Source organism: Seriola dumerili, unplaced genomic scaffold (assembly GCF_002260705.1).
Source record: "Seriola dumerili isolate Sdu_G_001 unplaced genomic scaffold, Sdu_1.0 BDQW01000230.1, whole genome shotgun sequence".
In the NCBI taxonomy this organism is placed as follows: domain Eukaryota; kingdom Metazoa; phylum Chordata; class Actinopteri; order Carangiformes; family Carangidae; genus Seriola; species Seriola dumerili.
In genome coordinates, this window is record NW_019174485.1 from 4,713,581 (window position 1) to 4,857,759 (window position 144,179).

At 39.8% G+C, this 144,179-nt stretch overlaps 6 protein-coding genes across 7 annotated transcripts in view; 4 read left to right on the forward strand and 2 right to left on the reverse strand.

The window, feature by feature from the left end:
* LOC111229385 (ecto-ADP-ribosyltransferase 4-like) overlaps positions 1-1,117 on the reverse strand; it is a 1,555-nt gene extending 438 nt beyond the window's left edge. The window contains exons 1-3 of the mRNA XM_022755701.1: positions 988-1,117; positions 595-734; positions 1-497 (exon numbers count right to left, since the gene is read on the reverse strand). The exon at positions 1-497 is cut by the window's left edge and continues 438 nt beyond it. Coding sequence (XP_022611422.1) covers positions 1-497; positions 595-732 — 635 coding nt within the window. The 5' untranslated portion in view covers positions 733-734; positions 988-1,117. The remainder of the gene's footprint in view (positions 498-594; positions 735-987) is intronic.
* Positions 1,118-4,442: 3,325 nt separating this feature from the next.
* Positions 4,443-13,699, forward strand: LOC111229429 (von Willebrand factor A domain-containing protein 7-like). The gene is made up of 18 exons (XM_022755760.1): positions 4,443-4,493; positions 4,803-5,312; positions 5,653-5,860; positions 6,702-6,787; positions 6,899-6,992; positions 7,463-7,591; positions 7,686-7,872; positions 8,309-8,478; positions 8,624-8,736; positions 9,010-9,126; positions 9,264-9,467; positions 9,560-9,695; positions 9,788-9,940; positions 10,057-10,149; positions 10,337-10,446; positions 11,294-11,458; positions 11,755-12,078; positions 12,473-13,699. The coding sequence occupies exons 2-18, from the start codon at positions 5,109-5,111 to the stop codon at positions 12,902-12,904; spliced, it is 2,925 nt and encodes a 974-aa protein (XP_022611481.1). The 5' UTR covers positions 4,443-4,493; positions 4,803-5,108; the 3' UTR covers positions 12,905-13,699.
* An 880-nt stretch (positions 13,700-14,579) lies between these two features.
* Positions 14,580-16,954, forward strand: LOC111229397 (CD209 antigen-like protein C). The gene is made up of 6 exons (XM_022755714.1): positions 14,580-14,683; positions 14,783-14,884; positions 14,972-15,136; positions 15,623-15,765; positions 15,970-16,070; positions 16,638-16,954. Exons 1-6 carry the CDS (start codon positions 14,599-14,601, stop codon positions 16,795-16,797), a joined length of 756 nt encoding a protein of 251 aa, XP_022611435.1. The 5' UTR covers positions 14,580-14,598; the 3' UTR covers positions 16,798-16,954.
* Positions 16,955-19,755: 2,801 nt separating this feature from the next.
* pitpnc1 (phosphatidylinositol transfer protein, cytoplasmic 1) lies at positions 19,756-94,820 on the reverse strand. 2 transcript variants are annotated; one of them, XM_022755463.1, is made up of 10 exons: positions 94,539-94,820; positions 38,120-38,268; positions 34,212-34,300; positions 32,688-32,695; positions 31,647-31,718; positions 27,157-27,252; positions 26,408-26,563; positions 25,780-25,843; positions 24,302-24,441; positions 23,617-23,706 (listed from the first exon to the last, which is right to left on the reverse strand). In XM_022755463.1, exons 1-10 carry the CDS (start codon positions 94,584-94,586, stop codon positions 23,701-23,703), a joined length of 828 nt encoding a protein of 275 aa, XP_022611184.1. In that variant the 5' UTR covers positions 94,587-94,820; the 3' UTR covers positions 23,617-23,700. The 2 variants fall into 2 exon arrangements, with proteins under 2 accessions (XP_022611183.1, XP_022611184.1); XM_022755462.1 differs by lacking the exon at positions 24,302-24,441 and having other exon boundaries at positions 19,756-23,706.
* Positions 94,821-99,594: 4,774 nt separating this feature from the next.
* psmd12 (proteasome 26S subunit, non-ATPase 12) lies at positions 99,595-104,993 on the forward strand. Its single transcript, XM_022755740.1, has 11 exons — positions 99,595-99,801; positions 100,188-100,247; positions 100,720-100,848; positions 101,225-101,332; positions 101,613-101,717; positions 101,955-102,104; positions 102,284-102,418; positions 102,646-102,758; positions 103,112-103,286; positions 103,798-103,875; positions 104,426-104,993. Exons 1-11 carry the CDS (start codon positions 99,694-99,696, stop codon positions 104,633-104,635), a joined length of 1,371 nt encoding a protein of 456 aa, XP_022611461.1. The 5' UTR covers positions 99,595-99,693; the 3' UTR covers positions 104,636-104,993.
* A 2,501-nt stretch (positions 104,994-107,494) lies between these two features.
* The window catches only part of helz (helicase with zinc finger), a 55,987-nt gene continuing 19,302 nt past the window's right edge, over positions 107,495-144,179 (forward strand). Inside the window, exons 1-20 of the mRNA XM_022755432.1 lie at positions 107,495-107,523; positions 114,643-114,885; positions 115,764-115,800; positions 116,360-116,484; positions 118,470-118,526; positions 118,835-118,883; positions 119,146-119,221; positions 119,835-120,033; positions 121,489-121,596; positions 121,723-121,864; positions 122,926-123,081; positions 123,291-123,561; positions 126,514-126,640; positions 126,778-126,990; positions 128,390-128,520; positions 130,849-131,028; positions 133,551-133,652; positions 135,014-135,192; positions 140,126-140,244; positions 141,755-141,900. Of these exons, the coding sequence (XP_022611153.1) occupies positions 114,661-114,885; positions 115,764-115,800; positions 116,360-116,484; positions 118,470-118,526; positions 118,835-118,883; positions 119,146-119,221; positions 119,835-120,033; positions 121,489-121,596; positions 121,723-121,864; positions 122,926-123,081; positions 123,291-123,561; positions 126,514-126,640; positions 126,778-126,990; positions 128,390-128,520; positions 130,849-131,028; positions 133,551-133,652; positions 135,014-135,192; positions 140,126-140,244; positions 141,755-141,900 (2,642 nt within the window). The 5' untranslated portion in view covers positions 107,495-107,523; positions 114,643-114,660. The remainder of the gene's footprint in view (positions 107,524-114,642; positions 114,886-115,763; positions 115,801-116,359; positions 116,485-118,469; positions 118,527-118,834; positions 118,884-119,145; positions 119,222-119,834; positions 120,034-121,488; positions 121,597-121,722; positions 121,865-122,925; positions 123,082-123,290; positions 123,562-126,513; positions 126,641-126,777; positions 126,991-128,389; positions 128,521-130,848; positions 131,029-133,550; positions 133,653-135,013; positions 135,193-140,125; positions 140,245-141,754; positions 141,901-144,179) is intronic.

Consider the following 144,179-nt stretch of genomic DNA (forward strand, 5'->3'; position numbering starts at 1 on the left):
GACACATTGCCATTAAAATCAAATGCCGGCTTAGTCGAAGCTGCCAAAGTGAAGGCACCAAAACGCATGTTCGTGTGGACGACATTGCGGTTAAACTGTCTCCATGTCCTGTGATAGGTGGTTCTGCACGACGTCTGATTCTGACGCAGAACTTGAATGGCATCGGTCAGGTAAAAGTAGAAATAGTGGTACTTGAAACCGTATGTGCTGTACTTGTGTTTCCCTGTTTTCACTGCTTTGTTGAAATCCTCTTGGATATGTTTCAGTTTTGTGTACATGTACATGACTATAGCGTGGTCTTCTTTCAGGAACTTGTACGCAGGTTTCTTTGCATCTCTTTCAGCTGAAGCCCAGGCAAAACTGAAGTTTCTGTTGAAGTGCCACTCAAACACGCCAAATAGGTCGATCATAGAGGCTGCTTCAGATCGGCATCCGTCAAACATGTCATCAATGGAATCTGTCGCCATATCCAGAGGTAAACCCTCACTCTGAGTTTTCTGCAGTTATGGATAGGAAAAAACTTTATGAGTAGGATCAACAGTTACAGAAGGGTTGTAATATAGTGAATCTAAAAGAAAGAAGCTGTCATCCCACCTCAGCAGGTTTCTGAGGCCACCAGATTATTAGCAATGGGTCATGACACAACAGGAGCACCACCACGATCAACACACAAAGAGCCACCCAGTTTTTCAATGATTTCAGCCCACATGCTGGTCTTTTGCCAAACTTCATATCTAAATGGAAACAAAAATTTGAACAGAAAAACTCTTCAATAGCATGGTTATCCATCATATATTTTATAATTATTGTTATATGTGCATGCACATTTACTCAGTTTGTAAATTTAATTCTGCAAGTAAAAGAAAAAGTGCCAGTGGCTGGATCAGGAATCAGTAACCATAGAATATTTCCTTGTTGTCTGATCCTTCAGTAAACATCCTCATATTCTCTGCTTACAATATATAAAATCCGAGTGTTCTGGCTTACCTTTCCTTTGGAAAGTGCTTTCAATAGCAGCATGATATTCCTTGATTGCGGAGAGTGCAGATGCGGTGTCAGCAAGAAAGTCCCAGTTCACACACAGGATTTACAGGTACAACCACTCAGCCCACAGCACACAGACAGACTGCTTAAAGGTGCCAGAGCTAGCTTATCTTTGCCTGCGATATTTAAAGAGCATTTAATGGTTGATGCAAAACCATTTCACAAAAGAAACTGTTTTTACTTTTACTTGACTAAAAATGCTTTTCTTTTCCTTAGTTTGCAGCATTTTCCCACACTGTGTGTTTATTTGTCATTTGTGAATGAAACCTTGCTTCACACTGGCTCTGTCATATCACTATTTGCATTGGCAGAGGGAGGTTCTACATGTGGTAGCATGCGGTACATCCTGTTAGGTGGGTTGCTCAGGTAAAAACAAACAAAGGTAAGTCATTAAGTTACAAAAGCACAGACTAAAACAGAAGTCATTGTTTTTTACTGTAAAAAAGATCTTGTGATGGCAGTTTATCATCTCAGATAGATAATACTTAACCATAGTGCTGCTCGGGATGTTGTAAGTTACAAAAAAGTGTATCTTTCATGTGTTTATTTTTTCAAAGGATTGCGACTGGGAAACCAAACATGGAATAACTGTGATATGCAGTGTCACATCTTTATTTGAATTTAGTTCAACTGGAGCTTGATATGCTATAATGATTTTTACAATAGGAGCCACAAACATTTTAGGAAAATGAAACCGTAGGGTTGAACTGATGATACATTCGGTTTATTATTTACACTTGTTTTGCTCAGTACTCGTACTTACTCTAAATGGGACAAACCTGCTCAGGTAGACAAGGAGGTGTGTGTGTGTGTGTGTGTTTCTGGAGGAAACACCAGCACCTTGGGTCGAGCCTCCTAGTGACTAAATTGTGTGCGTAAAAGAAGTGCTGCTGATTGTAAATGAATGGATAATGAAGGTATACAAACTTACATTAAAGTCCACATTATAAATTTGCACATGTACAGGTTACAGGCATCCTTGCCATCGCACACCTGTGTCATCCAACCTGTGCAAAGCCCTCATCCAGGCTTTGAGGGGGTTTCCCTTATCATTCCAGGAAAGACATTTCACATGGAACCAAATTCACCTCGAATCTCGATAATAGATTTTGAAGAGGCAAGCACGTCAGAGAAAAACCTTATTTGCTTATGCCATTATTTCTCTTGTTCTTTTCAAGGGACTGCTGATCTTTGTTGTCATATATCTCAGCTGGAAAGATATTTTTGGAGGTGTCATGATTCATCTCTGGGATCTGTTGTACTCTCCCCTTGGCCCACCATACACTCTTATTATTCCTGTCTCTGACATGTTTATTTTGGCTTCAGTCTCCTGCCATTCTCCATCTGCCCACCAGATGTCCCCGCACATTCATCTTGTCTCAGTATGCACCTGCTCACCTGTTTTCTATTTTCAATCACCTAAGCTTCATCACCTACTCACTCATCTCTTCCCAGTTTCACCCCAGCCAGTACTGCTCGCCCACCCGCCTGCCCATCTGTTTGTAAGCCTTAGTATTCATGATCCGTTTCACCTTAAAAGCCACTTCACTGCACCTGCCTGCCTGTGTTTGGGTCCTCCCTGCCTCTGCTGCTACCACCAGCCTTATATGACCATCAAATCAGTTGAATGAACAGATACTGTATGTCAGTAGAGTAATTGCTGACACCCAAATTCAAATAACTTTGTAGCTGTCTATCAGGCCAGTTGGGCCAGCCAGGTACTTAAGCCTAAGAAGATAAAAATGTAAATATAAGGCCAGGATAAGCTGCCAAGTGAAGGTACATAAGGTCAGTGCTAGAGAATGGTATTGCCTGTAGATTATTGACGACACAGCCGGATGCCTACTGCACCACCTAGTGATGGGTCAAAACATCATCTAACATGAATACTGGGCCTCCATTGCTGCTCACCCAACATTTAACTCTGTGTATTGAAAACTGAGGAATGTGACTCTACGAGTTAATCATACACACACATTCTGCTCTGAAATTTCACAATCACTCGTTGATGTAGTTTGACGCCGTTGGAAAAATTCAGCTCCATTCTAAAGTGTCAACAACTGCATTGAGTGAAGAGCTGAAGGTATGTCAGCTAGTTCAGCACACCAGCCGTGAACAGAGGACGGTTTATCTTTTTAACTATGTTGTTTTAGTTTGTGCACAATGAGTCACACACACATTGAAAATATGTCAAACAATGGTTAAACATGAAATATGCTGTTGAGCAGGATTTTGGCGGTTGACATTGTGACACCCCACAGATTCTGAAGTGTTATTGTGCACGTATACAGGTGAGCTGAGCTTGTAATGACATGTACGAATTTGTCTGAGTCTTATTTTTGATTTGGGATTAGTTATATCCCAATCTGATTATCGCAGCACTGAAATTTCAGTACCATCATGAGACAGAATGTTGTGTTTGATGCAAGTTTGTGTTGTCATTTTTTTTTTTTTTTTTTACTTCTAATAAATCACGGTTTCTTGCCAGTCTCAGGCCTGTCAGGACAACGCAACACAGGCAATCAGTGTACTTTACTTCTACATTGGGCTGATGATACCAAAGAAAATAAGACAGGTGTGTTGCAAGAGTGATGTGAGAGATCAACACCACTTCCATTTGTTATATGCAAACAAAAACCAGTACTAATAAATGTAGATATCTAATTTTATGTAGCCTTTTCTCCTCTTGGGTTATCATAAGATCCTTTGAGATACTGTCAAGGTATTCCACAGGGTCAACAGTTCAAGACAATGTTCATGTCTTAAGATGCAGACTATAAAGGTCAGCACGTGTGACTGAGCTAGAAAGCAGAAATATGCTTTCTTGCACTTTTGCACAAGATTTATATTGATCTCACGGCTGTGGGTTAAGTATAGCTAGAACCAGGGGGTACTTGGCCTAGCTTAAGACAGGAAGCTGGGGGATACAGCTAGCCTGGTTGTGTCTAAAACTCTCCAAAGTAACAACACCTCTAAGGTCACTGTTTAAAACTGTGAGTCTCATTTGTTTAACCGTTGCACAAAGAGACATGTAAAAATTTTTGATTTGGGGGGAAAGTTATTTGTTAAATGTGAGATTGGGAAAAAAAAAAAAAATCTTATTTGGAATGGGATTTGTTACACACAGTAAAACACACACTCACACATGTTCTTACTCAAACATGTACACATACAAAAAAAGAAAAAAAAAAAGAAGGGCGTGTGGGAGTTCTCGTGTGGAATTCTATTCATCCACTCAATCATTTAAGATGGACATAACTATAAGAACAAGGAATGAAACACATACACAAACACACACACACACTCCCAGAGTGTAGAGATAACACACAGGAAACGCATAGATCTACACACAATACAATCTACCTAGACATGGAGTTCTGATGTGAGACAGTGAGACTGAGGCGGTGCCAACATCTGAATAAGGCTGGATGGCTAAAGCACGCACAGAGGTAAGAGTGTGTAGAATTAATTACAATCTTCTGTATATTATTAAATGTATTAGTAGCAATCTTACACATATTATACCAGTTCAGATTCTCACATTTCACTGAGTGATGTTTCAGTACAAAGTGTGGGCTACTAGCATTTAAAAATCAGTGAAAGGATGTTCTATTCAAAAATATTAAGATGTCCTGAAGCACAATTGTTACCTATTTCTCTTTAATCTTATTTTTGAAAATCTTCACCCCCCCCCACCACCACCACCACCACTACCACCACCCTTCTTTCTGGGCTGATTTTGTCTTTTTCTCTCTCAGGTGTTTTCATTTGCCACTTGTTGCCTCGTTACACCTGGTTTACTGCCACTAACCTGTCTGGGCTTGACCACATTGTTTCCTGTTTGAGGGAACCCATTGTGGAGTTATTGCACACAGTGGGGGAGGTAACTTACCAGAATTCCTCTATTACTGTTCAGTTGATGTGTGGAAATAGCTGTACAGAGGGGGAGTCGAGGTGAAGGAAAGAGTTGAAACGGGCAGATAGAGGACACAGGACAGTAGCGACAGGTTTAGAGACTTCTTCTTTACCCTTCACCTTTTTCATCCTCCGGCTCTTCCTCCATCATGACTGCCAGGCAGACAGTCATGCTCCTGATGGTGGTGGTGGTCCTCTCACTGCCAGGCTTCATTCACAGCTTCCAGCCACTCTTCTCATTTGATGGAAATTCCACCACTCACCGTGACATCACACAACGGGCCGTCCTCAGGAAGACGGCCGAGGTCTGCCGGGATATCGCTGCCTCTGAGGGACGGGATTTCAGCCTGACTGTGAGTTGGAAAGCCTCGCTGCAGCAGAGAGACTGGGGGCACTGTGGTGTATTCTAATATCTAGATTATACATTATATGTTTTGGATTTATTTGTATTCTATGACTTCGGGACAGTGTTTCCACATTTTAAGCTATTGTCATCTTCTTGGACATAATGCTGAAAAATGTAAATAAATGGCTCAATCTGAAAATAAAACAACTGACATAATTTGAACCTTTGCACTCACATTCTGAGTAGTTTCTCTCCTTCAGGCAGGAAAATAAGAATACAGTGTTTGTGTTTTACACTTACATATGTCCCATCATGTGGTTGGCTATTTGTCATTTCTTTGTCTCCAGATTGATGACAGCCTGTCAGCTGACATGGTGCAAAGGGCCTGTTCCTCTACAGGTACTTCCACATCTCTCCTCTCTAGTGTCTTGTTCCAAACTGCAATTGCCAATATGTACTTCAGCAATGCAAAAGTGGACGTGGTGTACGCCCTGAGTGAGGAGCACCATTTTGATGATGAGACCTTCCAGGGAGGACGGGATGTCATCACAGCAGGTACACATCAAACATTGCTTTCCCATACATATATATCTTAAAGGTGGAGTGCGCGATGCTGGAGAAAGACTGAACCCAACAGCGAAACAAACATACCTCTCTCGTCAGAGTTTCTTCAGAGGCCAGACATTAGCAAACGGGACAAAACAATACTGACCTGTTGGCTCTGTGAAACATAGCAAAACCATTGTTTCCCCAATCAATCCCAATCAGTCCCATTCAAAACTCCACACAGTCAGGCAGCACAAAAAGAGTACACTGCTTATTCTCCTTCCCCTTGTAATACTTAAATTAGCACTATCCATTAGCATGTGCCAGATTTAGCATCTCTTGTTCCCACTTTCTCCTTTTCCCCATCTCACCTCTTCTCTTCCTGTTTCCCTTATGCTGTGCACAAGCACAAACACTCCCTGTTTCTCAGTGGGTGGAATTGTAGGTCCAAGCCATTTTGTTTATATCCCCTTTACAGAGCGAGGGCTGTGTAGGAACATCAGATTTTTTTGCAGAACACACACAGAACAGAAAGTTAGCAAGCCATGAGGAGATGTTCAGTAAATTTTTCCAAAAAATTTATGAGATTAGAATTGTTTACTCTACCTTTTAATGTTTAAAGTGTTGGTGGCAGAATGTGAATGCAACATAACTGCGTTGTCCTTCCTTCGATTCTGGCGAGGGACCTTTGTCGCATGTCGTACCACTTCTCTCTCCCATATTTCCTGTCTGCCTCTCCACTGTTAACTTTCAAATAAAGGCAAAAATGTCTTTTAAGTTTAGAGCATGCATATTGCCTAGTGCAGCTACAGTTTGCCCCTAACTCTCTCTGTGGGACTCTGCTGTTGAGGTGTGTCTGCTGTCAAGGCCAGTGTGAAGCTGGAGAATTTTGTCGCAGGGAGATGGACTCTCGGACGAGTCCTTCACACCTTACAGGTGAGGTTGATGATTATTTTGTTATAATTTCATTTTGGGTGGATGGTGTTGGAATGATTATAATGATAAATCATGGTGATGTGAATAATGTTTCATATTCTGTATATTAAGGACTTCTACAGCCACAGTAACTGGGTGGAGCTGGGGAACAATGCTCCTTACAGCATTCTGATCAGACCAGACCAGCCTCTTGAGAACCTGGCAGGTAGGATATCGATAGTGCCGTCTGGGTGTAGAGTCACTGTTTCAGCAGCAACTCTTGTTCACAAAACTGATGTTTTGTGAGAATGCCTCTGCACTTCAGTGAGCGATAACACAAGGAACACTGGCACCTAATCTGTCACCTGTCATTTAACAAACACCCACCCTGCTACGACTCACATGGCTTTACATGCACACACACAAACCCACACAGGTCTACAGTTTAGTACCTTTTATCATGTCAAATGAACCATTAAATGATACTTATTCATAGCAGCTTTCCAGGCTCTGAATAGAATTATTTACATATATAGACATAATTTGCTCTGTCTCAAAGTAATATATTGTGTAAGGCAAAACTTCCTTCAAATTTTTTTTTTTAGATATGTTAACCTGTATTTGCAAGTGAATTACCCATACCATTATGTTTGTGCATTCTGTTTCATCTTATTTTATTCACTGAATTTGCTGCAGACCCAAGTACTCCAACCTGTAGAAACTGTACAGGAGGGAACTGTGCCAACAACCTCCTGCCTGACCTCCTGCAGCAGGGGCTTCTCACATCGGGCTACTTCAACATCTTCTCCTCAGCAAAACCTACAGGTAACTTTAAGGAGTCGTTTACATTTATTATGTGTTCCACTCTTAGTATTTTGTGAACATATTGTCGTAACACAAATATTCTCTCCGCTGTAAGGTAAATGCAGCCATGGTGGTTCATTTGACAAGACAAGCAAACGGGACCCAGTGGGGGGTATCAGTAAGGATGACGTTGGGTCTAGTCATGGCTCACTTCACCACAAGGCAGCTGATTTGGCTGTGAATGCCACTATGGAGCTACTGGAGGACATCAGAGGAGCTGTCGGAGACAAGAACTTCCTGCGGTATGGGACACTGTTACCTGGGCCGTTCTGACCGTATACAAGAATAATAATAACATGACCAGAGTAGGATGGATGTAGGGTGGATGGAGCTGTAACACCAAATGAAGAATGGCTCCAGCTACACGTGTAAATAAAATCACTGATATGGTGTTGAAACAACAGTACTATGCATGTTAAACATCTAAAAAGCTTTCACTTTTCAGGAAATTTAGCTCAGCTTTTTACAACAATATCTAGATGTATCTCATGCTAGGCTGCTTCATTTCATGCTTGGCTGCTTCTAAACATTTGTCTTCATGTGCTAAGCAGCAGCAGGGCAAATGGTAATCATTGATCACAGATAAATTACCCGTGACCATCAGGCTAACGCACATAAGAAACAATAACAAGATGAACAGGTAGTTATGTTTTTTCCCCCTCTCTCTTGTCCCTACAGACTGATGGGCCTCTCCCAGTCCTCTGTGCTGTGCTTCGTCATTGACACCACAGGCAGTATGAGTGATGACATCGCCGAGGCCAAGAGAGTTTCCTTCGACATCATTGACAGTAAGAGGGGAACCCAGCAGGAGCCCTCTGCCTACATATTGGTACCTTTCAATGACCCAGGTGGGTAACTCACAAGGAGGTTTTTGTTGCTCATTACAGAGAAGTGTAGCCTGTTATCTCTGTAATCTCTGTCTGTCCCCTAATAGCCACAGTCAAATGTTTAATTAAATGAGTGATTGGGATCCATTATCTATTCTATATCCAGGTTTTGGACCTCTGATTATGACAACCAATGCAGATGTATTCAAAGATAGCATCAACATGCTGTCTGCCAATGGAGGAGGGGACGTGCCAGAGTTGTGCTTGTCTGGACTGCAGGTGTTGAGAATATCATATGTGACAGTTTTCTGCTGTTATGCAATAATTGTAATTCATTTCATAAAGCAACAACACAATAGCATCATGATATCATGAGACAATTCCAATTAAAGTCACTGAACAATAAAATGTGGTTCATGCCTGATCACACTTGTTATTACCTAATACACTGATTCATAATTATCCTTGAAATCTAAATTTTAAGAAATTCCTACTCCGGATAATTTTTTTTAGTTTAATAACACTTTTTCCTGTACTGTATATGACTGACAGCTTGCCCTGACTGCAGCTCCACCCTCCTCTGAGATCTTTATTTTCACCGATGCTCCAGCTAAAGATGCCCATCTGAAGAGCACCATCACTGCCCTTATAGAGAGCACCAAGTCTGTGGTAGGTGTCACCTTTTATTATCCTTCATTCCACAGAAAAAAATGACAAAATAGTATGTAAACAATTGTGGGCTTATATATCGTGTATGCAGTTCTAATATAGCCTTTACAAGTATGCTTCTTTCCTCATTATTTTAGGTTACTTTCATGCTGACAGACGTCCTGGCCAGTAGACGGCGCCGTAGAAGCGTTCAAGGTGGGATTTCACGTGCAATGAGCCAATCGGATGCCCAGCTGTATCGAGACCTAGCCCGAGCCTCTGGGGGTCAGGCCATTGAGGTCACTAAGTCAGATCTTTCTGTTGCTACAAGTGTTATCGAGGATTCATCAGCCAGCGCTGTGGTAAGATATCGAACAGTTAAATCGTACCTGACTGAAGATGCCACTGTACAGTACGTGTTTAAATGTGAGGCTTCTGTTCCTTCCTCTTTCAGGTGACAGTTTTCCAGGTAGTGAGGAATCCTGGAATTCCTGACAATTTCACATTTACTGTTGATGGTTCATTAAGGAACATGACTGCGTACGTCACAGGGGCCTCATCTCTCACGTTCAGTCTCACCAGCCCCACAGGTGTGGCTATTGCTAATGTTGCTCCATCTACCATCGATAAGGTCTTTTTTGTGCTGGCAGTGTTAGTGTTAACATGTCTCTGTCTCCTCCAGGTGTATCTCAGAGTTCCAGTCAGTCCAGTGGTCCTCTGGCATCTCTCACTACAGCAGGAAACCTGCGTCGTTTAAGCCTCGACACAGACAATCAAACAGGGTCATGGCAAATCAGCGTTAACTCCAATAGTCCCTACTCTGTTAAGGTCACAGGTCAGTCATTTTCAAAAGACTTTATTTCATGGGTCTTTGTCTGCTGTTGTGGTTTTTATTTTTTGTGATTTTTTTCTTTTTTTCTTTTTGTTTTTTTATTTGTGTGCATACATCAGGTCAAAGTTCGGTGAACTTCATTTATAACCTTGTGGAGGCGCATGAAGGAGCTCACGGGGACTTCAGTCTGAAGGAGGGACGACCTCTTTCAGGTCAGGCCACTTTTATAATCAATGTCACCTTCAGCTTTACAGTTTGTATTTAGTCTTGTTTCCTTATTGTCCTCAGCATCTTTTAAAGAATCATCATCTGCCAGACCCTATTCTGTCATATTCATCTGTGTGATAATACATGATGATACACATCCAGCTCTCCTTTCTCTCTTGTCCAAACTTGCAGGTGGTAATGCCAGCCTCTTGGTCTCTGTGACAGGAAGTGACACAGTAAAGGTCACAGAGGTCACTCTGTTTGACAGCTCAGGGCCAACGGAGGTCAACGGATCACTACAGGCATGTCAGATGTTATAACTTACTTAGTAACTAAAGTGTGTACTTTACATTACTCTTTACCAATTTCAAACAAGTTGTTTTCTTCTACCTTAAGGGAAGCCATTGGTTGTAGTTGATGTCACTATGCTTTCTGACAGCTGACTTTCACATCTTCAATACTAGAATATCCTAAAAAAAAAACAGTGCTGGAATCTTTTATCACACAATGATTATGTAACTTAGACTAAAATAAAGCAAACAACAACTTGGTGAGTCCACAGTGAGTTTTATGTCTCTAACAGTCAATCTTCATATTGCAAAAGTTGAATATGTACACCAACAGCCACTTACTGGCACAGTGAACTAAAAAAAAAGGCTTTAACTGGCAACCACTCTGGATTTTAAGCTTGGCACTGCTCCTTTGGCAGCATCGACAGGTTTATGCTGAGATGCATCAACATAAGCCTTTCACTGTCACAAACTGCAGTCAGTGGCTGCTCTTTTTTTTATTCTTTAAAAAGCTCATTCCTCTTTTTTGTGGAATGATGACATTATTTGAAACCTGCCTGCCTGGAATGTACAAAATCTAATTTGATCAATTCAGTAAGTTTTTGATATTTGTTGTTAATGAGCCACTAGAAAATCTCAAATGTTGACTTTTAATATTTTTCACTGATTTTAAGACAAATCATGACAGGCGGTTAGGATTATTTGTGTCATTTAATCACACAGTGAAGAAGCTATTATGAAAAATACATGTCTTGCAAACTTAGATTTCAAAGTAGGGCTGCAGCAGAAAAACAATAATTCCTCATGTTACAGGTCTGCTCTGTGACAGCGTGTGTCTTTCTCTCTCTGCCCTCCACAGTCGAAGGGAAGTGGCAACTTCCTGGTGACATTCAGTGGAGTACCACCAGGTGACTTTGTGGTCCGCCTGAAAGGAGAGGACAGCAGCTCCACCTCCAGGTCGGCACCGAGCAGCTTCCAGAGACAGGCCTCCACACAGATCAAGACCTCCAGCATCTCTGTGACTGTGAGCTCAGTCACGCGCTGTTTTCTGCCTCAGTGAAACAGTAGTTTGTGTCAGCATTTAAAAAGTAAAAGGTTTAATAGGTTTTCATGACAGCAGGCTTCACTTTTTGCAATTGCCAACTGGTAAATTGAAACACTTGTATCCCCCCAAATGAATGGTATCAATATTTCAGCTCCAAGTTCATATTAACACCTATAAACATATCATTAAATGCAATACAAAAAGAAATGTCTATCCCTTTTATAACCTTATATTTCTATTTTACTTTCCTACCTCCACTTCTTCCACTTTTCCAGTCTCAAGCCAACAACACCAACGTAGAACCTGGCTCCACCGTCTCCATCCCATTCACCGTCACCACATCCACCAACGGAGTTGTTAACGACTCTGCAACCGGGACGTTCACAGTACGAGCCAACAACGACCGCAGCTATGCTTCCACCTCACCCAGCACGGTGACCATAGCGACAGGAGGTGGAGGCGCGGCCAACGGCACTGTGACCTTAACTGTACCGTCCACTGCTGCGTCGGGAACAGACGTGACCCTCACAATTGAGGCAGAAAACGCAGCTGCCACCGACGTCAACTACGCTGTGCTCAGGTTTTCTGTGGCTGCCAAGGTAAGAGAAAAAGATATGGAGACGGTTTCGTGATAATAGTTTTGGTGCCAAGCAATACTCTATGTGTCATATTTTTAACATTGATACTTTGTTGTTAAGTCAGTTGTGATGAAATAAAAAGATGGCATCAAAGGACAGATGCTGGGTAGCCCAGGGTATTTTTATTAGACTATTATTTAATTGAATTTAATTTGGCCATTTGTTGTCTTTTGATGGCATTTGTGGAGCTTTTTGGTTACAGTAAGTATACTGATGTTAAAATGTCATTCATAGGTGATAAAATAATTCTCCCAAGTTTAGTTCTTGTGCTTTCCCTTTTTCTCAATGATTTGTACGATGCCCCATACCCGTCTTATTTCTTCATCTTTCCCACTTCTGTTTCTGTGTTGCCCAGGTGACAGATGTTACCCGCCCTGTGTGTCAGGAAGTCAGTACATCAACCAGCTGTCCCTCCTCTTCGTCACTCTGTGCTTCCTCACAGTGGGAATTCATTGCTAATCTCACCGATGGCATCAACGGGACCGGGATCGAGAGCATCACCGTCCGCCAGGGGAACGGTACCCTCAACACCAGCACGGTGGCTGGAGCAGAGGGCGAGAACATTACAGTGGCTACCTACAGCGCCTCCTGCTGTTCACAGAATGTAGAGCTGGCTGTCGTGGACAAAGTAGGAAATGTGGGGAGGTGTGTGGGACAGGCTAGAGAATCTACCACGTCTGCACCTGTGACTACAGCTGCACTTAACACAACATCCACAGGAGGGCTCACTTTGAGCATATCACGCTGTCTCTGGATCAGTGTTGCGGTTTCTCTCTTTTGGAAGTAAAAGATAAATGTAAATCACACTGTAAATATAGCACATGACTCAAGTCTTTAACCTTTTTATTATCTCTGCTTGAAGAGAATAGATTTATTTACTGCCTATGTGTTTTGGATGTATGAAAAATTGAGATACTTTGTACAATTGATTTAAAATAATGGCGGTGTGTAGATCTGTTGCACTCATAGCTAAGTGGTGAAGATAATGTAACATATCTCCTAATCCAACTTCTTCCAATTTACAATTTACAAATTATAATGAATATGTATACAATACAAGTAGTTTTAGATTTTCAATTTCTAGTTACATTTCTTCTGATGTGTATCTTTATAGTAATTTTGAGAAACACTGTTGTATTAAGGGGATATTGAATTTCTAGACAGGTATGTTTTTTGGTTTCTTTGTTCTATTGACCGGTCTCATGGTTTCTGTTTGATAAATGGTGATGAACAATAGGCTGAACTCCATTCTTGACAGCTTCCTTACAGAAACCTGTGCCTGATGTCAGACATGCATTATCACTGATAGCAATTCTCTGTTCAGTTTTACTCTGTTCAGCATACTCGAGATGAGGATGTAGGTAAACAACAGAAACACTTATTTGCAACACAGTAGGGCATGTGTGTGTGTGAAACAGTGCAATCATTAATATATAACTCATAAAAATGGGTAATATTTAACATGTGTGTCATCATGAACTGCCTATTAATGCAGTAATGAAAGAATTTATTTCAGCTGTGTCTACATGAAATACAAATACTATGTCTTGGTATTCTTTCTATTTTCGATGCACACTGTTTTCTCTCTATTGTGTTTATTTATTTTTGATTGACCTCATTTTTTAATACCTCAGCAGAGATGCACACCAGTAGCAGCTGGATGATATGTGACATATTGCATGTAGCTGTTAACCTCACACAAAACAGCAAACAGACTTGATGGTCAGCTCTGAGCTGTGTTGTACTGACCTCAGACCAGCGTTTATAACCAGCTGAGGGTTGAGCTGTGGTCTGTTACCATGACCAAGCCGAGCATGCCGAGAGAGCAAAATTAAATTTCTGGCCCAGAGTCCGGCCCATATACTTCCACATGTGGGCAGATTCTGGATGCAAGATTTTCTGTGGGCACAAATGCTATAAAGGCATAACCCATAAAATAATTATAAAAAAAGAAGAATTAGTCCAGATGTGGAAGTAGCATCTGACAATCATGCTGTATATGAGCCAGATATGGGCAATGGAACTGGGCATATAAGAAAACAAACATTTATTTTGCTAGATTTAGGCTGAAAGATTAAAAAAATGAGGCCAGGCATTTTCATCAGAGTCTTCACCAATTTGTTCTTTTTTTAAAACAATACTTCAGAAATGCAAATAATAATCATATGTGTAGTGGTGGTACTACAGAAACTGGATGTGGTCATACATTTTCATTTTAAAAAACAGATGCTCAACTCCTGCACATTGTGTACCACCAACTGTGGTATGTGTCTGTCTGTCTGTCTGACTTGCCCTCAGTTTCCTGTTGAAAATAACACGTGAACAGTATATGCTGCTAAATAGGTGTGACTTCATTTGAGTTCACAGTTCAGACGGATAACTTCAATTATTAATTATTATTAATTATTAATTTCAGAAGCCCGCTCTCAAGACTCTGTGAATGTAGAGGAACCATCAGGTAATCGCCTCGAGAGGGAAAGGATGGGTCAAGCCTCAGAAAATATTTATGTGAATGAAAATGAAATCCGCACTCTGGAGCCAAACAGAACTGGATGTGTACATTCAGGTAATGAACACACGCAGACAGGTACACAGGTTTATGATACTCTTTACACACAGGCGCACGAAACAGAACAGACTATACTACACTGACTTCTATTCTCAGATGCTGAATATGTAACGAGGAGTTCCTGCAGAGCTGCCGCAGCGTTTCTGGGTCTGCTGTGTATTCTGCTCGTGACCGGACTCATAACTCTGGTTTACTTGTGTGAGTAGTTAGTTAGCATGCTGATAAAGCACTTAGCAAGTGACGCTAGTTAACAGTGTTTGTTTGTTGTTTATTTGCCAAACACAGTCACCCAAGGGACCTCTGAGTGGAACAAGTTACACAACAACCTGACAAAAGAATTAGACCAGCTACAGACCAGTTTCAACAACCTGGCTGAAGGACAAAACCAACTCCAAAAAAGGTTTGAAGACATGAATAAAGAGAGAAAAGGTTTTCAGAGAAAGATTCAAGGTAATAATTTATTTCTTCATTCTTGCTGGCATGTCTAAATCACTCAAAACTACTTTTTGTAGGTTCAGTAAACCCTGGAACGATTTCAGATTTCTCTGCTGCTTGCACGTTGCTACTGTTTTCTCCCCTAAGTTTAATTTAGTACTTACACAATGTGCTCATTAATTAGTATATCATAATTAACATATCAGTTTTACATGGGAAACGTTCCTCAGCAATGACTGCCATAATATTTAATATTCATGGTCCTCAGTGGATGACCCTCTGGTCCTCTATCTAGCACCATTGTCAGGTCAAAGTTTCACCATGACCAACATACAAAGTAGCTCGGAGCCTATTATTAATGAAATTCACTAGTCCTCCCAGGACAAATCATAATGCTTTTGGGACCCACTGATTTCCCCTCTGGCTGCGTCGTTGGGCCAATATTTTAGCTCATATGCAAACTATATAAAACTCTAACGGGCTGTATGAAATTTATTACAGACGAAGGTTGTTATAAGTGTTGGAGAAGGTTTGGCAGCAGCTATTACTACATATCTACTGAGAAGAAGGCCTGGGATCAGAGCAGAGAGGAGTGTCTGAAGGAAGGAGCTGACCTGGTGATCATTAACAGTGAAGAGGAACAGGTGAGAGAAAAACACTTCGTATAATTTTGATTTGAAATCAAAAAAATGTATCATTCATTTATGAATATTGTTACTGAGTGAACATCCTTGGTACTAATGCCTGTGTTTTTGTTTTCTATGTTAGTGCAGCGTCAGTAACACATGTCGTGAGGAAAGCATGCTTAACTATCATGTGTCATGTCTCATAATTTTTCTTTCAAATAGCAATTTTTGATCAAATTGAACAAAAGAGTTTGGATTGGGCTGACTGACCAAGATGAGGAGAATGTCTGGAAATGGGTGGATGGGACAACTCCGGCTACAAGGTAAAAACAAAAACAAAAGTTGTGTTAGTGTGAGTGGGTACCACTTTACAGCAAGACTACCCTCATAAAGGATTGATGAATGGTTTATAACTAGTTTATTAATTAGGTTGTTAACATTTTAATAATCCTTTATAAGCTGTTATAACACATTAGATAAAAAGGGCAACAGTGACCTGTTGCTTGCCAGATAGTGAGCCCACATTTATCTGTACTGTTAAGCCTCATATCTCATTAGTTACTGAGCTTTCTCTGTTTTCTCCATCACCCAGCATTTGTGCCTGCTGCTTTATCACATATTTGTTAAGTTACTAGCTCAATTTCAAACCTTAGAAATGTTTGACTCGTATTCCTGCAAAATTATTCATATTGACTCACAAGATAAATTAACAGTAATACTTACACTTAATCATCATACTTAAATTTTCAATCTCATATAATGATATACATATGATAACTCCAGCTGTATTATTTAAGCACAGCCAGCAGAACCACAGTTCACACTTCATGTAATAAAATAGAGAAGAAATTGTGAAGAAAAGTGATTTTTGCTCTATGATCTCCCCGCAGTTATTGGCAATCTTTACAGCCTGACAACGCTGGAAACGAGGATTGTGTAGAAATCCGAAATACTGACAGTGAAACTTTATTGAAGTGGAATGACTTACCTTGTTCATATGAAAATTACTGGGTTTGTGAAGCAAGGGAAAAGGATATGAAGGATGTGTGACAGAAAATGTGACTATTAAATGTGCATGAAACCTGTCAATAGTCTGATAACAGTTTGATTGTTGTGTGTACTGTATGTAATGTTTAAGTTTATAGTGTCTCTGTGATTTCAACCAAATACCGTACTTTTATTTTCTATGGTAGTCACCAAACGTCTGTTCTATGCAAAAATTGTTTCAAATAAATTTCTTTTCAAAAAACTTTTGAACTTCTCAAACATCTTGCTGTGTTTCACTGTCATCCTCAAAAAATGATTCTTTGATCACAACATCAATCAAAAGTTTAAGGATATCAGAGATGGCCAAGATTGACAAATATGTGTATGCAGATGAGACTTAAAATGATGCTTAGTGCTGAGCTGTTTCAGTGTAGTGCAGTAAAATGGACTGGCTTTGTGAGATTAACTGCGGTCAGCAGTTTCCGACCAGGAACCCACCGGATGCGTTGCATGTGTTTCGCGGACACACTGCCTGCGTGAAGTTACGTCGTGTGATCTGTAGATTCAGCATCTCACCTATTTCTCACGCATGTCACGCAGACAGAGAAAAGACCTGCTGATGTCATATTGACATCATCGCAAAAAACTTCCGCTATAGTTGCCTCTGTCTAGACTGAATCTGAATATGATACAAAAATGACTCTATGTAGAGAGACAGAGCTGGTGCTGGCAGTGGATACACACAAGTGTGTTCCCCGGAGCAAAATAAAAAAATCTCAAAATACAGTAGTCAGTCTTCCTTCCAACTGTTGTGGTATGATCATGATCATGACTAGGACCAAGAAAACCCAAGCAGTGTATAATCAAAAAGCTCAACACTAGCAAAGTGGCTGGAGCAGAGGGCAAGAACATCACAGTGTGTACCTACAGCGCCTCCTGCTGTTCACGGAATGTAGCGCTGGTTGTTGTGGACAGAGTAGGAAGTGTGGAAACATGAGGGACAGGCTTAGAGAATCTACCACTCCTGTATGACTACAAATTCCTCTGTGACTACAACTCCCATCTGTGACTACAGCTGCGGTTAACACAACATCCACTGGAGGGCACATTTTGAGCACATCACTGTCTCTGGATCAGTGATGAAGTTTCGCTCCTGTGGAAGTAAATGGAAATTACACTGTAAATGTGACAATTGCAAAAGCATGAATCAAGTGTCCTGATCTTTTTTTCGTTCCTTTTTCATCAGGCGTGTTTAATTTACTTATCATTCCTTGTACTTAATTAGATGTTTTATTTTCTTGAATGAAACCATCATCATGAGCCTCCCCTCATTTCTTTTGGCAGACATAATTAAGGTAGTAAGCTAATGCAGAAGTGCCTGTAATAGTTGCTAGCTGCTGGCTTTAGTGGTGTAATGTGTAAGATTGTGCTACTTGCTCCACCTTCATACGGGCCAGCATTTCACCTCTTTGCCCCTGTCCAGTTAATCATGTTGGCGTTTTCCCCATGTTCCTTATAATTTATCATTTATATGTGCATTTATTGTTGATAGTAAAATTATTGATAGCACTGAAACAAATTACAAGTACTTTTAATATAAACAGTATATTTTTATCTACCGATAAAAATATGAAGGCAAGGGAATACTGCATGACACATGGGTGTCAGGCTACAGCAGCATGAGGAAGGGATGATGACATCATCACAAAGGCAGAATCAGAACATAAGGTTTATTGCCAGGTAGGTTTTTACTTACAAGATATTTGGCTTGGTGTTTGGTGCAATATACAATAGGAAATGACAATAAAAGGTAAAATACTGCAACAGTCAAAAAGATAAATATACATAGATACACATATTCAAAAAATAAAACTATGAAAAAAACTATGTACAAAAGTGTTGAAAAAACTCGTGATGCAAGTCGGCCCCTTTTTTTGTTTTAGCCGGGGGCTGTAGCGTAACTTCAAGTTCTGGAGGAAGTTCTTCTTCTTCGTGGGCTGAGGGCAGACTAGACGCCACACTGACTCACACAGCATCTTGTGTCATAAAGTGGTATTACAACACGGCCCGGGACGCAGCTAGTTGGTTAGCATGGTCATTTCAGTAGATATATCTCTGAAATACAATAGATGGAGGTCATGGTGATGACATCATCAATGCGGTTCCTTCACATACTATTGATACTGTTAGTTAATTTTTTTTTACCATTTTACAGTCTGGCCAGATCTTACACATTACACCTTTAAGAAACTTGCATATGCAATTCATATCAGAAACCATCATCTCTACAAATCATTTTTCCATGTGTGCAACTTATGTGCCTTGTTTCTTTAAACTTGCCCTGACTAATTGAATTTAAGTTTGCAGTTTCATAACTTTGCAAGGATGTCTATCAACCAACAAGAGAAAGTACCTGGTACTCTAGGAAAAGGAAATGATTAAAAATAAACACTGACAGCAACAGAGGAAACGTGTGTATTTCCATTTAAGAGAAAAATATTGTTCTTTTTACTCTGTTGAATTCATCTGTCAGCCATAGTACTTTATCTGTACTTAGTACAGACACAAATTCTGCATAGAAAGCATATTGTCAGGTTATAATATATGATTCCTTGTTAAAGATTAAACTAACCAACAGTACAAAGTAAATCAAATTAGCTCCATCTTGGCCAGCTGCAGTATTAAAATGCTACTTACACAGAAATACATCAGTAATAAAAATCCAATAATATAATATTACACTAACAGCCTCCATTCTGCTGCCTAATGGCTGCTTTTACCTTTGATACATTAAGTAGTTGTTGCTGCTAAAACCACTTCTGTTTAGGGAGGATTCCCCAACGCCATGTTCAGTGAACATCACCATCAGCTGGTGGTAAAGAGGGCAAAGGTCAGGCTTCTTCAGGAGCCATACAGTAGCAAGATACTGCGGCAAGCAGCATGGTATGGTTTTCATCGACAAAACATATATAAAGGGATTATGTGAAACATGTGTGGAGAACAGAATGAATAAAAACACTGTTGCAATAGCTAGTAAAGTTTATTTGTCTATTTCAGAAAAAGGTAAAACAATAATTACAACAAAGAACCAAATGAACCTCAAAGGGCAGTAAAAATATAACAAATACAATAATAGTTAAAGTGGAAGAACTAAGAGCGACTTCCAGCAGCCGGTCAAGAGCGGCAACTCTGGAGTCTGTTTCACAAAGCAGGATTAATGAAGAAAGCTGGAAAAGCTAGAACCACATCTGATCTCTGACACAGACAGAAGAACACTGTGCTGCTCCTGGTTGTACTCAGTGTAGTTCTCCAGCCAACTCAGTGATCCTGAATGGTGAGACAGGTCCCAGTTATCAGGACACAGCACAACAGCCTGGTCGAATGCAAACTGTATCAGGAAGAGGGGAGCAGGGTTTGCAGAGCTTGGTCCTTTTATCCAAAAAAATACTCATTTAGATTTTTCCTTCAAACAATACAGCAACCACAAAATCAAAGTACAGCAAAGAAACAACAGAAAAGCCAATCACCTCTGAATTAATATGGCAATAAACGTCAAAGCAACCACCCAAGAAAAGCTTCATTTTGTTTTACAACTTGTACAAATAATTTTGCCCTGCAGGGTCACCAAAAGCAACTGGATAGTCAGAAGTACACCACTACAATGAGGAGTCTTGATACTCGATTGCGAAGAGCAAACTTAACTGAATGCAGTATCCTCAATAGATGACAATGACTTCATAGATACAGACACATATTACTCCCTAGATTAAAACAAACTTTTAAATCATGTCTGTGAAGGTGTCATCATCACACAAACACTAAATAATATCCTTCTCTGTCTATTTCAGATCTTTGACCACATTCATGTTCACATCAGCAATGCAACAGATTCAATGTAAGAAACCTACTCTATTAGTCATTAACAACAGTATTTACAATACCTAATATGTTACTCTTTTAAACAGAGCAGAGCTTTATGTTACACAATTGGATATTTTGCATTATTTTTAATAGCCCATGGCAGATCAAACATATCCCTGGATCTCTGTGTTCCTGACAAGAGAGATGGTCAATACCAGAGTTGTAAATATGTATAATCTATACATAATAGATCAATACAGAGGGCCAGTGACTGGTATATAACATGTGTATCCTCAAAAGGCAAAGACAAAAGCTACAGTTACAGATAAATAGCTACAGTTTGTTTTGTGTTTTTAACAAAAGCAAGTGAGAAACTGTACATAATATTAACAATATTTTATGGCAAGACCACTGAGGACTCTCTCTCTCTCTTTGACCTGCTGTCTTTGAAGTCATTATGCTGTATTATAGGACTTTGGTCCAACAAACCCAGCAAGACTGTAATGTAACACATTCCTTCATTGTCAAATAAGGTCTCAAGGACTGGAAAGTGCAAAATGCCTTTGCGCTGTAAAGTTAGAAGTAATTAGCATGAGTAGGGGAACAAAAATAGTTTCCTAAAAAAATAATAACAAGTTAGCCCTGTTATTTGAAAGTCTGATGATGTAGTTTGATATGATTGATTTGATCTGATTATGTTGTAGTGCAGCTACTGTGTGTGGGGCTGCGGCCCATTTTTATTCTAGGTTAAAATGTAACATTTGAGATAGAAAACAGGCAAAGAAATGCAATGAAATTTTGTGTTTCTCTAGCTGAATTATAAGAGATTTTGGTTTACACACATGTAGGTGACAATACAATTGTTGCATGCAGAGGCACTGAGTTGAAAGAGTTTGTAGGCCTGCAGTATATTCTCTGGGCATGCTTATGTTTCACTCATAATCTGCTTTTTCTATTATACAAAATTAGTACAGAGCTTCCAAAGTTAGCATTGACTTTTTTTTTTTTTCCAAACGGTTGCATCACCAAATGTACTGTACCAATCCAGCCATTTATAGTATATACATATATATACTTCACATAATATGTATGTATGTTGTGATCATTCCATGCAGCATATAAAAACCCTTTCTTTGAATAATATCATCGAATGGAAAAAGAGGGTTTTCCATCATAGAATAACTTTCTGTCTTCATGTATTTGTTTCTCCTTTAGGGTTTTAGATGGAAATTAGCAGTACAAGCCCAGCACAAAATATGGGTCACTGCAAAGGATGTTCCCATTTGGAAATCATTTTATGCTCTCAAAGCACTGGCTCGCCATTACCAGCCAGCAATGGCAAAGCAAAAGTATCAGCATTTCTGCAAATGCTATGCAGCTAACAAAGCACATACTCAAGTCAGCTTGATGCACGTGCCCTTCTCCTCAAATCACGCTTTGGGTTTTCATCACCTCCACTGTGCACAAAGATCAGTCTCTGCTTAAAAACTCTCCAAAATGGCCTTGTTCCTACATATGACATTCAAATGATTAGCTGATTTGATAAAATTGGATCACGTTTATGTCAAATGAGATGTCCAGCATTATTTCAGGCAACATTTCACTTAAGGTTTTTTTGTTGTTGTTGTTGTTGTTGTACTGACCTCTCAGTCAACTTGAGTAACATGTATGCAGTAATAAACTTAAACAAATTTACTTTTAGAATCATTTAACTGTCATGCTAGAACTGCAAGTGCAGCTATAACAACAGCTTAACCTAAAATGTTACCGCTAATATGCAAATGCTCCAAGGTTTCTGATGTGTAAACATTATAAGGGTTAAGTAGACTGGTATAATACATACAATAGTTGCTGTATTATAATATCTGTGGAGGTATAAAATGTGGCTGTTTGGCAATAAGCAGGGAGAGAAAGGTTCAGTAATATCCCTGCCTTTGGAGTGTGAGCCAGGTAGAGTCGGGGAGACCTGAGGTGTAAACTCTCTATGATTGTACTGATCTTGCATCTGTTGTATAATTAGAGTTTGGGATGGAAAAGGATGGATGCAATCTGATCCACAGGCCAGTCTGGATGGCTCAGGACACAGTTGCTAGGCGGTAGTTTCATGAGGCCACTTGGCTGTCTTTCTTGTGTGTGTTAGTCTAACATATTAGGTCTACTGTGCTACTCCACTTGTGTGTCATTGATTTCATTTCTAATTTAATACATAACAGCCATTTTACAGACTGAAAAGGGATTATATTCGTCATTCATTTGCACACATTGTCAAAACTAATAAACACCACTGAATCTGTGGTGCTAAGGCAACTACTTCATAGTTCAATAGCTTGAAAGCAATCAGCTCATCTGATTGAAGAAAACATAACTAAGGAAACAATGAGAATAATTTATTCATATAACATAATGAACTGCCGCTCAACCAAAATAATTATGGATGCTCTTTGTTTTGATTAGACATCACCGGTGGTTGTTGTAATAGATAAGTCATGTAGCTGGCTTGACTCACAGCGAGAGGAAGTCAGCCACGTCAGAGTGGCTGAGCCTACAGCTGCCTGGATGGTATCAATGACAATGATGAAGACATCTAGAGCGACTGCTGTGTGTCCAGGATTATGGAAAATCATTGGATATGGCTAGAGAACTTGAACGTCTGGGCACTGGTGTTTGGAGGTTAGGCTAGTCTCATTGGGCTACTAAGACAATGGGGTTTGGGGGATAAGTTAAGCAAGGGGTCTGACATCCCAAGGTCCCTCTACTGTTCATCCATTTCAGCAAGATCAGAGTTGGATGAGGGCGGTGTAGATGACTGGAGGTGGTTTGAAACGGATACAGGGCTCAGGGTAGAGCCCTGAGGGGCACCACTTGGTACAGGGTCAGGAAGGGTCAGGGTTTCCGGAGCAGACTTTTTACGGGGTCGGTCCTTGGGGACAGAGAGGGACTCAGGCGCATCAGTGCACATGGGAGTGGAGGGGGCGCTGGCAGGGCCGGTGAGGGCACAGGAGGACAGGGGCGTCTCGCTGATGGAGATGGACGGGGGAAACATCCCGATCTTCTGGTTGGTGGCCTCCTGGATGGTGCGCTCAAACTCTCTCACCTCATCCATTGTCATGTCTAGACAGGAAAGAGATTGTTAAAGACCAGTGAGATGAAGAATTAGGAAAGTGGCTTGTATTTTGTTTTTTTAATCCTTTGTAGACAATTGAAAGGACTAGAGATTTCAATAACCTGTCATTACTGCAGCCACAGGCATTGTCAAAACAATGCTGAAAAGAACACAGGTTCAAAAACCAAGAAGTTGAGGTGGTGTTATTTTAATAACCAAGATGTTTCTAGTGTTCATATGTGTAGCCAAATCTTTCCTAGTAGGGCTGTCACAATATCTCATTTTCACTACATGATTATTGTGGCCAAAAGAATTCATGATAATGATATTATCTTAAATTATATTAAGATATAATTGGTATTGGTTATTGTCAATACAGGTATATCACAATACCCTTATTTCCTAGATAACCTTTCAGATCCTGTTTGACTAAACATATTCCTAGCATATTTCATATATGCATAGCTTGACTAAATGCGGGACAGAATGAGTGGATATATGTGGACAGATGTGCAACTGTGACAGCCTCAGAAGTCACTAACGGTTCAAAAATGAGACAGAGGAGGGACAATGGAGTGAAGAAACAATGAAAAAGACACATACTCTGGCTTTGTCATGGATCTCTATGTCATCCAATGAAGATGGGTTTGTTGTGGAATGTTCTTGCTGCTCAAGGCAAACTTTAATGTTGGTTTTCTCATGCATTTGTCTCTCGTAATCCCGCACGTCATCCAAAGTCATATCTGGAAGAAGGGGGGAGGGGTGGAACGAGGATCGAAAGGTTGGTAACTCCTCTACAATGGCGCTCCAGTTAAGAGGGTGGGGGAGGAGAGGATTAGATGGCAAAGGTGCATTCCGTGCGTGAATATAGAGTTTTTAACGGATGATTAGAGCTTTTTTTTTTTTTTTTCAGTTAAAGCTTCACAGGTTAAAGTGCTAGCTTCCCATGACCCAGAGAGTTTTCAGGAGACAGCCAGACATATCCGAGCCACACCAGGAAAGAAGAAAGGAAGAGTGGGGTCATGGACCTTTCAAGAGTAAGAAAAAGCATGAACAATCCACACCCACTGAAGAGGTTGGATTATTGTAAGCACAAGACAGCAATACCCACAAGGGCTCAATTACTCCACGGGCAAAATCTTTCACATGTGAAAAGATTTAGGAAGTACTTCAAAAAATATCCATTTTGTAGGGAGTTGTGGTGTAAGGATTAGCAGTTATAGAAAGGAGAGAAGAGGAATTGTTTCATGACAAAGATAATGGGTTTATTATCTGTATGCCTTACAGCTATGGGAAAGGCTCAGCAGTTGAGAGTGAGTGAATGTGTTGCAGCCACTTGTGGATGCAAACAGGGCTGCCTCTTGTGCAACAAGACTCTCAGAGAGACAGACAGAGGCAGCTTTCATGTGTCAGGAAGAGGATCATTCACTGCTGATGTAAATTTCCAATTTTTCCTTCATGTACTTGTCTGACAAGGTTTGGACCATACACACAGGTTTGGTAGACATACATTTCTTGCTACTTTATGTTTGGCAGTACTGTGTCTACTCTTGAGTGATTTGCATGAATTTCTCTATCATGAAACATGAAAGGTTATGGTTTTGAGAGTTATTTTCATCGTGCAGGTTTCATTTGAAACAAACACTGACCATGCCTGGATACTGGAGTACAGTGTTTGTTATTAGTGGGTTAGTGCTGACACCCAGAGGAGGATCCATGCTACAGGAGAATGAGCTGGCAGTGACAGGGGTTAGATGCAGATGGAGTGATTTTTCATGCACACTAACTGGTAAATAAATGGTAATCACACAACAGTGGTTTATAAAATCAAGTGCTAACATTTTAAGGAATAAACAGTTACACAGCACATTTAAGGTTCACGTAAGGAATCATTCACACTGTACAGCGATAATAAAAAAAAAAGCTGCTCTATTTTAGAAGAACCTTTAATGGATTCATAAAATGATTGATTTTCCATGCTTTAACTAAACATAACTGAGAGTGAGTAAACAGTTGATGACTGAAAAATTGAAATGTGCCAACGGCTGTGAAGTGCGTAGTGCATAGGCAGCAGGACTTACCGATCCACTCATCCACCCAGGCAAACGCCTGTCTGTGTCCCAGCAGCAGCACATCACGAACCACCTATAACACAAAGATGATCAGTAAATAGTCACACAACCGCCTTTTATTTTTGAGTGTGATCATGTTTAAAGATTCATGCTGTGGATGCATGATCGTCTAGTCTAAGTTATCTTCCTCTCAAGTCTTTGAGATTTTAAATAAGAATCCAAACTCAATTGTATTTTTCCATGAAACCAGATGTGAAAGAAGTGGTATTCATTGAGACATTTACAGTAGCACAGACAATATAACACTCCTTTTTATAAAATATTCATGTCTTCAGTAAGAATGAATGGGCTCGGTGCTGAGTGTCAGACACAGGGTAGGGAAGACAGACAAGTTTTGAGAGATGCACTAATGCACTGTTGATTTTCGTGTTTTTATGGGATTTGCTGGAATATGAAAATGATAGAATATCGGCAGCCTTATTTTTTAAGTTTGACCAAACTGTTCGAATAACTGGATGAAAACAAATGAACTTCGCCATGCCAAGCAGGATAGGTGTAACCATTAAAATACATGATGCAAGTTCAACTACTGGCTAAAATGAGAGGGGCAGCGTTCATCCCATGATCGACCTCTCACCTTGTGTATGAACTGCTCCACTCGTGTCTGTAGGCCCCACACCTCAAACTTGACAGTGACCAGTTTGTACGAGCACATGATGGGATTCTGGGTGTCCCTCCAGCCCTCCTGAAGCATCCCCCGCGACGTCTTGTCTGACTTGAAATATCGCAAGTCCTGCAATGCGGGAGCATGAACACGTTTAATATTACCATAATTAACCCAAACCTTCAGGCATCGTTGTTTCTGCACCCCAGTGGAGTTATACTTAAGGGAGAGCCTTAAATTAGATGCATGACTGAACGCCAGTATTAAATACCATCTGCATTAACCCCTCTGGTCCTTGGAGAATGTCTTTCCAGGCTCATTAGAGCTGAGGCAATCTGTTATCAAACAGCTATGAAGACAATTATTAGATCTTTCACTTCACAGACTCTGAAGTATGAAAAGGCAACAGATGAATGCTGGGTGGGATTGACTTGAGATTTCTCAAGTCCCCAAAGTTTGTATTAGAGCAAGAGTTTGGATTTCAACAACAAATTCAACAGATAATCATAATACTAATAACGTCACAGGATAATTATTAGACATAAAACAGTTTAAACACAGAGAAAAAAAAATATCCCAACAGGACAGAAACAGTTTCTTCAATCACATCGTTTTACTACTGCATTTACTGATTCAACAATACAGTTACTTACACCTCTCTGATAGCGTTAACTCCCGATAGACACGAGCATCTACACAAACACACACCTACACAAGCTCACCTCAGACTCTTTATAGTAGCGCTCAGGGATCTCATCGTAGGCGATGTCGATATAGCACACCTCCCTCTCCTGCTCCTTCAGCTCGGTGTCGAAGATCTGAAACCAAAACAGACCGGTTTGCCTCCGCCTGCCAGTCAGAGTAGTCTCCCCACATAAAACGCTCTCCAGAAATATGTCCTTTCCAGGTTTCATCAGAAATCAGGCCAGAAAATCTACCTTACTGCTTGACTCAAAAACGGGAAATTATTCATACCATTACTAGTGCTTGACAGTGTCAGTCAATGTCCCGTCATCACTCAGAAAAGCCACAAGAACACATTGTAGTTAATTGCACAACCACTAGGAGGTGCTCTATGCCCATGTCTTCAATTTGTTACTGTGCCAACTGATTGCAATTACTGTGTCACATGTTGTTAAGACAGACAGTTGATTGTACAAAAAGTGAGAGTAACTTCCTTATTTCCTTCTTAGCTTCTCTTCATTAGCTCTGATGTAGTTGATTTAATGGAACCTTCTACTGCAATAAATCAAATGTGAGTCTATATACTTTTACATTACTGCACATTATCTATCCATCTATCCAAACCTATCTATCAATCAATTTATAGTCATGTAGCCTAGTAATCTATGTCATGAGAGCATCCTTGAATAGAGCTCTCTCACCACAGTGCCTGCCATGTACTGGAGATCCAGGGGGAAATCTGTATGTGTGCATTTAGAGTGAGGTTAGAGGACATGGGCTTCATTTAAGAGATTTATCTTTAAGTTAAGATACACAACAAGCTTCTGATATCTGAGAGATTTTGAGAAAAAAAAAATTTGTTGCTGTCCAGTGCAAGATGTTGTCAAACACTTTATTTTGACACATTTTGGGCTAAATATTGTGGCGGTCAAGATTGTTAAGTGAAATTTATCTCAGTTTCTAGTCAAAAGTGTCTCTGACTGAAGTGAAGGTTTGTATTCTGAGGATTTCATTTCACAGAGCTCTTGTATGTAGCTCTGAGTAAACTGCCTGTCCTCAGTTCTTCCTCATGTCTGATCAGTTGGAGAGTTGAAGAGTTCAGCCATCATCTTTTTTTGAGTTTGAGCACTCACTTCTGTGAAATGAGCACTCACTCCCTTCTCAAACTTCATTATTTCCTGAGTCGTAAATTAATTCCCCAGCAGGCAGGAGCAGCCTCTCAGCAGCTGACAATTGAAATTAGTTTAAGTAATAACATGACTCTACTGGGTGTCGTTCTCATCTCTGTTGTAGCCTCACTTTCTGATTCCGGCTGATAAAACCCAAGTATATTACATAAACATTCTGGCAAACACAGATTCTGTTTTTATTATTTATCATATTACCAGTCACTACATGCTTTCCAATCATTTTGGAGCTTCGCCACCCAACTGAATTGTGAAATTTCTCTCTTGGCAGATATATACATCTCTTTCTCCCCTTTCTCTCTCTCTTTTCTTTTCTCCTCCTTTCCTCCTCTTAGCACATTCTGACTTTTACAATGTGGATGAGCACTGCTGGCACAATCAGGGTGATATGTCAGCATGCATGAGCGCAGCCAAGCGACAGGAATAAAGACTGGGATGAGTAGAGAGTGGGGGGAGGCAGAGTTGGATGAGAGGAGAAACTGACGGAGGTAAACAATGAGAAAGAGATGGGGGGGAGGGGTGGGGGGGGGTTGGCAGGAGAGGCGGGGGAATCAGTGGAAACACAAATGCAGATAGGGGCAGGGACAAGGACGAGGAGGGAGTGACTGGGAGGGACAGCAATATAATGAGAGGGGAAACAGATTTGTGTGAAATGAGAAGGAAAGGGGAAAAATATCTGCAGGTGTGCATCACTTTTGCAAATATAAAATACGTGAGTGCTGAAAATACATGAAGCTGAATTTATTGCAAATAGTTAAAAAAAAAAAAAAAAGAAGCAAAAGAGAAAACAAATTTTCAAAGACTTTTCACATGATTCGTTATTGGAACACTAACGTGATGCCACGACAGAGCGAGAGGGGAGAGGAACAGACAGACGGTCGCTGGCAGAGTGAGCGGGTGAAAGAAAGACAAAGGGATGGAAAAAAAGAAGGAAAAAACAAGCTAGACAGAGAGAAGAAGACACTTGTCATCCCATGAATGATAACAGCGCCGCTCGGTGCAGAACCGTAACAAATGTCACCTTGTTTCCACCTGTAAATGTAGCACCTTGCATCCCAGTTCAGTGCTTTATAATACTCGGCACTATTTTAGTGTAGACGCCACCAGTTGTTGGCAGATTTCATCTCGTCAGCTTGTTAACACACAGCAAACACAAGGCAGATAGTCTGTGGTCATTTCTCTCCTAAAACGCTAGGTGAGAGCTGATGGCAATCACTGACTCACCGCATTTCATTATCCTCAAAAGGGACAATACAAACAAAAGAGACAATTCACACTCATTACACACACAAATTTAACCATTAACTGAATATAATGAGGCAGAAATATCAGTGTACATAATAGTTGTTAGCATATTTGTCAGGGCACTGTGAATTGCTGCTGAGGAATTTGTCCATTTAGAGGTTGTAATCTAACAAGCATTTTTGCGAAATCATTTCATTTCAAGGATAATGAAAGACGTCTTCCCTTTGCAGTGAATTTCTAGAGATTGTCACACTGGAAGACGCACTTGTGCAGATGCGAGGCTTGAACATGACAGGCTTCTGAGAGGAATGTAGCTCAGAGAGGTCTCCACAGTCGTGGTGTTCCATTTTTAGGGAGTCTGCAAGCTGAAGATATGTACCTAAACCGCAGTGATGCAAGACATTCGTTTTCTGTTTGTTTGTTTTTTTATTTGACTAGTCAAGTGGTAAAAAAATAAATAAATAAAAAATAAAAAAAAGGTGTCAAACTGTTGAAAAAGTAGAGGCATGAAAGAAAAAGAAAGAAAGAAATGTGTTTTCTCATCCTGCCTGCTGTGTAGCTCAGGAGTCAGCAGAGATTTTACTAGAGCAACATGTGCCTCAGGATACATGTTAAAGCTTAATGTGTTAGTGTGTGTGAGTATGAGTCAATGTGCACACTTGTGTGTGTGTGTGTGTGTGTGTGTGTGTGTGTGTGTGTGTACTACATGGGATAGTACTGTGGAATTCTACATGTCATATGCTGTTACCACACCCTCCACCCACTCATATCCTGTCCACATATCCACAATTTTCCTCCCTTCAATTTCCTTCCTTCCTTCCTTCCTTCCTTCGTTCTACCCTTCCTCCCTTCCTTCCTTCCCTCTCTAAATCCTTTCTTTTATGCTCACACACATTGAAAAGACACCCTGAGTGGACAGATGTATGCTTGTATCTACAGGCATCTCAAACTGTCTGGCAACTAAATGGAACCACACACACAAAACACACACAGACACAAACAAATGCAGTATTTATGCAATACGACTGTGATTTCTTTCAGTTATCACCCATCAAGTGCATTTGCTCAAGGCAATTTCTGAGCTTTAAATTTAATAAAAATTCCTTTGATGTGTCGCCCTGTCTTGTCGAACCAAACATGCATTAATCTAAAATATCACTGAAATGAACGTCTGTCCGTCTCTGTCTTTCTCTGCACTTTATGAGTAGAAGTAAACTACTCTGAGATATGTCAAGACAATTAAGCCAAGTTTGGGAGCAATGTCTCCCAAATACAACCAGCAACTCTCTGACAATTTGAAGCAAAATATGAAAGGTAAAATCAACCTACTGGCCGCCCATCATGACATATTTCAACCAATTTGTCTGTTGCACACCACCCTACCATTCTTCTTCTTCTTCGCTTCTTCAGTGGCAGCCTTTGATGACTAATACAAGCTGGAGAGTGGAGTAAAATATAGAGAGAACGACAGAGAGTAGGCCAGCAGCCCAAATGAAATTAGCTGTCCAACAAGTGGAGCAGTTTTTGGCCGACTCTCAAGGCTCATGTATAGTTGGCATCGTGACATGACGGGATTGCACGGGAGGGTCTGCGAATTGCCAAATCTGCCTGGATGATGTAGCCTTTAACAGAGGTCTCATTTTCTACCATATGTCTGCTGTGTTATATTGTATTTTTTATTTATATTTCTGTACGAGAGGGACAGGAGACAGGCAGCAGTGTTACATTAAGATGAGAGATTTGTGTGGTTTGTCAGAGCCTGACTGATTCATTGACTGGGCCTATGGGCTGATACAAGCGTAATATCAGTATCAGTGTACATGTAAAATGATAAGGAACAAGAAGCTGCGGTACTGAAACAGCAAAGATAAGTTTGAGGTACAGTGACAAGTTGATTTTTCAACTGTAAAATGTCCTGCTCATCGCATATCTTGGTCACAAGTCAAAAATAATATTATGTCTTAGTATGAAAAAATCATATCAGCTGGTATATTGTTATCAAATATCAGTATCAGCCCCCAAAATCCACACGCGCGCGCACACACACACACACAGGCACGCACACACACACACACACACACACACACTGTACTCACATTGTCATTGCATCCTTTGTTGTCCTCATATTTTGTCTCTATGTGGATGGAGAACTTGGGCAGGAATGAGCACTGTGGATAAAGGAAATTTGTAAAACCATTTGTAAAGAAAAAAAAAAAAAAATAGGGATTTATGTGAGCTGTCAAAAAGGGGCCACTTAGTTATTACGCTTCCCTGTAACGTCTTTGAATGGTGGCGTGTAAAATAGACTTTTATTAACACTGACACCGACTGTCTCTCTCTTTCTATGTTCGTCTTCTCTGTATGATGTAAAGCAAAAACCCAGGCTGTGACGGTACATTATTTCAATGATTTCATTATGTCTATCTCCTTGTCAAAAAGTCACAAAAGCCGAGACCAATTTATATTTGAGTCTTTTGGCAAAAAAAACAAAAACAAAAAAAAAACAAACTAATCTTTGGATTGGTGTATTCACATTGAGTCATACGTGAACACAAAACGCTCCCACACATAAACAGACACAATATCAAGCATTTTGTTGTTGTCACAACATTGTCCTCTTTCCCGTCTTATCCCCACACCCTAAAGCGACATGACTCATGCCGTCGACATTTCTCACTCTGCACAACAGAAGCCTTATTGCTAAGTCCGATCGTTCTAATGCGTGTCTTAAAAATGTGCCTGCTTGTTCTGCAAAAGCTTCATGTGTTTTAACGTTCTGCTTATTAGCAAAGACAACACCCAGCAGTTTGTTTGTGTGTTTGTGTTGGAGAGGTAGACTGACTTTTAGGTTTTGTAATTAACAAAAACTAATCCCTTTTTGAAAGAAAAGGGAAAAGAAAAGAAAACAGACATTTTAGCTTCTAAACAGAGTGAACTACAAATACTTCACACTCAAATCCATTCAACAAGTATTTACGATGGCAAATTTGGTTCGAGCTGCGTGTTTTTTTTATTTTAGCAATGGTTATGTGTAATATGAAAGTGCTCGCTCCCAGTGACAAACATCCAACTTTGTACACCCAAAATGAATTCTCAATTAAATGCCAAACAGTGAAACATGCATAGAGGATACTTACAGTATATTCTACAGGCCGAGGAGCGGGGTGACACAGACATCAGGTCGGAGCAGAGAGAGAAAACACAACAGAGACACAGTTAGTTATACAGCTGGCTCAAATCTTCCACTGTATATAAAACAAAATGAGAGGGCCGCTATGTATAAAAAAAAAAAAAAGAGACTTGTTTGCATAAAGTAGTGACTCTCACATCTCCAACACCCCACATCATCCCCTCCTCTGTGACTTTCTCCTCTACTTTCCCTAATTTGCTCTCATCAAAAAGAAATTCCCTTTTATCTGTGTTCCCCGGCTTGTAAAACGTCTCCCTTAGATCAGGATCATTAAAGCATCACAGAAATATGTTCTGGCCACTGCAGCTCTGATCCTTGAACTCCTGACAACTGTTGTCTGTAACGCTGGTGATTTACAAAGTGAAGCTTATTCCCCTGCTGCACTCGCTGTAAGTCAGTGTGGATAAGAAACATTTGCTTCATGGCAAAAGTGCACAGATGTAAATACATGTCGGCTTTATCATGTTTCCATGTCAATAACATGTTCACGCTTTTCTCACATGGTGTCGTCCTGGCAAACACTGACAGTGATGGGCAGAAAGCTGCAATGGTGTGACTCAAGGTGTGATCACTTTGTCATCTTCAGACACCTTTAAACATTGTCACTATTAAGAGCCTTTGTGAATCTTCAGTGTCTAATTTTTTTTGTTTTGTTTTTCAGTCTAGAGCTGCTGTCTACAACTTTAGAGTTTAGGTTAGACTGTATTGATCCATGTTTTATCCTCATTTATCTCCAGAGGTCCCAGACCTTTCGCCTTTCATTTACATTTTGCTTACAAAGATATAAAACCTCTCATTTCCAATGTTGCTGCGTCCTGCTCGAGATCCCTGTGTCCATACTCACTGTAAGCCTTGCCGTGGTAAAACCTCCACGTCCTTCAGAAATTACATATGTAGAAGCTGAAATCTGAGCATCAGAGCTTCCTGAATTATACAACACATGTCTGAGGTTGCACAGGGACTTTGGTGGAAAAGCTTTTTCCTGGAGGTGTCTTTTTTTTTTTTAAAACATGTTAAAAATGCAGTGGAGACTAGTAATCTTGGATCATGTGCTAGAAAGAGCTCTTTCCTGTGCTTCTAGAGAACTCCTACTATTGTTTTCACACTAGTCTAACTCCCATAAAACGTCCAGTAAAACATCAAGTGCACCAAGTGGTGAGTGCTGAGTTAACAGTATTTTCACTGACAAAACAACTTTTGGCCAACCAAAAACTAATTGAAAGCTGACCTTTAGAAAAAAGCTTTGCACTTCATGTGACTGCAGTGCTAAGCTATTCAAGTCTGAGATATTGCATGCTCCATTTCTACACCAGGCAAGTGTTCCTGTGTTACAGTGGGGCTCTTTCTCTTACAGCAGCTAAGTGGATTTGATATGATGTGAATGGTGAGTGTGTATGTGTGGCTCAGGCCAATATTTGGTCCGAGAGATCTTCAAACTGCATCAGACTGATTAGCTTTACGGTAAGCTCACCTGTTATGGTGTAAGGGTAGTAGTTCCACGCTTTCTCTGTCACGTAGAAGATTTTGGGAACCACTGCTCGAGCCCAGCTGGGTAATTTACTGCAGAGGGACATAGAAAGACAGAAACCGATGAGGAGAGAGACTGTGAGTATTTAGGAGCAAAGCTGGGATGGGGGGAGAAATTTCTTCCGTTATCACAGCGATCATCAAAAACTTGTTCCACTCGTGAAAGGAAAATCTGCTCCGAGTGGAGAAACTAAAGGACAATATAAAATCCTAGCTGAGGACAACGCTCTCTTTTCAGGAACACCCTCTTCACATTCACACAATTACATATCCCCACCTGGAAGCTGCCCAGTACAACCACTGAGCCGCAGTTGCAGGTTTAGGGCTTTTGCTCAAGAGCACTTCAGTGGCTGTAATGAGGGAGGGGCAAGTGCTGCTCTTTCACATTCCCTTCCCCATTAGCTGTACTTTGTATTAATTTGATAGTCTGGACTCATAACTGACATTTTTTTCAACATTTCAATAACTGTGAACAATAAATCACTCTAGCGAGTAAATAACCAGACCAACCAGTAATGAAAACATTTTTTATTTCATTATATTTTACCTGTATTATTTTTTCTTTTTGCCAACAGTTAGATCAGAAGACTGATACCACCCGTGTAGCTTCAGTGTGAAACTACACCCAGCAGGTGGTTAGCTTAGCTTAGCACAAAGACCGGAAACAGGGGGAAACAGCTAGCCTGACTCTGTTCAGAGGAAATAAAATCCACCAACCGGCACATCTAAAGCTGAATAACTTTTTATATCTTGTTTGCTTAATCTGTACAAAAAACGTGTAAAAATGACACACTGTGATTTCACAGAGTGTAAAACTGAGCCCATTGTGGCACTCTGAATCTCCCTGTATTATCTGCCATATGTTCACTGTTTATAGAGGTACAGCATACTGCCAGTATGTGCACCCAGGGGACTTTGTGTTTGAGTGTCCATGCTTGACATTCTCCAATCTTGAACTCTAAACTCTGTTACAATGTAATTGAGGCTGCATTGGGAATTTATTTATGAGACATGTCAAACACTGAAGTGCACGGGCTTTCATGTAGCCTGTTTTCAGCTCCACTTCCTTTGATTGACATGGATTGACAGTTTCTTACGGAGGACAAAAATGGCGCCCACTGCATCGTGACGGCTGTGAATAAAAACAGCCTGCGACGGTCACATTGTGAGAATGTTGGCAGTCTCGCTCATTCTCTCTCTCTCTCTCTCTCTTTCTTTTTCAGTCTCCCAACAAAAGAGACTGACACTCCTCCTACACCTCCATCTGTTGATTTCTCCCATTCCCTCCTTGTTCTTTTAGAGATCTTTGCCAATAGCTGCTGCGACGGGGCCCACATTGCCAAGCGTGCGAGCGCTGTGGGTGGTTGTTCGGAGTTTTCACGCCAAAGCCGCTGTTTGTATTTAGAAGAAAGAAAAACACTAGTTTAGTTGAACACATCCAAGGAAAGGCAAAACTTTATTCAATCATAGAATCAACCATCCCCTCTCTGATCTTAATGAAGGTTATTGACGGAACAAGCGTGGAATCGATGTTCAGGTCGGAAGAGATCATACCAAATAGTGAAGTACAATGCGAGGCAGATTGTGAGGATTAATGGGGTGGCTGAAGCGTGACAGAACGAGTCCAGATTGACTTCCCTGCTGGGGAATCAGAGCTAAATGTTTAGTTGTTGCAGAGCCAACGGTGGAGGGCAATTTGAATGAGGCAGGATGGTAAAATCCATTTTATTAACTAATATACAACATTATCTAACTTGGTTTTACATTACTTAATGTAACCTGAAAATGTTAATTAAACTTACAGTGGTGAACTTCATCAGCAAGAAATCACTTGTTATGTTCTGATCCTACACTGCGGGTGTTTGCTTTTTTTTCTGTTTATTTTTCACTTTTTCATTCAGAAAGGAGTACGTTTCATTTACAGCACGGATGGATATACAAAGCCTGTATGGCACTGTCTCGTTATGCGTTTATCAGCATTAATGTCAGTGGAGGAAGAAGACCATCCATCCATCCATACATCAGCTATACTGTTCATTATTTTGAGGGTTGCACGGGGGAGGGGCTGGAGCCAATCCCAGCTGACATTGGCCGAGAGGCGGGGTACACCCTGCACAGGTGGCCGGTCCATCACACAGCAAGAGCGGACAAATCTATAATAAATCACCTTTTCATGGCACAACTTCAGAGAGAACCACAATATGCAATGCGAGCAGTGTTTATGCATCATTTAGTGTTCGTCCTGACAAATAAACATTTTATCTTAATAAAATGTCGGCTACTCTGGAAAGGTCAGTGCTTTGTTTTTTTTTCCATCTAAGCAGCAGATGTAATGGATATAGATGGATATAAAAGCTGAGCATTTGGGTGGTTTGGATTGTTTCATTTCTGTCCTGTCCTGTTTTCCTCCTTTCGCACTTCCTCTGTTAAAATGCCCTCCATGTAATGACAGTTTAAGTAAACTGTTGAAATCTTGTAAAAAAAAAAATAAATAAATAAATTAAAAATGAAAAAAAGAGTTGTGAAAGAAATTAACTGGACAGGAACCAGTAAAGATATTTCCATACATGTTGGCTACATTTCCCAAAAAACTGCTTAAAACATACTTTGACTGTTCAATATGGTGGGTGCAGTCTAGGAGGTCATGGAAGGACCGTTTATATTTTGAAATGTCTAAAGCTACTTTTGAATTGATGTGCAGAGACATCCCAAACCTTCTCCATTATATAATAACTTGTCTTCCTTTGCTATTCAAACCATGATTTCAATGCTGTCCAAACAAAGCTTTGAGCAAGTGTAAAAACAGTTTTTCATGAATTTGAGGAACTTGTTAATAAAATGCTCTATCTTAGTTTCTACTTTCCTCATTCAAAACAGAGCAAAGTGAATGAAAATACCTGAATGGAAGCCCAACTTATCTCTGTTTGCTCCCTCTGCCTTCTTTCTTCCTCTCCTCTGCAGAGCAGAGCTGTCAGCTGTGCTGACTCAACATAATTAGTTCCCCGGCCTGGTGAACGCTGACACAGGTATTTGAGCTCACAGCATCTCTGTCCCTCCTCTCTTTTCTCTCTGTCTTTTTTTCCCCCCCTTTCTTTTCCTCCCACTGTCACTCTCTTTTTGCTCTCTCTTTTCTTCACACATTTTCCTTCCTATTCTCTGTCATCCCTCTCTGACTCATGAGGGTCTAAGGGGACTGTGCATGGAAGTGTCACACATGCATCTGCATACGCACTTACACATACTGGTGCACAAAGGTGTTCACAGGATGCAGTGAGATGCATCGGTATGGGGTGATATATAACTGTGATGAATAAGTAGCTCAAAGAAAACCTGCTAGTAACAACTTGTTGTGGGCAGCATGTGTGTATCTGTGTGTGAACAAATCTTAACAGTCTTATCAAATGACTGAATGTAAGTTGATAGGCTCATATCCAATATTCTTTGTACTCCAAGTTTTCCAACACCACATGTAAAGTAGTAATTGTCACTAAGCCAACTGCTGTAGTGTTTCACTTCAGCACTACCCAGAGATCCCCTGTCAATCAACCAGTGTGGGTGGTTTTGTGATGCCTTTTATCTTGAATTTACTGTTAACAAAGTTTAAGTTTCTGTGGGTCATGCTCTTTTCTTTAACTGTTCAACCATGGTGGCTACTGTTTTACCCTCCACCCCCTCCGTCCTTCCTCTGTTAGTTTTACCAACAAACACTCTGTCCTGTGGGCCAGAGGATTCCGCCCAAGACAAACATCAAATATAATCACTTTCATGTATCAAATCAACTGCTAATACAGTGAACCCCCCCCCACCCCACCCCCCACGACAATAATCTATTTAGAAACATGTTCCACCAACCTGTTGAGGTAGACTCGTTTCTCTGTGAACTGTCCTTGGCCGTGCGCCGGGTCTTCATAGGGTTCATTCTGGACGACCTCCACCCCTTCCCCTCGATCACTCTGCTCATGGCTGTGTTTACTGATCATGTACAGCTGCCCAATCCGGTACTGGAAGATAAAACACAGAGAGAGAGGAAACGGTCACACACAACCGCATGGGAAACTTAGAAACCTTGAAACAGTAGCACATAGTGTGCCAGCCAGTGGACAAACTGCAGTCAAAGACAATTAGATGTGCTGATACAATAAAAATGGCCATAAGTCAAGTGTCAAGTCCTGAGCGCTTACAGGAATTCATCATCAGCAGATCATGTGATGTGACTGAAAGCTCCTGAAAACCACTAAATGGACCCTAGATATTGAGATTACTTTCTAAGCTGCTGTTTCCAAGGTCAAACTCTGAACCTCAGTGTTTGTGACGTGACGTGGCCCTAAATGAATGCACAATCTTTCTACCAAAGTTGGAACAGTTTGTACGCAAATTGTAGAAAGTACATTAGTCATCAGCTAAAAAAAAAACACCCTGTACAATTATCATAAAACACATTCCTACTGCATCTTCTCATTTTTCATCAGACCAATTACCACTTTGTTATCATGCAAAACAGTGTCAGGAGCCGGAGGCCAGGTAACAAACACTGAGTAGTGCCACTACTGTCTACAACCTTCACACACCAGTTCACCAGTGTGACTTTATTCACAGTTTTGTATCTGTTTCATTTTCAGGATGTTCTTCTGTCATCAGTAAAAGCAGAATATAATTACACTGTCAAGCATATTTCCTTTTTTAAAACTAATTATGACAAATACTCTGAAGCAGTACCTCAGGTTCAATAAAAATCTATGAGACACCTTCACTTATTTCAGAATATAAATGGCGCAGTCGGATAGATAATCCTAAATATAACTTCAGGGTTCAGTACAAAGTTAAATTATACACAACTATAGTTCAAGTGTGATTTGTCTGCTGCCCTGTAGCTGTCAGAAAGCGGGGGAAACTTCACTCGACGACAAGGTGAAAAGCATATGTTTTGGGTGAGTCTGACCATGAATTGCCTGACTGTTTGGCCCTCATTCTTTATTTACTGCATTATTTTGTTAGTTGAGGAAAAGGCCAGAAAATAAAGTCAAGTCATGGCTAATTCTGCTGCAATAATGCATCTTCAACTAAAGGGCAGACTCACAGTTTGTTTTCGGCGAAGCCTCTTTTGTTTTAATGAACATGACTCTGGCATTTGTACACACTGGACCACGCTCAGTCCATTCAACACTCCACCATGCAATAACAGGTCTTCTTTCAGTTTTAGATGCCCTGGAGCATGTTCACTTTATTCTGGCAATAAAGTGTGGATTGACTATTTTTAAGGCAGCCCCTCTGTCTTCTTTTGATCTTTAATCTTCATATTCTAAATCCAAAGCTTCTGTTTGTGACAAAAGACCCAGAAAGGAGAAGATATGGAAATGAATGAATGATTTCAAAGAGAGAGAAAAGGAGCTGAGAGAGAGCTAGAGACTGAGGAGCATCAAAGGAGGGCAAGTTGAGGAGTTTTAATGAGAAGGAGGAGCTGGAATTAAATCAAAGACAGAGAGAAGAGAGACACAACTGGAAATTTTTGACAACAGATTGGAAGGAAGAGAGTAAGAAGAGGAGAAAAATGAGGCGTAAACGGCAGGAAAAAGATGGTTTGATGATGAGCGATGATGCTTATAATCTTTATATCTTTTACAGGCTGTGAACAAGTGAAGCTTCACTCTGTTTCCTGCTCAGTCACCAGATACTTTCTCTTCCATCTGTGCTCTTCTCTGCCACACATGAGCTTCAGTTACAAAAAGAACTCCCAGAAGTGAGAGTAGAGCACTAATAATGAAAAGGGAGCAAAATCAACTGTATTCCTCTGGGTTCCACACTTCCTCTCTCCCTGACCTTTACCTGTCACGGCTGTGGGCTGAGCTGTGAAATGCTGTCAGGGGAAAATGCGAGGTGCTCGCCCAAAACAGCTCCCTGCAGGGAGGCTGAAAACGGTGTCAGCACCTTAGCTGCTGTTGCAAATCTCTCATGGAAACACCTACTTTACAGGTATGTGCTAAAATAAATGAAACAATTATGAAACAGGTCCATGTGTCATTAGACCAGGCCAAGTGGAAGGATGCAAGCAGCTATACAACAGATCCTATAATAGGGGATTGGCAAAGTTGGGGCATCTGCAGCTTCCAGAAAGCCAGTTTTTAACACTTTGCAAGACAATGTTTGACGCTTCATTAAATTCAACAGAATAAAAGATCTAAAATAGAGAAACCAGAAGTTGGTAAAAAACAGTTGAATTTAGCTGAATAATAAAGCTACATTAACAAAGCAGTACTTGTTCTAATAACTATCCCATAATTATCTCACACTTAATGGGTCAAGTGAGCTGACCCTACTATATGTGAAGATAGAAAGGTTTCTATGTAATATAATACATTGTATATATATATATATATATATATATATATGTTTATACATTTGTGACATTTGCCCGATTAACTACTAGTCTGGTGAAAAAACATTACATTTACAATCATCTACCCTGAAGATTTACCACACAGGTAAAATCCCTGCATCAATTAAGTCTTTGTGTTTTGTGGAGGTGTGGTGATGGTCATTGTTATGCTCAGCAACGGCTTTCAGTGGCCGATTCTGCCCCAGAGACAAGAGAATAATCATCTGAAAAATAGACACTCCCACCAGAGTAAAGAGGCTTTAGCATACTGTAGGAAAAGGGTGGTGAACTAGAACAGCTTTTGATTAATGCTGATTAAGTATGGGGCAGGAGAAAAAAAAAACCCTCCCTTTTGCATTTCACTCACTTTATGAGTTTCTTATTCTTATTTCCTCTTGTGGTTGATGTCTGGTCATTTTAATGAAAAGGAGACTCTGCAGTTTTGTTGGAATTTAAAACAGCAGTTACTCATGGGCACAGAGGAAATATTTTTCCAGGACTGTTTTGATACAGTGACCACCTGGTAGTACATTTTACAGAGCCGAAATATAGAGACAAACATTCACGTTCACAGTTACACCTATGGGCAATCTAGAGTCGCTGATGAACCTAAACTGTATTTCTTTGGACTGCGGGCGGCGAACATGCAAACTCCATGTCCACAACCCCTGAATTTTCTTGCTGCGAGGCGACAGTGCTAACCACTGCAGCACCGTGCTGCCCCTGCATGAATTCAAACACTTACAAAATGCAAACCTAAGTGGACACACAGATGTGCACACAAACACACAATTATGCACATCTACTCTCTCACAATGTAGTAACCACTCATCCGCACGATGCTCTTGTATATTAAAATCAATAAGCCATTAACGTTGCACAGAATAGCGCCGGTAACCCATTAAACTGTGTTTCCCACATACTTCAGTTGCAGCATCTTGGCTCTGTGTTCTCTGTGGTGCTGTAGTTTCACTGTGAAACTTTGAAAGGGCAGCAACGCAATGATTCACACCCTCTGTATCGGTTCACTCCAAGGACCCCCACTCTCTAGACAGTGGTATACATATAACATTGCGGTGTCAGAAAAGGACATACGCAATAAGAAAACACACACACACACACACACACACACACACACACACAAACTAAGTCTTAAAAAGTCTAGAGAGCCAGACACAGCAGCAGGTTATGATCAGAGACGCGCAGTTATTAAGACATTGTGTTTGGCTGACCTCTGCCACAGTGAGGATGTGTTGTATAAAAATGTTGTCCTTTTGTTTTCTTTTTTTGTTTGACATTTTCTCCACTGTGCAGCATGTGTCACAGGTGTCTACTGCTACAAACTGATTGAGCGACACAGTGACAGCAACAAAGGCGCAAAGAGAAATGTTTGCTTTGGCTTTTGACCAGATGCCAAAACAATTAATTAGTTAGTCAACAATGGGAAATGTGTGCAACTATTTTGACAAGCAATTAACAGCTTTTTTAATTTTTCAGGAAAGAATTTCAGACAATTGATGCTCTAGCTTCTAAAATGTGAGGATGATTTACTGCTTTTCATTGGTTGGGGGGGTGGGGGCTGTGTGGGGGTGTGTGTGTTCGGGGTGTGTGTGTGGTGTTGTGCGGTGGGGGTGGATGATGAAACCAAGAAGCACTTTGATGATAACTGTAACCTTGGGCTCCAGGAAATTGTTGTTGGCATCTATCGCCACTTTCTGGTGTTTTGTAGACAAAACAATGAATAAAGATCATCAGCTAACAATAATCCTGTAGATTTATCTGACCTCACAAACCTCTATCATCATTCATTAAAAGGCACATTCCAATATTCTAGGCCTATTTGTAGGCGAACAACAGCTAACCCCAGTTACTGCAAGATGTACTGTATGAACTGCTGTTCCTGAAGAAATAGTTACAGCACGTATAGGACCTGCCCCTGAAATTACAATTTGTCATTTTACATTTTTAAATAGTGTGTTAAATAATGAGATGTAGATGTGTCATATAAGAATGTTTTTTAACTTTGGATTGAATCAGGCAAGCTGTTTCCCCTTGCCTCTAGTCTTTATGCTAAGCTAGGCTAATCACCCACGAGCTTTAGTTCCTTAACACCCATGACTGTATATAAAGATGGACGATGCATCTCCACTTCCTCCCACTGTAAAAAATCAAGCCAAAATAGCCTGGATTAGGGCGCCGCCATCTTGCCCTGATGATGTGCGCAGTAGTGATCGGAGGGTAGAGCCATGATACCGCGATACCGCAATAGGTCCCACCCATACACCCATTCACAGCTGTCAATCGTGATGTCACACCCCCTGATTATAGCATCAAATAACTAACCAAAACCAAACTTATCAGAAAAATGAACACTTGAAGTTACATCCAGCATGAACTACCTAAAATAACAGAAAGCATCCTCAGGAAAATTTGACACATACTTGGAAGGAGCTGTGTTTATGACCTTTACTCCAGCCAGCCACCAGGGGACAATGAAGATGTTTTGGCTTCACTTTTGGGAGCTGTCTTGTCTCTAAACTTCTGAGGGTAATATCTGGTTCTTAGGTGCTAAATGCTCTGCTATGTTCATGCATCTAGTTGCTAACTTTGTCAGTTAGCCGGTTGGTGTCTGGCAAAAAAAAAAAGTGTAGAGACGTACTTTGTACAACTTTTGTTACTGAAAACACTTTAACTAAAGAAAAGACCTGAAAGACCCTATAAAACTTTACAGGGGAACTGCAGAGTCAGGTGATAATTCTCTGAGGGTTCATTCATCACCACAAGGAACCCTTTTTGACATACAAGTGGTCATGTCATCCATTGTTAATTCAAAATTATTAATTAAAGCTACTTTAACAGTCACTTAGTTAAAATGACCTCAAGCAAATTGAGCAAGATTCGAGCAAAGCCAACAAAACAGTGTCGTGGAGAGTTTTCATGAGCATGCAAGATTTTCAGCTCTCACACAACTGAAATGATCCCTACACAGTGCGAGGAGCTCGAGAGCTCAGCTGGTACAGCAGTTAGAAAGAAATTAAAGACCAATCTTCACGTGTTTTCCAGCTGGGGTATAGCTCAGTTAAACTATATGTATGTAAACAGCATTAGTACTTTTATTTAATATAGATGAGGTCTGGTCGTGTTTCAGTGATCAGACTTGGGCGACCTAGTACTTTAAGACAGTCTGCCAGCAACATGTTAACTTCTGAGACATTTCAGAGTGAGTCACAATAAATTAATTACAGAGAATGTCAAGAAGATCAGCGCTGAAAATGAACATGCTTTGAAATATGTAGGACTCCAAACAAGGATAAGGCTGTATTAGAGAAGATTATGTAATTCGGTGTTTCAAATGGAAAAAGCCCTGTGCCCATTTGTGTTTTAATTTATTAATGCAGCATATAGTCAAAGCTGAAAAAGTTGGAGTTATTACATCACCTCTCTTATCCCTAACTGTTTATATGGTAAGAGCAAAAACACAAACACCATAACTGCCGTCCTTCCATCAATTCAGTCTCTTCAATCCCAAACCACAGACACGTCTGCTCCATTAATAAAAGTTCACCTTTTCATTGATGCCTCGAAAGCAAAGGTAGCGTTTCTAAAAATAGCTCTGGGCTGTGGTGGGGGCGAGCCAACCAGGTTAAGAGCTACTGTAAATAATGCAGATGCTCTCCATCCTTCTTCTACATGCCACATACAAAATGAGAGAGGTGAGCGGTGCAGACTGAAACACACTGAGGCAGAGGACAAGCTGAGAGGGGAATTAAAGAGAGGACAAGAGCTCAGAAGGGGATCTTTTGTTTGTAAGTGAGGACTTAGTAGCAGAAATTGAGAGAGAGGTACAGACGCACAGAAATAAATGCTTGGGACATGGGGGCAGTAAAGTGTGACATCAGCCTAATGAAAACACCCGTTTAGACAAGAGACGTCCTTTTCCATTCACCTCGTCATCGATGAGCTATCGCGGTAATCGACTTCTAAAAATTCAAGGGTGTGCGTACGCGATGCACGAGGGCCGGTGCGATTATTTGAAATGTTCGAGGACACCGTGATGAATGTGCTTGACCGTAAACAAACCCAAAACGGACCACTCAATATCAGGGAGGGTTTATACAACAACAAATAAAAGCTTGTGCTGCCTGCTGGAATAGCCCTGTTATTTTCCCCCACATGTAGCAAAAACAGGCAACCACTTCAGCGCTGAAGTAAGACTCACTCTGTCTCTTGTCTGGGATCTTCACAGTGTGATCGATCATTTTGTTACATGATGCAGCCGGCACAAAGAGGGCAGTACTTGGCCTCATCTTTATTCGATTTGTCTGATGACAAGGCCCCCTGGTTTGTTGTTGCTCATTAATCAATGCCAATAAACTAGAGTGTTTTGTCATCATCACTGCTTGTTACAGGGTTCTGGTCCAAGTTGTTGAAACCCAAATCCACAAACTGCATTCCGACAGACCTGAAATCACAATTTACTACCTAAGTGTCCTCTGCGTACTTTTTGGACTTGTGTGTTAGCCACTGGTGGGTGATCACAAACATTACATTTTTCTTTAAATGGAACCATTGTGTAAAGGACTGTTTTGCTTCATCTTTGAAACAGAGGACTCACTGTTAGCTGATTTGGCAGCTTGTTATCCTGCTGGGTTCAAGATTTTTACTCATTTTCACCAGTTAACTATTCACAAAGAAAACCTGTCTGTGGTTTTCCTGGCTTCTTTCTGCATGATAAATACATTCCACAGTCTGCTGTTTATCAGATGTCACCACTTACACTCATGAAAGCTTTTTGCTTAAAGTGGTTGAAATATCTTCTCTTCCCACACCTGACGACTCAGATGATATTACTCATGCAAGAACATTTTCAAATTCTTATCCCAAACTTCTCTTACCATTTCCCTTGAGGCCTTTATACACCAAACTCTCTAAACTGCACAAACCTAAATTTCTCCTTTGAACCTGATGAATGTCACCTGTTGGGATCATTAGCATAATCGACAGTGCCCTACCTTTTTTTTTTTGCTCTGTCTGTTGTCAAGTTTCATTTACAATAATGTCACCCAGAAGAGAAAATAAGAATTTCACACCACAGAGGTTCAACCCTCACTGTCGGAAATCAGCAGACGAGAACATAACAAATTTAGCAGTGTCAGTAGTTGTACTAGGGGACCTGAAATGATTACAAAATATGAATACAGCCTCCGCTGGGTCATCAGAGCGGCGCCGTACTGTGACAGATATAAAGAGGGATTGGTTTAATGCGAAGTTAGATACTAAACAACGTCTTTACAAAGCAAAGTGATCCATGACTTAGATGGGAGGCGGTCAAGGGGACGTGACAGTTATGAAGATGAACAATAGAAAATTATGCGGCAGGTGACAGTACACTGTCAGGTGTTGATCCTGCACGGTGACGCATGAACACCCTGAGGCAGCTGTTGAAGTGAGAGTATTTCAAAAACTACTGAACTGCATAAGTTGCCATGTCAAAATAGATAATTATGAAATCTAAAAACACATTCTCAAACCTTTCAGTAAATTGGCAAGCTGTGGTTAAGATACGGTGAACAGAATATTAATCTTGCATTAGGTTTATTTTATTTATCTATTATTTATTATTATTATTTATTTTGGTTGACAAACAAGATTTTTCCAGTGCGGAGAAAGGTGGACAATCTTAGACAATCATGACTCCTTACAGGCCTGGATGACCTGTGCGTTTTTGTTTGTATCTCAGAGAAAACTGATGAATGCAAAAAAGTTCTTCTTAAAATCACTCCTACGTGCCACTTAAGAACAAATCTGTCCGGACGAGTGGTTCTTGCACGAGGCCTGTTGTTCTCAGCTGCCAAGATTCACTGAGAAAAGAAATGCTCCAGATTTCAAAAACACCACATACAGTGAAATATGCCAGCAAAAATGCCGTGGTTGGAAAAACCTCTAGTGTAATTCTCAATGTTTGACCACCCAAATTCGTATCAATATCTCTAGATACTTTCCAATAAAATAAATGAATAAAATTATTTGCGATAGATCACGGATGTGAATGTATTTTAATCATAAAAATAGTAGAAGATTCACATCTTCCAAAACCTTCCACAACTTGTCTGAGGCTCACTCTTTGGAAAACACAACAAGACGCTCAATCAGTTGCATCCGACACAATTTAAATTATTAACACTTCAATCATTTTTCAATTTTTCAATCCAGTTCATTTTCATCTCATTTATTTCTGCCCACCTGAAGTGTTTTTATGTAATGGCACAGGCCTTGCCCAACCACCGATAAAGTCTTTATTTTACTTCATAAAACCACAAATAGTTCCATTCAGTAACAAGAAAGAAAAAAACTGTGTACTACTGCTCCCATTTCTAAAGGCTTAAAGAGGTCTAGACTTGCTGTCAGACTACCAGACATACCGCTGGACTGGAGAAACATAATATAAATAAACAACATAGCTGCGTTAAGCTGTATCGATCAATATGTGGTCTATCTGGACTCCCTCAGCATTTCTGTGCAGTCGATAATGCTACAGCACCATCATCAAGAAAGTGGAGTAGGGAAGGCAAAGGGGGAGAAGGAAGAGAGGAGTTGGCATCGTTGTATGGTCAGTAAAGCTACAGTACTGTTGTGTGTGTGGGGTGGTTGAGAAGGTCAGAGGATGAAGGAAAAAAAAAAAAGAGAAGAGAGAGTGGGGAAAAAAGAAAAAAGAGAAGGGATAAGAGAGAAAAAGGGGAAATCAGCAGATTGAGAAGAGAGGCTAACAGGAGGAAGACAGGAGGAAGGAAAGAAAGAGTACACAGAGAGAGGAAGAGTTGTGATTAGCAGGACACACGTCGCTGTGTGTCACTGCGTTTGCACAAAGCAGGAACTCAAATGAATGAGAGCAATAACCCAAGACAGGCGACAATGGATAGAGGAAAGAGCAGGATCATTTTCTGCTCACTGAGAGATGATCTCCCTCTTTATTCTGTGGCGGCGACATCACTCGTCAAAGATATGGACGCCTGAAATACTCTGGCATCACTGGCGCACTCAGACAAACAGTGATGGAAGCATTTCAACTCAGCTTTTAATTGAACGTCTACTGTTGCTGAGGATGAGCTGTAATAAGGTGCACTAAGAAGATAAGGGTATAGAGCATTTTCTTTTATGCTAGCTAAATATGTGTTTACTAGTCTTTGTAGCTTTACCATTGTACATGTGATATTTTATTTGTGAAAAGTAAAAAAGGATAAATACTGTTATCAATAAATATTAACAGGATTTTCAGTGCTTTGTTTCACTAAAATCTACAGTCTCAAGCTTGTTAGAGACATTTAGTAAAGGTTTAAACCTTATGCACATTTTTACTGTGAAAAGCTATTAATGGGAAAGCCATTTTGAAATTAAGTCATGTGATTTACCATCTTGAAGCATACTTTGCTTTTACAAACACAGCTAATTGGTTAATTTGATTGGGCAAAATGAAATTTTCATTCACAAGTGATCCATCATGGGCTGAGAAAGCCCTAAAAACTGGAAACTAGTTTCATTTTTCCAAATATATGAGCAAATAAATGAATTATTTCTGTTTAGCTTTACGAATCATAATATTCCAGTAATCTATAATGTTTACCTTTTAAACATAACCTTGGCAGATGAAGCAGAATAAATGACCCTCTGTTTACAGAAGTCCTTGACGTCAGCCGAAGACTCTTATGAACGACAAAAGTATCAGTGAGGACATAATTAACCTGCAGTCAAACAGCACTGCTCCTCAGTGGCCAGGTCAACACACCTCTCTATTTGAAAGTCAATGTCAAGTAATAGCTGCACTAATAGCTCTGCTAATCACTGTGTTCCACTTGTAGAGGGCCACATTAATGCCCTCAGGGAACACCATGGCAGCCCAACAGAGAGACCATTTTGTGCTTGGCGGGTACTGAAACACTGACAACTTGTATGAGCAACTTTGGTGGTGGTGGAACCTTTCTCGCCCCAGAGCTCATGTGATTTTAATTGCTCAATTTCCATCCGAAAAAGTGAAATAGCTCCAGAGATGACAGTGAAAGCATAAAAATAATTCTCGGCTCACAGCTTCTATAATTGAGCTCGGTGTGCTTTCCTTGGTTACCGAGTGTTATGAGCCTGTGTGGGAAGCACGTATGTACATAGTGCTGTCACACGCTGAGGACCTGTGGTGACACATTCAGAAAGGTGGGCTTTTCTTTTATTAATAGCTATTTTAAAAACATCACCTGAGGAGAGTTTTCTCTAGAAGACAGCACACCTAATGGCAGCCCACACAAGTGTTGGACCCTTATTAAAAACACCAGAACTCTGCATGTGCACCTCTCCTCCTTTTTTTTTTTTTTTTTTAACCTGAAGATGTAATATTGCCAGCTCAGAGTGTTAAGTTAATATGCTCTTTATCTACCTGGGTTTGAGCTGCCTCACATAAAAGTCATGGACCCAGGGTTGACGCTTGGACAGATCATGGACCCATGAGCAGGACGGTAGTGGCTTGAGTAGGAGGGGTATGGTGGACAGAGGCTACATTCATATTAATACAGTTTAGTGTTAAAATGCATCCCTTTTGCTATGGTTACACCTAGCGTCCTGACTATTCGTGTGGAGTTTTTGAGCCCCTAAAACGGAGACTTTTGAAAATGCTGCTCACTCCAACTCCACAGTTGTGTTTTAGTCTGGACCAGCCGAAATGGGGAAATGGAGAAAATCATTTTTACAGCTGCAAACCACATTTTCTCTCCTCCCCCACCCCCTCTTTCTCCTCTAAAACCTAACCAGTCGTGGCAGAGGGCCGCCCACCCGGAGCTGGTTCTATTGGAGGTTTCTTCCTGTTGAAAGGGGCAACGCAGGAGACGAGATGTTGAATTCTTACACAGGCTGAAATGATGGATTTTATGTATGTTGCAGTTTGCTTCTTCATGTATGTATTTCTGACTTGTAATTTTTTTTTCTTAAAGAAGAAAAATTCGGTTTCTTCTCTCTTAACAAAAAGAGGTTTTTTCAGCTTTGTGATAATGCACTTTTCAGATAATTGAAGTTTTTTTTTTTTTGATGGTTTATTTCACTTAAAATGTAGAAGTCTCTCAACCCCTAAGGTAACACTTAATCCTTTAAAATTAAAATTCACCAAATTTGGAGATATGTGGTTTTGATAGGACAGAAACAATCTAGGCTACATCCTAAAAATGCATATATGAAAACATTTTAATCTCACCTCTGTATGTAACTAGGATTACACAGGTCCACAGCCTTCAGCCTTTCCCTACATCTATTTACACAAACACAAACACAAACACACACACACACACTTCAATGCATACATACACAATCACATACTGCTGGCACAGCTCTGGGCCCATCACTTTGCAGTTTCATTACCTATGATGGCAAAGACGAACGCACACGCACACGCACACGCACACGCACACACACGCACACACACACACACACACACACACACACACACACACACACACACGCAATCTTCTTCCCCTGTTCTGCACATTTAATCAACTGGGCGGCAGTGTGCAGTGCACTGGGCTGCTCTCTCCAGATAAGATTATCCTTCAGCTGTAGGCCTGACAGTCAATAGGTAGACCAGGAGTGTAATTAGTGCGTGTGTGTGTGTGTGTGTATGAAGGCAAAAGAGAGTAGAGAGAAAGGGCAAATGAACAAGACAGAAAAAGATGGTAAAGATAGTGAATGAGTGAGTGAGAGAGAAAAAGACAGAGACGTTCTTGATGTTGCCCAGCCTGTCCAGTCCTATAGCACATCTGCAGAAACATCTGCAGTACATCTCTGTCCTATCCTCCACAAGAAGCCTGTGGCTTCTCCCACCTTCCCTGCTGCCTTTTCCCATGGGCACACAGAGTGGGCTGAGGTAGAATTTACAGGCTGTATGAGAAAAAGCATTTGCCAGTAAAAGAAGACACTGGTTGTCTGTGTTTGCGCCTGCTTTTAAAAACAAGAGAAGTGCACAAGAGGTTTAACTGAGAGGTTGATAACAATACCTACTGGAGGCTGGAAGACAGGTTAACTGTGAGAGAAATTTTCTAACGTGTTTCCTGTCTTTGTTTTACCATCAAAGCAGGTTTGCTGAGCAAGATTTGACTTTTTCACATGTTTAGTTAAAGTCAACCTGTTATTTGAGGTCGTCAACAATTGTGCTCTCTACATGTAGAAACTATTATTGTGGCTACTGTAAACACAGGAAGGCAACTGTGCTTTTTTTTTTGTTTTTTTTTTTTTTTTTTTTTTTTTACACACCTCCAACTGGTTTGTACACTTGCACATTGGAAACTAGCCACTCATTGTTTAATGAGTAGAACACACTAAAGTAATCCATTACTTTTTATACAACAATGTGATTTCTGAGCATTAATTTCAGGTCACTAGGCAACTGATGTAGTAATAATAATTTTTACATCCTTAGTGAGACATAACATCCTCTTTGTGTGGAAAAAAAGATTTTCCTGCAAATGTTAGCACGTTAAACCTTTGTCTTTATATTGGATTTAGGCTACATATGGTCTAGGTATCAGCACATTATCTTTGGTGAATACCGAATACCAAATAAATCCGACAGAATACTGATTGTCAATGTCAGTCTAAACATGCACAAGTCCATTTAAAGGCCAAATAACTACTGAATATTGTTTCTGCTACATTCATTTTGTGGCGCTCTCTGTGTGCCTGTCATTTGGGGTGCAGAGTTTCTACGTTTCTACATCACTCCCCTTTCTGAAAAAAACAATCCTGGATGAAACACTGGAATATCTCATTTTAAAAAGGAATTAAATGAAAAAAAAACTGATCTCAGTTGTTATATATTGACTTTGATGGCTGCTCCCTTGACCTTTAAGTGAAACAAACTGTGCTGAGGTGTCCACCTGCGACTCAACCTGATACCTGTCAGCTCCAAGTTCCTGCTAATGTGGGACAAAGTGCTGGCCAGCTGAGGCACACACCCGGGACACATGCCTCACCTCTGACAGAACTATTAATCACCCAAACTATTATTATTCATCATATCATCACACATGCAGACAGGGCTATGCACACATAGATGATGCACAGTACACATTTATACATACAAATCCAATGTCAGGGACAGATAGATGGATGTTTTCCTGAGGCTAAAATGGTGGTCATAACAGCATTAGGAAGAAAAACAACAATAGAAAGTGTAGTAGGGAGAAATGTTAAATCCTCAACTTAGATAAATATGTATTTCGTCAGAATCAACAACTGCTATTCAAAAAATGAACAATATTCACATTCATCTAAACATCTGATGAATGTGAAAATGCTCGCTTCTGATTGGTGTGGATTATTTTCAGATAAGTGCGCTGCTCCGACGTAGCATCCACATCATCACTCTAAATTGGTATGCACAGGCACGTGGATACAGGCTGCTGTACAAAAGCTAACGCGTTTCTGGAAACCCGCTGTCCCAGGAGCAGAAGCTGAAGCACTAAAAACATGCCAGATAACTTGCCTGATATTTCCACGTTAAAATTTCCCTTGACACTGAATTCAAATGCTGGCTTGTCAGAATGATGTTACACCTGTCTGGACTAAAAAATGCTCATAACAGCAGAGAAAGTCCAGTCAAATCCCCCAGCCTCCACAGAGCTGGGCTGAAACCCGGTTAACTACTGGCATTGAGGTGAAGGTCACGGTCGTGTGCTATGAATTGCAGATCGGCGCCCACAGCTGCTGCACCCTGTGTGTGTCACAAGAGAGTGGTGTGAAGAGCACTCTGTAACATGCCACAGTGTTGTGTGTGTGTGTGTGTGTGTGTGTGTGTGTGTGTGTGTGTGTGTATGCGTGTGTATGCGTGCGTGTGTGTGTGTGTGTGTACGTGTGGTGTTTGAAACAGGGTGAAGGGGGGCAGAACATATGCTCAATGCTCCGTATGTCATTAGCTTTGTCTTGTCAAAGTGGGCACATACTGTACATCGACTGTGTGTGTGTGCATGAATGAGAGGGGGTGTAGTTACTTTATAAGCGTTATCCTGTATTTTATTGGACAAACACACACACACACACACACACACCTTTTTCCTCACCCACCTCCACAGAGCATGCAGCACTAAAACAAACACTTATCCCTGGTGCTTCCTCTAGTTTCTTCTCCTCCAAACCTCAGTGACACAGAATCTGGCACATGTTCTGTCTGTTTCACAGTTTGAGTGATTATTTAATTAACTGTATTCATTAACTGATCACTGAGTTTGCATTTAGAGCAATTAATTCATGCCGGCCGCCAATAATTACCGAAAAAAAAAAAACTGGATGTGGAGGGCGTTAGGGAGAAACATGAATGGAGGTAAGTGGTAGGTTAAAGACGCCTAATTAATAGCCCACTGTCATGCAATTTCACATGAGTTTCAATTTCATTGTTGAAATGAAAATTAATAGTTCAGAGTTGTCACAGGTAAATGACATTTCTTAACAGTTTTGATGTTTGAATTTAGAAAATCCAATGTGAGTCTGATGATGAAAAATGCTGCTCACACAGTTTTTCTTCAACACAACCACTGGATTTTTACTTTGCTTCATACTACGTTTTAATCCCTGAGCAGCAGCATCCCCACATTTTACCTTCTTGAACATTTGCTAAACACAAATTACAGCGTTGTCGGCGTGTCAACAAAGGGAAGGTCAGAGTAGATCTGAAATTCAAAGTAATCTGTCAGCTGTTAAAGGTCCCATATTGTATAAAGCCCTTGTCTTTTCTGGATATAAAGCAGGTCTAGGTTTTATATTAATGCAGTGAAAATTTCAAAGCCCTCAGTTCACAGAGAAAGCCACACAGCCTATTTTGAGAATATGTGCCTTAAAATGAGACGCCAGGACCTCTGTAACTTTGTGATGTAACAACAAAGCAGTCACCGCCCTCAGCCATGCCCGACCTATCTGGACCCACCATCCAACCTTGCAGGACTTAGTGTTTACCTGAAACCTGCTATATTTTTATTCAATCACTCATAATCATCGAACTGTTCTTACTAGAGCTCCAGAGAGAAGCCTGAGAGAGGAGATATAAAACTATACAGAGATTTTGTTTATTGAAACCACAAATATATCTTCTTGTGCATATCAACACTTCAAATAAAACACAGGAAAAGTGTAAATTATGGGACCTTTAAATAAAACTCAATAACGTGAGAGATGTAAGAATTTCAAACAATTTGAAAGTGATGTAAAAGATTATATTATTATTATATTATTTATGATATAATAATAATATTTGTCCTTTCGGAGGCAACATACTACATATATATATATAAACAGTGCTTCTCAACCTGGGGTTCAGTACCCCCATAAGGCAGCAGAACATACATTTGAGGGGTCAAGATAATTAATGCAAGAAAGAAGCTTAAAAAAACACTTCTTCTCCCAAACAATGTTATGTTCATCTATTTCCTATAATCTTCACATTTTTTCCTCGTGGATTATAAAATCATTTGATTCCTTATGACTCTACAAACTATTCAACAAAAACAAGTTGAACTGGTCAAAACTAATAGACCTATGCAGCTGGTGAAAGAAGAAAGAAAGAAAGAGAACCACTGCTATATATTATATATTACAGTATATCATAGGACACTGTAGGACATTATACATTGTGGGAGAGTGTTATACTGAACTCCTTATAAGCAATGGAGTATTACACAGCAATATTTCCTAATATTACAATCTTCCCCACAAGAGCTAAGTGCAGCTGTTGCCGTGGGATGGCACAAACTGAGAGCTTGTCACAGGAAATCATCTCATGATGAGAGGCTCTCAAATGGACTCATTTTCATTTCATGGAAACATTTTTAATTGATATCTTACTGGGTGGCGGCAACAATGATAATGGCTGGTTATGACTTACGCTTGGTTGAATTATGATTCAACAGGAGTGTGATGGAGGATGGAACACTTTTAAGCAGGGCTCCTGTATAACCATTTTGTGACAGGGTTTGATTTTTAATATCGTAGGGAGACTTGAAAGGAAAAAAGAGCGGCAAGCACATTAAAAAGAAAAATGGTTACAAGGACAGAGGAAGACAGAAGGTAATATGAAGGAGAAGGCAGGACCTAGACAAAACAGAGATAGGACACGGAGAGAGGGAGATAATGGAAGTGAGAATAAGTGAGAGAAACGGAAGGGCCTAGACAAGACAAATGACAGTAGTGAGGGAGTGAAGAGAAATCTGAAAGACAGCCAGCAAGGAAGAAAGATTGAATGTGGAGAGAATAATAAAGACAGGTACTCTACATTAAGGTGGTAAAGTGAGTAAGTAAGTATTTCGTGGGGAGAGAATGAGGCAGTGCAAATGAGGAGGGACAGCGAATGATGGAGAGTGAAGACAAGGAGTGGGACATACTGAATAAAGCATAAGGAGGATGTTAGAGCAGAGAACTAAACCAAGAAGGAGGAAGAGGAAGAGGATTGTTCCTGACTCTGTGGATCCTCCCTTCTCGTCCTCGCTGGCCAACACAGGGACTGTAAATCCCCCCCGAAACTTGAGAGGATGTAAACAAACCATTAGCCCTGTTCTACGGGAGGGAAAAGCATCCTCCACACACACGCACGCACGCACACACACACACACACACACACACACACACACACACACACACACACACACACACACACACACACATAGAAGAGCATAGTACACTGACACACATGCAAACAGGTGTGAACGTCCGTAAATGCTCATCCTGGGTGGTACACACATGCAAACAAGAACACACACATCCTAAAGTCAGATTTAATGTGAGCACTCGGAATACATTCACTTCCACAGAGCTCATCTTCACTGCTCCTCTGCCTTCTCTAATATTTTCTTTGGAAATGGACAGAGACCATTTTCTTGGGATGACGCTCATTAAAAAAACCCTCTCATGTCCAATCTGTTCTGGAGTAAATGGCTCACAATTTGTGCCATAACACAGTGGGTCACCGGCTCAGGAGACAAAGTATACCCGCCAATCAACAACACACACAGAAAAAAAAGTCCTCATCAACTCCCCTAAAATGTTTCCCATCAAGTCCCATTTGAGTCATTTTCTGCCTTTGATTTCTTTTTTGTCCTCCCCTTTTTTTTCATGTTCAACCTCAAGACATAAGGACTAAGACCTGCTTGATTTTCAACAGGAAAATGTAACTTTTAACTTGATAACAATAATAATAAGTTAATACATTAATATGGAAAAAAAGTCAAATGTCATCTTGACAATGGCAAAGCTATCTTTGATCTGATGATCGTCGATCACCGCGGTCATCGTCCATCAGCACAACCCTATAGCCAGTAGGACACTCCGGTCAATGTAACTCAATATCATAGAGGAAAAGAAGATATCACCAGCAACTGTAGCAATGGAGATTACCAATAATGAGAATGATAGAAATGTACACAAGAGCTTTATCAGCTTGAAGAACTACATTTCAGCCAAAATGAGGTATAGAATTATATTGTCATGAAGTGCTTACCATGGTGCAATCGGAAATAGCATTTAAGCTGCTGACCAACAGGGCTCCAAAAGCTGTGAATTACAGGGAGACTGTGACAGTGGCCATGAGTGGACAGTGACTCCCATTAAAGAGCCATAAAGCCCAGTGAAGAGGACAACGAGGAGGGGAGGGGGCGACTGATCAGAGTGCCCTCGGTGTCACCCGTGCACTCAGGCAGCCCGCTCACTGCAAGCTGAAGGCTTTTATGTGCTTTTACACGACCAAACACCAATCACCCAATTCTGCACACTTCTGTCTGTCTGTGTCTCGCAGTCCCATCCTCTCTCTTAACTATAATAGTGTCATCTGCCTCCGATCTGTCACTTCATTCTCCACTCTAATATGTCCTTTCACATTTGCCCTCTCTCATCATGTAATTTTCCTTTCACCTCCAGCCATTTTCTGGAGCTCTTGGACTTTCTTTCTTTCTTGCTTTGTCACATTTTTTTTTTTTTTTTTTTTTTTGCCGAAACACTCTGAACACTCTCCGCTAAATCTTCTCTTCCCACTGTCACTGTGACCACAGATGGTCAGATTCCTTGAAGTTGTAATCATGTCACGAATAAGGAGAATGTCAAAATGTCAAACTAATTTTAGTACATTTTTATTTCTGCTGTTCAGAATTTAGTTTGGACTAAAAGTGATGTTGTTATATTTTTTCACACAGCTCTCGAAGCAGCAATTTCGAACTGAAGACAAAGGTCTGTGGTGGGAAAGCATACGTGTGGTCACTTCAAGTGCTTCATCTCCTTTGCCTCGCTGCTCAGAGGTCTTCACACACACACACACACACACACGCACTCCACACACAGGCAGCGTTGGTGCACAGTGGCCACAGCAGACAGGAAACAAAGACAATGCACAGTGACAGCTTAGAGACAGAGACTATGCACCACAGTTTCACATTGGCTTGCAACTACGTCTGCATCTAGTGTCTTTTTCCATTGCCTTTCCTCCACTGGAAATACGTCTTACGCAAACTGTTCTTCTCATAATTACTTATTTCCGCTCTCATTACCTGCGGGACTGTCTACACCCAGTTCAACCTCATAATACTGTCCATTTTCAGCGGCATTGTTTTACCTAACAAAGAGTTCTATTCTTGAACACTGAGAGAGCGTCACACCTTCTGTTTCCAATACTCACTGTCAAGTGATGAAGAACTGATGTTTTATGATTAGTGTGAACAGTATAAAGGCTGTGTGGGCTCTCGGGCTTTTCATTTGTTTGTTTGTTTTAACCAGATCTAATCTGGACCACATATGTGTTAGAAAAGAGAATCCTAAAAGATGTGACCTCAGTTCTTTTAATTTGTATATGAAGACTCATACCTCATTACTAAATTTGTCATCACAATTTGGGGAACACTCCCTGATTGAGTCAAAATATCATAACCAGAAAGAAATAACTCACCATTTTTGGGAAATGCACTTTCTTGCCAATAGTTAGATGAGAAGACTGATCCCACTTTCATGTCTGTTAGGTAAATACGCAGCTACTGCAAACAGCATGTTAGCTTAGCATAAAGACTGAAAACAGTGGGAAACAGCTTGCCTGGATCTGCCCTTAAGGTAGCAAATTGTGGCTTTAGAGAGTTTTATGTGCAGGTCTATTTCGTGGAGCCTCAGCAAGTCGACTGGAAACCTCATGGTTTCTCTGATGTTTTCTCTGCTGCATATCACTCAATATGCTGCGTGCCTTTAATAATGCAGTATTATGCATGTAAATTTTCACATTTGAAAGAACAGCGCCACTGTGCAACTCATGGTAAATGGGGCTGGTAGGGTGTGATCTGCACTAAATGTGTGCAGGACAAGGAGATCTGAGAGGAGTCTGTGTGTGTATGTATCCATAAAGTGTTGTGAATGTAGAGGGTCAGTGTAGGATTGGAGGTGAATGGTTCATACCGCACAGGGAGGTTGTAAATAACAGAGTGAGAGAGTGAGTGAACATAACTTAAATGAAAAGGTCAGAATGGGTGAAGGCAGCTTTGATGGGAATTCCTGCTGGGATGTGTGTGTGTGTGTGTGTGTGTGTGTGTGTGTGTGTGTGTGTGTGTGTGTGTGTGTGTGTGTGTGTGTGTGTGTGTGGTAGCAGCAGGGCTACTGTACTATGTACTATTTTTAGCCTTGTTGATTGAAGTTTGACTTCATCATCAGGGACTAAGGACACTAAATTTCCATGCCTCCTCTCCTTTCTCCTTGACTTCCTCCACTCGCCCTCTGTCTTCATGTCCTTGTTCTGTTTACACAGTCTCTCTCTTACTCATGCTTCTTTTTTTAGGCTTCAACCTGATGACTCGCATTTTTGAAAATCACCCTCATTTGAGGTGTATCAAGAAGTGAGGACGTCAGCGTGTTTCAAAAACTTCTCTTGCTTCTCAGTAAGCTGGACAATGTTTGATTTACTCTACAGAATAAGGAAAGTAGAACTACATTTAAACTTTTGGTATCTCAACTGTCCCGATAAAGCTCTTAATCTTTTCAGTGTACTTATTCTACAAAACTAAATACATAAAATAACATAAAAATATATCGTTATATCGTGGTGTCAATTAGCATTCAAAGCATCTACAAAAGGCCTCAGTGAAATCACTAACCATTTATACAGTTACATCTGTACAGTTTACTCTTTGTTTTTCATGCTCTTGCAACATGTGCCACGTTCTTCAAGCCACACCTTGGCACTGTGCCACAGGTCTCACTGGTTTCCCCCAGTTCATAAACCAAGATCAGAATACAGCAATTAACTGCTTACTACATGAACTATAGACCAGTTTGAGACACATGCACACTGACCAATCGAACCAACTGTGTGCAAATACCTGCATAATAGGTTTATTTTGGAGCTCGCTGCAGTAGACCGTCCACTCTTTTAGAAACAACCTGCCGTGTTCATATCCTGTCGGATAGAAGGATCGCAATCGCAGAGATTTTCAAAACTTCATTCACGCCTCCTGACAACTCCTGATAGAGATTGCCAGTGTCACTGATACTGTGCAATTTACACACTGAATGAATAATTAGCAGTTGAGCTACTGTTGGATGACAGACATATTTGGCCGTGTGTGGTTAAAAATAGTGTGAAGTTACCAAACTGGCATTTAGTTTAGTCTCTGATCTCATTTTATTCAGTGTCAATTACATCAAATACATCAGAACTTTCAGAAAAATAAAATAGTACCAGTTGTAATAAACAATATTGCAGGTCAAAAAATGGGAAATACAGCAATCCATATGATGTGAAGCCAGCCCTGGTTATGGTAAGTCATGTGAAAACATCCCTCCATCTCTCCTGACCCTGAATTCACCTGGTCTGACCTATGTGACTTGTTCAATAATAAACTGACCATACATACACTTCCCCCTCTTCCCTCTATCTCCTGCCATCCCCCCTCCTTCCCCTCCCCATCTCTATGTCTCTTACTTTTATCATCCATTGACGTCTATGCCACCCTCTCCTGACCTGTGCATTCCTGATGCAATGTACTTGTGAGAAACACGCTGGGTTATTGCGTAATGACAGTTGAGATAGTGTTACTGTCCACGGTGGTGTAATTCTACACGCACTAATGATTCTCGATGTAACCCGACAGTGCCGGCCAGTCAGCTGAGGTTGATTTCTCACCAGCCGTGCTCGCAGTCACACCCTCTGGCATCAGGCACATTATTGTAGCGAAGAGTGAGAGTGAGGAATAGACCGTTTTCATGTGAATGACAACCTCTCGACTGAGTTCGTTGTTGATCAACCTCTTAAAAACTTCTTCTTTTTTTTTAAAACTCTGTGTCTGTATGACTGAAGACAGAATAGCACCGACATAGTGCTGTATTGATATCCAATAATACATAACTGATTGGTCTCAGGTGGTGAACTTTATGAACCCTGGTGTGAAACAGGTTCACAACAAAAGATTTGTCAAATTGACAAGCTGAGAGAAATCAATAGTGTATTATTGGGACAACAGTGGCCTAATGGATACTTAGCTTGGGCAATCACATTTTTGTATGAACACCCAAAAGGGTCGCAGATTGACAATTCTGGCAATGAGGAAGGAAGGTGAAGAAAAATGTATTCCTTTAAAATCTGTACAAATTAAATTGTGTGGCTGAGGATAAACATTCGTTCACAAACACTATAATATAATTTGAAGAGATTAATAATTACACTATAATTGAATCATTATCCATCCCAAATTGTAAATCAGACTGCATATTGCATTTCTGGTTCTTATGGCAACAAGGAAGCCTACTTGCACAAGGTCCCTTAAAAGAAAAAAAAAAAATTAACCTGAAAGCGATAAAGATAAAGCAGAGGGTGTTTACTAATGTAAAGAGACACCAGTAAGGAGTAAGAAAAACAAATCTCTGTGGGCATACAAAGCATCACCCCGGCTGATCGTGCATCCTTATCAAAGCGAGCAACAGTTGCTGCTGAGGCTGAATTAATTCACCGCCGCTCTTCATCACAGGCAGATTTCAAGGTTCCATAAACAGAAGAGCTTTAGTGTGAGCGCAGGTGTGCTGAAGCTGTGTCACACATGCTAAGCTGTGTGAACATGTGGAGATGATTGAAATGCATCCCTCAGTAACTAACGCCCGGAGATGGGAATCTGTCCCTCAAATGCTCCCACTGAGGCTGCTGAGTGATGAGTAAGACCGTGGGCTCCATTTTCGTAGCAGTGCAAAAAGACTGTAGCGAAAGAAGTAACTGACACATTGGTATTTTCCTTTGACTTTGAAATGCACTTTGTCTGTCCCTTTGATATTTTTTTGCCGAGCGCAGCACACATTCCACTCGTTGGTGTTGGTATTTTATTGAGAATTTTGACATTACTCTGAGAATAGATGAGCGAGGGCCGGGTAAGTGATTTCATACGACAAAATTAATTCATGCAGCAGTTGCATATTTGTTGCACATTAATATCAACAACTGTAATTAAATGTAACCTTATTACCTACCACGAGTTAAATGCAACCTGTGCCACATTTCCAGTCAATGTGCATGGAACAAGAGTGGATTCACCACCCACAAATATTAATTCACTTTAAATGGAAAATCTTATGCAGCATACTCCTAATCCTTCATATTTGGGTGTTGCCTTGCTGAATCTACCAGAGAACAATATTATTTTCCTGCTCTGAGAGGTCTGAACTTTCCTCTCCATTTTCTGAAGCCTTTTCCTCACGCACTGCCTCAACCAATACAGCTGTTTAAAAGCTACAAGACCAGTAAAGTGACTGGCTGAGAGGAAAACTATTAATCAACCCCGCCTTCCAATTTATATTCCACTTTACCTAACCTTTGATGTCTACAGCGATGCACTTATATGGATGAAACTAGGAGGTATGCTGGGGTACACTTGCACTGACCTTTAACATCTTACCGGTTTTGTGTAAGCTTCTGCATGTATGTGTACATGGGAGACTGATAGAAAGAGATCTTAAGACCTAGAAAAATGTGTTCTTATTCAAACCGCCCATTTCCCCAAATAAATTTTCTTCAGTTAAAAATACTCTTTGTCCCAAGTATCTAAAGCCAACATCTAACTAACTGTTTTTTTCTGAGGGTTTAGTCGCCTGCAGTTCATCGTGGTCTGGACTACAGTGGAATTTCACTTACTAACCCTCACCCATCAGGGGGGAGATCAAAATAAATCTGTCTTGTCTGCACTTTGTCATTCATACCAGGAGCAATAGTCCAAGGTGCAGTTCGCCTACATTTTTACCGTGCTAAGCCTCCTAAGCCTGAGGAAGTGCTGTCGACTGCTCAGGCTGCAACACTGGTCTTGTAACACCCATAAATCCCAGTGTTTTGGATTGGATTGGTTTCACTCTTAATGAATGCGCTGCGGCTCTCTTGAATGAGGACTCGGAGTCATTGTTGCCGTGAAACACCACCTGAGGTTAAATGGCACCGTTCCCACTGAACCAAAGCACTAACTGCTCCAGAGTACAAATAAACTGCAAGAAAGATTAGTGATGTGAACACACTGTCACTTTTTCCTATTAGACTGATTAAGCTCTGCTGGAAACAACTCTCCTTGGATCTATTCAATCTAATGTTGTGCGTCTACTTTTGTTCAGATGAGCGGCGTGTGCTGATCTAAGAGCAGCCGTGTGGGCATTTTATGCTTGTGTAACTTTGTCCAAATGTGTCCCTTATGCCACATCTATGCAGCTGACCGATAAGCAAAAAAATGCCACTGCACACTTGTTAAGGCAATTTTCACACACACACACACACACACACACACACACACAGACGCACACACACACATTTACACAAAGCCGCAGTCACAAGGACTTTGCGATGCTACCAAGGCAACCAAAACACAGGAGCTAATTATAGTTATAGCTATAGACTTTGGGGCACAAACTCATACTGAAGCACACTCACATGGACAAACTCAAGGAGCACCCGGGTAATTTATCATCACTGAGCTGTCAATTAATCCACGTCCTTAAGGGTTTCATCTCAATGGACATCATTCTTATGTAAAACTGAACACACATGCGGCTCAATCTGACACCACGTAGAGATGTGTGCATAATCTTAATGACTGTATTTATGAAGGAGCGAACATGTGCCTCGCCGTATGTTTTTGTTGATAACAATCCTGATTCACCCACATCTGTTTCCATCATCACACATGCACAACTGGAACAAGGATAAAATCCCTCCACTAGAACTCTCAGTTCTATCACGCTTCTGTGCTGCTTTACTCTTTTCTAAAGAAACCCCTTTATGTATATATCCAACTTGATTTAAGGCCCTCTAGTGAGTTAGCTGCAGCCGTGAAGAAAAAGAAAAAAGGTGAGTTAAGCGACAACCTGCAAGCAAAGGGGAAGTGAAATGTTTATCATAATTGCTAATGATGGTAAGAATCTTCAGGCACTACTTTTTCTACTTAAAGCCTTTCTAATATTTCCTAAACATATGTTGCGGCAGATTTCAATGTGCGAGGAAGCTGGAGGATATACAATGCATATTAAACTGCCACTAACTGACAGAATAAACACTACTCTCAGCATTTTGCAAAAGGCCACTAAATATTTCAATAATGGGTTGTAAGTCAAGAAATTCTGCCACTGAATTGACAGAAGTATTCCCTTGGGTGCTGCACCAACAATCATACAGCTCTCTGTGGTTTGTGGTCTGAAGCTCACTGCAGAGGAGAAGAGAGGATGGAGCAGAAGCTGAAAGCGAGGATTAAATACTATGTAGAATTAGCTATTCTGTTGCAAAAAGACACGCGTGCGTGTTTTACCAGCTTTAATAACTGCATTCAGCCTCAGTACATTAACTTGGCCTTTTAAAAGGGTGGACATATTTTCAGCAACTCAATCGCTTTCTCTCTGTCTTTCATCATCTCATCTCTCTAAAATCTGAATCCACAGATTGACCTTTTCTGGGTATGTTTTTTTAACTTCTTCTTCATCCATTTTTATCCCTCAATCTTTAGGATTTCTTCCCTTTGGTCTTGAAACACTGAGCAGCAATGCACACTCTAAAACAAACCTTCTCCATCTGACATTAAAAACAAAATATGCACATTTTTTTTTAGCAGGAAGTTTGCTGTATGTACTCCCCTGTCCATCTTGATAAACTGTCTACAATAAAACTGAAAGTAGATATTGTAGGTTGGGTTAGTCCTTTGAGGAGACAGGTTTTACTAACCATACGGGTAGTATGGTGGATGGTATGATGGGAGAAAAAGGAAAAAATGCACTTCTTTATTCTTTAGATACAGCAGTTTGAGGGAGTATCTCTGTATTAAGCTTTAATTAAGTCTAGAAATGTCTAAAATGACAAATAACTGCACACAAGCACCATCTCTATGTCACACACACGTACACATTAACATGCCAGTGCCTATAGCGATGAGCACCTGCATCGTGTGCCCTGCAGATGCTTTTCACTAAAGGGAAAAAAAGCAGTAGGGCAAGGTGTGTGAAAGTCTTTCTCGCATGTACACACGTGAGCGCGCACACACACACACACACACACAAAAACACACACACATTAACCTCTGGCTGCAGTAAGCAATGCCGTACTTCAGGACACAGCTGGTTAGCTGAAAGTTCAATGAAACGTTGATGTCAGCATTTCTTACAATGAAGTGTGACTGTGTGTGCGTGTGTGCGTGTGTGTCATGTGCCAAGGCCAACCACTTGGGCTATAAACACACTTCAGTACCTTGGACAGTTACAGTTTCCTCAGACAGAGAAAGTGGGTGCAGTCATTCATAACCTGGGTTAACACTCACAGCCAACACATATGCCGGTGGCACGATATGGTGTCCACTGTAAATACATCGCATTTCTGCATCACAGAGAGGTCAGTTCGATTGCCCTGCTATTAGGAGACGACCACAGGGTTCCCTGAAAACCAGCAGGTAATTTGCTCTACATTTGACATGGCAGATGCATAGTGGATTACAATTGTGGATGGATTGATAATAATTAGAATCACAGAGCCCGCCACTGTGAATCTAATCCTGTTTAAATTGGACTCAAGCCTGACAGTCTCCTGACAGGCGGAGAGTGTTGCTGAGCAGCTGCTGGCAAAAAAAAAAAAAAAAGAAAAAAAAAAACGTAGAAATGTGAATCCTCTGGCAGCACAATGATTGCACATGTGCCGGGTGAAGTGCAGTTATGCAGTTTGAATAACGGATTAAGAGACGACATGGATTGTAAACTAGAATATGAGAATGCACAAATGGATAACTTACATTCCCCATTAAATGCAGTGATGGCAGTATCCTCAAGAGCCCAGAATGCAATGTAGCAATGAGACTAATGGTGTTCTCACTTTACTTGTAAAAAGCCCTTCCTCTTGTGACTGCTGTTATTTCTCCTCCCATCTACATTTATTACCCACAGCTGAATGCAACAAGTTCACCCATGTGACCAAGCCATTCCGAGATTGTTTTTTTTTTTTTTTACAATGATTAGTTACATAATCGAAAAAAAGGGAATAATCATTTATTAAAGCTCTACACCACATAAAGCAAACTAAAGCATCACAAAATAAGTCCTAGAATACACAGAAAGCACCAACTGATGGTATCTCAAAGTACGAGAGTGTCTGTGGGGAGGCGAAAAACATAGTCGAGATTTTCTGTGTGATCCCAGCACACACAGTTGTAAAAATAAGCTTCCACCCTGGTGTGCATCTACGTGAATGTGGGCACAGAATCTGGTCTGTGTGTAAAGAGCAGGAGGTTGAGTAAAAATAAGTCTGTACGTATGATAACACAGGGACATCTTTCTTTAGCTACACGCTCATACGCTTAGATGTTCCCTGTGGAATTTAACAAGGAAATGTCAGCAGTCATCGGCATTGAGAGGGGGGGAAAAAGCGTCTTTGAAAAATATGGGACAGGTGGGGTCTCAGGAAGGCAGTGGAGATAGAGTTCACACAGACAGTAACACAGATGGACAGACAGAGTATAGAGACACATGGGATTGATAGAATCATGCTCACACATACACGTACTTTGATAAACCACTGAAGGTATTTTATTCAAAACCATTTCTTCCCTGACCAACACTTATCTATGAAGAGTTTATGATCAATTAACACATGAATAATAACAACCGTGCAGACCTGTACTCTTACCCTAGCAATGCATTATTAAAATGCTTAAGCCGAGGTTATTATATTAAACAAGGGAAACAGTTCATTAATCAAAACCAATACAAAAATGAAACTGATTGAACTAATGGAGATAATTATTATTCATCTAATAATTATCTATTATATATTTAATTATATAAGTGTGTGGTCTAAATAATTTCCTGAGGAAACTGTGACTTGTATTTTTGCCAGATATGCAAAGGTGTTCATACATAATGTCTTGCTCTGTCTGACCAACAGTCCAAAGATAGACACAGAAAAACTGAAAATCCTCACAATTAAGAAGCTGGGACCAATAAATGTTTGGCAAAAATGTTTGCTACAAAAAAAAAAAAAAAAAGATCACCTAAGCGATTAATCAGCAGATACTGCTGCCATTTGACATGTATCAGGCCTAAATAAATATGAAAACCTTTTTCTAAAATTTTCATAACCATGACTTCAGCTAATTAACCTATTAATGCATCTTTAATGAGCATATTACAAAATATCATTCATTGCGCATCCATTACTGAAACAGGAGCCTCCTGCTCACGTCTATTCTCCAACTATTACCCATCTTTCCTTTTAGGGTTTTGGCGATATGAAGATATATGCTGTGCCATACTGGTTATTCAACAGTAGCTATCCTTTTCACATCCCCGGATGTATGAGGCTTTTGGGTAGTGCTGCAAATCATGAGCGGGGCGGCTTCACGACAATACTGTTTCCTTCGCTCCTACATGTTGAAGTGCCTCGGTAGATCGGGTATTTAATCTTGCTGGACATTCCTGTTTGACTATTTTAGCCATTAGCTGTTATTCAACTGATTTTCTAGAAAATCTAATCAGTATTGACATATATAAAGATATAAAATGATTGAATAATTGATTGATATTTGATAGAGGATTTTATCCATATCATGAACACCAAAGTGATCTGCTGTGTATTATAAGTGATGTATTAATCAGTACATATTATAGTAACTCCTTATGGAAGAGTGATATGGTTATACCAATGTCTTGACAGAATCACTGAAAACAACCGAAACAATAACGTTTAAGACTCAGGATAGTTATTGATATTCTACACCAGCCATTGATTTCTTTGACATGAGCAAATGCTGTAATTGAAAATGAAAAATATGAATACATCACTTTTTTCTTCTCACCATAACTAAGTGAGAGGCAGACCACACAGGAAGAAGCAGAGCAAGGAGGCAGATAATGATTCAACTTGAGTGACCAGACCCATTTCAAAATTCTGAGCTACAAACCCACTGCCTGGGTAACGGAGCCACAAACACATTAGAGAGCACAAACAAATCAGCCAAAGAGTACGGAATAAAAAGGCCTGAAGCCTCCGGAACAGTAGAAGCATAGAAAGCAGCTCATTTGGCAGTATATCAACATGGGAACCACAGCGTTTCCAAATCACCCCTCTTTCTTTCTTTTGGAACTCCACAGAGCTTTCCGGGAAGGAAAGAATGACTTGATTTTCCAGGAACTGGCTAATTGGAGGTTGATGGTGATTGCCATGGTAATGGTGATGCGTGAAGGTCAGAGGTGAGGAAAGGTACTGGAAAGCAAGCCTGAACATCGAAGTGAAGAACGTGATGACAACAGTAAGTAGCTTTTTCCGTTCTTTTTTCTTGCCAGATCATTACCTTGAACACCATTAATCAGAAATCAAAATAACAGTGAAAAACAAAAAGTAAGCAGACTACTGCAGGCACACACACACAAACAAAGACCTTTCTGGGCCCAAAGTAATGACAGTCAGCAGGGATACAGTATGTCAGGAATGTTGCGCAACAAGATAATTTTGTGACGGTAACACACCCCTTTTCTCCCTTCCCTGTTTTCCACATTTCTCAGTCCTGACTGGACTCCTTGTTAGTTGCCTCTGCCCTCATAGACCACATATATGTAAACATTTGCCTTTATTTTTTGGGTTAAATAAATCCCATGATCCCTATTACATCCAAATCCCCTAGTCTAAACGTTTTAATCTGGGATTTCCATGGTCATTCCCAGCAAATGTTTGAGATAATACTGAATGATTCTGTGAAAAATCACAACGCAGCAGTGATCTTGGCTTCTGGAGCATTCATTTAGTCTCAGCATGCAAAGGAAACATTTTAAAGCTTGGCATCAAAATCACCTGAAAACAGCACTGATAGAAAATATGAAATGAATGAACCCACCAGTCTCATTTCAGCTCCTTTCCCATCATCCATTAGCACAACAGATGTATTTAATGGAACAGAGTGGCCTTGTCAGCCTCCATTCACAGAAGTAAACTACAAGTTGCACAAGCTCTATTTCCATTTAAAAACTGACATTTGAAATGTCATCAAAAAATAAAAAGGCCTTGTGAATGTCAAAGGCAGAATTAAAAAGAAAAACTCAACAAGTGGATATTGATCTCTATTGTTTCAGCTCAATATACCTTTTTTACACCAAGACAATAACATAGATAAGGACTTGGCAATATTTAAAGTAGTACTTCCAACACTGGGTTACACTGGCATGCAGGAAAGTGTCATGTCTGTCAGCACCTCTGTGTGAGATGTAAAGACATCTGAGCCTTGGGAGAAAATAGTTTGAGAAAAAAAAATGTAATATATAAAACCACACTACGGTTTGCTTGAGATTTTCTTGAAACGTAGTAACATGTTGATAGTAAGTACCAGCAGATGTATGTAATTCAGGTGAGTTGACTCGGTAAGCCACTGCACTATGACAACAATGATCTTAGTATCAGACACATGCAATGTTGTGCACCACACAGGCCGTGTGACAGGACAGGCCGATGGCTGCGGAGCCTATATGGCAAGCTGACATAGAGGAGAGTGTGTTATTGAAGCAGTAATGGGGTCTCCTTCACCCACCTGCAGGTAGATCAATAGAGCTCTCCCTACCGAGTGTCCATTGCAGTGGCTCCCTGAGGGGAGACGACTGTCTGAACGTGTGAGCGAGAATGAGACACAGGGAGACTTTGTGTGTGTGTGTGTGTGTGTGTGTGTGTGTGTGTGTGTGTGAGTGAGTGAGAGAGAGAGAGAGAGAGAGAGAGAGACAGAGAGAGGGATGTTTTGTGCACATTTCTCTCAGCTGTCTTGGAGCGAAAACTGATTAAGAATCTCAGACATTTCCGTCAAGGCACAGCGAGACATTGCTGCGTACAAAGCCCCTCTGACATACTGCTGAGTAACAGAAAAAATAAAATTCACAAGTATGTCTCCATTCCAAGACTGATGTTTCCCCAGTGATTTACAGTGGATAAGCCACTGACACTGCATTTAGACCAGGTGACTCTGAAATTTTGAAAACACAAGGTAGTCATGAGGTGTTCATGAAAGAACATTCATGATCCACAGCAAAGCTTATGTGTATCTAGCTCAACTTAGGAGGCCCAGCTACCTTTAATCAATTTGAACTGGTTTCTGGGTTGAGGCACATAGGCATGCATGGTGCCCTCCCTTACCATAAAGGATTTTTTTGATTTAATTGGTCCAAGCATTCAAGTTATTATTAAATCTTGCTTAGCCTCTGGCACTGTCCCCACATTTTAAATATGCCATTGTCCAGCCTCTCCTTCAAAATCATAACCAAGATGCTTAGATAACTATTAGTCCATCTTTAGATCACCATTTGTTTAAAAAAATAATGGAGAAAATTTCCCTGTCACAACTGCTACCATTCCTAAATACCAACAAGGTCTATGATCCATTTCAATTGGGGCTCAAAGCCCTTCACATCACTGAAACAACTCTGTTAAATGTTACAAATGATCTGTTATTCCCTGTGGACTCTTCTATTTGAAGTAGTACTTAGTACTTAAAGGTCTCCTAATGCACTTAAGATTTAGTGGGTTGGTATTGAGGGTACAGCACTAAACTAGTTTAAATCTCAAACATATTTTCTGTTGGCTATAGGTCTAGGCAGTTTTCCCCTTCCTCTGCCTCAGTCACCTATAGGGTCCTTCAGGGATCCATCCTTGGGCCAGTTCTATTCAGCCTGTACATGCTCCCTCTTGGAAACATTAATGAGAAGTATAATATCTACTGTCACTTCTACACTGATGATTCACAACTTTACCTCCCACTGAAATCTAGGGATTCTCTTCAACCTCTCCTGGACTGTTTCAAGGGCATTAAAAGCTGGATAGTAAAAAATCCCATCAACTAAACAGTAACAAAACTGAAATGATTATCTTTGGTGACTCCAAGTCCAGAGGCAAATTCAATAGTAAGCTAGATATCCTCACCCCATATGTGAAGTCTCATGGGAAAAAGCTGGCTGTTATCTTTGATTTTGAACTCTGTCTTGATGAACGAATAAGTTCTGTTGTCAAAAATAGTTACAATCAGTTAAGAATCATTTCCAAACTCAAGCCAGTTCTGTTTGGGCCTTCTCTGTTTGGGTCTTCATTAACTTGCCTGTGGTCCAAAATGCAGCTGCAAAGATGTTGAGCAGTCCTAAAAAGTATGAGCATATCACCCCAATGATATCCTTTCTTCATTGGCTCCCTGTTTTCACTTTAGAACCCAATTTCAGACGTTCCAAATTGTTTTCAAGGCTCTAAGTGGTCTAGCCCCGTTTTATATGACAGACCTTATTCACTGGCACTCAGCCCCTAGGTCTCTTAAATCTGACAACAAAGCTCTATTGTATGTCCCACAGTCACGATTAAAACTAAAAGGTGACACAATGTTTGCAGTTGCTGCTTCATGATTGTGGAACCAGTTCGAAATAAAAATTAGATGTGCTCCCTCCCTCTCTCCCTCTCTTAGGAAAAACGATGTTCTATAAATGAATGCACAAACACACCTTGAACCTCCACTCAGCTCGTCGTTTTATATCTGCTGGATGCAGAAAAAGGTAACTGTTTTCCATTAGCATTAGCCATAACAGCTTTATAAGCTGTGTAGAATAGTAGCAGTGTATCTGTCAGCTTCTGCTGATGTTTTGCTGCCCCTAATTGGCAAAAAATCTTAATGCTGACAACTTTGCTCCCTCTCTCTCAATATACAGTATATATATATATATATGTNCACGATTAAAACTAAAAGGTGACACAATGTTTGCAGTTGCTGCTTCATGATTGTGGAACCAGTTCGAAATAAAAATTAGATGTGCTCCCTCCCTCTCTCCCTCTCTTAGGAAAAACGATGTTCTATAAATGAATGCACAAACACACCTTGAACCTCCACTCAGCTCGTCGTTTTATATCTGCTGGATGCAGAAAAAGGTAACTGTTTTCCATTAGCATTAGCCATAACAGCTTTATAAGCTGTGTAGAATAGTAGCAGTGTATCTGTCAGCTTCTGCTGATGTTTTGCTGCCCCTAATTGGCAAAAAATCTTAATGCTGACAACTTTGCTCCCTCTCTCTCAATATACAGTATATATATATATATATGTATATATATAAATATATATATATATATATATATATATATAAAACCCTCCACAAAGAGTGACATTTCAACCACTGAAGGTATGAAGTACTTACAGTCCTGCTGTGATATGGCCCATATATGAGGCTGATAGACAGAGGGAGAGAAAGAAACAAAAGAGGAACTGCCACAGAGAAGAGTGGTACTGGAATAAAAGGATTAAAATGGACTGCAATGGACTTAAGCAACTAAACACAACTACATTACAGGTTTGCAGAAGTCTGTTTTCCTGGAGAAGTGCAAGTTGGTGCCTGTGAACCACTTGTGTGTATGTGTTTGTCAGAAAGAAAGACAGGAAAAGAGAAGCAGCGGAGAGAGAGATAGAGGCACAAGGTGCTGTGGCCAGAAAGGCAGCCAATACAAGACATTTCAGTCCTTGTAAATCACTTTAGGGACATTTATTACTTAATGGCTGGCTCTGCATTCAAAGCCAGCGGTAGCCTGGCATCATTTCTACAAAAGGAAATGTTGGTTTCAGTAATCACAGGTGAAAAGACTGCTTTGAATTTTTTTTTTTAAATGTCAATGTCTTTGGAGATGTGAAGGTCTTTTATGCCCAGTTCAAATGATTATATGTAGAATGAGCCCAGTAAGAGCCTGTTAAGCTTGTTCTTCATACTGGAAGGATTTCAGTTTTTCATAGTACATATTTATCCAAATTAGAATAGTATTTAATGTAATCTTACTCATGATGCATGGCCGTCATCTGCTCAGGCCTTAGAGGAATTTGGACACAATGATAAGTTGGGTAGAATTCAAGATATCACCACATAAATAGAGAGGCAATGTTATGTAATATTATTGTTAATTTCATATTTCTGCCAAAGCTTTAGACTAACACGGGTTGTTCATCACCAGCTTGACATACTGAAGAGGCCTGATCAGTTGCTGCAAATTTGAAGTGGCAAATTTACCGACCGACTTATCGGCTCCCCCATCCGCACCCCCCAACCCCCCACCCCCAATCCCAACATCAAAAAATGTGTTTGGATTGGATTGGACAGCACTGAACCAACCAACAAATACTTCACACATCATATTTATGCAATTTCTGTGTGTGATCTGATCGTGCCATCTGTGCGACATGTGACATACAGGGATCTCACATATTACTGCTTGCAGCTACATTTTTGTTTGCTTTGTTTTTGTACAATGAAGCTCCCCACAATCTATTGTATATTTGTTGGTCTCTTAATACCAACACTTCCTGTTTATCTCTGCTATGGGGCCGGAAGGGAGGGGATACTCATGTACTATTGTTTGTGCCATGTCTTAAAAATGGCAAAACATAACAATAAATAACCTAACAGATTTATTACAAAAAAAATAATAATAAGAAGAAGAAGAAGAAGAAGAAGTTGATCATCATGGATAAGTGAGAGATACTTATAACAATGCATGTATGCACTGGCGCGCTGGAAAAGTTTCATCGGAACTCTAGCTTTTTAATTAAATCAATTGTTGTTAACCTTAAAATCATCTCAGGTTCAGACTTAATAGCATGTGCAGTAGATCCTTTTTTAAACCCCAGGACAACAGTTCATTTTTTCACAAAGACTGATGACAGAAAGTCAATGAGAGACTGTATAAGATTGTTGAGCTAGCAGCTAGCACTGATACAGTATGCTAAAAGGCCTCTGTCTGAATGCCCTTGACCTTCTGTCTGTGTGTCTGTGTGTGTGTGTGTGTGTGTGTGTGTGTGTGTGTGTGTGTGTGTGTGTGTGTGTGTGTGTGGCTAGAGGAAAACTAACAGTGTTTCCATAACAGTGTCGCTAACTGGGACCATTGATCCAAGGCCGAGGACATCAGAAACACAGGTGAGTATTCAAAACAATATTAAAAAGGAGAAAAAAACAGAATGAGCATTTGAACTACACATATTACACACAGTTTTCAAAACAGCATGCAGGAAGCATATTCCAAACTAATGTATGAGCTCTGACCTAGTGAGGCCAGTCACACACAAACCACTGTATATCAACAAACACATTTGCACAATATGGGCATCCCCGTTTGGGCTTAAACAAAAAGGAAATGATGTGACAGGAAAGCACTTTTACCACAAACACAATTTCCCACATTTTGCCTCAACTTTTCTGGACAGTAATACATAAATGTTTGACAGTAAGATTTTTTTGTGGTGTGAGGAAAATGTTTGTAGTGGGATTATGAATGGTGAGAATGGTGTTTATATGAGGTTTTCAAAAAAAAAAAGACTTGTTTAAAACCATTTTGCTGAAAGTGTGAATTTCATCTGTGCCACTGTGAAAAAACAAACAAATTGAGAATGTTATCCTAAAATAATTTCTTTATATAATGCAGAGATGTTTGTGTTGAATAAATAAAATCTTTCAAATTATTTATTGTAAGTCTGTCATTTAGGTCACATTAATAGTTGATAATATCCAAATGTTTGGAGTGAAAAAATAAAACAAACTGCTGCCGTCTCACACACACACAGCTACACACAAAGACACTACACCACTGAAGGCAGCTACATGTATGTGTCCACACCCATAACTGACTTTCCATGACGCTGAACCAATTTGTGGCTTCATAAAATTGATCATAATTTCAAACAGAGCATCAAAACTTCACACGCACTGTTTTACTTTTATGCCAAGTGACTGCAGCTCGATAACCACAAACAAGCCACACATAAACAATTATTTCTAAAGGCCTGTTTCTAATTTCTCCCACTTTCATTTGTTTTTTTGGTGTCAGGAGTGACTGATGTGGTGGATAAAACCTTGAGTCATCTAGCAGACTCACGACCAAAACTTATTAAGGCTACTGCTTGATATTATTGTGTTATCTGAACTTCCCAGCTTCACTTCCCCTTTCTCTGGAAATACCAACACACCAACCGTCCGGATTTAGCTATCTGAAGAAGGTCCCACTTTGTAAAGAGTCAAACGTCCATGTCTTTTTTAATTATGAAGCAGGTCTAGGTGCTATATTACTACTATGAAAGTATCAAAGTGTGCAATTCACAGACAAAATGCACACGGCCTGTATTCAAAAACTGTGTCTTAAAATGAGGCATCAGGACTTCTGTAACTTTGTGATGTCACAACAAAACAGTCACCATCCTCAGCTATGGGCCTATCTGGACGCAGCGTCCAACCTTCTTGTGCTTACCTAGTGTTTACCTGAAATCTGCTATATTTTTATTTGATTGCTCAGAAAACAGACTTGTTGTTGCCAGAACTCCAGCGAGAAGACCAAAAGAAGAGCTGTAAAAATACACTGTGATGTTTTGGGTTCTTGAAACAAATATGTCTTCTTATAGATATCAAAACACATATAAACAAAACACCATAAAAGTGTAAAATATGGGACCTTTAAGATTTTAAAAAGTAGAGGAGTTTGTAATTTTACTAATTTTTAAGCCCATGGCAGGAATCTGGGTCTGTAATTTAGTAGTTTTTAAATCAAAAATGTGGTTGTACTAAGGAAGAACTTGGTTAAAACACATTGTATTTATTTTTGTTTGATTTGTAACTTTGCATATGTCTTCTACACACGATATTGCTTTGTGATCCTCAGAAAACAAAGAGCTTACTGCCCCTCCAGCTTTCTGTCCATACCAACATACCGGAGGTGGAAATGTACTCCACATGCACTGGGTTCTATACCATACTAGAGGCCAACTTTCTTTTTGGCACCACCTCCGCTTTCTACAAATTACTTCCTCCCAGCTGTCAATGTTGTTAGGACGGCTGTAATTCATTTATTTCACCCTATCTTTCTTTCTCTTTATGAATCCCTTTCATCCTACTTTATTTCCTTCCCCACATGTCTCCACTCTGAGCTTTGAAGCCACCCAGTGAAGAAACAGCAAAGACAAACAAATAGAGAAGGGAATTTGACGTTCAAGCTCAGCATACGGTTCAGCCCTCTGGACTGGTTCCCATTTCCCCGACCAGCTGCTTGCGTCATCCGTCTGCAAACACGCTGCAAATGTGCTTTTCACACACACCCATGACTAGGGTCAATCCCCAAAACAGACACAGTAAATTCATGCACAATGACAACCACAAGGTTAATACTAATCCATCTAGCTGACTACGTAATGTTATCTAGGCTTGCAAGGTGGTCAGGAATAAATCTCAATCGGTGCAGTATACACACACACACACACACACAAACACACACACACACACAAAGCAAAGGAAAGCCAGTATCAATATAGAATGGTTTTCAAAGCCAGTGTGTTTTTATCAGTAAATTAATGTAAAATGATTAACTGACATGAAATCAAACATCATTTGAGGAATTTCTGGATGTTTTTAACAGGTTAAAAAATAAAGAATAACAGACTACTAATGCATTTTTTACACTATCATCAAACTCCATCAGATGAATATAATAGCAAAACACCACACTGCGATGTCATTAACTTTGATGGTTTTACACTTCAGGTTCACTGCACAATGTACTAATAACAACATTTGCCGAGCACAAACCTATGGGCCCCAGATGGACCGCCACATGTGATCAACTTCACTGAAACAGCAAAATGAGGGAATGCAAAAGGTCCTCTATAAAGGCCTCTTGAGTGAAGCTTTCAGAAATATGCATCTCAGTCCAGTTTCAACTCCCACTGACGTCAAAGCCCTATTAAGGCCGAAGAAGCCCAGCAGCAATGCCTCTCTTCCCCCTTTATTTCGAGGAAATCACTCAGCTTTTTCCAAAATATCTGCATGTTGATTCGTGGCCAGCGTGTGTGAGTGTGTGGATCTGGATGTGTGTGTGAGTAGCTGTGTGTGATGACATCACTAGGGGGACAAGAGGGGAAGGAAGTTGGAAGGAAAAAATGTTTGGAGTTAGATAGAGACAAGACAGAACCATATCTTATTAATTACCCAGCTAAACATTCCTGCCAAAGGGAAAGGTTAAACGCTGGTTTGGCTCAATTTCACCGTCTCATTCTTTCTTTCCATTTCACTGTCAAACTGATAGAGGCGCTGCTGTACATGTTTTATTTTAGTATCAACATTTCAACAGTTATATAGAACATCAGTATCATTACCATACCTACAATTGCCATCTGGTGATTGTATGCCTCTACCAACTAGACAAGTTACAGTTTATATCCATGTCTGTCCAGACTCATGTAATCAATGTAGAGAAGACTTTGAAAGAATTGAATAAAAGGTATTATGTGTATTTTATCATAACTGGGGTATGAATACTTCAGTTATGGCCAATACCCTTGACCTTTGACCACCAAATTCTAACCAGTTCATCCCAAACATTTGTGCCAAATTTGACAAAATTCCCGCAGATGCTCCTGAGATACCGCGTTCATGAGAACGGGATGGATGGACAAACCGGAAACATACTGCCTCCAGCCGCGGCACAGAGGCATTAAAAAAAAAGGCCATCACTTATACTGCGGTTCAGACGGTCAGGTTCAACAGGAAATTGATTCACAATCAGGGATAACAAAGCAAGGGAAAAGCCATAAAAAAAATTTTAAAAAATGACTGCATCCTCTTCAGTGGTACAAGGCAGGCATATGTAGAAAATAGTCATAAGGTCAGCAGACTTGCTCAGCAATGTCGTTTGCAACAGCAATATCCATCTAAAGTTGCTAAAATTAGCTAACATCAGCTACTACGCTACTGGTCTGAGCAGACAGAGTAAGGCTATTGCAGTAAAAAACCTCTGAGCGTATTGCATTGGCTTCATTTTACGAGGGAAGAAGGTATTATTTCTTCTTTCAAAAAAGACAGTCTTCCTTTGATGGCATGTGCAGGAGTCTCCATAATGAATTTTGATAATATACTGAGGTTTTAAACTGCCATAAGCTTCAGTGTCTACAGAAGAGTCATAGCACTAATGTAAAATGCATTATGTTTTGTTTGTGGTTTACTCTCCATCTGTATTCTTCCACTGTTGCTGCCCTTCTATCTGTCAGTTATCCCACATGAAGTTTGCTGTGTCTTGTTTGTTAATAAGCCTTTTTGAATTCAAAATAGAGAGTCAAAACCTTCTGTGTGGAACTGCTGCAGAGAAAGGAAAAAAAGCCATGACCAACATAAGCTGTTTGCTGGTGTTTTAACGGCCTGATTAAAATTGAACAGATGCCAGTGATGATCTCTGATCCAGGAAGACCACAACAAAATGGCACAACCAACCTTACTACACCAGCAACATACCAGTATATGATCCTCAAAGCCCATCAGCAACCATTATCACAATTTTTTTCAGACATTTCTTGTCTCATCTCTCACTCCTATATTTGTCTCTTTCAGGTCTTTTTTTCTGTCACATCTGTATCTTTTTCAGACGAAGTCCTTCTTTGTAATAATTTGAAAGAAAACAAAGAGTACACACATGCCCACAAAAAAACACACACAAAGAAGAGCCTTTAGAAAAGAAGTAAAGATGAGAGAAAGGGCTAATTATTGCACAGGGAGAGGATGCATTTTTGTGTGTCTATATGGATATTTCATACATGTAGACATATATATATATATATATATATACACACTGTATATCTGTGTTTGTGCCTGTATGCATTACAGTGTGTCTCAACACTCCCCCACCCCCACCCCCCACTTTGAATTCTAGGATTGTGGCACAGGATCGTCCTCAGGAGAGAAAGCTGTGGGATGAAAGCGTTTCATACGCACACGAATACACGCAAGCGTGCACACCGAGAAAAGAAATGGTGTGTGGGAAGTGTTCAACAGTGTGTTAGCGCCAAACAAAAGGTGCATTATGGGTCAGGAAGCAACAACCTCAAGAGTAAAAAATAAGCACAATAGTGATCGATATGGGATGAATCATGTCAGTGACTCCATGCAGCCTGGAGAAGCTACGGAAAAAGGCTCAGGACTAAAATCACAATGACTTCACCACTCACCAAAAACGAGCTGGCTGTGCAAAAATAGACAGGGACTATGGCTTAGTAAAATAAACAAAAAAATGTCAGTAATTGTACCTGATTTCAGGAATTTCAAAGGGGGCCGTGAGGGGCAGCTGGACATTAAGTGGAGCTGAGCAGACCGCTTGTTAAGACCTCTTTAGGTCTATTTAAAGAGCCGGCACATCTGCCCCCTGTTTGCCTTTCCAGGGCTGTAAAACCTGGAAAGTGAAAGGAGGGTGAACCGTGATGGAAGAGGAGGGAGATAGTCTTTATGAGATGCACACTTAGATTGTTTGCACCACAGCCTTCAAATGAACAGACTGGGACTTGTACATACAAATCAGCAGTCTCAAGTGTTTTTTTTTTTTTGTTTGTTTTTTTTTTCCACTAGCTGGTACACTTAAGATGGCTGTCAAGAAACATTACACTGTTGTTATGGAAACTCTATGAAACTGAAGCACACACAGTAAGCACCTTAAAGCTGTATTATGCAATTTTCGCATGTCAGTGGCCTAAAATAGCATCTGTTTGAAATTTGAAGACTTTGATACCTAGAAATCTCCTATAAGACAACACGAGGTGACTGCACACAGCACACTCGAGTTTACTAACCAAGGTGTTATAATAATAATAAATAATAATCTTATGAGACATATTAAGAGCAACAATAATTAAATTATATATTAAAACACTAATTAATTGTAATATTAAATTTTACATTTACAAATACAATAAAATTTTGTTTAATCACAAATATATTTTATAGTATATATTATATTGTTTTCATTTTTACATAAATATATCTGTTACACTCAATGACAATGTTTTGTTACTCTAAATGAAATTTTGTCAAAAAGGATGGCGAGAATTGGCATCGACATTGTTCCTATTGTAGCACTGTTTTTAGTATTAGTCTAGATCATTAAATTTTTTGTCTGTGCCTTGCAACTCTGTTTGGGAACATCTATAAAAATCAATGACAAAAATATATATAAATGCATGAAAATATTAATATTTTATCAAGCTTAAAACATATTTGTCAGTATTAAATGACCCTTATATAGCTGAAATATAGATAAGATGCCAAAATTGTTAACTATATAGGAATATTGTCATTCTGTGTAATGACACTGGGGTGTAACACAGAAGTGGAATTACACTCAATGACAAAACCTCTATTTTAGCATTGCAGGCTATCAACTGGCCACCCATATCAAACAATAACCTTGACCAATAAAGTTAATTACAACTATGCACAGCATTTACTCATTTTTATAAAAATCTAAGAATAGAAGGGTTTTTTTCTTTGGCATTTCACTGAATGACATGGGTTTGTAACTTAGGTAATCACACCATGAAAATGTTCAATGATCAGATAGTTAAGAGAGATAAATTCACCTTGCTGCAGCACCACAGGGCTCTTCATGGGTCCTTTTGATGATGTCACAGACCGTCACTGACAATGTTATGAATTCAAAATAGCTTCTTGATCTGAGTACACCGAATGACCTCAAATGAACTGTGTATGTGGGACAAAAGTCCCCTGGTTATTTTAATGCTTAAGAAAAACAAAATGACATTGTCTTTTTAATACAACACTGACCTGACAACACTTACTTGAAGATGCTAAGACAACACATATATACTTTTACTTGGTGTTTTATGTTGTTATGTAAAAAAAAAAAAAAAAAAAAATCAATTTGATGCAGAGACAAAAATGGACATGTCTTGTCTTTGATCCTTTTGAGTACTTTTTCTCATCTAACCGCACAATGTTTAGATTGAAAATAAAGCTGTATTCTTTACTGAATACATACATACATATATATATATATATATATAGTATATATATATATACCTCACACAGATTAACACAACCAAACTGGTCTACAACATGAACTGAAACTGCTGAACCCCCTCTCAACTCACCTCAACTTGTCAACAGGATGTTGTGTATCGCTGCTTACTGTGTTAGTTCCCATTATTTGACTAAGAGCATGGTTTTGTTGGTCAAGGTATTTTGTAACTCATTCCACTAAAATGTTCTTTTAATGAGAGACAGACAGGAACTAATAACTCCACCACATGTAACAAGAATCCTTCAGTGGTTGGCAGTCGGTCATCCACACAGCGCTCCACTCCGTAGGGACAATTAAAATTCTTGTTTCCTCATATCACATATCCCAGTGCCTTCTCAAGTATTTCAGAAGTTCTTCTACTTGTTAACCTCCTTAATTCCTTGGCATCAAATCCCGAGGTCGTGGCTTTGATAATCACAACTCAAAAAATATTATTGTAGAAGACTGGCCTCTGCCTCAGAAGTCAAGAGTTTAACTCTCTCATCAGTGTGTTGTCACTCTCAGTCAGGCTGCAGTGGCAGTCTGAAACGGAACATCAAGCCTACACTCGTGAAACTTGTGAGACGGACACAACAGCAGAACGCTACAGTCCCAACCATTCACAGTTATTTCTGACTGAGTGTTGCTAATCAAAGTAAACATGAGCTTTACGTGACGAGACCCTGAATAAATTCAGAGTTTGAGAATGTGAGAGATGTTTGACTTTCCTTTTACCCATTTCATTTCTGTAATACCCCTCTAATATGATATGTAACAGAGGATTACTATAATTCTGTTTCTAAGTTGAAACCCTTGAGGTGGTGGTGGTGGAGGGGGGGGGGGGTCCCTTTCGGTCAGCTGGCTACAAAATGTCATGTGCACTTCTTGTTCCATAGTCAGGTGATTTTACAATTACAAGACAAGTCTGTCCTAAAGCTGCCATAACATCTTTGCAGGCTCTAGCCCCAGTGAAAAACAACCCCAACAACCCCTATGGGAGGAGCTTTTCTGTACAATTTCTAATCTAAAAACCAGTTTCTAAAACCAGTTTCAGCAAAGCATCACTACCACCACACACAAACACACAGAAGAGCTCCTAACCAGGATTTCTTAAGCATCATCCTCCTTTAGGACAATTCCAAAGAAGACAGAAAAAGCGATACTTTTGGGAGGCTTTACAATAAAAAATAAAAAAAAAACTCTCTCTCTCTCTTTAGGTTACTTTTAACAGAAAGTAAACAAACATTTTCTTAAGAGCCCATGGCATCCATGATTATATGAACATTACGAAAGCAAATTTTACACTATGCCTTTGCATGTCTTTATTTTAAACCGGGTTTGAAACCCAAATTGATATCAACATATCCAGTCAAACACATGGAAAGATGATCATGAATCAGAATACAATAAGACCAATAAAATAATAAAAAAAATAGTAGTAAGCAATTTCTTCTATTGACACCCAAATGGTCAAAAAATATTACGTGTGAATTATACAGACACAGCAAAACACAACATATAAAAGTCATTAGTAACAGTCCATTATTCTTTATACACTTTCTGTAAAACTGCACACAAAAGCAATGTGCTTATTGTCTGATTAAAAAATATGGATTTTTTTTTTTAGTCCTGTCATATAAACTGATTGCTTGGAACGGTCAATGTGAGTAATGTTCCTATTATCCAAATGAATAGATGAGGACATCTCTCTTCTTGTTCCTCAAAACATAATTTCTCTTGCCCCCTCTGTGTCCCTGTCCACCATGTCCTGCCTGCACACACAGACTCTCTCTCTCTCTCTCTCTCTCTCTCTCTCTCTCTCTCTCTTTAATACATCCTAGCAGGCGTTTTCGCTCCCTAATCCTCTAAATCACACTACAAATCAGCCATGGTTAGGGCTGACTCAGTCGANCTGTCTCTCTCCCCCCCATCCCCTGCCCCCACACACACTCTCTCTCTCTCTCTCTCTCTCTCTCTCTCTCTCTCTCTCTCTCTCTCACTTCCGCTAGTCAATACATCTTAGCAGGCGTTTTCGCTCCCTAATCCTCTAAATCACACTACAAATCAGCCATGGTTAGGGCTGACTCAGTCGAAGAGGACACTAAAACAGGAGAAAATATACACACACGTTACACACACACACACACACACATACATACCCACACCCTGTAAGGGGGAAAATCAATCCTAACTCGTCTTTTTCAGAGGAAGGGTTGAGAATGTGACCCACCTTTACTTTACAATCATGTGACAGGAAGGTAATTCTGTCCTGACGGTCTCTGCTTTCTCTACTCTCTCAACCACACACACACAACACACACACACACACACACACACACACACACACACACACACACACACACACTATGGCTGTCTTGCCAGAGAGTGACTGAACCTCAGCCTTCACTTCGAGGCTATTAAGATAAGGCGTGGAGTTTATTAGCCTCATTTCAGCAGGTATTCAGTGAGTTGATGATCTCTGTGTTCCTTCATCACAATTCCCCTGTGTGGAAGGGACAGGGGAAATACTGACCTTACATTTTTCCCATGCTTGTAAAACACTGCTGTCCCTAGAAAACCTTGTATCTACAGAGAACTCATCCTTGTGGGAACTGAGACAAACTGGCTCATTTTCCAGCTGACACCAGCGCTGTTCTGTGAATCTGTACTATTGCCCCAGAATGGGTGTAATGGGAGTCATTCTGTATTTGTATGGTAGAAAAAAAATGCATGTGAGCCACTACCTTTAGCTACACAGGATGCAACACTTCAAATATCAAACTCAAAAGGCCATGCGGTCTTTCATTTCAAATCCAGATGAAAGCTTTTAACCTCTAAGAGACAACAGCAGAACAGTGACTAAAGAGATCATTTACTGCAGCTTTGATGTGATGGAATACTTCTCATGCTTGCTAGTTTGACAAAAGCAGCAAGTAAATCTAGTGTAAACATCAAGGGCTCATGAGCTTAGAATATAAGGTCTATCAGGTGAAATATTTCAAATTAAAACAACCTGAAACCCCAAACGCTGCTGCTGCTGGGGGGCTACTTGCTGTCAAGGGATAAGAAAAAATTTGCCTCTTGGGAGAGAAACATACAGTACTATTTGACTCTTAATGGACACAGCTAGAGACCCGACCTACCCTCACATCAATATGTCTGAGCTGAAACTTAGAAAGCACACTGCAATGACGTGATTGGTGCAAAATCCCAGGCCTCAGGTTTGGTAAGACCCCATCATCTGCCTCATTATTTGACAGTTATCCTAGGGATGGTCTTACACCATAATCACTATAATCTACTCTGCTATGGGGGTAATGGTAGGGATGGATGGCACTAGTAACCATAGAAACAAGAGATGATAATGAAGTGTGTCAGCATATAGCTATCTATAGCCTGTCTAATTTGTGTGTGTATATATATATATATATATATATATATATATGTATGTGTGTGTGTGTGCATGATGTGTGTGTGTGTGTGTGTGTGTAGATCGTGATGATGTTAGGGATGGATGGCACTAGTAACCATAGAAACAAGAGATGATAATGAGGTGTGTGAGTATATATCTATCTATATCGTGTCTAATTTGTGTGTGTATATATATATATATATATATATATATATGTATGTGTGTGTGTGTGTGTGTGTGTGTGTGTGTGTGTGTGTGTGTGTGTGTGTGGGGGCTGAGCCGATAGTTCTTCCAAGATGAGCTGCACCTGTGTGTGGGCTGGAGGCATAGCAGAACAGCATGATGACCAGCGTGCGCAAGTGTATTCTTATCCCGAGTGGAAAAGTATCCTCGGTAACACACAGCGGAAGCAAAACTTTCAAAACTTTCTCACAGCAAGTACAAAACAGATGCACCTATGAATCACAATCACTTTTATATGATCACGTGGGCACTGACGCATCCAAGGTTTTAAGCCTGACCTGCTCTGTTTTAAGAGACAGCAAGAGGAATTAAAAGAGCTTTTGAAAAGCAAACACACAAAAACCTTCGCATATACATTCACTCTCTTAAGATAATTTGAAAGCTGTTGGGATTACAGTGAAAACCGGTCACGTCATTTTAATGCATCCACAAACAAGCCATAGTCTCCCTGACACAATGTTAAAGAGCTGCTCAGAAACCACTGGCTGCATTAACCATAGATTACTTCCTTCTCAACTCTTCCAACCTTCTTCATATTTCATGCGACTACTCAAGCGTGTCACCACCTCTGTCTATCTTTTCTTTCTCTCCTACTTTCCATTTGCATGTATTTTACAGCAAGTATCTTGCATGAAAGCATCAACTGAACCTCCTCTCTCCATCTCCATCTGTCTACCCTCATCCCAGTCTTGGTAATTTCTAGTAAATCTTTCCCTCTCATCTCCTTACAGACTAATTGAAAAAAAAAAAAAAAGGAGCAGTAAAAGAAGGGAGAAAGAGCCGCTTATTTTTATTTTCTATTTCTCTGCTCTGCTCTGCCTCCTCCTGCCTCCTTTTCTACCACTGCACTTGTACAATCTCTGAGTCACTCAGTGGAGTTCAAGCAGGGACTAGCGGCTACTGTACAAGCACAGGTTGTAGAAAAACATTAGCTCTGTGCCTGCGAACACGTACACATACTCCACTACACACGCACTACACAAGTGAAACTACAGAAGGTGAGAAAGGACCACCAGAACATTAAATTAAATTTGATCAGATGACAACTCACGCTTCATAGCCTCCAGTGGTAAAAGCTAGTCAGAAATAAAGGCAAACAGTTAACAAAACAGTCAGAGCCCTAATCAGTGTCAGAGCACACAGTACATGCTGGATAACCAGCCCCTGATAGTGTAGCCAAATAAACAGAAGGCCACTTTAAAGCCATTTTCACGCTCAAGTGATAGCATTATCAATGTGACATTTGCTGAAGTAATGGAGATATTACAAGCCTAAATCAAGCTTTGAGCACCACAATGTGTTTATGTGGACCTTGTGATAATGTTTCTCCACAGCCTCTTCAAAAGAAGGTCACATTCTAGGCTGACCTGAGGATTACAGTCCAGTGGGAAATGTTTGATGAAAAAAAAAAAAAAACTGGACACTTCATGTGCATTATTTTCATGATGTGCTGCCATTTCTGATCATGTTTGGACAACAGAAAAAAAAAAAAAAAAAATGAAGCTGTCAAGAACAACCAGCTTCAGTCCTGGGTCTTGCAAATGTAGGTAAAAATTCAAAGTCTATATTTGAGTTGGTGGAGTGCAATTTATATTCAGATGACCTTGAACAAATTAAAAGCTAAATGTGGAGGCTAACAGTCCTGGTTAACCTCAGCAGCGTAAGGCAAACAGACAAAAAGTGTAAGAAATACCAACAAGATTGAGATGGCTCCATTTTAAACTAAAATGCATTGCATTCATTCAGGGAACATTAGTCATAAAGTAAAAGACAGTAAGTTCTTTTCCCTCAGTGTATTGCAAGATCAGCAATCTGATACAAGGATTAAAGGCACCATAAACAGTGTTTAGTGCCATACAGCACTAAAAGTACATTCAGGAACAACCTACAGGGGAAATCAAACAACCCTCCAAATCATAATAGTGCTCATAAACCCCCTATTGTAAACAACTTCTCTGCATCACAGCCAGAATCTGTTTTCACTTACTCTTTTGTTTGTTGTACTGTAATCACCAACACTTTATTCTTTTGGCAGGAATCTGTTCTCACAAAATACAAATTTGGAGAAATTTGGTTGTGGGAGGACAAATGATAGCATGATGGTCTGCAGAGCGTGCATGAACCATAAAGCCAATTACTGGAACTTGCAGCAGTTGTCGGGAACAGCATCCAACAGCTGGGTGTGGAGATAAGTCATTTGTGGGCAATATGTCTCCAACAGTGAGACATCACTATCAAACAATTTCAATCATGCGTTCATTCAGTCATTTAGTCTTTAACATGCAGTCACAATTCTCAGTGAATGAGGAGGGTACAAGAGACGCCAGTTCGCAAACTTTGTAAACACACGGGTGTAGCATACGAGACGTTAACAACCACCTAATGCTAACATTAGCAAGTTAGCATGTAAATTAACATGCTGACAGTTAAAATATATAATATAAAATACTAGCATGATAATATTAGAAAGTTAAATTTTCTCAGTTCAAAAGTTGTCGAGCTAATGTTTAGCAGGAAACCTACTGTTAGCTACTTCCACGTAAGCTGCTTCATACCTTCTGCTGTCAAGCACAATTGTAGGTCCGGTGAAAATAATCACAACAAGACGGTAACTGCTGGTGCAACAATAGAAGATACTGTAAGAGGTCAACTTGAGTGAAGGAAAATGTTATAGGTAATTTTCACTTTTTTTTTTTTTTACATTAATCAAAAGAATAGTCAGTAGATTAATCGATAATGAAAATAATTTTAATCAATAAAAACTTAAAGTAACATCCAACAAAATGAGACAAATATGCAAGTGACATGTGACCAAAAGTGAACTGAGAGGGGTTAAGTGTTTTAGAGTGGAACAATCCACATTCTTGAGGCTCTACAAACTACTCTGCTGCAGTAAAGCTATTATCAGCCAAAGGGAAAAAACACTGCGTACACACTCGTCAGCTCCTATGTGTGAATCTACACTGTCGCTGTATGTATGTGCAGGTGGGCATTGCTCAAACCGACAGTGAGCCTCCTCTGGAGGAAAACCTCACTATGATCAATGGATATATAGTATTCCACATGACTAACTCTGTTTTTCACGTCTCCACACACTAATATTAATTTAAAAAAAACATGCAAATCACATCACCGCACCTTCATCGTCATCAACTCACCTGTAATCCTTAACTTCTGACATATTACCTCCCTGAGATTACACATACACCACCGCTGTCATTGGCAACAACTAGTCATTCCACACGTCACCGCTCTGCCAAAAGAATAAACTATTCCATGTCATTCCTGTCAGAGTTGCTCAACCACAGCCTGTGAAATCTCATCTGATAAACAACAAAGAAATGTGCACAAATCCACTTGTAGGTGTTTGGCTGAGTGCGGCAGATGAATGTCTGTAATGTCAAGTACTGTAAAGAGGCTGGGAAGCTTCATCTCTCAAATAATTCCATTAACTCACCCTCATCTCCTATCCGGCCTCTCAACCTTTTACCATATTTGTATATATTTGGGTGATTTTATACACAGGTCTGTTCACAGTAATACAGAAGACTAAATATAATACCAATCCTTCAAATTCCTCAGTCACGTTGACGTGCAACAAACAGTAAAGCGTTTTATTCTAATCCCAGCATGCTGTTTCAGCTGTTCCTGAGATACAGTGTAAGCAAGTGAACTCACAGCGGCAACAGTAAGCAGTTTCAGTGAAGATGTCCACACTGAACGCAGCAAGAATAGTGGCTTTGGTCTAAAGAATCAGCTGCTTTGTCTCTATTTTCAGCCACACGTTACAGATTTAGCAGCCGCCTTCAGACTCTGGCTGCTGGTAGAAAATGACTTTTATCCCTCCTGTGATTTGTTGGTGCAGCGGAGAGACGGTGGAAGAAATCCTCTTTAACTTCATGGTGACACAAGGCCGTTTCATATCAAACCTAGAGAAGAACAAAAAGAGTCTGGCGTACATAAAAGTGTAGAGCTTTTATTCATAATGGATAAAGTTTGGTAATGTGGACATTAAGTATTTTACAATTACACCTATGCCTCTGAATAATTCATGTTAACAATAAATAAGGTCATACCCGGGGCAGTCGTCAGAACTAATGCATTGTTTTTAAAGGCTGCATTTGATAAGACGAGCAGTCATAGCAAATCAATGTTTTATTCAAGAGAAAACGCACCGGACAGAGCACAACAATCAAGCAACACTCCCTGCTGTTTTTCATTTCATGCCAAGTTATTTTCCAAAAAGCCATCATCAGGCTTTTACTCTCTTTCAGCGCATTAGGAACCAGTGTTACACTTCAGCAGCCCATTGAGCTCATCATCAGTCTCATCCGAGCAGCTCAGGACGGCAGCGGTGGATGCTGCTATCGAGTGCAGGTCGCTGCACAGTTTACAACACAGACACAATGATGATGCGCCCTGTGATGTGTGTATGCTTGTTACTGTTAAATAATAAAAACACGCACACTTCAGCTCACAGTGTGGGTGTGTACGAGAGAGATAGAGAGACAAGCAGAATATGTTCCACTGATAAGTGAAACAGCCCCTCTCCGGAGTGTGACTGTCAGCAAGGCGTGACGATCTCATATAGCTCTCGTGTTATGAAACAGCCTTTTCTGCCAATACAATACAATACACACACACACACGCACACACACACAGAGCCATCTAGGAAATGAGAAAGGGCCTCATCCATGGATAATGGTCCATCACAACCCATGATGGTTTCCTCTCGAAGAGTAAATGGCAGTAAATGGGATGTTGATTGAATCACAGCATTGTCATGTATACCAGATGGCAAAAAGGCCTTGCACCTTACCATGACACCAAAGAAACAAACAGCGTCTGACAGGCTCCATTTCCTAAACAAACCCTGGAGTGGAAGGGAGGCGTCTAACCACATGCAAAGAAAATAGTCTGAATAAACAGGTAGCAGTGTTTGTGCGAAATAAAGTGGTCGACATATTGCTAGCTTGGATACCTTGGAACTTTTTATGTGTTGGCCCCGAGTAAGCAAGCAGCCACCTACTTGACCACAACCCCTGACCTCCCTGTGTGAACGGGGACAAGAGAGGAGGAGAATTCCCCAACAAGGATCAATAAAGTCTAGCGTTACACAACTTCATATTACATTTCATTACATCACTTTTTTCTAAATGCAGGAAGACCCAGCCATCCAAGGACACTGTCTTCTTTAATTACCTTGCCTAAGAAAACAGTTTGATTTGTCTGGAAAGAAGCCTCTGTGTCCGTGCTGAGCTATAGCACATTTGTTCTCGTTGCTTTTCAGTTCTCCCAGCCCGTGGATACATGAAATTAACTGCTACCGTCATGGAAACATGCTCTGGGACTGAACAATGGCAACCAATCTTGTTAAAGAGCCCTTATTAAAAGGGGGTTTCAACAAACCAGCAATTGCTATTTTTTTTTTTTTTTTTAATTCAACGTTTAAGAAGTAACCAGGGGAAAGGGACAAAAATGCCAACACTCATTTAGCCCTCTACTGCCTTTTGTGAAAATGTACTGTTTTCATCCATTTAATAATCCCTCAAGCAATGGAAGCTAGTGTTGCATGAAATGGTTCAAACTGTCAGTGTCATGCTTTGAGGGCTGATACAATGTCTGTACAACATGAACATTTCTATGAACATCTATAACTGATAATCCCTCCTGGGCCAAAGCGCAATACGACACAGCAGTTCTAATCCGAGTACAATACTTCATTGGCCCATTACAACACAATATGACAAACATCAGGTGTTGTCTCCACTGGTTGCCAGCTGCTTTTAGACAAACGGTTGTCTGTGGTGTGCGCAATTTCATATCTCAACATCATCTGTGCAGATGCAGCTGTGCAGCTTACACCCCACAGTGTGAGCCCAAACGGCGCTTTAGTAAGGTGAATGAACTATATGTGGTTTTTGGCAAGTGTGGGCTGTACTACAGTATAGGATACTCATTCTCTCTAATGAATTCTGGCTAGACTGAGATCTGTAGAGATGCTGATGCATTGAAAACAACAACAACAACGCAGGTGTCCTTCCAACCATCCATCCGACGATTCATTCAAGCAGCCAGCCCCACATCCTCCCATTTATACAGTCATCCATCCCTGAGTAAACCCATCCATTCTCTCAGCCTGCCAGCAGCACCTAAACAAGCAACTTCCCCTTGTAAAAGTCATTACAGGATCTCAAATGTGATTTAACATGCCCACATGCTACCTGTTTAACATTCATTCAAAACCCACACACACACTCATAAATATGCAAAGTGGAAACAGAGGGACTATCTTTAATTCTGGGTTTGAACCAGCTGTACTGTGCTCTGCTGAAACACTTTGCTGAGACACATAACGGTCAAAAATGGTTGCACCTTTAGGTTTACTGTGCATATGACAGCCTATGCCGAGAGAAGGCGCTGCCCAGCAGGTCTCAGTGCAGATTATAGTCTTTCACAATCAGATGGTGCCATAATCCTTCAGTTATTGCTAGAGCTAACACCCCATCAAAAAGCCTTTCAGCCAGTGGTTATGACCATCTATCAACTACATCAACTAGACTCAAAACGCATGGATGTTCAGTTTATTCAGCTTTGAATGGGTGTCTTTTTCCCTGGCCTTCACTCAATGTCATTATGCTTGTTATACATATTATTATACTAAGGATAATGGGGGGGGGCTGGCCTTCTGCAATGAAGATCTGCTTCAATTCTGCCCTGAAAGTATCCAAGCTCCTGTGAAAACCTTATTCAGCTGATTCAGTCTGGGTCTTTGTGATTCTGAGCACAATTCTAAGCTGGTCTCCGGTGCTCTCTTCACCGCACAGATGAAGTTATTAGAGTGTGAAATCAAAGCTGTGATGAAAACTTCAGATTCATCAACCAAGGCCGCGTTAAGGCTGGGTTCAGGTTCTGAAAGCAGGCGTGTTTCCCGGAGGCGCGCGGTGACTCAGGTCAGCCAAAGGTTGGGCAATGTCAGCATTTTTCTCATGAGCTTGAAAAAAGGGCATGTCAGCCAAAGACAGGGAAGTGCAAGCGAGAGCTGCTGTGGCAGAGAAAGACATAATGGTAGACAGACAGACACACAGACCAGGAGAGGGAACACATCTATCTGAGTCTCCCGTGATGCATCACCTCTCTATCCTTTCCAGGGGAAAAAAAAATAAAAAATGGGCGCGGTGGCAGATGAATGACTCTGCTCACAGGAGAGGAACACAGCAGAGTTATCCCCAAGACACTGAAGAGGGACAATGATTATTTCTTGGCTAATTGGTTCTGGTTGGAGTTACATCTAAATCTTTTCTGAGATGGAACTTCAAGCCAATACTCAAACACAGAAGCTATGCTGTGACTGAACTCATCCAAAGTTACCAACTTCATCCAGACCTGAATTTCTTGATTTGGCATGAGTTATACTGAGTCATCCTGGCCCTACTTATTACACAACCATCATGCTAAGAACTATGCTGAACTATCACTTTGACATAAAGAAACTGTTGGTGATTGGTTAGTGGTTTTTATGGTTTCACCCAAAGACTCCACAGAGAGTAAGTAAGTCACTACTTAAATAAATAAATATAAATGAGGAATCAGGAAAATGGAGGGAAAAGGCAGTACAAACATGCCTCACACACACACACACACACACACACACACACACACACACACACACACACACACACACACACACACACACACACATACACATACACATACACATACACCCAAGAGATGATTAAGATTGCAGAGAATTGAGGCTCACAGAAAAACTCCTGGAACAACCTTCTGGTATTGCTAAATGATTTCTTCAGTGTGTATGCTGTTTGTTAAACTTGTATAAACACTGCTCGGATAGCCCGGTCCAACATCTGCTGTAGTAAGGCTGTGATGACGCAACACATCCAAGCAGCAGACAGTAATCTCTTCCCAGAGACAATACACAGAGAGACATGACCTTGCATGTCCCCATGACTCCGTATTTAAGTACACACAGACACACACAGACACACACACACACACACACACACACACACACATATTAGTGAATGACCCTGGGGAATTTCTCATGAAAAAAAAAATCCTCCCAGAACTTCCCGCATTACCCCCAGTCCTCCCTCTGCTCTTTCCGTCCTCTCTGCCATCCTTTCCCTCCGTCTGTCCCTTCCCCTCAGCCCCTCAGCAGTCAGCCCGGAGTCGTTTATCCTCCCTCACTATCCACCCACCGCCCTTCCTTCTTTCATTCCATCAGTCTCTCCAGCTATGCCTCCTTCCTCTCCCCTTTGGACGGGGCAGGAAACTGTGAGTCAACTTTCAGGAGACACTCGGCTCAATGTGTGCAGCCACGATAAGAAACAAACAGAACAAACCATCACGTCCTCCTCTATGTTTCCCTTCGGACCATTAAGTAGACTTCATTCTAAGTTAGGACAGTAAACAAACAATGATGGCCTACTTCCTGGGATTACTCCAAGTAGGACTTTATCTTTGCAAAAGAACAAAAAGAAGCAAACTCCAGGGCCTTACCTGAGCAGTAATAGATGGCCACTTTCCCTTTTAACATTACATCTTGAGTACAGTGTAACCGTGTGATCTACTGTTCTCAAATCTTTCTATTTTAATCCCACAGATGTACCCACAGATGTATTTTTAATTGTTCCATTATGTATCCTATTTTGCTTCATTATAGGTATGTATCTCCATCATGGCCTCACAGCTTCACAAAAAGAAAATTTAAAAAGCCAGATCAGTTGGGAAACAAAGAATTATCAGCAGCTTGAACTGGCAGGAACTTAATCAGAAATTGGCCGCACATGTCACACTTTAGATTTGGCCTGCATTGTAAAGGAAGTGTTTTTCTCTGTAGCAATTTATAGTGACAGGAAGTTACAACAGCAGGTGCTGTTAGGGCAAGTCTTAATGTTAAAAGTTTAATCCATTATTTTTTGGCAGTATGAATTTGAAGTGTATTTACAAATAGAATTGAGAAGTTAAATAAAATGTAGGATCATCAGAAAAAAAAACTTAAGATGTAATTGATGGAATAACATCAGTATCCAATGCTGCATTTAAATTTTTTTGTTGTGGAGTAACCCTTTTATTCAAAATTGATCACCAATTGAGTAATTAATTGCACTATTCTTGCTGCTCATAAACCATCTGCTCAAAAGTTCACCAGGCGTGACAAGAGCGCTTTCCCTACTCCTTTGGGCTCTAAATACACACATGGCAAAGGCTGATTTACTGAATGGAAAATTCATGTATGAATGCAAACACACACACATGCACTGTCACACAGGCACACTGCAAAGGTATTCAAGTGCACATGCAAGAAAAACTGCAAACATATTCTTCCCTCGATACCCTTTTATTTGTGGCTGGCATTTCCCTTTTAACCACAGGTTTCTGAATGAGTCAGTGGTTTAATGCCTTTTTCACTGCTTGTGATGAGAAAATATAGCACTGGCAGCCCAGTGGCAACCCGAAGGAAGAATAAACATAACATTCTTGTAAAGAGTTCATGTAAAGAAGCAGCCTGTAACACAAAGCAGGGATGCATCTCATTCCACATTATTCAATGGTGATCTCTTCAGTTCCTAGAAAGTCTTTCCTGAGGAAAATGGGCATAAACTTGATGCAGTTAGCTGCAGGTTAAATGTGTTTGTGCAGACCAGTTGTGAGAGTATCATTAGAGCAAGAGATTGAAAGGAAGGAAATGTAAAAGATTTGAATGCAAGCAGTCATTTTTTTTCTGCCTTCGCCTCTCCCTTCCTTTCCTAAAAATAGATTTTATTTAAATGACAAATGCCCTAATTATTTTGGCGAGTGCATTGCTTGTTCAAGCTTCAGGATGTTTCTTCAGAGAGGACCAAATCTCAACTGGGTTTTGAACTCACAATCTGAAATCTCTAGATGTCAGTTGATACACTGTGCCGCAGCGAGTCCATTATTCCACCCAGCTATAAGAAAACCAACAACACTGATGCATCATAACAACACCAGCTATGTAGATGAGTAAAAAAAACAAAAAAACAATGACATGGGTGATAATTGAAAAAGGAGCTGCCGTGCTGTATAGCGTGCATGCCGGGACAAGAGAGCAATCATCTTCACCTTCTAATTTTAGACTGAGTCGTGAGACCAAATAGACAAATGGGCTGAATACGGACAATGGCCCTGTCTCTGTGATATCAACCAGTGCAGCACAAGTGCAACTATTAGCATGGAACACAACTAAGTGTGGAGACCCCCTGCTGATCCCCAGTATTGCCTTAGTGTAATCTTATGCAACCAACAGGCCAGCATGAATTTATACATGGCAATGTACATGTAATTGTTTATAGTTGTGGGTGTGTGTGTGTGTGTGTGTGTGTGTGTGTGTGTGTGTGTGTGTGTGTGTGTGTGTGTGTGTGTGTGTGTGTGTGTGTGTGAAACAGAAACAGTGCTGAAACCACAACATTGCAATGGTCTTCTAGTGCCTCTTTCAGGGTGCTAATCAGATAATAATTTTAGTTCATTCTACTTTCAGTTGATCAAACAATTCGTCAAATTTAGAACTGATGAAAGTGTTTCATTGGGTCACTCTGTAAACCATGCTGTTTGTGTTGTATCTGTCTAAGATAAGTAATATTTAGGACTACTGTAGTTCTTTTATATGAGGGTGAATGAGTGATCAAACAAAAAGTAATGACTACACTGTCAGCCTCACAGAGAAGTAGTGACAAAGAGATGGGGACATGGACCAGTTTTAAATGAAGTTCTTCAAGCTCATTTTAAAGTGTTTCTACCACTTCATGTAACCTCCTGCCACATGTCTGCAACAGCAAATCCAAATGGTAAACTGTCAAAAGTCGAGTCGTCTGAACAGTACCGGACCCCAGTCTTGGTGAAAATGAGAATAAGAAGCTGGTAGAAAACTTACCTCCTCTACCGTGAGGGGCATGCATATCCTGTACTCCTTCAGCAACATCTTCCCCCTCTGCGCGTCTCTAGTGTGTGCTCACAATGTGTCAAACCGGCCAAGTAAATGTTCCCTCCGCCGTCCGACGGGATGTGTGTAATATCTGGAGACGTGTCAGCGCATGTGGAAGGACGGTTAGCCCGGGTTATGAAATACAACCCGAGTTACGACTGAGTGCTTTCATCGGAACCAGCGGACACTCTCTCCGGCGGGGAACGTGAGGGCAGAAATGAGCTCGGTTCAGGATTGTCCCCTCCTATCACACTGACGAGTCAAGTAACACGCAAACACCGCCGAACAGGACCGGAAAACATGGGATTTAGGCCTTCAAAATAAGAGTACGAAATTTGTCATATTCGAACTCAGCAAAGGATATCCTTGTTAGGCTACATATATTTTGTTATTCCTGTTGTCTATTGTTTTTGTCCGTTACAGTCTAAACAAAATATAAACTTAAGAAAAATGAAAATATGGTGTTGATCATTTCACCTGAAGCTATGAGTATCAAAGGCTGGATTACCAACTGTAAAGTGGGCAACTGCTCTGGGGCCCAAGTTTACTAGGCTATATCAGTCGATTTTCATAATTTGATTAATTGCAAAAGTGTTAGGGAAATTGCATCACTAAAGTGGAATAGCATGCATTAGCTACTGAATCCTTTCCAAGTGGGTGTCATTTTTACAAATAATACTAGTCTTATGTAGTCTTGTTTCAAGATACTGACAATGTAAACTGGCACTATACATGATTTCTCTTGGAAACAAGTAATCCCAACCCCACAGTTGTACCTCCTTGTTAAAAAACACGTTTTTTGAACTGACAGACAAAACAAACTTATTTCATGAAGAGTTTTAGTAGAGTAGATAAACAGTTCATTTTAATCAGATCTAAATCTAGTCTATGTAATCTTTTTTTTGTAACATTAGTCGAAACACAAACCTATATAGATCTTATTCGTATATATATATATATATATATATATATAATAATATTATGGTTCAGTTTAGGTTAATGTACCATATTGGTTGGATATCGTCCACAAGGACATAATAACAAATAAGTGGCCTGATAGTGAACTGCATGGTCTACAATGCCTGGACTGCCTTCAGCTGTATCATTTATTTATTCGTTCTTATTATTCATTTATTATTAAGTAAAGTACATTTCCAGTATCCCAATCGCAGTGTACGTCATTCAGTAACAATGTTTTTTCTCCCCAAAAAACCGAGTTAAAAACACGGTCGCTACGGCATTTATTTTAAAAAAAATCTTTTGACCGGATGTGACATTGCGTTTTGGCGCTTGGCTACACACGGGTCTACTCAGGATACCGCTAGAAGTAAATGTCCAAATTGCTGATAAAGAAAATATGTAAAGTAAAGCGATATTCCATAAAATGTTACTGATTCAATTTTTTTTAAAAGGTTGTTGTCTTTAGAGACGAAACAAGTCGTGGAGTCGGAAGAAAGGGAAGCTTTTAGCTTTCTGTGCTTTTTTTTTTCTTCCTCTACTTGTAAAGCAGCCTACAGAGGAATCGGAAAATTGAAGCAGTTCACAGCAGCCCCAGCCCCCCTCATCCTCCCTCAGCTGGGCCCGCTGAAATACGACGCGGTAGGCTACTTGGTGGAAACATCGGTCGACTTAGCCGCAGCACAGGAAACATCACTTCACCGCTGCATGTCTACATGTCTCACCCTTTATTTTGGTCTCACAAATGTCAGTAAACTACTGCATACACAGACACTTACACTTTCCGTGTAGGGCGTTTGTCACTTAAGCAAACAATCAGCTTGACATTAGCAATCCATAGTGCAGGCAGCATGAGAGCGTTTGGGCAGTGACTCTTCTCACTGAATTTAAAACCAATGCAATGCAGATGATTTGCAAGCAAATATTAAATATGATGGCTTTTCATTAGTTTGGTATTGTCTACATTGTGGGATTTCCCCTATTAAACAAGGACTTAAGTTAGTGACAATGATATCACTGTCCAAGCATGAAAACATACTTGCCTGCTAGGCCTTATACTTCAAAGTAGAGTCGAGTGACAAGTAAGAATGAATAAAATTAGTCACACTTAACTCCTTTTGAGTCCTGCTTCAATGTAAACACACTAATAAACAGTCAGTTTTAATCAAGCTAGGAGTTGACCTCCTGGCTTCATTGACACCTTTGATTTAACTGGGCCTACTCAGCAAAATTCACACTCATATTTACAGTATGTGATGAAGATGCTGACACACAGTATTTTCCACTGTCAGCAAGCATTCAGCGTTTCCACCCAGAATTATGTTCATGCCAGAGTGCCAAACCCTCTGAAGCAGAATTTGAATTTAAACTCTCCAGTTGATCATGTGTGAGCAAGTCTGTAAAGCAAGGACCTCATCCACTGAATGTATGGGATACAGTACTGCCTTTTTTATGAAGAAATAATTCAAAAAGCATTTCAATGAATTTGCAATACAATACAATATCTTTGCAGATCTCGCTAGTTTGTGTCGGTCTGTAACCTTGTTACTGCTAATCATGAGCCACAAGACTGTGGCCAAGACACAAATGTGATTAAATGCATAATCTACATTATACATAAGAGTATGTTTCTTATTAAGTAACAAACAATGAAGTCATCATAAATGTGATATTAACAGAAGTTGTCCTGGATTTGTCTTAAACAAGGATATAACATTTTCTTCATGTCTTGAGGGGAGATGTCTTAAGACATGTCTTAACATAGCTCAAAACATGGGGCACCCTGGTAGATGAATGGTCATAGCCTCATTACCACAACATGCATGGTTTGAATCCTGCCTCAGATTCCTGTTGGATGTTACACACATCCCACTCACTTCTCTCTCCCAGATGCTGTATGCCTCCTCACAAACAGCAATTCAATAAAGGCCCTGCTCCAAAAAGGAAAGATATCCCCAGACAGATAGCTGGCTGTGAAATCAAACAAAGTTTTCATTCATATTTATCTCATGCATAACACAAGCAAAAGATTTTTTATAATACAAGGCTGGTATTTCATTTGTGACAGTCCGTCTTTCTCTTCACCTTAAACCCTGAAGCCATAAGGGCCATGGGACAGTGACAGGCTTTTATGTGAGTGGTATCTCTGAGGTAACTAGCCATGATCTAATGATGACCTAACTGTTTCAATAAGGTCTGTGTTGATTAGAAAAGAGATTAGCGCCTGATGTCATCTGAACTGCTGTGTTGCGTCAATAATACCACACAAATCTGTGAGCTCAGAAACAGCTAAATAGGCCTACCTCTGTCCCACTTTTTAGCAGAGAACCACTGAGTTTCAAAAGGTGAAACGATAGCAGGGCAGTCATTCGGTTTTGATATTCGAGCTGTGGCAGGAATTATGGTCTGTCTACATCAGATGAGTTGAAAAATATCACATTAGGGCTTTATCAGTTTGAGCTTTGCCATCAATGGTATTGAGAAAGATAATATTGATGATGGTATATATGATGGTGATGATGACTGTTTGAGGCTTCAATTAGTCTTCTTCAGCTGAGCTCTTCCCAATGTTTTTGAAGTCTCAAAGCACTGAGAATATTTTTATGCCTCCGCAATCAGAGTTCTTGTTCCATATCTGATCTTCCTCTCACTGGATCCGAGTCATGTTCAGTTTATCAGGCCTCCAAGGTCTATGCTGAGCCTGCACTGGGATCAAACTGATTTTAGCTCAGAGCTTAGGGGCTTTCTCTGCCACGAGCAAAAAAAATCACTGACCCACATTAGCTTTATTTATGGGGGCATTGGAGCCTTTCACAGCAGTGAACTGTGTGAAGCCTCAACTGCACAATGCAGACATTAGGGCGACGCCTACTGGTGGACTATAATCATTGCACTCTGTGTTCATTCATATGCTCATGTCCATTCACAAAGTTCTTCATTCATTGCACTCCTCATTTGATTGATGAGTAACAGTGTTTAAACACTTATTTTTATTTATGCCCCCCTCCTCCATCATCATAAACACTTCCATAAAAGTAAAATGGAATGTAAAACTGTTATGTCTCAAAGTGACAACATATCCTTCGAGTTGCTGAATTTGTCCTTTTTTTCCTTGTTTTGAGTTTACAGGCAGAAAAATTAATTCTGGACAGTCTGACAGTACCAGAGCACACAATGCTCTTCAATCTGCCAGTCCTTCCTTTGTGTTTGCATCCCTTTGCATTCTTTGTGTGCTTTTATTGACACTTGTCACTTTATGTTCTTGAAAGTAATTATTGCAGGTATGTCAAAGAGGATAGTGTCTCAAAAGAGGGTGTTGTTTCCAGATCATTTAGATTTCTACTTTGTGCTAAAGCCTAATTGGCACCACCAGCATCACCACTACCACCACCAAATTAAAATGACTGCCTGATTAGACAGATTAGAGTAACTCCCTAGGTAGGAGTGCCAATTACAATTAAGTTCAGTTGTAAAAACTTGGAGATAACTTTGAATTGCTTTCGTAAAAATTTAAATCCACAAATTATACAATCTTAAACCTGTCATTATCAAAACACTTTATGTTATGCTATTATATATTCCCATATAATGTAGAAATGTTTCTTCTTTGCGATCTTTGGCGGATTGAATAACAAAGTTTTGGTGCATAGCGCCATCTACCGTACCGGATTATGTAGAACAGGGTTTATTTTTAGTCTGTAATAATGACATACAATAAATAAAATATAATAATATAATAAATATATATGTATGTATGTATATATTTTGTTTTATGTATAATTTTTTATATATATTTATGAATATATATATATTTCACACTTTTTACCGACTTTTTACCACTTTTTACCGACTGTAATATTACATTCAGTGGTTTTTATTTTAAAGGCAGATTTGTACTATCCACTCATTTGAATTAGCACTGATTCGCAACATACTAAAGAATAAACATTTGATTATGATAAATTTAAATCCACGCGTAACACATCCGGACTTGGTCCTTCAGGCGACTCGGACAGCTTTTTGGCTCTCGCCTCTGATTGGTCACCTGTCCCGTTCCGTTGGTTTGACAAGCAAAATAGTGCTCGGCTGAATTTGGTCGTGAGGAAAGAAAAGCCCCGTACAATATCTTCCCCCGTACACCGCAAACATGTCCGAGGAGCGATCTGAAAGGTCCGATGGCAGGATTGTGAAGATGGAGGTGGACTACAGTTCAACTGTAGACGAGCGTCTCCCGGAATGCGAGAAAATGGCTAAAGTAAGTAAAGTGAAAGAGGCCAGCGCCGGCTGAGTCATGGTGCATCAGAATCACTGTGTTAGCATGAAGGCTAGCACACACTTTCTTTGTCACCACGCGGAAACTTAATATAAACAATGTATTAAGTGAAAATACCTCATGAATATTGACGTATTATTATTATTATTATTTTTAACACATTTCTGTTACGCCTTTATTTCCACATGCACGTTTGTTTTTTGTTGTATAGCATGCTAGCGGTCTTAGCAGTCCTGTCGTTGGCAACATAGCTAACTTGCTAACAATGCTAGCATGAAATAGTGTGTAATACCAATAATAATTAACATTTGTCATTTATGTAAGTAATGAGTGTAACTGACGCTGAGTTTTGTATTTTTCTGATGCAGGAGGGCAAGCTACAGGAGGCCATTGAGAGCTTGTTGTCATTGGAGAAACAAACTAGAACAGTAAGTCAGTGTGTTTATTTAGATGTGAGAGTTGAGCCCCAAATCATACATACAGTGACACTTGATGATATGATTTTTTTTCTAAGTCAATCTCAATGTACAGTACAGACCAAAATAAGTCTTAGCCGCATACTAAGATTAAATATCTCCAATCCAGAGCCAGTCTAAAACTATGACTGCTTGAACTTACTAAAAGCAGTGTAAATGATGTTAAACTTAGAAAAATAAACAGGTCACACTGACATCCAAAGCAGCAACAGTTATCCAGAAGGGGTTCTTTCTCAACCTGGAAAACCTGAAATTCTACTTTCCAGTCATTAAATTGTCATTGGAAAAATGACATCATCAACCAAAATACCCTTATAAATGAAGAAAATAAAGGGAGATAAATTAACAAAGTCATCAAAATGTGGATATTTTTGAGTATATCTTAGTCTATATGTTTACTTATCTGTCCTCAACCCTTGCTCAGGCTTCAGACATGGTGTCCACCTCCAGAATACTCGTGGCTGTGGTCCAGATGTGTTATGAAGCCAAGGACTGGGATGCCCTGAATGAAAACATCATGTTGCTCACCAAAAGAAGGAGTCAGCTCAAACAGGTCAATTACTTCTTTTTCCCTCATGAGTGTCCAAATATGTTCTCCGCCCCACTTTCTGAAAATAAATTTTTTTATTAATCCAACAGTTCAACAATTATTGAACAGTGATATTTTTAGATAAGATATAATGCACCCATATCTACTATATTTAGTCATATATTTGGATTTTTTTCTTGCCACTTGTGAATAATCTCCCATGAATGGTAAATAAACTTTTGAAAACTTTGAAAAGTACCTATGACCAGAAATTTCCGATAAGACGACAAACAAAATTTAGAGGACTTCAGACAAGCACGATTTACCGCTGTTATTGTTTTGTCAGACTCTCATTACTGAGACCTACATCTAATTTGTGTTGTGCTCTCTGTCTTATCAGGCTGTTGCCAAAATGGTGCAAGAATGTTACAAGTATGTGGATTCTGTGACTGATCTGACCATCAAGCTGAGACTCATCGACACACTTCGCACTGTGACTGCTGGCAAGGTCTGTGGAATGTGTTTGTGTGTTAAAATGGTGCTATAAACTAGAGACAAAAGGAGATATGTGCAGATTTGAAGTGCTGTCAAATTAAGTGCTGCACACCACTCTGTGACAGATGGGGGGAGCTTGAAAGTAGCAAGATACTCAAAAAATCTTCTTCTGAGGAGTTGCTGCAAATGTGGTTGGGTATAATAAAGGAAGGTTGTGGTGAAAAAAAGGTGAAAATTCTACTCGACTCATAAGCCCCCTCCTCTTCACTAACACACTGAGCATGTCCTCACAGATCTATGTGGAGATTGAGCGCGCCAGGCTGACAAAGACCTTGGCCGGCATCAAGGAGCAGAGCGGAGAGGTCAAAGAGGCTGCTTCCATTCTTCAGGAACTGCAGGTAAGAGAGTGACAGACTTTATTTACTTCCTTTTTAAGATGAAGAAAACTCTGTAAAGTAGTTGTGGAGACAAAATGGGACACATCTGTATTTGAAGAGGTGTAAAAGAATTACATTCTTGGGGGGAAATAGATTTAGTTATGTTGATAATTTTTGTCACTGAACTAAACAAAAAGTGTAAGTTTCAAGGCCTGTTGTATACTAAGTGCTCAGAATATTTTGTTTTCCCTGGCTTAGGTGGAGACATATGGCTCCATGGAGAAAAAGGAGAAGGTGGAGTTTATCTTGGAACAGATGAGGCTTTGCATTGCTGTCAAGGATTACATTCGTACCCAGATCATCAGCAAGAAGATAAACACCAAATTCTTCCAAGAGGAGGGCACTGAGGTAAGAAAGAGGCCAGGAGTTGAGCGTTAAATACTGCAGTGTTCCCTTGCATTGACTTGTCTGCTTGTTCACTTTCACAGCCGGGTTTTGGAAGCAGTTTTTGTCCTTGGTGGATCTGAGCTGATACATTTGTTTAACTGAACGCTAACTCTTCCTTTTTGTCTTTTGGGACATTTTAGGAGTTGAAGCTGAAGTACTACAACCTCATGATTCAGGTGGACCAGCATGAGGGCTCATACCTGTCTATCTGCAAACACTACCGGGCAATTTACGACACCCCCTGCATCTTGGAGGACAGCAGCAAGTGGCAACAGGTATATGGGCTTTCCACATTTGCAGAATACAGTTAAAGTAAATTAGCTATTTTTCAGCTTGGTTTCAGTAGCATGACTGTAGAGGAAACATTATATTTGGAATTGTAGCTTACTTATAACAATAAAAACAACCTTATATCTGTTATAAAACTTTGTTTTGCTTGTTGCCGGTGGAATGTTGTAGTTAAAAAAAAAAATATATATATATATATACTTCTGTGTTTCAGGCTCTGAAGAGTGTGGTGCTGTACGTGATTCTTTCCCCTTACGATAATGAGCAGTCAGACCTTGTGCATAGAATCAGTGCAGACAAGAAACTGGAAGAAATCACCAAATACAAGTAAGACATACTTTTTTCTTGGCCTGTTGGTTCCACCTCAAATTCAGTAAATACATCAGAAACACTGATTTGAGCCTTATTTCTTTATTTGAGAATATGCATTGGCTCTACTAATACAAACATATCTTGCAACAGTAAAGGCCATCTGAAATGATGCTTAATTGTACATACTGACATATTAGCCAGTCAGTAGTCTGAAGATTTTAATGTGTGGCCAGCAAATTATCTGTTTGTTTGCAACTCAAGGGGAAGTGACCATAGTAGCTGTCACAAATGGCAGTATCACATGTATACCATCTGAAGCAACTTGTGAACACTAGGGAATTTTCAATATATTTTTCCTATATTCCCAGGGACCTTCTGAAGCAGTTCACCACTATGGAGCTGATGCGTTGGGCCTCCCTGGTAGAGGATTATGGTAAGGAGTTGAGAGAGGGCTCATCCGACAGCCCCTCCACAGACGTCTTCTCTTATTCAGAAGAGGGGGAGAAAAGGTGGAAGGACCTGAAGAACCGAGTGGTGGAGCATGTAAGTCACACAGTCAAGAGGCTGGTCTTCTCACTTGGAGTTGAAACATGCAGTTGTCAAATTAATGAAACAAATATGTTTTCTAAGAACCTCTCAACTTTCTATTTAGCTATTCAACCCATACAGCAGACACACATTGGTCATGGAATTTGTACTAGGTGTCATGGAATAGTCATTTTATGAATTTGAATGGGGAAAAATGCAGGGAATGGTAAAAGAATCCAAAATATCATTAGTAGATATGTGTTAATAAGCACAGACCATGTCGAATGAGCTTTTTCAAGCACTGGTGTCACAAAGTCAGAGTGCAATAGATATGCAATGAAAGCAGATTCAGTGGCTAAACTGGTAGACTACTATGTGCAGTATTAAACTGCACTCAAATTAGACTGCTAATGAATGGTAGAATTTCACTTATGAATATTTTTACATTTGTGTTGATGTGACCTTCATTTATGTAAATATTCTTCTGCAGATATGTATAGTAATGAAATTCTCCCCTTTCCCCCAGAACATCAGAATAATGGCCAAATATTACACCAGAATCACAATGAAGAGGATGGCTGGACTCCTTGACCTCTCCATTGACGTAAGCAACAGTTTAACTATGTAGCTCATAGAAGCTGAAGCTCATGCTCATAATAAAGAAAAAACACATTTGCTGTTGGGTCATACGGTTAGTCAAGTGTTTTTTCTTTTTTCTTTTTTTTTCTATTTTTTCAGCAATGTTGGCATTTTGATTTCAAGATATAAATAAATTGGTTAAATGTACTGATTTGGTAATTATGGGTCATTGACAAATTACATGTTTTAGGTAGGTCGTGACTAGACTAAAATGGATTACGACAATATTTATCATAAATTCTGAATTACGTGGTTGGCTATTGCACTCTCTACATACTTATATATATTATTTATATTGATATAAAATAACTGGTAATGTATCACTGGTTGATACAAACAGTGTGCAAGTATCTGTGGGTGGTTTTTTGTTTTTGTTTTTTTTTGTTTTTTTTTTATTTGAAAAATATCTTAATTCAGCCAAAGAATTAAGGACAGTAAGTTTCAGGATTTGAACTCACTAAAGAACGTTTTGAAAGACACTAACATGACGTCTGTCTGTTCAAATTCTGTGTCAGGAATCCGAAGAGTTCCTCTCCAGCCTAGTCGTAAACAAGACCATCTATGCCAAGGTCGACCGCCTGGCTGGCATCATTAACTTTCAGAGGCCCAAAGACCCCAATGACCTGCTCAACGACTGGTCGCACAAACTCAACTCTCTCATGTCCCTCGTCAACAAGACCACACATCTCATTGCCAAGGAGGAGATGATCCACAACCTGCAGTGAAACGGGAATAGAGTGTGATATTTTTTGTTTTGGTCCATATTTGTTGTTTTTCCTTCTGTGGGAATGTTTTATTGAATATACAATATATTGGTGGACTGTGAATGCAGCATTATTCCAATGTCATACTTGGAGAAAAATCTGCAGCACATACACAGCACCCCAAGTTTGTTCATTTTTTACTGGCCGGTAAAGCATTGACAATAAACACATGAGCACCTCCCTTCATTTGCATCCTTCTGTCAGTGTTAGCAAAGACTGGGTCTTCAAATATGTTTCTCTTTGCTGTGTGAAAACTTGGCTGAAATCTCTTAAATGTATACTTAGCAATGTAAACAATAAACTCCTCACATTTGGTTAACTATTGTATGTAGATTTTATATTTAACCTAACTGGCATACGTTACAATATGAAAAGGGTTAAGCTTCTTATAAACATGAATGACACATCATTCAGTATTGCCTGTATAAAAGTTTAACTTCTGTTATTAGTTTTAAGCAAAATTCAAATTAAGAGACAGCAAATTGTCAAGTCCATGCAAGATGTTTAATTCAACACAATTTCATCAATATTAATGACCAAATTCAGTTTAGAGAAATAAATTATCTCTTCTTGTCTGCTATCACTGATCATGACTTATCTTACACATCCATCCGGTTATGGTACTGTATTATTTTTTTGTGATATGGAAAAGAGACTCGTCTCGTGATATTTTTTTGATCAAGTTAATGCAGTGTTTCACCTCTATTTTGATGACAGGACAAAAGACAAACAAAATTATTGGTGAGAAGAGAAGACATGATCTGTCAGTCCCTAATATTTATTCGTTGAATTCTTCAAATTTCCTCCATTGCCTTCAAAAGTGCTCCAGCTGTTAAAGTTGCTGATTAAAGGATGAAGATGCAACACTATTAAACTGTACTGCATGCTTTACAGTGACATAGTGAGTGCACTATTTTTAAGTTGTACATAGTGTGGTGATTTTGGTATAAAGGTTTACAGATAATTCAGTTAAAAGCCAATTAATTGGGTGTATCCACTGCAATTGACTTTTCTTAGAGAAACAGCTCTCTACACCACCATTACCAAAGCATCAGATGAAGATATATCTTTTGGAACAATGGCGTTCATCACTCTAATAGGGATGTGTGATTTGTATCAAGGAGTACTGAAGCTGATCGGACAGATCAGGATGGAAGAGGAGGTGATGCATTGATTGGGATCAGGTAGGAAATTACATCACTAGTTTCACACCATTGCTTTGGTGAAATGACGATGTTTTGTTATGAAAAGTTGTCTAGTTGAAATATAAAATATAAAACCTTGTTTAAATGCAATTTTAAGGTAAAGAGGCTCAAGTACAGCATTGTCACCTTTTTTTTCCAAGTATGGCTGGACAATGATGATTAAAATATATAACATGATTTTTGATTATAGTGTTCCCTCTTTGGTGTCTTTTCAGATTTTAACAATGCTCACTGGTTATCGCTCACCTTTGGAAAGAGCAATTACTATATGATCTATTCTGCTCACTGTTGTAATTGCTGAGTAATAATAACATCTGAGCTTTCCTTACTTTTTAATTTTCTTTCTCTGACTTTTTTTGCACTTCATGGGTGGTATAGTGGTCTAAGACTGAGCCTGGCTGAGAACCTCCTCTGTCTGTATTTTCTGTAATTCTCTATTGTGATTTATAAAATAAAAGCAAAAATACTGTAAAAAAAAAAAATCCTTTAAAAATGTTTTTGATGCTCAGTGACTTCCAGCTAAAAATGTGATTAAAGCTGCTTTTGATAATTTGCTCGCTTCGTAGGAGACATTTTGACTGTTCAAACACAGGTGTAATTAATACTTTATCAATGCCTGTATCACATTTAGGTGGCACAGTTGTGCTATGAAATAGTGTAGATGTCTGCTGTGAAAAATACCATGGATCATAATGAGGAAAAGCTAAGGTGGGAGATGTCAAACGCACTGTGCGCTCAACTATAACAGATTGCATTTAAACTTGCTATTTCCTCCCTTCATACACAGTCAAGATGCTCAGCTACACCTGCTTACAAATTCCAGCTGTCATTAATGTTACTTAATACACCTTTGATTTTCTTGTCATGACATGAAAATGTCTGCCATGAATGAGGTATGCTCCTCTTTTTGAATGATGTCAGTCTCAGCACTTCAGTCTCTCCCAGAAACTCTCCAGCTGTGCAAATAGACAAACCCATACTATTGATGGCATCCCACATAAGTTTAATAAGATTGATAAGGGTTTGATGAATGAAAAAGCGTCAACAAAAGAGTCAATGGTATCATTCCATTTGGTTGTTCCCCAAGGTTTAGCCACAGGTTATAGGCTATTATCTCTCTTCTTTTTTTAAGTTCTCATGCCAGTAAGCCAAAGTAGCTATGGCACAAAGGTGTGTTTGGTGCACAATGTCACAATTATGTTTTTTTAATGCCTTTTATACTCAGTAAATACAAATGAAGTAACTGCTATTGTCCCAGTTGTAGAACATGTGGGCAGTTCCAAAATGTAACATTTTTACAATAGTGATTTGTAGGGTTTGTTTGAAAGGAATAGAACCCACAGCATTTTAAGACAAAATTCCCCTTTACCTTCACCCTCACGTAAACCTAATCCTAGCCTGAACATGAACCTTAAAACCAAGTCTTAACGCCCCCCCCCCCGCACACACACACGCACACACACACACACACACACAAGCAAGTACACAACACACTCGCACGCACACACGCATGCACGCGCACGCGCACACACACACACACGCACACACACACACCAGTCCTCTCAACCTTCAGATCAGTACATCCCACTATGCTTTGCGATGGTCTGACAAGTGGATCCAAGATGGCGTAGAAAGTAAAGCTAGGTAAGTGTTGACTTCCCATTTTCAGCCCTTTTAGTTGTCTTTTTCGTCGCAAAGCCACTGACACGAATCCCCTTCATAAATCATTGAGATAATGAAGAATGCTTTGAGTCCATGCATGGATAACAACACGATGTCATATCCATTATATGCGCCTAAACACCGTGGCAAAATTACAGGCCCGAACCCGTTTTGTTTCGGCGAACCTAGCTAGCTAGCTTGCTAACATTAACAAACCAGCCAGCTATTCTTGTTGTGAGCTCGCCAGTTTGGTGCCAAGAAAGGCCGTGTTTTGGCTAGCAAGCTAACTGTTTAGCTACGCATACCCTGGCTAGTGTGGCAACACTGTTTACCCTGTGCAAATGCAAACGGCAAGTTAACCTACACTGTGGGGACATTTTTCAGGGCTTTGTAACGCTGCCGTCATCGCTCTGACTTGCTACAGTCATGACAAGTTTACCAGACAAACAACAGCTATAACTACCTGCAGTTAGACGAAACAAGTCATTCCCAACATTTATGTTTATTAGTGTATGTTCACTTGATATCTACTAATTGGGGCAGAGAAATTTCTAAGTTTTTAACCGTGTTTTCTTCACGTTGCTTCCAACGATACTGTCGAGCTAAATAACGTTATGTCAGGATGAAAGCAGCCGATGATCTTTTACAGCTATCCTCAGCTATAAAACCAGCTTTCTACTACACTGTACTGTAGACGAAGCTTTAGTTTCTATAGTGAGATCCCACGACTGGACCAAAAGACAAGACAGGTGTCCACCCACTGTATCCCGCCAAACTATTTGTTGTTGTCTCTATGAAGTGGCTGGCTTGCCAGCACTAATATTAGGTAAGAGCTATTCCTACAGTTACAGAAACGCTGCATAGGTTTTGAAGTAACCTCTCTTAATTGGAGTAAATGCTGCCTTAAGATCAGCTCTGTGTTTGGTTTCATCAGTGATCATATTTTTAATTTCCCAGCAACTTAACCCAGGCAACTTTCAACCCCCATTTGGCTTGCTACAAATACAGTGCAACATTTGCTAACTAGATTATGGCGATTTTATGTTGTAAAATTGAAACAGCAGAGTGTTTGTTTGTCTTACTTGCCATTATGAAAATAATGTCATGCGAAGACTGCAATTTATATTTTTCAGCTGTTTTTGACACCGGGCAAGTGCAGTCTAAATATGTCTTTGCATACACCTGAACTTGTCCTGTAGGAACAGAGGCTTGATTAGTTTTTCATATTTAAGATGTGCTACATGTGTTATTACAGTATTAGGGTTGCTGCAATATTATTTGTCCTATCTGGCCAGTTGCCAGTGCATAGTATAGGATATAGGATACATTGTCACAAAGCCTTTTCATATGGTATAGTATTGTTCCTAATCCTAATATTTGAATTTTAAGAGGAAAAACTCAGCAACATTTCACTTTTTTGTGTAAAAGATAAGTTTATGGAGAACAGAGCTGGAATATTTTGCCAGTTACACTACATGAAATCCCAAAGTGTTAACTCCTTACATCATGCACCATTCAGTTTGCTCATGCTCAGTTTGTTCAGACTGATGTAGTTTTTGTCCTAGGAGATGGGTATAGGTGTGCTTCAGCAGGGTAAAAAATATTGCATGTTGTGCAAATATTGGATTGTATTGCATTTATGTTAATTCTGGGTAGAATTAGTTAAACCATATGATAGATGATATACATCAACACTAACTTCAGTGTCTATGTCATTTGTGCACCCAACAAGTATTGTACATCAGCTGAAGAATTTGTGTGTATGAGACGAGAACGGACTGACTCAGAGGCACTGCCAGTTGGGCTAGAGCAGCTGTTACAAGCATAGTTGCCTGTTGCTCCATACTCAAGAAGTAACTATCTGAAACATTTATTTGTTATTTATTTTTATTTACAAAATTTAGCCAAAATGAAATATATAATTTTTCTCTCTTCTTGCATAGAAGTAAAATGTCTAATGAGTTTTTCTTTCACAAAAAGCCAGTTTTCTTACATAATGTGAGATTTTTATTGTTTGGTGTTTTTCATTATACTTCAGCTTTAACATAGAGTGATTGTCCGCTGTCACACTGTCAAGGACTAGCTGTCACAAATGTTTCTAAAATTACTGGGCCACAGTTTGACTGTTCTTTTTAGGTAGTCATAATCAAAAGCTGAATTCCAGGCTGTGGTGAATGCTAGGATGGAAATTCAGCATCAGCTAATTGTTATGGAATTTTAATTAGAAACCTAAAGTTTGTTTTGCCAGCCATCTTTGCACATAGTAACCTTACTAGGGCTTTTTGGGCAGGATTTCTGTGATAAAAGCTCTTTCTCTGCCACTTGAAGATAAGATGTGCAATGCCACTGGTGGAACCAGGGAGGTGAATATAGGACCAAAAGTTACTAGGCTATTGGCCAAGGTTGAGCATTTGCAGCCTTGGTGTTCCCCAGCAGGTCACGGTGTACTTCCCTATCCTGATTTGTGCTGGTTGGTGTGAAGGAGGGCACGCTGCTTCTTGTAATCCCAGGCTAAGGTTTAGATTGTTATGCTGTTGCCCTGCTGCTTTTTTGTTATTTGTCATGGCATAAATGAGATGTTGCTGGGGTCATAGAGACTAGGGGTGGGCATTATACACTAAACCCAATCTTGTATCAACTGTAGGTTAAAACATTTTCATGTTCAGTATTTAATAAAAGCTGAGGTATCCCGTATCAGAACAAACCAGTGACCTGGGATAAATCAGCTTTTTGGTTTGCAAATATGAACTGGCCAGGCTTCATTATCCTGCCTCTAACAAGGGTTTAACATGGGTCAGACACTGCTTGGCTTGTGTACGTAATGGTGGACACAGGTTTCTGCAGTAAATGTTGAACTAGAGATCATGAAGTGCAATGCTTAGATGGCTAGATTTCTCTTCTCACCTATTGAAGGCTGCTCCAGGACTTGACCAGATGAAGATGCTTCTTATTTAACACCTTGGGGCATACTGTGCTTTTTGTTAAGATTTGATTGCTGTGGTATGGGTAATTAGAATCTTCAATATAAACTTCAAAATAATTTGCAGTTCTTTTTCGTGGTTAGAAGTAATTGGGGTTATTGGATGCAAATTCCCAGACATACCAGCATTTCTTAATTTTCCTTAGAGTTGACATAATTGAACGTTGACTTTAAACACCCAGAAAAAAATCACGTTTTTCTAGGAATTTTAATTTAGTCCCATGTACTAATTATACCCTAATATGCAGAAAGGTAGCCAGATCCTCCCACCACCACCTACGACTGTACACAGCCTCCTCCTCCACAGAGAACCAAAGACTATTCCTTCTTACACTTGACTATGAATGTGTGTTTAGATATAAATTTATGAGATACACAGATTCCTTTAAATCCCAGAATGGAATGGCTGAAAAAAAACACATACGCTGTTATTTAAAGAAGTGAACAGCAGGTGTAGTCCAGAGTCCAGAGGATGCTGCTAGTCCAACATGGCCTGTTGTTGGTTCTGCAATCATTGATTGGCACAACATGTTGCGATTGACAACCATCTTGGTGGAGAATGATGTCTGATGTCTTAAGCAAACCTTTATAAATCCTGTCTTTGCTCTATTTAGTAGTTGAGTGTAGATATATGTACATGACTCACTGAGTTTACCCACAAATATACTTTTGCAGCAAAGTGCCAGACACATCAAACTTCCTAAGAATTTTTAAGAGGAAGGTATTAAAAATGAATGCCACTGATGAAAACAATACACACCTATGTGTTGATCCCAATATTGAATAAGAATCTCTAATTCATCAGGTGGCACACAGCTTTTTTCTTAAAAATCTTATGCGTCTAAATATACCAGTATCATCAGTGCATGTGAGGTTGCTGCATTATCTTCGTATAGAGCCTAAATCACATGGTCTGAATTACAGTCCAAAGGTGAGATCAAGTTTATTGGCATGTATTTCTTTTGGCACATCATTAATGTTGACTGTTCTCTGTGGCTATGAAGTGTCACAACACACCCATTTCCTTATGTGTACTGTCCAGCAAATCACACCATCTAGTCTCAATAAAGCCCTAATATACTGCATTATCAATTATGATGATGCTGGTAGTCTAAGCAGTCAGATGACGCCAGACAGTTGGCTCCACTATTGTTGGCTTTCGAGCTTAAGATGATAAAAAAGTATGTTTCACATAATGCTTTAGGGTTCTCATATGACCGCCGCTTTTCCAGCTAGTTGCAGATGTTTTTTAATGTACACAGTGTGCGCAGAGGCACATGATATAAGGTATGTAGGAGCCACTCTTAGGAGGCTCATGCTCTCTTCCTGTTGATTTGTAACACAGATCAACCACAAGAGGACATGACTTTTGCTGAGCAGACATCCACATTGTATGCTACCATCCATAAAACTGTATTTCGTTAGGGTAGGAATAAAGGCTGTTCCTGAGAGCTCAAGATAAATTATTCAAATATCTTGTTTTGTCCCACTGACTAAAGCCCAAAGATATTTAATTTTCAATAATATAATTAATTATAATACCATAGTATATATTTGCTGGTTTTAGGTAGTTTAGTGCTTGATAAGTTTTGTGTGTGTGTGTGTGTGTGTGTGTGTGTGTGTGTGTGTGTGTGTGTGTGTGTGTGTGTGTGTTTGTGTGTGTGTGTGTTTGTGTGTATATGTCATGTATATATATAATATTTGACTAATTAAATTTAATTAATTGAATATTAAAAATTTAAATTATTTTTTAAATTGTTTTTATTTATGCAAAAATACATACATACATACATACATACATACACAAAAAAAGGGAAAATGAAACAGGAACTGCTACCACTGTTATGGAATGCTTCAAAATGGAAATGAGGGAAATACACTTAAGTCCATGTACAATCTCAAAATATATATAACTGAACATTTCTTCCCTGGTGGACTAAAACACAACAATCTCCTAACCCTGAAACATTACAATATAATATTTGAAAAACCACCAACAGCATAGAAATACACACACATCAGTTTCATCGTCTGGGCTCCTTGTGTCAAGGCCATAGAGCAGCCGACACTATCTCAGGTGCATGGGGTGGATGTCTCGCAGGTTGCCTCCCATCTGTCAAGAGTGGTTTGCCAAGCCTTATGAAAAATATTTTCCTTGGTCACAAGTGTATATTGAAGGTTCTGGAGGTAAAGCACATTTGCCAGCTCTCTGACCCATTTATGAAACTTAGCACTTGTTTCTGACTTCCAGTTTGTTTGGCCAAAAGGGTACATTGAGAAATCGCTAATATCTCAAAGTTGTTTAGAAAGAGAGGAGTAGAGATTAGGCCAATATAGTCAGCATGGGATTTGGAGTAATGCTTTTGTTAAAGGCTTTTACAGATTAAAAAAAAATTATTAACAGCGAAAGACTGAATTGTGTTAGGTATTTTATTTTATACTTTTTACATGTTACATAGAGGAAAGGTATCAAAAGGTACAGGAAAAAAAATTCATGAGATTTTTTAAATTCTTTGAAATATGTCTGAATTGTAATGACGATTATGTGGCTGGCCATGAATCCATTTGGGACTTGTTACCAACCACGACAGCATGTGGCTGATATTGTTTTCACCTTGTGAATTTCTGTGTGTGTGTGTATGTCATCATGGTAAAAGGTGGTGTTGGAGACACCTACTTTGGCAGATGTTAATGTGTCTGTTTGTGGACAATTGCGTCACAACCGAGAAAGATAGGCGTTTGACATTGGGGGCAGGTTAGGTCAGTGATTGGTTACATGTTGTGGTTGAGCGAATGACAGCCACACAGAGAGAACCAGTAAAGAAACAGACAGGGACGGTAAAAAGTTTATGGATTTTTTTGACGGTCCACGGGCAACAAATAAATCAATGTATGGGAAATACTGATTAAGTATTTAAATGTTTTTTTGTTTTTTTTTTTTACAGTCATTGAAGGTCTTAAAAATTAAACAGTGTGTTTCACAATGAAATTTCAGTAAGAAGCAAAAGTTATGGCATAAAAATGGTCATTACAAGCTGAGTTGGAAAGTGAAGTAAAAAAGAATGTATTTTACCAACAGAGGTGTGTGTGTGTGAGTGAGTGTGTTTTATTTTCTCAGACTTTGTAACCTGATAAGCACTTACAAGTAGTCATTGTGATGGTCAGGAAGTTTGACCTATTTGCATGTTTACTCTTAGACTAACGTACAGTTAGTGAGCATGCTTGAGGTAACAAGAAACAAACTGTTTTGATACACACTGCCCAATGTCAGACAGAGAGGGGGTGTTGTGAAAATGTAACAAAGGAGTAAAAATCCCAGTTTTAGAATAATACATCACATGTGAAAACTTTTTTCAACTTGAGTTGACAATTGCATTATCTACAGCATTTCAGTTCCTGTGGAAAGAATATTCTGTACTGGTTGGTATTATGTTTTCTGTAGTGCCTCTCCAAGAATGTCCTACAGTTTTGTGAGCAGTCCACAGAAAGACTTGGACACTGTCAAATGTTTCTAATCTCGGAAGACAACTCCTTCCACCTCTTGGCTTGGTTTTTGCTCTAATATGTATTATCAGCTGTGAGACCTTTATATAGACAAGTGTGTGTGCCTTTCAAAATAATCTCCAATTGTCTGGATTTAACACATTTCCCAATCAAGGTGCTGCAAGATGATCAAGAGAAAAGGGAGGCGCCTCAGTAAAATTTCTAAAATGCTTTTATCGCTTTGTCATTACGAGGGTATTGAGTGTAGATTGACAAGAATTTTTTTTTTTATTTTAGCATAAGGCTGTAACATAATATGACAAAATTGAAGGGGTCTGAATACTTTCTGTATGCACTGTAGCTTTCTGTTTTCAGTCTGTTACAATAATCATTGTTATAAAATGTTAACATGGCTATATCTTCCATTTAAAGGGTTTCTAATTCAGTGCTGTACAAGGTACTTTGTAGACACGACAAATACCAACTTCCCTCACTCAATTAATTGATTATAGCGACTGTCACTTTAATTGAGGTGGAAGTGGCCTAAAGATAAAAGTGAGCATTTTTTTTCTTTTGCCAATTCCTGTTACAGAAATGATGTTAATATTGTATTTGGTCTTGTCTTTTTCTGCTTCCAGACGTTTTGTCCCTGAGTCATGGCGGACAGGAGAGCGGAGAAGTCATGTGAAGAAGCCAGCAGATCGTTAGTCAGGCGGGAGTACGAGGCGGCAGTCAGCCACAGCACGGACGCCCTGGTGGTCCTTGTGCCCCAAGCCCCATCCTCCGGTACCCCTGTCCCGCCGAGCCCTCCATCCCTTACCGCCACCGGACCCCTTCGCAGCCGTGCCCTGCTCTACCGAATTGCTGCCTTCCTGCAGCTGGTGAGGACAGTTGTGGTAGCAAGCATGAGTTAACTAAGACTCAGCTACATTTGTGAAAAAGTTTGGCAATAAACATATTTTTCTTTGTTTCTGAAGGGTCAGTCTGTCTTCTGTGTTGCATATAGAGATAGACCCTTTTTTTTTTTTTTAACGTGATGACATGGTGGACATTGTGCTTGTAGTTCCATATGAATAACCTAAGACTACTGTAGTTTTCCATCTTTGTGTGAAAGGAATGCTATTCTGTGTTCCTCTGTACAACACACACACACACACACACACACACACACACACACACACACACTTTTCCCTCCCCTTCCCTTGCTTTGTTGCTACCATTTGTTTTCCATTTTACCAGGCAATCACAGTTAGGCCAGTGTGCAGTACACATGTAGGGCTGTTCTTTTGTTGGGAGGGATGGAGAGCTTTATTTGAAAAATGATACAATTTTGAGGGAGAACTCTGCACTGTCACATATCCGTTTTAAAATAGAGAACAATTTTCGCTTATTCCTAAATAATTACTGCATTATACTGAAATGTCGTAAGATGATCATTGTGCTTTAAGTCCACTGTTGTACTTCTAATCACTGGGTAAATTACCATGAAGAGATGGTTAGAAATGAGAACAATAAACTCTACTTTTTTCATCCATGGTACTCTAATGTTATCTTCCCAGAGTACTAAAATTATACCAGTTACTTAAGCCCTAAGATTATGGAAACTACTTAAGTCCTGTAATGATAGTGTGAGGGACTCCATCGTGAGGCAAAGATAGCCATTCTTGGAGCTTATGTGAAGCTTTGACCCTCAAACAGAAAGTATTCCCATTTGTTATGGCTACCACTTATCTACTTTTTTTTTCTCTTCTGCCAACAGAAAAACTATGATGAAGCAGATGAAGACTGCAAACATGGTGAGTAGCAATTCAAATTGGAACCATCTGCTGATACTGTATAGTCTGTTTTTTTTAGTTTTAAACAAAGCGTAGGAAGGAGTGAGGCAGTAAGTTTTAACATGCCTTGGTCCCTGTGCAGTAGAAGGAATTTTAAATTTGGTCTGATTTACTCAGCACATTTCAAGCTGTTTGCTTTACGTCTGTTGAGTTAATGTCTTTGCTTCAAGTCCGAACTAAAAGACAGAGGCTAAGAAAACAAATGCTTGGGTCAGTAATTTGTCTCAGTTTTTGTTCAAACGATGGGTAATGTCTCAGGTCAAAGATTATGCTGCACTGAAGGGACTGTCTGCTTAGTAGAATGGGGTGTGCAATATATCATGCAAACTATACAAAACCTGAGAAATGTAAAATTTCACATTTTCATGAAACAAATTTAAACTGCACCTCAATCTCTTCCATTTTTTTTCTGGAGAATAGACTTGGAAACAACTTATTATATCTTGAGAGAAACCTAACTGAATGAACTGAATAAATTCTCTTCCTACCTGTTCCCTCTGTGCTCTTTATCCTGTCCTAGTCCTGGTAGAAGAGATTGCCAGGGGAGACGGTTCACTACAGGCCAGCTTGCGCTCCATGCTGTTGGATGGCAGCCTGCAGGAGGTGGCCAGCATCCTCTCTAAAGCCTTGTATGGAGAGCCAATGGTATGATTTATGAATATTGTATACATAATATGCATACTGACAGTCAGGGCAATTGGAGTGTTATGGCACAGTCCATTTAAGACTTGAATATTATGTTTGCTGAGGTTGGGAATGAATGGTTAAAATAGTAATTTTGTTGTATTGCTGTACCATTGTTCATCCAAATACTTCAGGTACCACATATGGTGAACAGTGGATAGAATTTGAAGTCCCAGCCTAATTTTGGAGTGATGTTCTACAAGGCCCCTTCTAGATTGAAGAAAGACCCACATGAACCTAAATGTCAAAGATATCTAAATCAGTGTATCAGTGTTACTTTCTGGATTTTAACACATACAGAAGATCACTTGTTATATTCTCTTCCTTTTCCCACTTTTTCTTCCTTCTGACTTCTCCCTCCCTTTGCTCATTCTAACCACTGTCTTCGTACATCAACATGCATTTTCCTGCCAAGGTGCCTCCTCCAGCTCCACTCTTCTCCTTTTTGCAACCACTTCCTGCCCACTGCAGCACACTTACACACACACACACACACACACATACACACATACACGTACACATACACAAGTACGTATTCAGAGGTTGAGCTTGGCCCCAAGGTCATGCAAGATTTTATGCAAGTGAGGACAATCCTGTTTACTAGGCAGGGCTTTCTCTTTCCCCGTTTCTTAATGTCTCTCTTATAGACTCACACAAACAAACATTATTCGGACACAGCCTGGGCTGATTGTCTTTCCACTTCTCACTGCCCCCCTCCTTTTTTACTCCCACCTTTTCAACCATCATTTTAAGCCTCCCTTTCTTTGTTTTCCCTGAACTCCTCCTCATCCTCGCCCTTCCATTTTAGTGTCAACCCAAACTATACTTTCATGGACTCAAATTTTGTAGTTTCTCAATGTTTTCACTCTAAAAGTTGATAAAATGGCAAAACCATTGACCTTTCTCAGACACACAAGTGAAGAATTAGAATAGAAATACTTCAGAATTAGAATAGAAACACTGGAGGGGGCAGTAAACTCTTGTTTCTTCTCTCATTTATTTGCCATTTCATCTCAGCCCCGTGTGGTGCCGGCACTCCAAACACAGTGTAGTGTAGCTGTCCTGTGGAGTGTCATTCAAGTGTGTTGTCATGTCTTTCACAGCTATTAAGATGTATCCAACCGCCAATTATTTTCCTTAGATTTTATTCAGTCAATAAGTGACACTGGATTTAAAATTTTTGAGCTAGTAATAAAGGTGCTTTGCAGCAATCGGGTAACAGAAATGTTGTACATGGATTTAAAAAAGTACTAGAGAAGCTCTGCTGGGATCTGTGCTGTAAAAAGTGAGGTTGGTAATTAATTAACAATAGGCCCTGTTGAGATTTTTTGTTGCCTATAAAGATATCCAAAAGTGTAAAAATCAAAAACAGGATACCCAGTCAGCGGGGACTGAAATGTTTTAATTGACATATCTAAACTATTTGAGAATTTTACCAGAGTTTCATCCAGATCTGCCCTTCAGAAAGTCAGCAGATGAATGAATAATTTCATGTGTATATGGCCCTTAGTAATGAAACCCTGGATCTTTCAAGGAAAAATATATCAATTTTACATAATAAAGTGAATCTGTAAAAGTAGTCATCACTGAGACCCTGAAGATTCACCATAGTCTCACCTGATTATTTTCTGATACAAGTGGTACAATTACTGGCAGAAGTGACAGAATTAAACAGCAATATATAAATTGTCTGTGGCTTTTCAGGTGACATCTTTCACTGCTGTTTGGAGATGCAAATATTCAAACTTGTATAGCGTAGCTATTTAATACAGGATTGATTTAAATCTTGCCTGTAAATTTCTTTAAATAACATGATAAATATGATTACACCTAGCAAAATCTGCCAGTTTATAAGTGATGAATTGTATAGTTATAAACATGAAATACTATGTACAGTACTTCCTTGTAATGAAGATGTGTATATATATTTTTTTTTTCTTTCATAGAACGGCATTGTCGCAAAAGACCTGACCAGATTAAAAATGCTCCTCTCAGAAATAGAGGTAAGTGTCTGTGGTTGTGGGGCTGTACACCTTACTGTTGCTTCCTGTCCTACTTTGTTTATGTCTTTTGGTGGTGGTTTTGATGGTTTAGTGCTTGCAGGCGAGATTCATAAAGATGATTAATGGCCAGACTCCAACGCTAACTTAATTATTTTGTGCTCCCCTGTCTAGCTTGTAGCTGTTGTGGATTTATTGCTCATTTGCTTGTAATAAGTCCAGTGGTCTAACTGCTTATATGTGGCTGAGTTAGCAGTTGACATGATTGTAATAATCTTTCTGCTCCATCTCTTCATCTCTGTCTCTGTCAGGCTATAAATAGGGACATGGCACCAGAATATACAGATGACCAGGAGGAAGGTGAGCAAATCTGTTGCATGACTTGATTTCAGTACTTCCCTCAACTTGCTAAAAAAAAGGAATGACAATGTCCTTGGTACCAAAAAATTCACACGTGCTGAAGTACAGTAGATAGTATTTATGTTGAGAAAGTCTTTGCTCAGCCAGTTGGCAGCTTGAGCACATTCTGAACAGGTTAACAGCTGGCTGAAGCCCATCTCATGATGTTTTTAGCGGCTTTGGCTCAGTCTCGTATTGACCACTTGGCTGTGTGTATTGACAGAGGTTCAAGATGGCTGGCAGTTCCGGCCTCCTCCCCGAGGAGTCACCAGCAGTGAGGAGTACACCCTCTGTAAAAGGTAACACAAACCGTCTGGTAACCGTCTCAGGTGTGAGAGTAATGAAGAATTTATTTTGTCATCCACAATATTGATGAAGAAAATGAATATGCCATATCCACTGTTGTAGATTGTGTGAATGACAGACATTTGATTGTAAAGTGACTATGATATAGCTGTCAGGAAGTGATCATGTATTCAGTTACAATGAAAGCTGCAAAATTATGATTCACGCTAGTACATATTTAAATTTAATCTCTCTTCACACTGAAGGACTCCTTTTACAAATACTAGTATAAATCCTGGATATTTGTGTAGATGGATAACAACAAATCTGTTAAACAATCCTTGTCTTGTGAACTGTTTCTGATTCTAAGTTTCTTCAAGTTGATTTGCCCTTCATAGCCTTTAGTATATGTTCCACTTCAGCACCAGCAGCGCAGTTTACTTATTACTAATGTATGAAACAAAGAAATGCAGCAAAGATTCTATATTTGCAATAACTAGCAAATGTTTAGTATCTTCAATTAATTCATGATGCAGAATTGGCACTGATTATTTTTAGTTGAATAATTGATTAATTGACTACTTGTTTTAGCACCACTTCAGCATATGCTGTTTGCCTTTGCTGTAGGTACTTGGAGCAGGGTCTGTGTCGGTACGGGGCCCAGTGCACGTCAGCCCACTCGCAGGAGGAGCTGATGGAGTGGCAGAAACGCTATGCGTCACGCCTCATCCGCCTCAAACAGCAGCAGGAGAGCAAGCACTTCACCGAAAACTACATGGAGACCCTGATAGAGAAGTGGATGAACTCCCTCTCCCCAGAGAAAGTGGTGAGTGGCTTTGTGGTGCATGCAGGCTCAAAAATGGCTCTGCAAAACAGCAGAAATACTGCTAAGGTGAGGGTTCATTTCGGAGAAGGGCCAACCAAACACAAATGTGTGTATTGCACTGCGTTGTGGTGTTATTGAAATTCTCTCCAAACTTTCAGAACACCCTCACCTTATAAATCTAGCAGGGCCAATACCAACACCGTAGTACAATCCAGTGAGTAGCTTTTGTAAACACACACACACACAAAAAAACTACTCTGAGTTGTAGTTTGTAACTTACTTGTACAGTTAGTTCAGCCTTTGCTCTCCTGTCAACGTTACACATAAATATACGCCCCATTGTCTAGCTTTGTTATAGACCCTTTTCTACAGTGGCTGACAAGGGCAAACGCGTTGCAGTGGCCCAAAAAAAACTTCGATTAGGAGAGATGTTGTCAATGTCGCCGCCGTATACTGTTAACAAATGCACATAAACGGCTGCAGTTTTTCTGGATAAAATGCTCCAAAATATTTAAATTTCTCAACTGATTTAAATGAGTCGTTTTTATATTCAAGGATTCATGATCTACCTGGAGTAAAGTGTTATTTCCAGTTACTTATAATCGTGATCATTTAGGCTATTATTTTTTGTTTGTTCTGCATCAGGTTTACATGAATTGAATTACTAACGTGGTGGAAAATGATTAATTGGCATAAGGAATTGTTAAAACTAGTGAGTAAAATAAGATAAATGAATGTCAGTCTGCTTTCTACATTTTTATAGCAGTGAAAAGATAAGACAGACAATTAGAGAGGAAAACAATTATTAGATGAGATATGCCTTTATTGATTCCAGAGGTGACATTCAGTTGTTAAGGCAGTTTGACATGTTTACATAAAACATGGGGAGACAGAAGGAGCCATTTACATACTGTAAAAATCTTTCTGTACATTTCATTCATTTGAACCTGAAGTTAATACACATTCCTCCTTATGGAAAACAGCGATTAAAGCCTAAACTTGTTAGTAACTGGCGACAGAACTTCTATTTTTACTCCATATAATCATCATAAACCCTTTAATATTAGAACATTGAAGTCGGCTGAGAAATACAAATATTATAGGACTTTTTTCCAGAAAAAAACGCAGCAAACTTAGCGCTCCCCCCACAGGCTTGGAGAACTTCCATTGTGTTGTGTGGATAAGCATTGTTTTCTCTGTTGCATTTGTTTTGGGAGTTTGTGTGTTTTGGTTTTTGCATAATTTCTATATTTGCAGCGTGTTTACTGTTCATGTTTTGTTTTGGCTTCCTGCAGCACGTTTCCATTGTTGAATTTGTTTTGTATTTTGCGTATGTTTTTTTGTTTTTTTTTGAGTCTGCATTGTCTCTGAATTTGCATTATTTTATGCAACAGTGAACTTAACTTTCTCCCGTTTTTGACAGACTTTTTCTAAACTTGTGTTTTCTTTTTCTAGCTAAGTGACTGTTTAGAAGGAGTGATTGTAGAAACCAGCTCCAGCCTCTCTGTTACTGTCACCACCAAAAAATCCTCTCACTCCTGGGCCTTCTCCTTGTTGTGCAAGGTAGGATCATGTGTCAGTATGACACAGAATAATGACACCATATTTTCAATGCAAACCCGCTGGTGTTCGTTGGATCATAAAACTGAACATCTTTTGATTATGTGAATGTTCTGTCTCTTTTGCTAGCCGGCTAGAAAGCTGTACCGCATCGCCCTGCTCTATGATGCCCACCGACCACATTTCTTCATCACAGGCGTGTCAGCTGGGGAGCGGCTCCAAGCTGTTCCCAAAGGCTGCCAAGAGTGGACTCCAGGAGAGGACACAGCATGTATGTCATATATCCTATTTCGTGACCAGGGATGTGACTTTTTGAGGGATTTTACTTTTTTCAAATTCAAATTCAGAGAGGCTTTATTAACATGACCATAGTCAAATACAGCATTGTCAAAGCAGGCTGCACAAGACAGTATCGACGGGGATAAAGTTCATTTAAAGGTGTTAACAACAAAACATATTGATACTACAGTTCCACAACAACATAAACAATATTTTGCAAAAAGGAAGTTACTACAGTTGTTAGCACAACTGATGGAGATCAGCAACTGTATGATGATTAATAATAGTAACATTAATAGAGTAAAACAAACAGTAATAACAGTTTCTTTTCTCTGCTTTATAATTAAACTGATGCTGAACGGTGTGTTTAAAAAGCAAATTATTTGAACTTAAACATTGACTATGTCTTTTTCTATCAAAACACTCAGAGAAACTTAAACACATAGAATCTGTCTGAGTTTCTAGACATATAACATCTGTCAGAGACAGACAGATATAAAATTAATAAATAGTAACATAAATAAATGAATTACTGTATATAGTAATGTATTGATGTTCCTGGCACTGACACTGCACCAAAACCGTAAGCAAGTGCAGCTCAGACTCCTTATTGTGTAGAAAAGTTGACAGAGAACACCTGATGATATTTGTTTACGTGGTTTGTGTATAAAGCTTTTGAGACTGGGTGACTGGTTTTGCAATTCTAGTTTGAGCTCTTATCTTTGTGCTGGACAGATCTGTTTTATCTTGACCATATTTTTCCCTGTTTGTTTGTAGATTGTAAAATGTCTTTAATGATAGAAATTTAAGCAAATAAAAAGTCTTGTTTACAGCACATTGTAATCTGTACAGTTTGACTTCCCACATGTTTCCTGATGTATTAGCCTTGTCTTGCATTTTTTTTCATTACGATTTTGTTACATTTGAAGACAAGTATATTTTCCAAACTGTGATGATTTATACTTTCATTTGAATTAATGTTGAAGTTAAATCTGTCTGCAGTGGACTGCATGTTTAAATGCACTTAAAAAATAAACTTTGCTTTTCTGACAGTGGCAGCCGACAATGGCCTGGACAACTGTCTCTACAAGGTTGCAGTGAGCTTCAGCACAGAGATTTTTGGGACCTTCCGACAGACTGTTGTTTTTGACTTCGGTTCGGAACCTGTGCTGATGCAGCGGATCATGGTTGATGCAGCCTCTATTGAAGGTATGTTACAGAGAGTCATATAGAGGCCTCTGACAAGTTTTATCAATGTTTTAAAATTTTTTCATGATGTTTTTGTTGTAAAGTAGTAGTAAAAGTTTTTGATATATTGAAAAGATTTTTTATTTTAAGTGCAAATTGGTGAAAATTGGTCAAATACAGAGTTACAAAAGTTTATGCTTTCACTTTCCGTCTTGTCCTTTGTGCTCCAGACCTAGAACATTTGATGGCAGCCAGGCAGCAGCTCTTGATTACTGCGAAGCGCTGGGACTCTTCCTGTAAGACCATCGTAGAGTTCTGTCCTAATGAGACAATGGCTGAACTGGAGCGCAGCCTCCTTTCCCGCTATCAGATCCCTTTGTCGGCCGACCAGCTCTTCACCCAGTCTGTCCTGGACAAGACTCTGACCAAAGACAACTACCAGGCCCGACTGCATGACCTGCTCTACATAGAGGAGATTGCACAATACAAGGAAGTTAGCAAGTGAGTACACAATTTTTCATGGTTTCTATTCACTAGGCTAGTAAGACAGATTTTAAACAGATACCGTACATTCAGGTAAATTCTCATTTCTGAATTAAGGATAACCAAACACTGATATTTGAGTGTTTAAAAACATCTACTAAAAATATATCAGCAAAATTTGAACATAAAATTAGAAAGTTTTCATAACAAATTCATATAAAAAAACACATACACCAAAATATATTAAATTTGAATGTGAAAGAATATGGGTGAAATATATGTACAAATGCAGCTTCTATGTACTGCAGTCTTTTTGTATATTTGCCAAAACATATATCTGGAGGTATGTGTGATAAGTTGGTGTTCATGCTCTATGCCGGATACTATATATAGCAAAAACTAACCAGTTTGTAATGGCTTCAGTTAAGTAAACGTGTGAATGAGGTGGACATTATTATGACAGTCGTATAAGATTTAAATATTTTTGTAGGCACCCTAATACACGAGGAACCTATATTGAGAGAATTTTAAGTGTGCAATTGTGTTTGTTAAAAATATTTTACTGATTGATTTGGGCCAGATGAAGAGATCTAAACATAGAGTCACTGATTTGTGAATATCTGCTTATGAACAAATTAAAATCAAAGCTTTGCCATTTTACCATTCTGAAGCGTTTAGACAGCAAGAACTAATGTTAGGTACAAATGCCAGAAAAACTCTCGCAGCGTTGATGAATGTACCTTGAAACTAATGTGTTGCAAGATGATAACTTATCTTATTCACGGTCCAGATACTACCTTTTCCCAGTGCTTTCAACCAGAGCCTTCTAAAAATCAAATAAAGTCAAGTCAATTTTTATTTGTATAGCGCCACCTCACAACAGAAGTTATCTCAAGGCACTTTCCAAATAGAGCAGGTCTAGACCTTCTCTATTATTAACAGAATTTTAATTCAAAATTCAGAAATGAATTGTTATTTGATTTAAGCTCACTAATCAGAATAAATAGTCATCGTTACATGAACCAATATGGGCCTAGTCTGAGGTTGACTGGTGTAAATATCTTGTGCTACAAGATGTCATCACACCACAAGGTGTCAGACTCGACCTTCATTGTGAATTTGCTTGAATTTGTGTGTGTGAGTGTGTGTATCTCATACACAGCTTGACTCGCAGTGCAAGTGCCATTTATGTCTAATGTGATTCCTTGGAGGTAGGTGACGAAAATAGTGGTTCGATTTTTGCCTTATTTTAAAATTTCTAACTGCTGTTCCATTGCTTTAACTAAATGTGGAGCTGATTGTAAGTGAAATCACAATAAATGCTCCATCCCACATACAGTAACCTAAGTATAGTGGACCATCCCCCAACACTTTAAACCTCTCAGCTTTTCTTTTGGCTCTTAATTTGATCTTGTCTAATGACTCATAGTGTCATTGGACTTGGTAAAGAATTAAATAATGGATCCTTTTCTGCTCTTACTTGTAGTATGAAGTGTTCTTTTAATCTGCTACTCTTCAAATGTGCATATGAATAATCTCTCCGCCTGTTAAACCATCCATGTTCTGATACTTTTCATGACTGATTCAGTTTTAGTCGGAGAGTGAATTCCTGGAAGCTTATTTTAGACATTTAAATGGAACCTAAGTATTTTTTTAGAATAATTGTGAATAATCTCAGAGTAGATTTATGTTTTGCTTGAGAGTAACATCCTCCCTTTTGGCAGTCTTGTCTTGGGAGGTCAAAAGGCATCAGGTAATTATCTAACGTGAGCATAGAGTGAGTCATGGTGAACCAACAGTGCCTTGCTGCCTGTTTTTGTCTAAATGTTTTCCTCTCTGAGAGTATAGCCAGAAAGCTGATGCAAAACCATAACAAGAGACCTCATGAGTCCCCTTGGTTGTGTAACATACTGGTTTGCAAATAAAAACAGAATGTATTAACTTATCTGCATATGTCAATCATCCATCACCACTTCATCGCCAATATTTCTTCCTATTTCATCATTTCATATCAGGCAGAGACCACAGAAGCAGTCTTAAACAATCCGGAACTGAAGTGATGTTTTGCTCAAAAGTGCCTCAATTTTGCACTAAATATGTGCACGGATAAGCTGCCAATGGTTGTTTTTTATTTGAAGGACACATCAAAAATAATTTGGCTGCTTTTTAGGTTCCTCACTGACAATGTTTCATTGAAGTTATATTTTGAAAAATGAGTAAGACTTTCACAAAATGAATGTAAATAAGTAGTTTTTTTAACTGTGTTTGACTCAAGACCTTGTGAAAAATTTGTCTTTACAGGGGCAAATGCTCAAAGCTGCTAGAAAGCGATACCCACCTTTGAAGTGACCATCTCTCTCACTGTCATGAGTCTACGCTGACGTAACAGTGTATAGCTGATTTTTAATGCGCTGCCAGTATAAGTGAGTGAGGGTCATCATGGGGCCACTGTAGTGAAACATGGCACAGAGCAAGCTTAGATGCCTGAGGCATGTATGGGGCACTTGGAAATGTATTACCATACATTTTCTCAAGGTGTGTCTGGGGTTGGTTTGGGGCTCGTATATGTCACGGCCAATCACATCAGCTCCTTTTATACCATGGAAAAGCAGCACATTCCCCTCTGTAATGACAGTTGGGTAGTTGAATGGGGAGTCTTGGTAAGTTTCTCTCAAATGTATAACAGTGTCTGGAATGTGACTATACTGCAACCTAAGTATGAATATGTGGCAAAAGACTGAAGTGTGTTGGAAAAGTGTTGGAAAGCAGGGTGGTTCCATGGTTAAAATGTCTGCAATAAAGGAAGGATTCAGGTGTGCCTCAGTGACAAGAGAATGTATTGAGATATTGGTACAAGTTTATTGATAACACGTGACAAGACAGTGTCATGATTGCTCTAATATCTTACAATGGTTTATAAGAGTAGGATAGAGGTTTGTTTAAACCAAATGTCCATGTTTGTCTCCCCAGGTTTAACATCAAAGTGAACCTCCAGCTGGTTACCAGCTTTATGCTGACTGGCATTTCTGTTGGAGCCAAGTATGCCCAGAATGGACAGCTCTTTGCACGCTTCAAACTCACTGAAACACTTTCTGAGGTAACTGGACTGGTTGAATCGGCAATTGCGGTATACGCTTGACACGCTGGTTTCTTCCTTTTCTCTCTGTATCTGTGTCTTGGTAGATACAGTGTTGTCAGCTAGCTCTCCTGAGCTGTGTTTTCTATTTACCTTAGGACACGCTGGCTGGACGGCTAGTGATGACCAAGGTAAATTCAGTCCTGCTGCTGCCCTTGGGCCGTGAGGGGATCAACAGCCAGCCGCCTCCTGGGGTCAAAGAGCGCGTTTACGAGGCTGTGATCGAGGAGAAGACGAAGGAATACATCTTCCTGAGGATCTGCAAGGACTGCTGTGAGGAGCTGGGGCTACAGCCTGACAGAGAAATACAGGTACTGGTACTGGCTGCACCAAGGGACAAGGAGACTCTTTTTTGCCTAAGCATGAGGTGTCTTTGTTAATGTTAAGTCATAAAAAATGTTCAATTAATATAGATATTAAATAAGACTGGTGGATTGGCACCAGAGTGGAGAGTGCAGGTGTATGATCTCGTAATACAAGTAATTCATTGTCCAGCCTAGGAGATGTGAGTTAGCATCCAGCACATGATTCTTTCCACTCAGATGTTATGGGCTTGGAAATCTTGGTGGATGATTAGTGCTTTAACAAAAAGCTACAGGACAGAAGAAAGCGATCTTGTCAGGAAAACCTTGTGCGTCTGTGTGTGTATTGACTGCACTGCTTGGTCTCAGGTTCTCTGGTTCTGAGAAATCTACCTTTATTAAATGACTCTACCTTCAGCTGCCTCAGTTTGATATTTTTCTCCTCTCCAGCCGTCGGCAGAGGAAACAAGGCTCTGTGTTAACAGTTATCAAAACAACCCTCATCCTATCACAGTGGAAGCATAATCTTCTTATTCTTCTGCATACGCTGCTCCTGTCTGCTTATGTGCTACAATTGCATTTCCCTATCTCCTCCGTGGGTTCTTACAGTATTCCACACATCCTTGATGTTTCATGCTCTTCTCAGTCTTGCATATCTCAACTTCCCTGCTCTTGTATTTGTTGTTTATTTCACTCTTTTCCTTTGTCTTTCTCCCCCACTTCCTCCTTACTTTGTTCCACTTGCTCCTTTTTATTTTGCATATTTTTTTTCCCCCTCCCTCTGATTTTTACATTTGTATCCTAAAGGCATTGCATACTTTACAATAATGTTGTTAGGAGCCTATGTCTTTCTTTATTATGACTGGGCCCTACAGCAGTGGAAAAACTCAGTTATTACATACACCTGGTTAAAGCGAAGGGATTAAATAAAATGTAAATAGACGAAGGGAAATGGGATGCATCAAATTTTATTTAAATAAAATCTCACTTTTGAAGGGGTTTGAGTATCCAGCTCTTGAGATTGTTTTTTTTGACTGGTTAGACTGGAAAATTATATAATTTGACCACTGGTGGTTATTAATATTTTAAATGTCTTTACAAATATTATTCACACATCGCATGTAATGCAACATATGGCATGGATTGGATATATTATTTTTAATAGGGATAGGGTTATTCTCTGAATCCTGTGGATTCTCTATAAATCATGAAAGAGGATCATGAGCTCAAGTTGTTTGATCCAGAATTATGCCACCCTAACAAAATAGCTTTTGTTCCAGGGCTATTGTATTGAACCGAATTATATTGTATTCCTTGTAACATAATAATATAATATAAGATAACTGGGCAGATGAGCTGTTGTTTGGATTGACTGCTAAGTAAGCTCTTGGTGTTGCTTCTGTGTCAGGTGGAGCTGCAGTTCCAGCTGAACAGACTGCCACTCTGTGAGATGCACTATGCCCTGGATCGCATCAAAGATAACACCATCCTTTTCCCAGACGTTAGCCTTGTCCCCACGATCCCCTGGAGCCCCAACAGGTGTGTATTCTACACACACACACACACACACACACACACACGCTCGACTGTTAAAACTGATGCAGAAATTTATTTTACATTAAAGGCATCCATCAATATTTTATTCTGGTACAAAATGTACTTTTTACAATTTGTATGATGAACAACAGTATTGATTGCTACCACAATAAAATGTTTTTCACCTCCTCCGGGCATGGTGTCTCACACCATTGATTCAGTTGAAACTCTGGGATATATTACTGCCTTTTTAAATGATGGAAAAAGAAGTCAAATACAAATAAATAAGGACAATTAAATTTCACTTTTCACACACAGCAGACTGTTTCGTGTTGCTGAGGAAACCTTTCATATTGCAGATGTTGATTGGCAGACATCAGATATTTAGTCAAGGCTACAACCTCCATTTATGTTGTTTTAACAGTGAAGAAAGATGTGTGCTCACAGCATGTACACACATTCGTGTACAGTAAATAGTGCTAATCCAAACCACGTTTATTATACAGAAACTCCTTTAATACCTTCACATCATATTAGCTTGACAGATACCCTCACAGAGGGGACACCACATCAATTTGAGAGTTGACTGAATATCCCTCGCCTTGCTGACTTGGCGGTCATTCTGAAATGCTAGCAGCTCCTTGCAGCTTTAGATATCTCTCTGAAGTTGGACAGGTGAGGGGAGCGAGGCAGTAATCTTTATTGACTAGAGCCAAAGTCAAATATAATCCCTGTGATTTTCCAGGCTGCTGCTTTATCTGGGCTCTAGAATATGATTGATGTAGACTTTTGTTTTAATTGGAATTTGGATAAGTGAGGGTGATTCATTAAATATGGGCCAAGGAGTGAACTTAGCTAAAGATTAAGTTTCTTTATGGTTGTTATTTGAGTTTTAACGTCTGTGTCCGATGGATACGCCTCAAATGGTGGTGCTATAAAGCTTTACAGGATGATTAATATATAAACTCACACTTTAGCACTTGATTCACAGAGTTTCTAAAAATTACCTCATCATTTGAAGCACTGCATTATGGTTTTGTTTTTTTGTGTGAGTGAAAACAAAAATTCCTACTAAACAGCAGTGAATAACCATGCTGTCTAGTCCTCTTCACATCTCCCACCTCAGGTTGATGATAGACCTAAACAGTATGCAGTTTACTGATTTTAAGATGGTGCTCAGTCTTTGGATTTAACACTAAGATCAGGCCTCACAAAAAAGATGAGATGATGGTGCTTTGATTTAAAATCTTACTTGTGCCTTTGCATGAATAGAAATGATGGTACCATGGAGATCAGTTGGCCATTTCACTGTATATTATACTCTAGTGCGATTTAATTCTTCGATTTGGCCAGTGTTTTTCTTAGTGATTTTTAACCTGTATAGTGGCAAAACATATATCTAGGATTCAGTATTAATTTCACCCTTTTTCAATTTTTGAATTAATAACCTTAATAAGCCAGATGTGGATGCATTACTGTAATAAATGAGCTGTTATGCCTCTCACTCCACTCAGTGATTGAGAATTAAGATGTCCTAATTAGTCATGTCAAGGTAACCGTGGAAACTAAACAAAATGTTACTTCTTTTTTTCACCTTTTTCTTCCTCAGTTTGGAAGTCAAAATACAGTATGTTAATCTTGATCACAGAGAAGGTTGATTAGTTTATCCTAACCTTGATTGAATTTCAGGAGAAAGTATAGTTGGCATAAAAGAGTTTTGTCACACCTAATAGTACTACTTAATAAATTAATCCATCTCTCTTATAAACATAGATGCACGCACGCACGCACGCACGCGCACACACACACACACACACACACACACACACACACACACACACACACACACACACACACACTGCGATATTGCTCAGCTGTTGGAGCTCAAACAATTGGTGTTGGTGGATTTAAAGCTTTAGAGGATACAGTCTTCATAATGAGGACAGTGATGCTAGGAGACAAACAAAGACACACGCTACATGCAGGATAACTCACACATTCACAAGTATGTGTATGAAATCAAATATGTGCATCCCTCTTTCCTACCCATCTGTATTGTTCAAACACACACATACCTGTGTATTAGACAACTGTTCAGTCTGTTTAGTGCTGTCACTTGTGTTTTTGTGGTGAGAAGGTATCATGCCTGTGGCACATTATTAATTCTTCTCTGCTCTGGATGTCTGTTAATGAAAACAAATGTCTGCTTTGTTTCATGTACACACATGTAAATTGTTTTATGTACACACATGTAAATAATTGTGTAAGTTAATTAAAAGTTGATCTATTAATTCCTCTAATAATTTTCCTACCCCCCCCTTCCACCCTCAGGCAGTGGGATGAGCAGCTGGATCCCCGTCTGAATGCCAAGCAGAAAGAGGCCATCCTGGCCATCACCACACCCATCTCTATCCCCCTGCCCCCAATCCTCATCATTGGGCCCTACGGCACCGGCAAGACCTTCACCCTGGCACAGGCTGTCAAACACATCCTCCGCCAGGACCACAGCAGGTCTGTGTATGGTTTTTTTTTTTTCATGTTTTTTTTCTTTTTGTTTGTTTCAAGATGTATTGAAGCATTTTTACCTCTGTTGGCAACCAGGAGAAAACATGCACCTTACCAAGTCTTTACCATGCATCCTGTGGTGGTGTGATGAGGTAGTCTTATATTTGGGCCAATGTATATCTTATGGTAATGCAGCTCAAAGCAATGCACTGCCATAATAATAACACTTTATTTGTTTTTGAGAATGAAACAGTTTGCACTGGAGCTTGGAGCTGTTTTTGTTTCAGCACTTGAAAGGTGTTGGGTGTAAAGAGGGAAGGAAATTTTGCACATCTTGACTTGTTAACAGGTGTGAGTGTAAGTGTTGGGGAAACTCAGTACCTGTGAGATAAATGTCAAATCCCACACAGATTGTTGTTATTCTGTGAAATATGGCAGTAAAAACATTATTTAATTTCAGTCTGCACTTTTCGGCACGTTTCTAGTTACTTGGGAACAGCTAGCTAAAACTAATGTAGTTTAATACAACAACTCTGTGAAAATCCTGCCCTCATGAAGGTTATAATTTTCAGTTTTTACTGATTGAGAGAGCTGATGATTCAACTTTATGGTCATTTTGGAGGCTGTTGTTTATGATTTTGTTTAAAAGTATTGTATTGTTATGGGAGGTGTTTGTAATATTGAGTCTCGTAGCTAAAAATGGGCTAAGACGCACCTCTCAGTATAATGTAGTACAGTTCAGCGACATGTCTGCGTGTTTTACCACTACCATTATTAAAACATTAGTTAAATTTTTCTGAAACCTTTCTCACCCATATATTTACCAGCCTTTACATCATCTTAGGATTTAATCAGCAACCTTGATGTCACAAACCTCCCTCTTTGAACTTGTAGGCTACTGATGCTACTAACAGTGGTTGTGAAATAATAAGGTGTTATTAACTTAAGTGTAAGCGGTTAAGTGTTTGTTCGGAAGGAAAGGTGAGTGCGTGTGCGTGTGTGTGTGTGTGTGTGTGTGTGTGTGTGTGTGTGTGTGTTATCATTGGCATCATTAATAAAAGCTTAAGATGGCAAGGGAAGTCAGTCAAAGGGTGTGGTGGAGGTGGCAGGGAGTGCTGGGCTGTGCAGTGGCCTCAGTTTTAGCCCCAGGCCAGTAACAGCCTTGGGTTTGACATTTAAAGTTAAGAAAACACTCAGCTGCAAAGTGTCAAGCTGTGGTGTGTGTGCGTGTGTGTGTATGTGTGGCTGTGGAGGTAGAGCCTCTGTTTGTGCTGTGTGGTTGTGCATACTTTGGAGTGTGTATGTGTCATTACTTGAAGTCAAAATGTGCTGGTCGTTTGGAGGAATTTGTGTCATTTGTGGTCACTGCACATGGAGAGTTTGATGATCAACGCATTTCCTGTGCTGGAATGGATGTTCATGTTAACCATAATCTGATCAATCAAGTTATGTCACTTCAGTGGGCCACAAAGTGTTGTGTAACAATAAAACATAGCAAGATAACCTTCCACTGGCATTTCTCATCATTAGCGTGCTCCCTCACTGTGTGCAGATACCCACAGGAAATTATGCAGCTTCTTGTGTCAGAAGCAAAACGATGTTGCACAAGCACATAAATGTTTCCTGGTCTTTATGAAAAATGAATGCAATACCTCGGACAGTGTGCCTTGAACAGAAGCTAACATTTTTTTCAATAAGGGAGAAAGGGGTGTATATATGTAATGTAAAAGAAAAAAAAATGGCCTGTGAAAAATGTGTAGCAATGTAATATTCATTCTTCATTTCACTCTGAATACATTTAACATTCTATGTTAAGGATGAATTATAGATATTTTAAAAGCTAAGACAAGAGGAAGTGACCCTCTGGACTTGTGCTGCCTGCTCATAAAACTGTGAAAATGGTGAAGAGGAATTCATATAGACCCTGGTCAGGTGTACCCAGTATGTGCTGTTTTACAGGTCCAATGCTCAAAGCTTTCTCTGCAAATACAGTATGTTGCTGCAATGTTTCACTAACATTTAAATGAGTACCTATAAAAGACACTTTTGCAAAGCTTTCAATTTAATAAGTGAACATAACTTGCTTTGCTGTTTGTCTAACAGTATAATTGTTGTTGGGCTTAAAAGCACTAGCTGTAAATCAGCATTGTAACGAATAATTCTGTTTCCTTTGCTGCTAACATTTTATGTAGTTTTGTAAGTATTGGGGATAATAGGCCTTCTCTCTCACACATGCTTCATCTTTTAAGATGCAACCACTGTTGATAAAAAATCTAAACTCTGAAGTATACCTTGATGTTAGAAGAAACTTTTTGTATTTGAGTCACAGAAATTAACATTAACCAGCCCATAGATAGAGGTTAAAGGGTCACTTCACCCCAAATAATGACACAAAATGTTCACACATCCCCCAAGTGTTATCTTATCCAGCTGCTAGTTTTGGTGTTCCATAGTTTTGATATCTCTGCCAGTGACTATTGCAGGAATTGTGCATCATGGTTTATGCCTGACATTGTTTGTCTTTACAGGGTCCTGATTTGCACCCACTCCAACAGTGCGGCTGACCTTTACATTAAGGACTACCTTCATCCTTACGTTGAAGCGGGCAATCCACATGCCAGACCTCTCAGGTAAGGAAACACACTTACTTAAAGAAGATTTGATAGCTAAGGGCAGAAACATGTTTTATGTGCTTTGTGTATGTGCATGTACTCTGTGTAACAGTTAAAATATTAAGTTGTTCGCTGAAGGAGGCATTAAGAGCCCAACGTGCAGTTGACTTCACATAGCTTTTAGGACTACAGCCCCACACTCTTGTCTTGGAGTTAAACACATACACGTCGTGGTTTGTCTGCTGTGAGCCACCTTAAAGTCCCTGTTCATGTAATTTCTGTGGTGACAGTAGTACACCAATATTAATGATTATATAAACTAGCTAAATAGCATTTTCAGGTTTTAAAACTGCCTACAGTCTTTGAATTTTTTCTTTAATATAGCCAAAAAGAATCAGTTAAATTTGATATTTTGTACTTAGTAGTTGTGTCTCTGTTGGCTAAGGTTTGCCTTGCCAGAGACTATTTGTATGACACTCATTTTTACACATCAACTGGATTAGCATTATTGGAAAGCCTGCAGTCAGAATGATACATCCATATTATACAGAGATTGTTGAGTGGTTGGGTTGTCTTTGCCCTATAGCAATGTCAGGCAGACATCAAGCTGACTTTGGAGATGTGACTTCAGTAAGGCTCCTGCTTTAAGAACTACACCTGGAGGCAACAAACACACGCTCAAGAGATACACACAACTTCCTTACATTGCACAAGTGACTTCTAATCACATTTCAGCAACCCCAGAGGTCACAAAGGACAGGGAAGCAATGTCTGCCTTGACCGGCAAAGGCCTAACATGACAGCTGGGTGTTTGTGTGTGTGTGTCTCTCTACACACACACAAGCCTAGGGACCATATGGGCAATCAAATGGCTTGTTTCACTTGAGTGGCCGGTCTGATTTCAACCGGTTCCAGTGTGAATTCCTCCATAATCACTGTAGCAAACTCCTCTCTCAGCTCCCCTTGTCTCCTTTAGGATGAGTGGACTCACTCAAGAATAAAGAGCCATATGAATATTTAGGGCCAGAGTCTGGAAAAGGACTGACCAACATCCCAAGGAGACAGTCTGTAAGGGCTTTCCTTTCTGGCTGTCCATGTCGATCAGTTTGCTGCAGACCTGAGGTGTACACAGAGTCATGTGCAGCCATGCAAAAGAATCTGTCCTGTAAAAATTCTTCACTCACGTGCTATTTACATTTTGAGATAGTTTTTGAGTCCTCCTTGACACAATAACCTCATGCATTGAATGAATTTAACAATGTGCACATTGCAGGGGAACGAATACCTGACTACTAAAGTAATTGCTCTTGTCCTCCTCTAGTTGTACCTCTCTCCCCTGATCGTTGTCCTTTCCTCTCTCTCTCTCTCTCTCTCTCCAGGGTATACTTCAGGAACCGCTGGGTGAAGACAGTCCACCCAGTGGTCCAGCAGTACTGTCTCATCTCCAGCACACAGGTCACTTTCCAGATGCCCACAAGGGAGGACATCCTCAGGCACCGCGTGGTGGTGGTCACCCTCAGCACCTCCCAATACCTCTGCCAGCTTGACTTGGAGCCCGGTGAGTCATATGAGTAGATATTTAGTAGTCTCTTGAATAGTAGGACTGCTTAGCGATGGTTGCCCTCAGTAGCATTCATGTCCTTTGTCAACTTGATACCTGATGATACAGGGAGTTCGGTAGGTGGTGGTTCGGTATGGCATGGTTTACCAGTTTTCCAGCAGATGGTTCTGCAAATGTCTCTGGTGGTAGCAGTCTAAATTATTTAAATTTCATGAAGGGATTAGGTTAACGGAAAAACCATGTGCAGTGTTCAAACAACATTTGAAGAATAAGCACATACTTTATCAGACATACACACAGAATACAATGGCAACCAGAAATATATAAAACCCTTGTAAAATGTAACATCACCAGCAGTTTGTAATAATAACTAATGTTGTGGATTATGATTTTTAATTCAACTCAGAAGGTTCACTCATGTACCTTTTGTGCACCATATGTAAGTGAGGCAGAGAAAATATTAGAAATGCCAATACAATGACAAGGAAAATCACAGGCTCAAATATTAACACAGAATTGAGTCAACACACAAAAGCTCATAATCATATGCAGACACAGCTCAGAGCATTCAGTGTCCTGTTCCTTGGTCATCCCCAGTGACTCTGATACCCGGTGTTGGCAGGGACCCACCGTTTAGAGAGAGATGGAAGTCATTTAAGTCGTGTAAAAAACATGGAAAACAAACCAATTTGTCAGTGCAGGCTAATAACTGACTCTAATGTGTCAGCGGAGGGGGCTTTGTCTGTTGCTTGGGAACACCATCTGCCTGTTTCTAATGTACTTTACATCATTAGCCCTCCTCCCCATGTTTCATCTCTCCCGCTCTCCTGGTGTTCAACGGTGATGAAAATTGCCAGGAAACGAGGCAACTGGGAGCCAGCAAGTCTACTAAGTAGCAATAACAAATCTCCCACCTCAAACACAGAGTTGCCCCAAAAAAGATGGTTGTGCTGCTATTTTATGTTTGGCTTGTCGTTTTTCATCTTTTATTTATGGCTTAGATATGTGATCTGGCATGTTGAAACTGTACATGCTTGTTTTTATTTTCTGTGAATGAGCTTTGCATGTATGTTAATACCACTGTCATGTGCAGGCCATGGAATTTTATTGTCTGCTCACATAAGTGAGCACAGTGACCTGCTGTGACTAGTAGGGTCGCTTCTCAGCCACTCTTGCCTCTCAAATTTGACTCCCAGCCCATTCTCCAGTCTGTAGCCAATGTAAGTTTCATCCCCTAGTTGAAACATGTGCAAGTGAGGTGCAGTGGCCATTGGTGTGCCCTAAGAAGTTTTCTGCTGTTTTAGTTTCTGAAAAAGGCTGAATACAAAAAGTAATGATTATAGAGCTGTTTGCTAGCTAATGCAGTAATGGAGAGTAAAGCCCTCTTGTGTGTTATTTTCCCCAAAAATGAAAAGTCAAAAAAATAAACACCTCACATTCAGTCCACAATGCCCCCAAAGCTCTCATCCCTTAAATTTATTTTGGGTTCAGTTTGATTTTCTGCCTTTTTCTCTACTGACAAAAGCAAAAAAAAAAAAAAAGCAGACTCTGTATTCATGAATGAAATTCGGCTGCCGGGGAGACATAAGCATTTTTGATGATGATGTTTCCCCGAGGTGACATGCAGTGCAGCTCTGTGTGTTTTTCTACCATCCTGCCAGCTGCTGTTCAGAATCGACTACATCCCTGTAATTGGACAGTCACAGGACTGTAATACAATTACCTATAATGACTGCCACATTTAATCATTATTTCTTAAGCACAAGGAAATTTAATTTGTTAAGTAAACCACCCTGAAAACAAAATGGTGTAAATGAACCAATTTGAAGGTACAGGAGAGACATGGACATTTTCAAGTTGATGCCATATTTTCACTTCCCAGCAGACCAGGGCTTAGCTGAATATAATATGTTATGTCTGGAGGCTACTGGACCTTTCAGCCTGGTGATAAAGGTTCAGAACTATAGCTCATACTATAGTCAATAAGGGATTGGTACTATCTGAAATTAAGTTGGCTCCTAATGGGTTCACATTGTGTGGCAGGCACCAAAACACATCCAAGAACAATATAAGAAATCATGTTACCGTCAGCTTTGGGAAATAATTTTTTTGTGAGATTAGACAGTTTGACAAAGCTTTCAAATGTTTTATGGGATATAGTTACCTGCATACCCCCTTTCACATTCACACATCACAGATTTTCCAAGTCACTGTTACAGTGTGAAAAGGGTAGAAAGAGACTGTGAAAGGGAGAATGTGAGAGACTGGGTGTGTGAGGTGAAGGAGCTGCCATTTATTATTAACAGTCATCTCTCCCCCAAATCACTTCTGCAACACTGTGCCTATGATCTCTTTCACCTCTGCTTTATTATCCCTCCCCCCTTCTTTCTCTTACCACTGTTTTGTCAAATTTAAACACCATTATTAGTCCAGTGACAGATAGCAGCTACAGAAATGTAATTTGGACCCCTGTTTTAGAGATAGGTTCCCCAAGGCTGGCAGCTGTGTTCCAGGTGAAGCATTAAGCACCATGTTCCTTCATGTCTGCCCGTTTGTCTGCTTGGTGCTCATAAAGACCATGTCTGCCTCCCTCTTGCCTCCCTCCTAATCTCTGCCTCGCTGCCTGGGGAAACATTCCCATTTGTAATGACCCATGTACATCATTTGTGAGCGTTATTTGGCCCTTATGTATTCATGTGGATCGAAGTAAAAGAGCAAGTAGGCAGGATGCAGCAGGGGTGCTGTTGACTACAATTTATAGGAGAGGTCAACAAAATTGGCTGGCCTCAATAATTAACAATGTGATATAAGGGGTAGCACATTTACATGAAGTCCCCATGGCTGCATTGTTGAGCAAGACAGTGAAAAAATAAAGAGCTCTATGCAAGCTTCAACTGCCCTGTTTGAAATGATACTCCCACCAGCATTTCATTGCTCTCAACACAGTAAAAATCTGTGCAACTTAACTGCTCATTCATCCTGTATACACACTATTGAGTGATTACTCAAGTGCATGATTTTAAGTTCATGCCTGTGATTCAGAGATTACTCATGTGCATAATTGTGTACTACACTGCGTCTTTGGAATAAGTGACCTCTCTGACATCGAGCAGTCTTTCTTTGCCGCCTAACAGCTCATTATCGTAGAGGAGATCATTACATAATTGAAAAGGATGGAATGTAACCATATTTAGTCTGCTTTAAGAATTCCCAGAGACATTTTTCCCCCCATCCGTGCATGTACACTTTTGTTTGGTACATCACTCTGAAAGGGCGTTTCCCACTTCATAAGCTCTAATAGATAAACCCAATTATACACATTCTGCAAATATCTACATGGAAACATTGGCCATTGTAACAAAGTGTATACATTCAGGACCACAGTGGGGGAACAGAACCAGCCTTTGCTTCAATGAGTTGCAGACACAGTTCAGAGAGAACAGTGTTTTGAGGCTTTATAGCTGGGGGAAAAAAATCAATACATTTTGCAGGCATTTGTTCAAAGGCAGATACTAAAGAGTGAATTTTGCCACCAATCAAACTGCTCCACCTCTTTCCTTGCCAGCCCATGTTTCTGTTGTTTGTTTACCCCTTGACAGTCACAGTTTATTTTGTTATTTCCAACCGTCACATTTCATATCTGCATATAGTTTCCTGTGGAAATAGTGTTTGGGCTTCAGAGGCTGTTTGCTGGTTGTTATTCAGCCTCTCTCTTCCCAGCTCCCTGCTCCAGCGCTCATTTGCCATGCCGTTTCATCCCCTCCCTTCATACTGCCGAGCACCATTTGAGCGTTTTAAATCAGGGTTAGGCTACTGTTTCATCCCTTTCAAAACGTCCACAAAACCCTGCCTTTAGTTTGTAGGGCTGGTTAAAAGAGGAATAGGAAAAAGTGAGAGAATGGCACATTAGTGACAGTTACATGGTTTTAATGCTCCTGGTAAACAAAATTATTATGCAAAATGATATATCGGGTTATTGGTAAAAATCGTCTGATTCAACTAGATTAGCTGGGCTTTGATTTGACTTGGTTCATTTTGACAACATATCAATGTTTTGTATGTGAATTTGAAAGGATTTTTTTCTAAATCACAGTGGCATAAGTTAAATCTAAGCAGTATATTGTCAAATGATTTCTAGCTTTGTGTCACTGCAGTATCTGAATGACAGGTTACAGGTGACACAGTTTTTATAAAGTTCCTTGTCTTTGCCCCCAAACATTTGCTTTCCAAAACCTTGGATAACTATTGTTGCTGAGAGGCCATAGTTTAGATAGCTATGTAGTCATTAACACTGCACCCTATGTTGAAATGTCATAAGGAGATACTTACTTGGTGGGTTCATGATAGATAATAAATGTGGTCAGGTCTACTCAAAGGGTAGCTGCTGGTTTCAAGCAATATCAAATCGATGGAATCGTTACAGATAAGGAAACTATTTATAAACTCACATTTCAGTAATTACCAATCTTTTGCCCTTTTATGAGTCATCAATTAGACCTGTATTGTCCTAAAGATTAAGATGGGCTATGGATAGCTACAAGTTCCAGCTGTGAGTGCTGCTTCAGCTCAACACATTTAAGTTTGTTTTTGTTTTGACATTTCTTTCCCAGGACCCTTTTACATAGTTGCTTGAACTGATTTTTTGCAGGGATTGCTCTAAATTGGGTTTGCTCTTTTGGTGCATATATTTTAAAATAAATCCTTCAGTAAACTTTGATAAAAAGGCTTCTCATGTATGTTATCAGCAGGATACTTAAATGTGAGTAAAGTGTGCAATTTTTACAACTGTTCATAGTGACCATATACAGTAGGGTCATAATGTCTGAAACGGCTTTTCCATTTAAGTGGATGTGGTCTCAGACTTGTGGACCCTACTGTATTAGAAGTAATATGAGCTAAATTGATGTTCGTGTCCCATATGTTTTGGCAGGGTTGTTCACTCATATCCTACTGGATGAAGCGGCCCAGGCCATGGAGTGTGAAACCATCATGCCTTTTGCTCTAGCTAGCAAGACCACCCGCATCGTGCTGGCTGGGGACCATATGCAGGTAAGTAAACAGAGTCAACAAGGGCAGTTACAAAATATCTAGTTTCAATTTTCACTGTGCAGAAGCTGCAGGTTTCTCCAGTGAAACGAAAAAAACTGCCACATTGTTTTGCTTATCTGTGAATCACAGGATAATGTCAATGCACATCATAGGGTGTTGGGTTCATTGTCTCAGATGTTTGAAGACTAACCAAAATAAATACATAGAAGGGATGCAGCACAGCAGCAGAAAGCCGATCCTTTTGTGCTTTGCTGTGGATTAGATTTTATCCAACTTACAATACAAAAGAACAGACAGCAGCCACTGTAGACCACCTCAACCAAAGATAACTTAAACATAAACTTGCGTCAGTCAAGCTTTCTACCAACATAAGGAATTAAACCCTTATTTCCTCCTCTCCTGGTTTTTAGACAGTGCACAGGATTACCAGTAGGCAGTGGATGAAGAGAAGGCAAGAGTCTGCTATGCAGTAATTGCTTAAATTACTTTCTACCTTTTCTTGGAGCAAAGAAAATCGGACTTAAAATACAATGTCCACCTATGTATCCATCTCTCTCATTCTCAATCACTTTGTCTCACGCTTTCCTCCATGGAAGGATGTTGCGGTTTATATTTCTTCATCTCCCTTTTGCTGCCACAACAACAGTTTACCTCCTTCATTCAGGAGTGGAAGAGGCAGCTCAATTGTCAATGAAGGCTAAGGGCCCTATTGATCGTTTGCTTTCTCATTGACTGTGTGGGGCCCTATTAAGCTAGCTCATCCTCTCTCACTGGCAGGCTTGAATTAAGATTCACGCTTCAGATAAATTACTGTCTTGTACATGGCAGTGGTCAGAAGAGAAAAGGTAATTGAGTCTGCATGTTTGTGTGGGCATGTGCAATTTTAAAAATGTGTAACCTCATTTCAATCAAAGCGCTTTGGGAAGATGGTTGTAAATCATCCTCACTACTGTCGGACCAGAGGAAAATAACACACTAAAGTTGCCTTGGCTATTTCAAATAAATGGATTTTTGCTTAATTCAATCACAAACAGTCAACCTTTTTATATTGCTTCCAAAAGAAGAGGAATCAGATACTACTGGTGGTTTGGTATCAATCAAATGCTATTCTGCTGTGGCTTGCCATATTGGAGCAGATCTGTAACTTAGACTGGTTTGTGCATATATACTCCAAACAAAATTGAATTTGTTTTCAAACTGCTGTCAAATCACTGCAAGCAAATTCCAATGCAATCACTGCGACTCAAAGTTATTCCCTTTCTTTAATGCATCAAAGACACCAGATGGAAGAACTTGCAAGTCACAGAGGGATAAAACACAACTTGGCACTGCTTTGTTAGACTTATTAGATTCAGTATACCAAACTGAAATTCACAGTTGAATAGACTGAAAAGGTAATAGTCTGAGAAAATGGTCAAGTACCTGTGACATGCTTTGTAACTAACTTTGCTTTCCATCTCTCCCTCCCTGCCTCTTTCTCTTCCTCAATTTTCTTTCCCTTGATTTGCAGCTCAGTCCATTTGTGTACAGTGAGTTTGCGCGGGAGCGTAACCTGCACGTGTCACTGCTGGACCGACTGTATGAGCACTACCCCCCGGAATTTCCCTGTCGCATCCTCCTGTGCGAAAACTACCGCTCCCATGAAGCTATCATCAAGTAGGTGTGAGCCCCCAATGCCTTGTGTCAAAACCGTGGGAGTACAGGCTGAAAAGATGGAGGAAAGATGAGATACTAGAGAGAAGAGGTGGTGGGAGAAAGGGGTCAGAAAGGGAAAAGAATATAGAATAGCAATAGAGGAGAAGAGTTGACACACATGGGTTTTCCAGAGAGGAAAGAGGGGTTATAAAGGCGGTGTACATGCAGACAATAGCCCTATGACAAAACAACACAAGGGGCTGCAATGCTGTGGGCGTGGTGCTACAGGCACTGGTGAGAAGATGAAACATGATCTAGGAAGTCCAGATGGAATGTATTAGACTCAAAGAAAGGGTTATCCTCAACACAAAAAATGTTCTCCGTCTCCTTTTTTTGTGAGACAAGCAGTACTGTAGCACAATGCTACAGGGTGCACCCGTCATTTGCACATTATTTCACCATTTTAGGTTCAATTGCATGTGCTGTATTTGACTGGACAACGGTGCTTGGTAGGGTTGGGTATTGTTTGAATTTTATCCATTCCAGTTCCTATCGATTCCTTGTTTCGATTCCAAAATGATTTTAAAAAAAGGATGTGAATATTCACAAAGTAAATGGATAAAGATCAATCTAGAGCAAACATACACACAGAGAGAGGACATGTGGTATTGCTCGGCATCTCTATGTTTGTGTGTATGTGTGTGTGGAGCAGTGACAAATGGAGAAAGGCAGAGAGCCCGAGTGAAAGAGTGCATGCAATATATAATTAACTCTCTGTTGAGTGAGGAAATACTATACACAGGCTGCTTGTGCAGACTGTAATTTGCAGTAATAAAAGTATTAAAGTAAAACACGTGGATTAAGATGGAAGGGTGGACAGCTGCAGAGATGGATTTATTTTCAGAGGCACGATACAGTTAACAAAGATATTTTAAAAGAGTGTCTTCAGCCTGAACTGGAGCCTAAATACGACTGCATTCACACTGCGTTCTGTCCTCCACTTCTTCTCCTCTCCCCCTCTCTCTTTTACCTCCTCCTTCCTCCCTTTCCTCTCTTTCGTGGTCCATGTAAAATACTGTTGTGACGTTAGCCATCTTGTGTTTGACATGTGATGTAGTTACATAGACAGGTCCTGGCAGATAGCTACATACAGTGGGGTCAAAAAGTCTGAGACAACTTTACCAGTTTTTTACGGGTACCAAGTACTTGGATTCGGCACTAATTTGGAAACAAGTTTTGGGTACCAACCCTGCTGCTGGGTCAAATTGTGCTACAACAAAAGTAGAGCGCTGAGAATAAAAAATAATAATACTTGAAGTAGTAAATGTAAATTGTCAGGTTCTGCAGTTCAACTTTAACTCATTATGATTTGCTGGTTGCACACACATTGTATCCATAATCATTCTGTGACATTAAACATGTTTGTGTTTTCATGGGATGAAGCACATCATTACCAAGCTATTTGAGCAAGTGCTGGTCATTTCCCCACTTCAAATTTTGTTCAACATACAGATCTCAACTATGAAAGGTTATGTTGCAGGAAAATGTGTACAAAATGATATTCAGGTTAACCATTAAATGACAATAAGAATTATGATCGATTAATACTATCAGGTAAACAGTAAAATATCCAGGGACATCCGTACAATCTGAGCAGGTAATCCCAGCTGCGGGTCTGACAGTTAACAGACTGCGCACTAGAATAACCCCACAGTATGTCAACATGTTGCTATTTCTGAATAAAAACCAGTAGACAAGCTGTCTCCTATGCTGAGGACTGAGGTAGGCCTGTTTATTTCATTTTAAGATTTAATGCCAGTCTGACTCTGTGTTGTGCAAGCAGTAGTCCGCCTGTTCACATCAAAAGCACATTTCTCTGCGCCAGTCAAGAATCTTTTCTGCTCCTCTGCTCTTTTTTAATCACAGGTAGATTTAATCTTTATAATAACCTCATGAATTTAAAATGCAGAGCTCTTTATGCATTCCTGGAAGTCGCTTCTTTTGCAACAATGAAGTTGAAAGGACCATCACCTTGTGGGATGATCTGATGGGAGGGGCTTCTGTGCGTGTGCGTGTGTGTGTGTTCAATTTAGACACTGCGTCATTCCTGCCACTTAAACCTCTGTGTATAGGTATTTTTCAATGGATTATAGCTACTCGTCTATTCTAAAACATAGATTTTAATCAGTTAATGGTTGGTTAATGAGAATCCATCAGAAAAAAACTTCCAAATGGACATCCTCGGACTTGCCCGATTATCTGTTTTCTTTGGCTTTAAATGTCAGTAATTTCTGATAAAT

Coding starts and splice junctions, on each gene's coding strand:
- psmd12 (XM_022755740.1), top strand. CDS start 99,694: ATGTCCGAGGAGCGATCTGAAAGGTCCGATGGCAGGATTGTGAAGATG. Junction 103,287..103,797: donor AGAACCGAGTGGTGGAGCAT/GTAAGTCACACA, acceptor CCTTTCCCCCAG/AACATCAGAATAATGGCCAA. Junction 103,876..104,425: donor TCCTTGACCTCTCCATTGAC/GTAAGCAACAGT, acceptor ATTCTGTGTCAG/GAATCCGAAGAGTTCCTCTC.
- LOC111229397 (XM_022755714.1), top strand. CDS start 14,599: ATGGGTCAAGCCTCAGAAAATATTTATGTGAATGAAAATGAAATCCGC. Junction 14,885..14,971: donor CATAACTCTGGTTTACTTGT/GTGAGTAGTTAG, acceptor TGCCAAACACAG/TCACCCAAGGGACCTCTGAG. Junction 15,766..15,969: donor TTAACAGTGAAGAGGAACAG/GTGAGAGAAAAA, acceptor TCTTTCAAATAG/CAATTTTTGATCAAATTGAA.
- LOC111229429 (XM_022755760.1), top strand. CDS start 5,109: ATGACTGCCAGGCAGACAGTCATGCTCCTGATGGTGGTGGTGGTCCTC. Junction 8,479..8,623: donor GGTACCTTTCAATGACCCAG/GTGGGTAACTCA, acceptor TTCTATATCCAG/GTTTTGGACCTCTGATTATG. Junction 9,696..9,787: donor CAGTCTCACCAGCCCCACAG/GTGTGGCTATTG, acceptor TGTCTCCTCCAG/GTGTATCTCAGAGTTCCAGT.
- pitpnc1 (XM_022755462.1), bottom strand. CDS start 94,586: ATGTTGCTGAAGGAGTACAGGATATGCATGCCCCTCACGGTAGAGGAG. Junction 27,253..31,646: donor ACAAAGGATGCAATGACAAT/GTGAGTACAGTG, acceptor TTTTGGTTTCAG/ATCTTCGACACCGAGCTGAA. Junction 26,564..27,156: donor GCTACTATAAAGAGTCTGAG/GTGAGCTTGTGT, acceptor CCCGCATTGCAG/GACTTGCGATATTTCAAGTC.